The 143,185-nt window shown below is 41.8% G+C and overlaps 1 protein-coding gene across 3 annotated transcripts; it reads left to right on the top strand.

Annotated features, from left to right (window-relative positions):
• The first annotated feature begins 39,846 nt into the window (after positions 1–39,846).
• Positions 39,847–140,276, top strand: LOC117965871 (butyrophilin subfamily 2 member A1-like). 3 transcript variants are annotated; one of them, XM_059014695.1, is made up of 12 exons: positions 39,847–40,109; positions 47,933–48,009; positions 48,273–48,620; positions 55,846–56,193; positions 56,658–57,005; positions 63,311–63,592; positions 65,024–65,131; positions 65,235–65,261; positions 66,204–66,230; positions 114,946–114,975; positions 115,118–115,144; positions 138,672–140,276. In XM_059014695.1, exons 2-12 carry the CDS (start codon positions 47,937–47,939, stop codon positions 139,217–139,219), a joined length of 2,166 nt encoding a protein of 721 aa, XP_058870678.1. In that variant the 5' UTR covers positions 39,847–40,109; positions 47,933–47,936; the 3' UTR covers positions 139,220–140,276. The 3 variants fall into 3 exon arrangements, with proteins under 3 accessions (XP_058870678.1, XP_058870679.1, XP_058870677.1); XM_059014694.1 differs by lacking the exon at positions 39,847–40,109 and adding an exon at positions 45,557–45,647; XM_059014696.1 differs by lacking the exons at positions 39,847–40,109; positions 56,658–57,005 and adding an exon at positions 45,555–45,647.
• Positions 140,277–143,185: the final 2,909 nt, after the last annotated feature.

Raw genomic sequence — 143,185 nt, 5'->3', positions numbered from 1 at the left:
CACCTGCACCGGCAGGAGCAGAGCAGCCGGAGCTGCCTCTGCCTCCGCCACCTCCACCGCTTCCTCCACTAGGAGCAGAGGAGCAGGAGCTGCCTCTGCCTCCACCACCGCCAGGAGCAGAGCAGCAGGAGCTGCCTCTGCCTCCGCCACCACCACCGCAGGGAGCAGAGGAGCAGGAGCTGCCTCTGCCTCCGCCACCTCCACCGCTTCCTCCACTAGGAGCAGAGGAGCAGGAGCTGCCTCTGCCTCCGCCACCGCCAGAAGCAGAACAGCAGGAGCTGCCTCTGCCTCCGCCACCACCACCGCAGGGAGCAGAGGAGCAGGAGCTGCCTCTGCCTCCGCCACCTCCACCGCTTCCTCCACTAGGAGCAGAGCAGCAGGAGCTGCCTCTGCCTCCACCACCGCCAGAAGCAGAACAGCAGGAGCTGTCTCTGCGTTCCGTACCTCCACCACAGGGAGTACGGTGGCCGGAGCCCCAGAAAGGGGAGCTGTCGGCCACGAAGAAGGGGGAGGAGGTCTGGAGACCACCAACCCCAGCAGCAGTTTCGCTGCCGGAGATCGTGGGGAAGGTCCGGAGACCTGCTCCCACTGCAACTTCTTCGCTGCCGGCAGTACTGTGGTCGGAGCCCCACCAAGGGGAGCTACCGGCTACGAAGGAAGGGGGAGAGGTCAGGAGACCAGCATCCCCCGCAGCAATTTCGCTGCAAGCATGGACCACCATGCTGTCAGCCGTGCCACTACCGGCAGGGGTGCTGACAGCATTGCCAGCCATGGGCCCACTGAAGCCTCCCTTCCCAGCCCGAGACTTTGTCCTGGACTGCTGGATTTTTAAGGGGGGAGGTGGCCGTTGAGGCCATGTGTGCTTTGCACAGGGGGGGTATATGTGGCAATGTGCCCCGCCCCTGTGTGCATATTATGTGTTGTATGTTGCGTGCATGTGTTAATGTTGGTGTATATTCATTGGTACACGGGATATAAACGGGTCTGTGTTTCACGTGTATTTAAAAATGTAGATTTATATTTAGGCAAGAGGAGGGCACAAATCACTTCACGTGCTGGTTAAATGTAATATGTGAGCACGGGGTTGCACGTAATGAATTCACGTGCTGGGATTCAAGTGAATAATTAATTAGTAATTGAATCCCAGCACAACAGTATATATAGAGACACGTAGCACTCAGTCGGGGTTTTTAGGTGTTCAGTGAGTGGAGAACGGGATTGGAGACGGAGGTAAAAATAATAATAATAATAATAGTAGTAGTAGTAATAGTAGTTAAATCTGCTCACCGTGTTTTGTCTGTGTAGTTCGTTTTGTTTGTCCATTTATTTTGGCTTAAAGTGCCGTGTCCTGTTTTGTTTCAAACCTTTTATTTTCTGTTATTAAATGCTGAGCGCAATCACGCGCCCAGCTTTACCAAACCACATCTCTCTGTTTGTTTATTTCCTGCTTCTGGTCTGACGCCACCCACTCCGGCCGTCTTTGTGACACAAGCGTAAAAGGCAAGAATGTTGCGATCAATCAATTTCAATTTCTGCTTCAAACCACAGAACCAATCAGCTTCTTAATAGCTACAGTTAATCATTGACTATCCCTCAACATCTATAACAAATTTCAGAACACTGCAGTAAGCAGTTTTTGATACATAGGCATTTTAACAATTCCTTCAAAATCCATATGGCTGCCGAACAGTGTGAATTACAACAATTCAAGATTCATCACTGACAACAGTGCATAGGCATCTATCAACCAAGCACATTTTGTAAGTCTACGAGCAACTTTTGGCAGAAAGAAGAAGAAGGAGAAGAAGGACTAGAACAGTCAAGCAGTTTTTACGGCTTCCTCACTGCAGTACCAGTACCAGTAACAAACACTTCAGCAATTACCAGAAAAAGTGGGTTTAGTTCTTGATATTTGTCAACTTTGAAATCAGTAACTTCAGAAGTTTGAAGAGTTTACATGCAGCAGTGTTCATGTTACATACAGAGCAAAAATTTGGCAACACATCATGTGCACGCAGTGATCAATGAGCACCATCTAATGGACAATTTTGTTACCTATAAGTGTTACAATTCAACCATGACTATCTGCATTCTCAATGGATTATTAAGCCAGTTTTACATGTGACCTTTAGTAGAGGTCAAAGGTCAAGATTGGTGACATTTTTTAATACAGCATGTATGTGTTCCTATATGTGTTACATAACAACCATGACCCTATCTGCAGTCAATAAGAAGTCATAGACAGTTCATAGCCAATTTTGTACACCGATGATGTCATCGAGTGTGGCCGCCATGTTTTTTGCTGTACCAACTTCCCTTGAACAAGTGTAAAAGGCAACCATACTGTGATCATTAATTTCAATTTTTGTTTTAATCGGGTAAGCGGTTTCTGATAAGAAGATGTTTGTTTTTTGATGATTTTACATTTTTACTGTAATTTTATGTCATTAATCAATGTGGTTGCCAAACCACAGAACCAATCATCTTTTTAGCAACAGTTAATCATGGACTATCCCTCAACATGTATAGCAATTTTCAGAACTCCGCAGTAAGCAGTTTGATACGTAGGCGTTTCAACAATTTCCACAAAATCCAATATGGCTGCCAAACCATGTGACTTATGCAAATTTGCCATACATCACTGACAACACATAGTCATATACCAAATTTAGCAAATTTTGCGAGCCTACAAGCAACATTGACCATTGAGCAACATTGTCACATGTGACCTGGAAGTGGAAATCGCATACATATGAACTTTTGAAGCTATTTGTGGTTGAAGTAAACAAAACAAAGATGGCGCGCCAAAAAGTAAAAAACGCTTTTCAGCTGAAATGGCAGCAATGCAGATGGTTTAAGAAATTGATCCTGAATCAATCTTGTCTGCCTCAAACATCAATTTGGATGAGGTACATGTATTATGTGCTGGAATTGAATCATATGCTAAAAAAAACCCAACTATTTATGCTTTGCACAAACTGTCAAGGCTGAGTCTCCACTATTAGCCAAAATTCTCAGGAATCTACAGGAAGGGTCTGTATTTATTCTGGGATCTAAACGTTTAACATCATTTAGGCAGAAATAAATGGCTGTGAAAAAGACAGAACACAATTCAAGCAGCCACTATTGTGATTGCTAAAATGCAGCTGCGCCATCAGAGTGGAAACTTTCTCAATCAAAGTCATTTATTTTGTGCTTTGCATACCTCTTTGTAGAGAAACTGTCAAACTTAGCCGTTATGCCATTTTACAAGTGACATTTTCCCAAATTAATTAACATGTTTGTATGCTTATTTAAATAAATACACTAATAAACAAAATAATGGAATGCAGAAATATATTTCTAGATGACTCTTATACATAAACCCCAACATTTTCAACTCTCCCCCTAGAATTCCAATTCCTTGACGATCAAACAAAATGGCCACATCAGTGATAAAGACAGTAGGGTTCATCTACAAGTTAAAGCACTGCAGTAGAATTACCCACACAGTTAAAGCACGGCAAATTGCAACATGTATTTTGTTTTTTATATTATATTCAATCTGGCAGCGCTGAATGGGGCACACAGTGTTAATTTGCAGGTTTGCAAACTTTTTTGAAACACATAAAAGTTCAAATAAAATACATACAATAAAATGATTTTGCAGTGCAGCAGCTGTGGCACCTAATCTCAAGACAACCTTATTAAAATAAATTCATCCGCAGCATCAGCATTCTGTGTGCTTCGGATTATTTGACAATCCTGAAATGCTGCATTTTACCATCTTGCCTGAATTTGCACAAAATGGGAGGTGAAAAAATAGTGTTGGATTCATATTTGTAAAAAAAACATTTTTGTCAGCAAGTAGCAAGACAGTCTAAAATTAGGATGCACATGCAACCCAAGCTGTGATCTCTTGTGCCACGTCAATTTAGGCCTACCTATGAAATGTTCCTAATTTGCGTACTGCGCATGCCCGCACTATTTTCAACCACTGCAGCATGCCCAGAATTTTTTTCCTTAACACCGAGGACGCTCATCAAAAATTGCTGCCTATTTTTTTGGATAAGAAAATATGTGTTCTGTAAACTTACATTTTACTCCAATGTAATAAAGTTTCATATAAAAGACAGACAGCTGGTGAAGTGTACTATAGAGCCAGGTACTTTTTTTAATACAAAAAAGCAACAGATAAAAAGGCAACTATACACTGACACACAGCGTTTTCTTGACACATTTAGGGTCTGATTTTTCCAAAGTTGGTAAAACATGTCCTCATGAGTAAGACCACCAGTTTAATTTAATTTATTAAGTATAGTAATTGTTTCAAATGTTGATAATTTATGGGGGCTTTTACAACCATGTTGTTTGAGTAGATAAGTCATAAGTATGATACAGTAACTCTTGGAAAACCGGGGCCTAAGTAACCCTTAAGTACACGTTATAAAATTGTTTTGCAAAGGTAGTATTATTAGTAGAGATATATCATTGTGACAGGGTGACTGGGCGGTGACGTCAGGCAGAAGCAGGAATGAAAACAAACTGACACCAGTACTGCAGATTAAGGTGGCGTTTTCCGTTTTATTTGCAAAACAACAAAAATAAATAAAATATTTAAACAAAAAGACTTTGCTCACGGAGCGAAAATAAAAGGTTTAAATAAACAAGTCTCGAACACAAAATAACACGGTCAGGCTGGGCAATAGCCTTCACTGATCCTTTGTCGTTTCTAAATAAAGTCAGAGTCTCTCTCTCTCTCTCTCTCTCTCTCTCTCTCTCTCTCTCTCTCTCTCTCTCTCTCTCTCTCTCTCTCTCTCTCTCTCTCTCTCTCTCTCTCTCTCTCTCTCTCTCTCTCTCTCTCTCTCTCTCTCTCTCTCTCTCTCTCTCTCTCTCTCTCTCTGAGCTGGAGAGCTGCAGGCTTGTTATATATTCAGGTGACCATCTCCCGATTGCCAACAAAATTCTTTACTTAATTAATTCGGGAGATGGCCACCTTCTGCACGAGTTAAATTATTACAAAACAAATCGGTTACGCCGTCAAAATACAAAACAATAACAAAATACGCGGTGCTTCGCCGTCATATAAATTACAATACAAAATTATAATAAACAACTACAAAATAAAACAGGGGCGGAGGGGTACCCCGTTCTAAAAATAAACAAACAAAACAATGTACAGGGCACCTCGCCCTGTTACAATCATGTTTTTGATACTGGTTTAAAAATAAGTAATGTTAATTATATTACATTAATTTAATTCTGCTATATATATTTTTAAAAAGAAAACAACAAACAGGCTTTAATCAGCTCAACAAATAACAACCCCAGTCTTTTTTTCTAATGTCTGGAACACACGTATTTTGCAATACCAGATGCCAGAATAAGTATGTAGATATTAAATTACTGAATACATTCTTATTTCACGAGAGGTAGGCATTTACAGAAGACTTGAAAGGCTCTTAAGACGGACAGGAAAAAGAATAAATGATCATACAATATGTAGGGCTTTTTAGAAAATAAAATGTTTGAAAGTATACAACCGAGACATTGTAGCACAGCTATTCAAAGTAAAATAATTAGACAACCAACTTTCACTAACGAAAAGTCCTTACGGAAAATAGTTTAACTTTACTGGTAGCAGAGTTAAGAAGCTTAACTAAAGGAAACATTTTAAGACTTCTTAAATTCAGTTTTACATATTGTTAATATTACTTTATGCCAACAGAATTCCAGAAGCACAGAGTACAGAATCTTAGACTCTGGTTTTCCAAATAAAGCAGTAGCAAAGTGTTTAGCTGTTAATTTGGTGTTAATTAATTTCTGGGTCGTTTTTGAGTTGCACTCAGAATGTGACAAACAAACATACAGTTTATGAGCTGCAGAACTAAGATGAATTAGGCGGTGAAAGGCAGATAGGAAACGGCTTTACCTTCATCTGGCAGGACAAGCGGCCACACTTCTTATTCTGTTTCTTTTCTTGTCTCAACTCAAGTTTTCATTCTCGTTCATTTTATATAATCCACTTATCTCTGATCTAAGCACATAATCATTTTTTTATCTTCTAACTGGTTCTATCAAGTTACACAATTATCCTTTTAGAACAAAAACAATGACGTAATACATTCCTTCAGGTAAGTGTAAAGTGTAAAGTACTGCACGCAGGCAATAAAAATGTGCATTATAAATATCATATGGGAGATACTGAAATTGAAGAAGGAATCTATGAAAAAGACCTAGGAGTTTATGTTGACTCAGAAATGTCTTCATCTAGACAATGTGGGGAAGCTATAAAAAAGGCCAACAAGATGCTTGGATATATTGTGAGAAGTGTTGAATTTAAATCAAGGGAAGTAATGTTAAAACTCTACAATGCATTAGTAAGACCTCACCTAGAATATTGTGTTCAGTTCTGGTCACCTCGTTACAAAAAGGATATTGCTGCTGTAGAAAGAGTGCAAAGAAGAGCAACCAGAATTATCCCGGGTTTAAAAGGTATGTCGTATGCAGACAGGCTAAAAGAATTGAATCTATCCAGTCTTGAACAAAGAAGACTACACGGCGATCTGATTCAAACATTCAAAATCCTAAAAGGTACAGACAATGTCGACCCAGGGGACTTTTTTGACCTGAAAAAAGAAACAAGGACCAGGGGTCACAAATGGAGATTAGATAAAGGGGCATTCAGAACAGAAAATAGGAGGCACTTTTTTACACAGAGAATTGTGAGGGTCTGGAACCAACTCCCCAGTAATGTTGTTGAAGCTGACACCCTGGGATCCTTCAAGAAGCTGCTTGATGAGATTCTGGGATCAATAAGCTACTAACAACCAAACGAGCAAGATGGGCTGAATGGCCTCCTCTCGTTTGTAAACTTTCTTATGTTCTTATGTTCTTATGTTCTTATACACCTTTTTCTCAAAAAAGGTGATCGCACCTTATACAAGGGAAGACAGGTTTTAGGGTCACTCTGTGACAGCGTTCCCCAGTATATTTCCATGTTGACAAAATATATTAATTGTCATTATACTCGGATGTCCTGTAATAATCATATGCGTGGATAAAAGTGCCTGGGGTCTGCAAAAAAATACGTCTGGAGAAAAAGAAGGAGATTGACATTTTTACCTTCTTTTGGTGATTTATTTATCTTACTGTATGACAGGTTGTGACAGGGTTGGCAGAGTGGTGACATCAGGCCAGAAGTAATGGCACTTGCGCCGTTTTATTTTCAAAAATAACAAAAATAAAGGAGATATATTACATTATACGGCCACACAGAAAACAATTGTATTTTGATTATACAGAACGGTATTCTACTTTATTATTTTTATTTAGCTGTAATTAGATTAGTCTCTACTCTCTGCCTGAGTGAATGACTGACAGTCTATTGTTTTTCAATCAGCCTTTTGAAAGGCTGGCGCCTGCTTGCCAGCTGCGCTGCTTTGGTCAGTCAATTAGCATCGGGACTAGTGAAAATAAATACCAGAGACTGTGGAGTTTTACTACGCAACAAAATATGGAATTGATGTTTGGATCAGATGGTACGGAAGTATTCTGTGAAAGCTGGCTCCCGACGGTGGTCTGTTCAGGTGTTTTACAATGCATTGAACCTATCAGCCATCAACTCCTGGGTACTTTACAAAGAATGCACAGAGAAGAATTTACCAAGGAGAGAATATACTTTACATTTAGCACAGGAACTTCGCAAGAAGCATTTGGAACAGAGGGAAACTGCCAAGCGTGTACCCACAGCTGAAGCTGGCAACCCCGCTGAGAGCTGTAAGAGACGCCAATGCCAGGTTGGCAAGTGCAATAAAAATAAAACTTCGGACAGCTGTGCACTGTGCAGAAAGGCGGCCTGGAGAAGCGCATTATCTGTGTTGATTGTGAACAGCCTTACACTCAAGGTAAAGGAATACCATATTGTCAAAAAAAAGAAAAAGAAATTAGACTTTTTTATAACTTCTTGTGCTGTACGCTTCTGTAATATGTTTTCTACTAAGTTTATTTCTCTAAGTTGTTCATTTGCTTTTGCACATCTGATAATAAATTGCTGTTGAAAAGTTTAAAATGTATTGCTATCATTTCAGTTTTATAAATATGTATGTTGTAAACCGGTGTCTGTTCAGATGTATGTGTATATATATATATATATATATATATATATATATAAAATATGCTTCGGTTTTTCAGATGTTTATGTATGTATATTGTAGGCTTGCTGAATGCAGGCACCACTTTTTAATGTGGAATTAATCACAGGCGAACACAGGTTTGGTGGATCCGTGTACTTTTATTTTGGGTCTTGAAGGGCATCAAAACGGAAAACAAACAAAAAACAAACCTATATCTTGCACAGGAGTAGTTTAAAAAAAACTATTTTCAAGACAAACAAAAGGTTCCAACACGGCTCAGTCCTTCTCTCCTCAGTAACGATCCCCTGTCTAGTGACTGCTCAGCCTTTTTATTTCACTGGGCTGGAGGAGATGCTTGTTAACTGCATCGGCTACAGGTGCTGGCCAATTGAGGCAATCACTAATCTATTCATTTTAATTAACGTCCCTAAATATGAGCACCTGTAGCCCATAGCCCACTTATCTCCTCCTGATCATTGCAGACTGGTTCCAGAGCTGCCAGTGATCCCTCCTGTGCTGTTTGCTGGGTCCGGTCAGCCTCGCTCCGGCCCACCATGTGCACCCCCTGCGGGTTGGCCTGTGAGATGGCTCACAATATATATATATATATATATATATATATATATATATATATATATATATATTACATCCGACTGTTTCTCCGTTCATTATACTATTTACAGTGTTTTGAATACAGCCGTCAGAAAGACTGCTGTGGGGCTTCTAGGTATGAGTATATCTCTGGTCCTTCTAGTGTTAACAAACAGTCCTTAAAAGTTTGCTAGAAAGGAATTCTGAAAAAACCTTGGGGTATGTATAATATGTACATTATTCTAATACAATAATATCATATTAGAAAATGATTTATTACCATCAGCCAATCAGTTTTCATCTCTATTAGGCTGAATTTTAAATTTGATTCATAGGTGGTGCTGTGACGTTCCAGTGGGCATCTAGATTTAGATTTTTATTAATCAAAACTGTCTGTGAAAAAACTGTCCTTAATAAAACATTCCTTAAAGCATGACCTTGAATAAGGCTTGTGGCAGGGCAGGAGCCTGCAAAGGGTTGATTTTAGTTGAGTTAAATATTTCCCTGACAACTCCACGTGGGGAATGTGGCCATTCCTTAATTAGATCTTTTTTTGCGTTTCCCCCACAGTTCTCTGTGTTTGAATCTCCCTCCACCCACATAACATCTTGGGCCAGGACGCTATTCTTTCACATGTGGTGTCAGGGTGGGATAGCGCACCCTGGAGACTCAGACCCGAATTGCAGGGAGTTTAAAAAAACAATAATAAGAAATGGAGAACAGTCCAGAATTGGTTGCAGGGAGAAGGTGGTGGAAGCCCTGCAGCGATGCACCCTGGGATTGGTAGACAGAGCAGGACCAGTGGGCAGCAGAGGGAGTTCCCATCTGTGGTGTTCCAGAGAGGGATGCATACACCTCCCTTGATCTGTGGGTTGACGATTTGGATATGGTTCTCACCGAACTTGAGGGTGGGTGGGTGGTGAACTGTGGGGAACTGCTGTCCCAATTGCCAGAGAAGGAGGGGCTGTCATCTCCAGCTGCTGCCAACTTTGGCATGTTTAATAGGTTTGGATAGGTTTGTAGCCCAAGAATTTGCCAACAGCAACAAAAACAAGTTGATCCATGCAAATCTCCACTTGTTTCTGGTCTTCATCAATTATGTGATTCAAATGAAGCAACTGCAGCTATAAGGCAACAGACAAGTGTCAACAAAGATAAAGTTATAACTTGCTCATGCATAGTTTATTTTCTTATGCTCTGCCAGTTTTTTTCAGGATAATAATTGTGTTTCTTTCAAATTTCTTGTCATTTTAACTGTGTTGTAATACCCTTTGTTTTAATATTTATTTCACAGGTTGTAGCCATAAATCCTCTGCGTTTACTGTAGTTTTTTCTTATCAAGACCAACCCCATGATTGTTGCATTGGTAACGTGACCGATCCACATGAATAGGGGTAGAGTTTATGTTAGGAAACTCAAGGTTATGGGTAGCCCAAGAGGAGAGTAAGAGATTCGCTATGAAGAGAATGATGTAATGTGTTTGTAGATGAAAGTAATACACTGATCCGAGCCATAATATCCCCCATTCCCATATCACATTCTATTCATCCGGAAATCAAAACTAGGCATTTCCAACACTGGAAAGGGGCGGAGATGGATTCCACTTGATTTGGAAGAAAAAGTAGGAAGGCACAAGACAGCAGCTGTCCACCAATCACAGCTTAAGTTTCTGACCTTTCAAAAAAAGTCGAAACAGGCTAACTGTCTCCCTGAAACAGCATGGCAGAAGATGAGAGGACTGATTGTCAACAATAACTAATACACGCGCAAAACCCTGATGCGCATATATAATTAAATATTAGTAGTAGTATTTTTCTTGCAGACATTTAAGGTTGTGTGAGTTTTATTTGTGTGCATTTCCTACACAGCTGCTTTCTGGAGGTACATTTTGTTTTGTTTGTTAATGAGTTTGTCTGTGTTCGAAAGGTGTTTACTAGATTGTGTTTAGTGCAATTGAATGGGTTGTTTTGTAGATGTTTATTATTGTATAGGTTATATCTACATGTACAAGATGCTAAGGAGAACAAAACCAACACATGAATAAACATTATTAGCCAAGCTGAATCAAGTGATGATATTGTAAAGCAATCATAACCTACACAATGTTGTAACAAACTCAACCCTAACTGAAATCAATTAGTTTTAATTATTTAACTAAGGAAAATTACCACCCACAGAAAAAACATATTTTTGTAGGTAGGTGAGCTGAGTGCCAGATCCAAGAAAATAAATGCTGGGTAAGTCAGGATTCTTTACAATAATTATGTACTGTGGTAGTACAAAAAAACACAGAGCAAGACAATAAATACTGCTAGTTTGGTTGGGTTGTACATGTTTAAAAAACAGTTTAATATCGGTAACATGTCGAATTCAGAGGAAAGCACACAGTCTGATGCTGTGGATTTCACTAATATTTAATATAGGTAACATGTCGAATTCAGAGGAAAGCACACAGTCTGATGCTGTGGATTTCACTAATATTTAATATAGGTAACATGTCGAATTCAGAGGAAAGCACACAGTCTGATGCTGTGGATTTCACTAATATTTAATATAGGTAACATGTCGAATTCAGAGGAAAGCACACAGTCTGATGCTGTGGATTTCCCTAATATTTTTATAGGACGTCATGAGAACCTGTTGCAGAGATAGCGTTCTTTCTTGATGACTTATATATTACCAGTCCCCATGACACTGATTTAGAGGAAGAGGCTGAGGAGGCTCCTGCGGTCTTACCAGAGATTGAAACACTAAAAGACTTCATGTTGGAATGAATTACTCATTTAGATACCATGGAGAATGAGAGTTAACTCACTCACTCAAGAAAGTGCAGTAAATAGGGAGGAGTCTCCCAGGCATTGTATAGACCAAAGATTTGAACATATGCAAATAGCCATTGATACAGCAGAGCAGAACAGAAACAGAAAGTGGTTCATTGTTTGTTGAGAAGGGATGAACAGTGGCAGTGCAAGCTCATGAAACACATTTGATCTGCTAGCACACCTAGAATATCTACGATTCCCACTCCTATGACTTCTCATAGAACCATTCCGGATAACGACACCATGGTAGATTTTTCACTTCGCTCAGGTGTTTCCACTAAACCGCCTGTTTCTCTGCTGTTTCCTGAGTTTGGTAACACAGAAGATGATAGTGACATGTTGGGGTTTTTAGAACAGTGTGCACATTTTCTAGCTCTTCATCCTATGGGGGATCCTGAGAGAATGGCTATCCTGTCATCTGTTTTAAAAGGTTCAGCTAGAAGCTGGTGGATAGCTGTGGGGGGGAATATACATAGCTGGGATGATTTTCATGAAGCCTTTCTTGCTGCATTTCTACCCACTGATTATTTGACAGAAATAGCAGACAGGCTCAGGAATATGGTGCAGACCCCATGGCAGTGCAGAAGGGATTGTGTTTATGGTTATAGGGCTTTATGTATTAAATGGAAACCTGACATTGCTGAAGAGGAAGTCGATTGATTGATATTGAATAAATGTAATCCAAAGCTTGCTAGTTGTGTCAGAGATTCTGTCAAGACTGTGGACAAGCTAGTGAGAACTGGCACCATGGTGGAAAAGGATTGGGCAGCACAGAAAGAGTACTGGTCAAAAGTTAACCAGGCTGGTTCTGAAAAAGGAACCAAGAAGGGGCCTGTGGCAAAGTGGTAACAGTGTGCAGGTGCAGGAATGCAGCAGTGATCAATGAACAGACAGACAACGGTAATCCAGGTGTTGTTTATTTTTATAATCCAAAGTCTGATGACAAAACGGCAGTAAACAATAACAATGAGAAACAGGCAATACATTGGCATGTATTGCCCTGTTTTAATACACGGGTTGGTCCTGAAATAATAGTCCTGATCTTATACACCCACACGAAACACAAAACACAAACACAAGTTCACAGTGAGTGCTAAAATGCTCGTGGTGTAAATACAGTTATTCGTGAAACAAAGTGCAGTGTAGTCCAGGTTTTGTGCTGGTCTCTGACGACAGCTTCGGATCGTGTTAGCCATCTAAATAACAACAGTATATTTAATAACTACAAAACAAACAAAACACGCACAATAATAACACACGTCCTTCCTTCTGGTTCAGCTTAACCATAACAAGGAACAGATCATTTCACTACGCCCCCTTTTGTACTGTCAATCATGACCCCTTGGTTAACGAGTGCAACCGCTCCTCCAATGTTGTTTCCCTTCCGGGTAGATGATTTAGTGTATCGTAGCTCAGCCCCCTTTCTAGATGACCGACTTCCTTCTAACCCTAGAAATGAAGGTTGGGAGAGAGATTTATCACCAAGAATCATTCTGTCTCTGTCACAGGGACCTTAAAAGTAAATCAGTCTAAGACCTTGTTAAGTCTGCTCATAAATGTTGCTTGTTTTTGCATTTTCTTTTGTCGTTGTTGCCCCCGGAATGATGCTGGCCAGTAAAATGTTTGTGTGGCTGGTGGATCTTTACATCCACAGGTAATCTCAATGCTGGGGAGAAAAATTACAAGTTTTTTTTCTTTCTCTTTTTAATAATACTGTTTAGGAGTCCTGTGTACTGCAGCCCATTGCTGCTTGCAGTAGATTGTTCAACATCCACAAAGTTTCAGTTTCCCTAGGCATGAGTCTTTTCGCTTCTCTAAAAGTGAAGTTGTCAGGTAAGATGTTTGGAGAGTTAGGGTGTAGTGAGCACAGATAATATTGTTTATCTATTAATAAAAACAAATATTAAACATCCTTAAGTCAGAGTCATAGAAACTGCCTACTGTGTTAAAATGAAAAGAAAAACAAACGGATAGTATTTCATAGACGTAAGTATAGTTAACATTTTTAGATTAAGGATGTTAAAATAAAGCACCCTTTGAGCCTTTGAACAGTTGCTTTGTGAATAGGACATTCTATTGAAGGCATTGTAGGCAGAAAATAAACAACCATAGGTAACATGAATGAATGAAACCACGTGAGCAAAACCAGTGAGCGTCTCCTCTGTTATTTGATGCTGTTTGTATTTCTGGTAGTTCTTGTAAAAACAGAGGGGGAGGAGGTTCTTAATTCTAACTTGACTGGTTTTGTACATGTGAAATGTTTTTGGTTAGATTTAAATTTACCCCACTTAGAATAATCCATATTACTAAATTACCCAAACAAACAAACCAAAACCTCCCTCAAATACACTCACTGTCAAAAAAAAAAATACAGCACTTAGTAGGCGTTGGTGGATTCTAAAGGTGTTGCAAGTTTTTAGACAGTGAGTATATAAAAAGATACGAATTAACAGTTAGGATATAAAACAATTCATGCGTACAATGACAACAGCAGTACCAAAGTGAAGGCCAGTGCCTCAGTCTAGATAGATACATACATACATAGATAGATAGATAGATATCACAACTAACTTGTGACTGCTTGTTTCTGAAGATTGTGTTAAGTGCTGGCAGGATTGTTAGCAAGCAGGTAGTAACAGGAAAAGTTAGTTTAATGTTGCTTCTGGTAATGGCTTTGGAACGGGTACAGGGACACTCCCTAAGCTGTCTGCCAACAGTCCCGCCGGTGCCAAACACAAGTCACTGCTGGAAGGAAAGAGGGGGTGCTTAGTTTTTACATTTATGAATAGCTAGAATAGTTTTTTAGCTTTGAGGGAGGTTTTTAGGGCTACTAGAGAGACAGACACCAAGTCTCACACCTGCTAAAGAGCAGCTGTCAGATTTAAATAAATAAATAAAAAAAATAAACCTTTGGTTCCCACATGCTGCTACAGCTGTTTAAGTACCACACCTGCAATTGTAACCTTCATTGTTAACATTCTGACACGTTTTTACACTCTAAACATTCTCAAAATGGCTGCTCATGGAGAGCAGATTTTGTGCAGCATGTGTCATGTGATTGTCACAGGTAGGGTGACCTGAGATAACCCAGCTAGTGTACCCATGTAGCTGATGACTACGCCACGTTGTTTTTGGTAAGGCAAGGACCTTCGTGACCGAATAGTTATTTCGTTCCCCCGTGTAGGTTCTTTGTTCCCCGGGTTCTCACACACACAATGGAGTGGCGTCTGGTAAAACTAATTTTATTTTTCTCAACAGGGTAATAATTGTTAACCAAACCACAATACAAAAAATAAGTTAATTTCAAAAGGGAGTGCCCCAAAAAAAACAAAAAAACGCACACTAGGCAGTCCCCTCCTGTTGGTCACGGTCTCCGAAAAAAGAAAAAAAGATCAGGCACATAAACAATTACTGTTCGACAAAACAAACAAGGAAAAATAAATAGTCCAGGGGGGGTAGACCCCCCCCGACTCGCTCGGTCCGCTGCTGTTTCCTCCCACCGATGCGGGAACCACCACCTCCTGCTGGATCTCTTCACTGACAATCAGCTGCCGCCTCTGAAGGACCTGAGACAGGAGAGCGGGGCAAAGAAAAGGGGCCGTCAGGAACTGACACACAGGTAAGTAAACTACACCTTCCACCACAAAGTTCTGGTCACTTCTCTTCGACAGGTCTCTAGCCTCGCGTTTCTCTCCTCTCTCTCTCTCTCGTCACGCTCCCTGGATCTCATCCCAATTCCATCTGCCGCCACCGGTCCCAACCTGGAAGCTGGACTCCAGACCTAAAAGGCAAGGTAGGTAAACCACTGAAGGCCTCAAGCACACTCTGACGGGGGTGCAGGGGGCCAGCCAGTACAGCTAAACAGTACAGACAAAACAGTTAACACAGAACTTGACGATTGATTGTCCTTTCCCCTCTTCCAGAGATCAAGGAAAACAATTCGCCCCTTAAAGATCCGTGGGGGGCCCCAAATGTCCTGGACTACACACTGGGACCCCAAGCAATTGCACCTGTCCCTCGCTCCACCAAGGAAAACAAAAAAAGAAACAAGTGTCCAAAAATAAATTGCTATTTGTTGTGAATCCAAAAAAAATGTGTTAGTGAAATGCTTAACTGATAAAAATGATTGTCACTCACCAATGATGGTATGCAATAACCAGAAAGAGAAAAAAACCACAAAACAAGAAAAAATACAGCCAACCTCTTATGCTGCACAAAATCGACTCTCCATGATCGGCCATCTTTGCTGTGGACTTTAAATCTTAAAGTGTAACAACTTGTCACAATGTTAGCAATGAACGTTAATATTGCAGGTATGTTACTTAAACAGCTGAAGCAACATGTGGGGACTGATAACTCCATTTAAAAACCCTGATAGCTGCTCTTTAAACACTGCCTCACAAAATCATGCTTCCATCATGAAATCTCGTGCATGCATGTATTAGTTACCCAAGTAAAGATAGCACTCAAAATGATCATTAACAAAGGGCTACATTGTGGGGCTCCCGAGTGGCCTATCTGGTAAGGTGCTCCGCATGGAGTGCAGGATGCGCCCTATAGCCTGGAGGTCGCTGGTTCGGGTCCAGGCTATTCCATTGCCGGCCATGGATGGGAGTTCCCAGGGGGCGGCGCACAATTGGCCGAGCACCGTCTGGGGTGGGGAGGGCTTAGGTCGGCCAGGGTGTCCTCGGCTCACCACGCACCAGCGACCCCTGTAGACTGGCTGGGCGACTAGGGGCCTGCCTCCAAGCAGCCCAGAGCTGCGTGGTCCTCCGACGCTGTAGCTCTGAGGTGGCTGCATGGCGGGCCTGCAGAGTGAAAAGAAGGGGACGGCTGACGGCACACGTTTCGGAGAACATGTGTGTTCATCTTCGTCTCTCCCGAGTCAGCGCAGGGGTTGCAGCGGTGAGCCAGGCTTACGAATTGGGCATTAAAATTGGGAAGAAAATGTGGTGAAAAACAATTGTCAATTCCAATTTTTTTAAAAAAAAGGGCTACATTTTTTGGATTTGACTAAAGAATCTGTCAATCACTGTAGTACGGACATTCCAGTAAGCTACGGTGTCATGCAACATTTTGAAGCCAGTAAAGTATGTGTGATGAAATGTACTGCGCGCCTATTGAGGTTTCAATAACTGATCAATAAGCAAACTCCTTACTGTACCATAGCTTTTGCAAAATCCTGAATATGTTCATGTTCTTGCTCATTTTACACTTTGTTTCCATGCATAATTAGTAGGTGGTAGTTTCTTTGCAGTCTTTGTTTTGAGATTAATTAGTTTGGGATAACATTCAACTATGACATCATATCAATACTCAGAAAAGCTCATGTATAATAATTTGAGATATCTCTGGAGAGAGCCAGATAGCACCCCCTATCCAGACCAATATTAACTCCTTTTTTGTTCTAAAAATACACTAGCTAGTTTAACCAGGTATAAGAACATAAGAAAGTTTACAAACGAGAGGATGCCATTCAGCTCATCTTGCTTGTTTGGTTGTTAGTAGCTTATTGATCCCAGAATCTCATCAAGCAGCTTCTTGAAGGATCCCAGGGTGTCAGCTTCAACAACATTACTGAGGAGTTGGTTCCAGACCCTCACAATTCTCTGTGTAAAAAAGTGCCTCCTATTTTCTGTTCTGAATGCCCCTTTATCTAATCTCCATTTGTGACCCCTGGTCCTTGTTTCTTTTTTCAGGTCAAAAAAGTCCCTGGGTCAACATTGTCAATACCTTTTGAATGCCTGAAACAGATCACCGCGTAGGTCTTCTTTGTTCAAGACTGAATAGATTCAATTCTTTTAGTCTGTCTGCATACGACATGCCTTTTAAACCCGGGATAATTCTGGTTGATCTTCTTTGCACTCTTTCTAGAGCAGCAATATCCTTTTTGTAACGAGGTGACCAGAACTGAACACAATATTCTAGGTGAGGTCTTACTAATGCATTGTAAAGTTTTAACATTACTTCCCTTAATTTTAATTCAACACTTCTCACAATATATCCGAGCATCTTGTTGGCCTTTTATGTAGCTTCCCCACATTGTCTAGATGAAGACATTTCTGAGTCAACATAAACTCCTAGGTCTTTTTCATAGATTCCTTCTTCAATTTCACTATCTCCCATATGATATTTATAATGCACATTTTTATTGCCTGCGTGCAGTACTTTACACTTTCCTCTATTAAATGTCATTTGCCATGTGTCTGTCCATTTCTGAATGCTGTCTAGATCATTTTGAATGACCTTTTCTGCTGCAGCAGTGTTTGCCACTCCTCCTATTTTTGTGTCGTCTGCAAATTTAACGAGTTTGCTTACTATACCAGAATCTAAATTATTAATGTAGATTAGGAATAGCAGAGGACCTAATACTGATCCCTGTGGTACACCACTGGTTACCTCGCTCCATTTTGAGGTTTCTCCTCTAATCAGTACTTTCTGTTTTCTACATGTTAACCACTCCCTAATCCATGTGCATGCATTTCCTTGAATCCCTACTGCGTTCAGTTTGAGAATTAATCTTTTATGCAGGACTTTGTCAAAAGCTTTCTGGAAATCTAAATAAACCATGTCATATGCTTTGCAATTATCCATTGTCAATGTTGCATTTTCAAAAAAGTCAAGCAGGTTAGTTAGACACGATCTCCCTTTCCTAAAACCATGCTGACTGTCTCCCAGGATATTGTTAACATGTAGGTCATTTTCCATTTTGGATCTTATTATAGTTTCCATAAGTTTACATATAATAGAAGTCAGGCTTCTTGGTCTGTAGTTACCTGGTTCGGTTTTGTCTCCCTTTTTGTGGATCGGTATTACGTTTGCAATTTTCCAGTCTGTCAATACAACCCTTGTGTCAAGAGACTGTTGCATGATTTTGGTTAGCGGTTTGTAAATAACTTCTCTCATTTCTTTGAGTACTATTGGGAGGATCTCATCCGGCCCAGGGGATTTGTTTATTTTAAGAGCTCCTAGTCCCTTTAACACTTCTGCCTCTGTTATGTTAAAGTTATTTAAAATTGGATAGGAACAGGTCGACATGTGGGGTATGTTGTCCATGTCCTCCTTTGTAAAAACCTGTGAAAAGTAATCATTTAATATACTCACTATTTTTTTTTCTTCGTCTGTGATTTTGCCGTTTGTGTCTCTTAGACATTTAACCTCCTCTCTTGCTGTTATAATATTGGAAAAACGTTTTGGAATTGGTTTTAGCCCCCTTAACAATGTTCATTTCTGTCTCTCTCTTGGCCTTTCTAACTTCCTTTTTGACTTGTGTTTGCAGTTCCAAACAGGAGGAGTGGCAAACACTGTTGCAGCAGCAAAGGTCATTCAAAATGATCTCGACAGCATTCAGAACTGGGCAGACACATGGCAAATGACATTTAATAGAGGAAAGTGGAAGGTGCTGCACGCAGGCAATATATTTCTCCCTCCTTCCTTTCTATATTGTTTAATTGTGGGCTCTAGTTTTTTATTTAACATCACTGAGTCCCTTGACCCTGTGGATTTCAGTAAATGTTAAATCTAGCTAAGAGATTTCAGATTTATTTAAATATTTAGCTAACTGTTAAATCTTGTAACTAGATTTATAAATGATATCTGAATGTACACATTTATAAAAAGCTGTATTTATTTTCTCCTCATTTCTGGCAGCCCATACTAACGGCGCTCGGAACTTTGGCATTTTTAAATCCTAACGGTCTCTGCTCAGCGGAGTGGAATGTTCAGGAGCCGGTTGCCTAGCAGCATCTCCCCCTCCTTCTCTGCCCCGCCCCCTCTCTCCCTCTCTCGTTGCTCCAGCTAGGAGTTCACATTCAGCTTCCTTAGATTATATAGCGCCATTCTTTACTAACTTTTACAAATGAGCTTATTGGAGGCTTCGTGTTTTTAAGATGGTTCAGGTGCAGTCCGGGCACACTGACTGGAGCATCATTACAGTATACCGCACTGCGCTCGGCTTTGTGTGGAGGCTGATACACAAAATAATGAACGACTGGTAAAGAAATCACATGGATTGCTTTTTAATGGCAAATATGTATCTGGTATTATAAGTATTATGTACAATTAATAACTCAGCTATATTCATATTCAGAATGTGATACAGTATTAAGACAGGGTCCAGTATTAGAAATAAATAAACATGCTTTAAGAGAAACAGCAGTGATGTTTATTGCCCATTCCCATCCATTCTCTGTATGTTTCTACATTGTGGTTGCAATCCACAGGGACAAGGGACTCAGTGATGCTAGATAAAAAACTAGAGCTCACAATTAACCAAAATATTGAATGTAAAGAACACGTTCATGTTTTGCTTTCTCATAGCTGCTTCTGTGTGTATGCACCCGTGGTGTTTATTTTGTGTGATTATCTTGTCTAAGACTCTGCATATTATACAGGGTTAGACTCCTACAGAAAACAGTGAGTGGACTGTGAAGTGTAAATCCTTTACCAGCTTTGGAGAAACGGAACTGTGCGATCATATTTGTCCATGCATAATGTTTATGCTGGTCTGTAAACTGTTGTTAAATTAAATGCTGCTTGTTTTAAAACACATTTTTGATTGTACCGTTGAAAGAGTATACAAACAACACGAAACAAGTATCATGTGACTCGCTTGCAGAAATTGAATGTTAAGCAAATATATTCTATTTAACAAGATAGTCGATGAATCTGTAGACAGGAGAGTTTCGCGTGGCCGTTGCAGATCTACATTATAAACACACAAGCACAACAATAGCGTGTAACGTCTTCGGGTTGCGCATTGCCGTGAATAAAGAAAGACTGCATTTCCCAGAGTCGCTCTCTCTTTTTAAAGCTGCGCTTGCGCATTGAAGTGAATAAAGAAAGACTGCATTTCCCAGAGTCGCTCTCTCTTTTTAAAGCTGCGCTTGCGCATTGAAGTGAATAAAGAAAGACTGCATTTCCCAGCGTTGCTCTCTCTTTTCACAGTTGAAATTGCGCATTAACGTGATAAAGAAAGACTGACAGTACGTTCATTTAGATCATTCTGTGCAGAATCTAACCAGTTTATCCAATGATCTTAGAATTGGTCAGATTCTGCACAGAATCTGCAGAGAATGGTCTCCGTGAACACGCCCTTAATCAGCCTCTCAGTGCGTCTGTACTGGCTTTTCTCTGACCTTCTGTACTGTGCGGAGCAGGTGGGACACAGGCAGGGCTGCATTGATTTCATTCAGGTTGCTAAAATCTAGTTTTCAGCATTAGACGTAAAATACCAAAAATGGACGACAAAGCAAAACAAGTACAGTGTATTTCATCTGAGGATCGTGTCGAGACATTTCCCAAAGAAACTGTACATGTAGATGGAGTGAATTGTTTTACACATCTTGTAAAGTGACTTAAAGGAAATACGATCGATCGCTAAGCTTCAGAATCCCACATTAAACAAAAGACTACTACATATGGAGGATCATTTGTGCCAAAATTAAAAAATAAATAAATAAATAAATAAAATTCGAAATAAATACATACACATATAAATAAATAAATAAATAAATAAATAAATATAAAACGAAATAAATACATAAATAAGTAGAAACTGAAATATATTTAATAATTTATCTATTTTTGATTTATTTATATATTTATTTATTTATTTCGTTTTATATTTAGCTTTTTATTTATTTATTTATTTCGTCTTTTCGTTTTGGCACAATCTTTTCACCCTTGTATTTCGAGCTACCGTCAATCATGCTCGATTCACGTCAAGCCGTTTGGGTCTCGGCTGCTCGACAGAATTCAGCGTTCGCTACGGGAATAGCCTTTAACACATTAAGTGCCACTGTCCTAATTTGAGGCTACTTTGTTGTGATAACTGATTTTGTTAAGTTTAAATATACTAACTTTGCCTGGTAGTAGTGCGGAGAGGTGTGCAGTCAGGGCTACAGTTTCAATGCTGTGAATATTCTATACGTTACAAATGTGTGCAACATGACTTATAGGAGTCTTATCCTAGAAAAGATTAGGGAGCTTTTATCAAGTTGAATGTGGGTCGATAAATGATGACTTTATTTTGTATCGAGAAGACTGGCTGTTGGAAAGAATAGGGCAGATATTGGCATGTACTGATGAAAATATTGATGAAGGTGCCAGAACTAACTTGCAGATAATTCGCCATCAAATTCTACGCAGTACCAGTGAAGACAGTACAGCAGAAGAGTCCGCAGCGTTAGGCCAAACTCGGACGGGAAAATCTGGACGTCCCAAGATATTTTTACAAAGGGAGTCCTCTCCGCACTAGTGATGTGCAGTTCACGAATGAACCGTTCTTTTTGAACGTCTCACTAGGTGAACGATGGGAATCGGATCAGAGTACCCATTGAATCTGTTCTTTCGAGGCGCACAGGAGTCGAGTTACCAGTCTATCAAAACTCATGAAGTGATTCCTTACCTCTCGAGTCTGGCTGATTTGTTCGTTGTAACAATGAAACCGGGTTGTCTCTCAGCTCGTTGAGTGTTATGAAACTGAAGACTGCATGTGCCATGTTGGATCCAAATTCCCACTTACTTAGTGCATGATAAGAACTCTGTGTGAGCCAAAATGGCGTCAGTTACATCCTCTAGACCAGAGCTATTTATCTCTGATCCAGACGGTGTGTACTTTCCAGAGTGCTGCTTCACACTGTCAGAAACTCAGATTACAAGTTTGTGCACCAGAATTATTATTTTTTATTTTTCTTACAGTTCTTCTTAGTTTACTATGTACGTAACCTTGTGTAAGTCTGCCAAACAAATAAATAATAAAATGAATCACTACTAGTTGTAGCCTGTGTGTGTTTGTTATTTTTTATACACATACAAAATTAATCATATCTATAGTTAACTATTTTGCACAAATTATGATTAATACTTCTAAGTCATCTTGAGTAAAGTCAGCCACATTACTAAATAATAATAATAATAATAATAATAATAATAATAATAATAATAATAATAATAATAGAGATATACAGATAATTTCCAAAATAAATAAATACAAACATCTACTGGTATTGTAACGGTATTGTACCCAAGGCTTAATTATATAACTTGTGATTACATATTTGACCTTGAGGAATGAATGTATTTTACACATGACAATTTACAACTACGGTTAAATATTTTATAATTTAATAATGACGGCGACTCACCTTAGTCCACAAGGTGAAACGTAGTATCAGCTACGATACAACAACCTTTTAGGAGGATATTGCACATTCTAACGGATGACGTTCTTAAACGTCTATTATATTTTATATTATTAAATATACATTTTCTAAATGTTATTTTACTGTGGTAAATACTTAATATATACACATTTAAACTTTGTTTATGTAAAATGTACTTGTTGCTGTTATGGGTGTGCTTCAACGTGTGATTGATCACATGACTAATCCCTAAAGGTTTACTGGATAGAAGAGGAATTGTGAGACAGCGTTTTGCGATGTGCTTTTTTGTTGTTGTAAAAAACAATGAGTGACTCCAAATAGAAAAAAAAAAACACGTAAGAAATGCAATTGACTTTTTTTTTTTTAAAAAAAGGTGAAATTAAATTAGATTGATACTAATGGCTAAACAATGCTAATGGTTCAAACTGTTATGTTATCTCTAGGATTCCAAATATATATTATTATTTTTTGTCAAACTATATTTAATGTTTATGAACCCAGTCAACCAAATATAGATTCTCTCTAGCTTTTGTGATGTGCAGTTCGTGAACGACTCTTTCTTTCCGGTTCAAATAAACATACGTAAACAATCTTAATGCGATCTATATTGATTGGTTTTGTGTCATTGAATCAGTGAATCAAATGAAAGAAATGAATCGATTCACCAAACTGAAATAAATAAATAAATATATAAGTAAATAAATAAATTAAAAAAACGAAATAAATACGTAAATAAATAACGAAATAAATAGATACATTATTAAATATATTTCAGTTTCTACTTATTTATTTCGAATTTTATTTATTTATTTATATTTTAATTTTGGCACAAATTATCCTCCATACGAATAAGCTCATTTGTAAAAGTTAGTAAAGAATGGCGCTATATAATCTAAGGAAGCTGAATGTGAACTCCTAGCTGGAGCAACGAGAGAGGGAGAGAGGGGGCGGGGCAGAGAAGGAGGCGGAGACGCTGCTAGGCAACCGGCTCCTGAACATTCCACTCCGCTGAGCAGAGACCGTTAGGATTTAAAAATGCGAACGTTCCGAGCGGCGTCAGGCGCTTCGTTTAATTAACACACCGTTGCTGATATTTTAATTTTGAAGATAACCATATTTTAAATACTCAGATAGCACTGTATTAAAAAATACTTCAGGTCGAGACCGTTTTCCAACAAATAAAAGGTAGGTATTTATAAGAAGTATATTTGTTATGATATTAAGATTAAGCCTACGAATGTAATTCAAGTTGCTGGTGCAGTTTGCTGTATAATTTATTATGTTTTTCTGTAGAAAATGTTGTAGTATTTTTTTTTAATATTAATATTTCATTGTTTTCACAAAATAACACCCATACATTATCAGTTCATCTGCTAGTGTAATCAAATCATAAATATTAGTCAGTAATTCATACATAATTAAAATTAAAGACTAAACGAATGTGGTACAATTTTGTGTATAATTTATTTATAAAATGTTGCAGTATTTCTTTTTTTTTTAATATATATTGTTTTCACAAAATAACATCCATTTATTATCAGTTCATCTGCTAGTGTAATCAAATCTCAATATTAGTCAGTAAAGCTCCTTTCACGTTGGCATGCTCTACCCGGGTCAGGACCCGGTGCCTCGCGGGTCAGCTACGTGATTTCACACGGTGCTTGATTAAGCAGGGTTGCCCTAACTTTAGTTTTTACAGTTTTAGTCAATGTTCTTCGTTTAGCAAACGTTGCTGGCATTTATTTTCTTTTTTCATTGCTATTTCCTGGAGGAAAACAAGACATTCCATTGGATTTTGGATTACAGCTGTGTTTTTTGGTCTTTGTGTCATCTTTCTGGAGTCCTATTCCCCCAGGACTACACTATCTCACACTTGGTATACATTGCTTGATATTATTGCAAATGAAATACGTCGACATACAAGGTTGATTCAGACACCGGAAATAAAAAAAAGAGTTTGCTGCGTGGTTTAATGGTATTTTATAGCAATTTCTGGGGGTAAAAATAGGAATTACAATGATTTTGAAATGTGATGCCTGGCGTGCACCTTCATTTTTACACCTGGAGCTGAAGGGGTTAAAGAACATGAAGTGGTTTGAGCGTCAGTGCTGAAGCATTCAGGCAGGTCTGCCCAACCCACTGCCTGTACGTTTTGTACAATTATTATTCAGTAGATTTGGAGTTTTCAAAGAGATAAAGGTACAGCAACATGTTCTGTTACCTGAAGGACGCTACAACACTCCCTCAACGTTTTGTTGAACTAGTTTGAAATATAGGCAAAATACAAGACGTTTTTTCACCTGTGTCATTGTATGAATTTAGAGACTTTTAATAAAAAATAAAAATAAAACACAACACATGGTTTAGAACTGAACATTTATTTTAAAAATAAATAATACTTGGAACATAAAACATTACTACTATATACAGCAGTTTTTACAATTAAAAATGTGTTTTACTATGTGGAGCCTGCACTGTTGGTGTCAGGTGGAGATTGTGACTGAGCATAATTCAGTTCAGTGAGGTAAATGTTGTGGTAAGGTGTCACACACAGGGGAACTTTACACTGTGTCTGTGGCTCCTCCTCTTTACACTGTGTCTCTGGCTCCTCCTCTTTACACTGTGTCACTGGCTCCTCCTCTTTACACTGTGTCTCTGGCTCCTCCTCTTTACACTGTGTCTCTGGCCCCTCCTCTTTACACTGTGTCTCTGGCTCCTCTTTACACTGAGTCTCTGGCTCCTCCTCTTTACACTGTGTCTCTGGCCCCTCCTCTTTACACTGTGTCTCTGGCTCCTCTTTACACTGTGTCTCTGGCTCCTCTTTACACTGTGTCTCTGGCCCCTCCTCTTTACACTGTGTCTCTGGCTCCTCCTCTTTACACTGTGTCTCTGGCTCCTCCTCTTTACACTGTGTCTCTGGCTCCTCTTTACACTGAGTCTCTGGCTCCTCCTCTTTACACTGTGTCTCTGGCCCCTCCTCTTTACACTGTGTCTCTGGCTCCTCCTCTTTACACTGTGTCTCTGGCTCCCGCTCTTTACACTGTGTCTCTGGCTCCCCCTCTTTACACTGTGTCTCTGGCCCCTCCTCTTTACACTGTGTCTCTGGCTCCTCTTTACACTGTGTCTCTGGCTCCTCCTCTTTCCTTTTCTGTCCTTTTTTCTGTAAAGCAGCTTTTGCCCTGGTGCTGCACACCCAACACCATCTGCACGGGCTTGTCTTGTTTTCTGTGGGAGGAATGGAAATAAGATAATGACCATTTTGAGCTTCCAGTCTAGTTGGTGGATCTTTGGTTGACAACGTTTTCCCTTTAGATGAAATTACTTCTTTCCATTTTTAAAGAATTGCATTGCACAAATTCAGTCTGAACTGGTAATGTGTGGTCTGCTCTTCCATCTTGTCCATGAGATCGAATAAGAACTTGACCACTCTGCTTTTGCGCATTGCCTGGTATGTTTTCGTCATCTGCTCAGATGTATCAACCACCCATGTTTTTGTTGTACTCCCCAATACATGCCAGTGACTTTTACCAGTTTCCTTTAGTGAAGAATGATGCATTGTGGTTAGCATAAAAATAATCAATCTTAATCACCCGCCCACATCTCAACTTCACTCTTTCTTATTTTGTTCTTCAGTAAATCCTGAGGGATATTTTTTTCTGTTGGGCATAACTGTGCCACACATTTCAAACTGAAGGTGCTGTAATTCACTGAAGAGGTGGGGATGGCTGTAAAACCGATCCATCCAAAGGCAGTAACTCTTGCCTTCCAAGCCTTCTAGACCCTTTGCCACTTGGTGAGTCGCTGGAGTTTTATCTTGTGCAGTACCGATGGGGCCCTTGCTTTGGTACACTAGGAAATTCCAGATATAGCCACTTCTCCTCACACCAGATTCACAGTGCATAGAATTGTATGCCAAACCTGTCCCTGTTGATGGGTATGTACTTTTTGAATGCCAGGCTACCTTTTATATAGCCTCAGTGATTCATCAATGCTAATATGATTTGTTCTGGACTTTAAACCTGTTTTAATGTAGTGTGAATGTGATCCAAAACTGACTGAATCTTCCATAACTCTCCATGTGAATATTGGGCACGATCACTGTTGTCCACATAATGCAGGAATCAAAGAATTTCAAAGAATTGATTTAAAAGGCACAAGGTGTCTAAAGGCTGGAGTTAGAAGCACAGCTTCTGTAGTCCAGCAGTCCTTCGATGTCGGTTTCTGCACAAGTCCCATGGCAAAGAAAACCCAGAGCTCATTCAGTGTTGCACTCTGAAATCCTTCTGATTGGCCGGGTGCATGTAATCATGTACAGACAAGTGGTACAAAATACACTTGCCATTTTATTGGCCTTTGTCATAAAGCTCAGAGTCATTTGAAATGAAGTTATTGATAACAGTTAACATTTTAAATGTAATTCAAGTAGACAAACATTTTGACTGGTGTCTTCTACAGCACACAAAGAAAACCATGGTGAACAGAATCAAATAACAGGCCTGTGCTTCTCCCCTATAGCAGCTCTCTTTCAAAACTCCCTGTGACAGGATTGACCGAGGTTTGAGACTCAGAGACAGTTTTAAGTTCAAAATAAAGCTTTTTAATAAACAAAAATAATCAAATAAATAGGCACGAGGGCCAAACAAAAAGGTTTCAAACACAAAATAAACATAAAACAAAACTTACAAATTAATGCTTCCAGGCTGGGCGTTGCCTTCACTGGATTCAGAACTTCTCCTTCCAGAACTCTCTCTTCTAGCCAGGGCCTCTCCCCTGGCTTTTATCCCCAGTGGCTGGAGCCCAATTAATCAATAATTGCTGATTATTCAATTAGGGCTCCAGCCACATTCTCACATGTTTTCCTGGCACAGAGAAATTTTAACCCCCTCCCTGCCAGTCCCAACCACGTTCATAAAGACGGGGCAGTCCCCCGTCACATTTCCCCCCCCTTGTGCCAAGCACAACATGGCCTAAATGGCCACCTCCCCCCTCAGTCTCAGTCCCGGAAGAGGGGGAAGCACAGTGTCCATGGGGGTGGCCATGGTGGGACGTCCGGCACCACCCAATTCTTCGTGGCCGGCAGCTCCCTCTTCCGGGGCTCCGGCCACACACTATCCTGCCGCGAAAGTGCCGCTGGGGGAGCTGGTCTCCTGACCTCCCTCCCCCTCTTCATGGCCAGCAACTCCCCTCCGTGGGGCTCCGGCCACAGTGTAGCGACCCCAGGCGAAGCAGGATCCCTAGCAACCCCTGGCGAAGCAGGATCCCCGAAGACCCCAGGCGACGGCAGCAGCAGCGGACCCTCGGAAGACGACGGCAGCAACAGCGGACCCTCGGGAGGCGACGGCAGCAGCAGCGGACCCTCGGGAGGCGACGGCAGCAGCAGCGGACCCTCGGGAGGCGACGGCAGCAGCAGCGGACCCTCGGGAGGCGACGGCAGCAGCAGCGGACCCTCGGGAGGCGGAGGCGGGAATGGCGGCCCGGCTCCCTCTGGTGGCGGAGGCGGGAACGGCGGCCCGGCTCCCTTTGCTGGCGGAGGCGGGAACGGCAGCTCGTCTCCCTCTGCTGGCGGAGGCCGGAACGGCAACTCGTCTCCCTCTGCTGGCGGAGGCGGGAACGGCAACTCGTCTCCCTCTGCTGGCGGAGGCGGGAACGGCAGCTCGTCTCCCTCTGCTGGCGGAGGCGGGAACGGCAGCTCGTCTCCCTCTGCTGGCGGAGGAGGGAGAGACAGCTCCGGCTGTTCCCCCTCTGCTGGCGGTGGAGGTGGGAACAGCCTGTATTCTTCCCCTGCGGGTCCCTTCAGCCCTGGGCCTGTGGGCTTCCCCTTCTCGGCCCGTGGACGCACCGACTCCTCCCGCTCGGGCCGTGGACGCACCGACTCCTCCCGCTCGGGCCGTGGACGCACCGACTCCTCCCGCTCGGGCTCCTCCCCCTCGGGCTGTGGACGTTCGGGCTCCTCCCTCTCGGGCTGTGGACGTTCGGGCTCCTCCCACTCGGGCTGTGGACGTTCGGGCTCCCCCTCTCTGGGCGACGGCAGCGGCTCCCCCTCACTGGACGACGGCAGCGGCTCCCATTCTGGCTCTCGGGACGACGGCTCCTCCCCTTCTGGCTCTCGGGACGACGGCTCCTCCCCTTCTGGCTCTCGGGACGGCGGCTCCTCCCCTTCTGGCTCTCGGGACGGCGGCTCCTCCCCTTCTGGCTCTCGGGACGGCGGCTCCTCCCCTTCTGGCTCTCGGGACGAAAGCTCACCCCTCTCTGGCTCTCGGGACGGCGGCTCACCCCTCTCTGGCTCTCGGGAAGACAGCTCCACCTTCTTTATTGGAATGACTGGGGGCTCTCCCATATCTACCGCCAGGTAGTTTACGACCATCAGGGCCAGCTCTGCGAAGGACGCCGGGTGATGCTGTTCCTCCCACTTTTCCCACCTCCCCCCATCTCGACGCCACAGCGTGTTGATAACTATGGGGAGGTCGTGGAAGAGGTCCGCTTCAGGGTGCATCAACCAGTCCCATATTTCCTGGGATGGTGGTGAAGGCGGTGATGTTGGAAGTGGTAGGGTGGCTGCCGAGGACGGGGTTTGCAGCTGCTCCTGGTCCAGATTGTGGGGGCATCCTGCCCAGCTGTGGCCATCCGCCTCACAGCGCCCACACCAGTCAGCTGGTGGCCCATCTGGACAGGACCTCCACCGATGATCCACCTTCCCGCACCAAGAGCACCAGGGAAAAAGGCTGGCTGGGTCCTCCAGCTGGGGTGGCTGTTGTTGCAGCAGCTTACATTTCTTCAGCTGCTGCATCTCCTGCCTTTGCCGCTGTCTGCTCTTCTTCCCCATTTTCTCTTTTTTTTTTTCCAAAAAAAACCTCACAAAATTAAAGAAAAAAAAAAATTACTGCTCTGAGCCTCCAGGTGGCGCTATCCCGTTTCTGACACCAACTGTGACAGGATTGACCGAGGTTTGAGACTCAGAGACAGTTTTAAGTTCACACTTGCCATTTTATTGGCCTTTGTCATAAAGCTCAGAGTCATTTGAAATGAAGTTATTGATAACAGTTAACATTTTAAATGTAATTCAAGCAGACAAACATTTTGACTGGTGTCTTCTACAGCACACAAAGAAAACCACGGTGAACAGAATCAAATAACAGGCCTGTGCTTCTCCCCTATAGCAGCTCTCTTTCAAAACTCCCTGTGACAGGATTGACCGAGGTTTGAGACTCAGAGACAGTTTTAAGTTCAAAATAAAGCTTTTTAATAAACAAAAATAATCAAATAAATAGGCACGAGGGCCAAACAAAAAGGTTTCAAACACAAAATAAACATAAAACAAAACTTACAAATTAATGCTTCCAGGCTGGGCGTTGCCTTCACTGGATTCAATAACTAACAAAACACAGCACAAACAAAAACACTCCTCCTTCCAGAACTCTCTCTTCTAGCCAGGGCCTCTCCCCTGGCTTTTATCCCCGGTGGCTGGAGCCCAATTAATCAATAATTGCTGATTATTCAATTAGGGCTCCAGCCACATTCTCACATGTTTTCCTGGCACAGAGAAATTTTAACCCCCTCCCTGCCAGTCCCAACCACGTTCATAAAGACGGGGCAGTCCCCCGTCACACTCCCCTCATTAAACCCCTGCTCTATCAGTGACACTGCAGTGAGGAGACTGCACCCCAGTGGATGATAGCTCTATCAGTGACACTGCAGTCAGGGGACTTCACCCCAGTGGATGTTAGCTCTATCAGTGACACTGCAGTCAGGGGACTTCACCCCAGTGGATGTTAGCTCTATCAGTGACAAAGCCATTTGAATTACAGGAAATGTATCTGTATCGTTAAAGGATTCTGAGGTTCTGTTTGGTGGGATCATGAAGCAGATCTGAAGTATGTATCGTTAAAGGATTCTGAGGTTCTGTATGGTGGGATCATGAAGCAGATCTGAAGTATGTATCGTTAAAGGATTCTGAGGTTCTGTATGGTGCGATCATGAAGCAGATCTGAAGTATGTATCGTTAAAGGATTCTGAGGTTCTGTATGGTGGGATCATGAAGCAGATCTGAAGTATGTATCATTAAAGGATTCTGAGGTTCTGTATGGTGAGATCATGAAGCAGATCTGAAGTATGTATCGTTAAAGGATTCTGAGGTTCTGTATGGTGGGAGGTTACACCAAATGTGTCTGAAAATGAATGATCATGTTTGAAACCACAACATCTACACCATGCATTGACAAAGGCTGCATTCTGTCATTTTAATGTTATTTTATTTTCCTGTAACATGACCTATATGTTTGTTTGTGTCACTTCTGGTGAGGTGTGTGTTTGTTTCTGTGTGTTTAAAGAACATGAACCGGTTTGAGCTTCAGTGCTGAAGCATTCAGGCATGTCTGCCCAACCCACTGCCTGAGCTGGGCAGGACGCCAGCAACATGTTACAGCTTCATTCTAACATTACAAGAATACTGAGATTGGTATCTCCAGGTTTATTTATTTATTACAAAGCCAATAAGGTTTAGTGTTATTAACATGATGGGAAGGTATTACTTTAAAAAGTAAGTTAGATCTTTTCAGTCTTTTCCTCAGAACCCTGTTGGTTTAAAGTTAAAGGAGATGGAGGGTTGGACGGGGCTAGATGCTTTGCTAAATTAATTGCTGGTGTCAAATTAATTTGCAACGTATTACAGCTTCAACAAAAGGGAGAAACGGGTCCGCACACCGAAGTAAACGAGGTGCAAGTTCACAAGGATGAAGCCGTAAGTCAGTATAGAAAACCATTGAACTGCATTTGTTTGCACTCCAAAAATGTGTATCTAAGTCAGTCTCAGTGTGGCTCTGCGCCCTATTGACAGTGCTATGGCAGGGGTTCCTATTCTTTCCTCTGTCCATAGAGACAGACAGACACACACACAGTGTCAGTGCTATAACACAGTGTCTGGGTATTACTAGTTTCAGTACCCCAGGATTTTCAATTAGGTTTAAAGTATGTGGCACCTACAAGGAGGGGGAGAGTGAGAGAGGGGTGTCCCCGTCCCACTTGGACATTTTTGAAAAAGGGATTAAAATGGTATTTAATCCCAACACAGTGTGTTACGGCACTCCAGTATACAGAAAGAAAACACAAGCAGTTTATTTTACGCAGTTACATTGACTTTAAATGCATCAGCAATCAAGTACAGAGAGAACAAAATACAGTTCCATTAGTCTCTGTGAGGGCAGAGACATTTTATTGTGTTACAACATGGAATCAGAATGGATTTAATTAGGAGTTTTTGCCACTGATCAACACAAAAAAGTCCATAATGTCAAAGTGAAAAATAAAATCTACAAATTTGTTCTAAATTAATTCCATTCCAAAAAACAGAAACATTTTATTACTATTAATTTTTATTTTTCCAGAATAGAAATGAGCTCCAGTTCTGTGAAAAGGATCATGTGTTGGTTTGTTTTATGAGGCGTGTCTGAACCAGGTACACATTCTTTCACTGGCAGACAGTGTGTGGTCGTGTTCCTCAAGGGCTGTTTCTTAGGTAACGGTGCACTAAAACCAGGAATTGTACTTTGACTTGTACGTTAGCTTTAGACAGGCTACTTCAGGCTAGAAAGCTGATCAAACAGATGAGAGGTTCTTTACAGAGTGTGTAAATCTTTATAATACACTTCTCATATCTAAACTCAGCTGTACTGATGCGGTTTAAAAAGCTGTTTCTATTTATTCTTAAAGAGCTGAACTGAAGCACGAAGACAGAGTGCAGGTGAAAGTGAAAGCAGGTAAGCAGACTCTAAATCTGTGTGTTTAAAGTTACAATAGCTAATAGAACAGCTCTCTTCAACAGTAAGTAGCGTGGTTCTGAAAAATCTAGCGTTACACGTCCCCGCGTGCTGCTACAGCTGTTTAAATACGTACCTGTAATTATTCTTTTCATTGTTAACATACTGACAACTTTTTACACTTATAACTTTAAAGTGTGTTTCAAAGCTCTTTTCAAAATGGCCTTTCTAGTGCACTGATAGTGGAAGGAGTATTGGAGTACCATGATGTGGTACGGAACAGAAAAGCCAGAGCACTTATGGACTTGGTTTGTTAATGAGCAATGTAATGAGGAAGACACAGTCTGTGATTGAGATGAGAAGTGATACTGGTCAGTGGGACGTGGTTTACAGTGTGAGAGCAATGCAATGAAGACACAGTCTGTGATTGAGATGAGAAGTGATACTGGTCAATGGGATGTGGTTTACAGTGAGAAAGAGCAATGCAATGAAGACACAGTCTGTGATTGAGATGAGAAGTGATCCTGGTCAATGGGATGTGGTTTACAGTGAGAAAGAGCAATGCAATGAAGACACAGTCTGTGATTGAGATGAGAAGTGATACTGGTCAATGGGATGTGGTTTACAGTGAGAAAGAGCAATGCAATGAAGACACAGTCTGTGATTGAGATGAGAAGTGATACTGGTCAATGGGATGTGGTTTACAGTGAGAAAGGTAAATCAGTAGCTATGTTGTCCGAGGAGCTGGAATCAATTCATTAAATGATGTGACTCCACATAGTGTGAAACACTGCAATGGAAAAAAGGTGTGTGAGTGTTTTTTATCTCGTTTTTTACCAGGAGCTCAAACCCCATAGATTATCATTGAGGAGAGGAGCCTGTTTGTGAACACTATCGAGTCAAACCCCATAGATTATCATTGAGGAGAGGAGTCTGTTTGTGAATGCTATCGAGTCAAACCCCATAGATTATCATTGAGGAGAGGAGTCTGTTTGTGAACGCTATCGAGTCAAACCCCATAGATTATCATTGAGGAGAGGAGTCTGTTTGTGAACACTATCGAGTCAAATCCCATAGATTATCATTGAGCTGGAGAGGAGTCTGTTTGTGAACGCTATTGAGCTTCTGAGGTTAAGACTCAAGCCTGTTCACGGGTCCAGCACTAAACACCCTGTGCAGCTCTAATATTTACGACAAACTAGTATCTTTAATAGTTACAATCAGCACTTTAAACTAGTAGAGCTGAATAACTCTGAGCACTCTGTCAAGCTGCTTGCCTCTCTCTACGTAACAAAGACAGAATCACTGCTGTCTCCGCCCCTCCTCTCCACTCCTATTGGCTGGGCAGCTATAGAGCTTGCAGCCTAAATACAATGATGTTAATGTAAACATGTAAATTGAAAACTAAATGAGAAAATGTTACACCTCCTGGCTCCGGTTTGGGAAATACTAAACCCCCATTTTCAGTGATGTTTCAGGTTTCAGCATTTGTTTTGGGCATGCCCCTGATTTCTATTGGCTGCTCTCTATGTCAGTCACACTGGCTACTCTTCAGAGGCGTGGAGTGATACACAGCAAACTTCATAACCTTGATAATGTCTGAATTATTATTATTATTATTATTATTCTGCAGTAGGCTATAGTAATCCTGTGCTGCACAGTTCATATGCGGTGATACTACAATGGAAACTGCAATCTAATTTAAAAAACAAGCATACAGTCAGAAATCCAGTTAAGTGATTGTTTGTACTCAGACAGAGGAATTTTGAAATTCAAAAGCCGTCCAGTTTTCATTTATACAGTGGCTTTCATGCTATGGGGCTAAATCCATGTTGTGGAAGATATGAAATTTACACCTGCTTACAGATGATGGGTTGTTGCAGTGCATGGGTTAGGTTTAGGGTTATAGAGAGAAGCTGGTTGAAATGGCTCTTCTCTCTAACCCTAACCTCTCCTTCTCTCTTCAAACCCTAACCCTAACCTCTCCTTCTCTCTTCTAACCCTAACCTCTCCTTCTTCAAACCCTAACCTCTCCTTCTCTCTCAAACCCTAACCTCTCCTTCTCTCTTCAAACCCTAACCCTAACCTCTCCTTCTCTCTTCAAACCCTAACCTCTCCCTCTCTCATCTAACCCTAACCTCTCCTTCTCTCTTCTCCCCTCCCTGTTTCTTTCAGTGTTCTCCTCTCCCTCAAACCCATCTCCCTTCCACGCTCTTCCACCCTCTGTCTCCTTCCCTCTCTGTCTCCCCTCCACTGTCCTTCTCTTCCACTCTCCTGTAATCTCAATGGGAATGCATATGCCAGGTTATCACTATTTAGTATTAGTGTCTGTGTTACACTTTTACACATATCTACAGAACCGTATCCACTTGTGTTAAAAATTGACTGTTAGCTGAAGAAAAAAAACACAGAAACATTTGATTACTATTTATTTTTAATTTTCCAGAATAGTCTTTAAATCACTCATGAGCTCCAGTTCTGTGAAAAGGATCATGTGTTGGTTTGTTTTGAGGCATGTCTGAACCAGGTACACATTCTTTCACTGGCAGACAGTGTGTGGGCGTGTTCCTCAAGGGCTGTTTCTCAGGTAACGGTGCACTAAAACCAGGAATTGTACGTTAGCTTTAGACAGGCTACTTCAGGCTAGAAAGCTGCTCAAACAGATGGGAGGTTCTTTACAGAGTGTGTAAATCTTTATAATACACTTCTCATATCTAAACTCAGCTGTACTGATGCGGTTTAAAAAGCTGTTTCTATTTATTCTTAAAGAGCTGAACTGAAGCACGAAGACAGAGTGCAGGTGAAAGTGAAAGCAGGTAAGCAGACTCTAAATCTGTGTGTTTAAAGTTACAATAGCTAATAGAACAGCTCTCTTCAACAGTAAGTAGCGTGGTTCTGAAAAATCTAGCGTAACCCATCCCTGCGTGCTGCTACAGCTCTTTAAATACATATCTGTAATTCAGTGATTTCAGAAAATTGGGACTTTTTGGCTTTTTTTCAATGCAGTGTCTAGTGTTTGGTCCCAAAATGTTTTACTACCCCTCGAGTACATGGAACTGAAGCTGCCAAGCTCCCACCAAGTTTGTGTTGCTATGGCAACAAGATAAACATTGTGGTCCCTCAAGAAATGTCAACTTGGTCACGCAAAAACATTTTAAAAAAATGTAAATACAAATTATTATTCAAACCATTTTTATAATGTTTGTGAAGACTTTACCATCTCATCTTGTTAATGATGCAAAAAAATATTATATTTTTTCTATTTTCTGTCTAGAAAAGTACACAATTAATTAAATGGAGACGAGTATAATACATTGGTATTTTTTGTTTGATTTTACAAAAATAATATATTTTTCAAGATATTTTTTTAAAAACTATGCTACTGATGATCTTTAGTATAGTGGATAAACAGAACATTGAACAATTAAAAAATGTTGAGCAGTTTTATTTTTATTTTGCAATTTAATCTTGTGGCAATACCGTGACCAAGATGACAAGAATACGAACTGACTAGTGACTAGTATTCTTTGAAATTGTTTAATGATTTTTAAATAAACAATATAGAATTAAAAAAACATGAAAATATGTATTTATCAAATAGAATATTTAAAATGTAACGGTATGAACAAGTGCAATATTTCAACAAGAACAAAAATAAAACATCAAGTGCAATATGTCAACAAGAAACATATAAAACAATCTAATACATATTGATATTTTATCAAAATCAAAACTGTTAACAATAATTACACAATGCAAAAAAGAATTTAACTTTTCAAGTATTATTTCAAATTAACATTAAAATATTATAGGGTAATAACTTTCATAATGTAATAAAACTGATTAATGTGGGCTTCCGAGTGGCGCATCCAGTAAAGGCGCTCCGTGTGGAGTGCAGGATGTGCCCTATAGTCTTGACGTCGCAAGTTCGAGTCCAGGCTATTCCTCTGCCGACCGAGGACTGGAGCTTCCAGGGGGAGGTGCTCAATTGGCCGAGCGTCGCCCGGGGAGAGGGGAGGGAGGGAGGGTTAGGTCGGACAGGATGTCCTCGGCTCACCGCACACCAGCGACCCCTGTAGTCTGGCCGTGCACCTGCGGGCTTGCCTGTAAGTTCCGACGCTGTAGCTCTTGGGTGGCTGCATGGTGAGTCCGCAGTGTGAAAAAAGCGGTCGGCTGACGGCACGCGCTTCGGAGGACAGCGTGTGTTCGTCTTCGCCCTCCCGAGTCAGCGCAGGGGTGGTAGCGGTGAGCTAAGCCTAAAAATAATTGGCCATTCCAAATTGGGAGAAAATAATCAAAAATAATTGGCAACGACTACATTTTTATAATAAAAAAAGATTACTGTATTATATAATATTAGACCAAAATATACAAATAACCGTTGCCTTTTCTGTACAGTTTGAATATTTTAAACAACTTTTGTCAAAATGAGACCAAGGACCAAGTTGACATGTTATGGTTATCAATTCTACATACGTTACATAGATATGAAAAAAAGAAATACAAGAAAAATTTACCAAGCCTCTCTTATCATCTTTCTATAAGCAGTGAAGTAGGACCCCTCTGAGGACCCCAACATTGTAGCTGTCTTTTTAAATTCCTTACTTAAATTGGCGAAATCCATAAACTGTGACCATGCGTGACATGATATTTTCAGAATTAAAATGCATTCATTTCTAATTTGACATTTATTTTTATGTTTTGATTATTTGTTATTTAAATAGATACAACTGTTTATTATCAGGGAAGCTGAAGTGCTTTACAACTTGCAGAAATATTTGTTGTTGGTGAGATTTTGAAATTTTGGGACTTTAGCTTGGGACACTCTATTTTAACCATGTTACTGACTTAAGTGTAAATTTCTATGAATTACAATTGTTTTTTTTTTCAAAATATTATTGATAATTTGTAGTAAATTGATCCTACTTTAAAATATAAACATTTAATTAAATGTCAATTTAGGATGTAATTGAAAAAAAAAATACTTAAATGCTGAGGACAGCAAAAGCCCCGATTTTCTGAAATCACTGAATTATTCTTTTCATTGTTAACATCCTGACAACTTTTTGTTTCAAAGGTCTTTTCAAAATGGCCTCTCTAGTACACTGATAGTGGAAGGATTATTACCCACATTGTCAAACAGGGAACACAGCGATAACGATCCATGATGTGGTACAGAACAGAAAAGCCAGAGCATTTGCAGGCTTGCTTTGTTAATGAGCAATGTAATGAGGAAGACACAGTCTGTGATTGAGATGAGAAGTGATACTGGTCAATGGTATGTGGTTTACAGTGAGAAAGAGCAATGCAATGAAGACACAGTCTGTGATTGAGATGAGAAGTGATCCTGGTCAATGGTATGTGGTTTACAGTGAGAAAGAGCAATGCAATGAAGACACAGTCTGTGATTGAGATGAGAAGTGATACTGGTCAATGATATGTGGTTTACAGTGAGAAAGGTAAATCAGTAGCTATGTTGTCCGAGGAGCTGGAATCAATTCATTAAATGATGTGACTCCACATAGTGTGAAACACTGCAATGGAAAAAAGGTGTGTGAGTGTTTTTTATCTCGTTTTTTACCAGGAGCTCAAACCCCATAGATTATCATTGAGGAGAGGAGCCTGTTTGTGAACACTATCGAGTCAAACCCCATAGATTATCATTGAGGAGAGGAGTCTGTTTGTGAATGCTATCGAGTCAAACCCCATAGATTATCATTGAGGAGAGGAGTCTGTTTGTGAATGCTATCGAGTCAAACCCCATAGATTATCATTGAGGAGAGGAGCCTGTTTGTGAACACTATCGAGTCAAACCCCATAGATTATCATTGAGGAGAGGAGCCTGTTTGTGAACGCTATCGAGTCAAACCCCATAGATTATCATTGAGGAGAGGAGTCTGTTTGTGAACGCTATCGAGTCAAATCCCATAGATTATCATTGAGCTGGAGAGGAGTCTGTTTGTGAATGCTATTGAGCTTCTGAGGTTAAGACTCAAGCCTGTTCACGGGTCCAGCACTAAACACCCTGTGCAGCTCTAATATTTACGACAAACTAGTATCTTTAATAGTTACAATCAGCACTTTAAACTAGTAGAGCTGAATAACTCTGAGCACTCTGTCAAGCTGCTTGCCTCTCTCTACGTAACAAAGACAGAATCACTGCTGTCTCCGCCCCTCCTCTCCACTCCTATTGGCTGGGCAGCTATAGAGCTTGCAGCCTAAATACAATGATGTTAATGTAAACATGTAAATCCAAAACTAAATGAGAAAATGTTACACCTCCTGGCTCCGGTTTGGGAAATACTAAACCCCCATTTTCAGTGATGTTTCAGGTTTCAGCATTTGTTTTGGGCACGCCCCTGATTTCTATTGGCTGCTCTCTGTCAGTCACACTGGCTACTCTTCAGAGGCGTGGAGTGATACACAGCAAACTTCATAACCTTGATAATGTCTGAATTATTATTATTATTATTATTCTGCAGTAGGCTATAGTAATCCTGTGCTGCACAGTTCATATGTGGTGATACTACAATGGAAACTGCAATCTAATTTAAAAAACAAGCATACAGTCAGAAATCCAGTTAAGTGATTGTTTGTACTCAGACAGAGGAATTTTGAAATTCAAAAGCCGTCCAGTTTTCATTTATACAGTGGCTTTCATGCTATGGGGCTAAATCCATGTTGTGGAAGATATGAAATTTACACCTGCTTACAGATGATGGGTTGTTGCAGTGCATGGGTTAGGGTTAGGGTTATAGAGAGAAGCTGGTTGAAATGGCTCTTCTCTCAAACCCTAACCTCTCCTTCTCTCTTCAAACCCTAACCCTAACCTCTCCTTCTCTCTTCTAACCCTAACCTCTCCTTCTTCAAACCCTAACCTCTCCTTCTCTCTCAAACCCTAACCTCTCCTTCTCTCTTCAAACCCTAACCCTAACCTCTCCTTCTCTCTTCAAACCCTAACCTCTCCTTCTCTCATCTAACCCTAACCTCTCCTTCTCTCTTCTCCCCTCCCTGTTTCTTTCAGTGTTCTCCTCTCCCTCAAACCCATCTCCCTTCCACGCTGTTCCACCCTCTGTCTCCTTCCCTCTCTGTCTCCCCTCCACTGTCCTTCTCTTCCACTCTCCTGTAATTTCAATGGGAATGCATATGCCAGGTTATCACTATTTAGTATTAGTGTCTGTGTTACACTTTTACACATATCTACAGAACCGTATCCACTTGTGTTAAAAATTGACTGTTAGCTGAAGAAAAAAAACACAGAAACATTTGATTACTATTTATTTTTAATTTTCCAGAATAGTCTTTAAATCACTCATGAGCTCCAGTTCTGTGAAAAGGATCATGTGTTGGTTTGTTTTGAGGCATGTCTGAACCAGGTACACATTCTTTCACTGGCAGACAGTGTGTGGGCGTGTTCCTCAAGGGCTGTTTCTCAGGTAACGGTGCACTAAAACCAGGAATTGTACGTTAGCTTTAGACAGGCTACTTCAGGCTAGAAAGCTGCTCAAACAGATGGGAGGTTCTTTACAGAGTGTGTAAATCTTTAGAATACACTTCTCATATCTAAACTCAGCTGTACTGATGCGGTTTAAAAAGCTGTTTCTATTTATTCTTAAAGAGCTGAACTGAAGCACGAAGACAGAGTGCAGGTGAAAGTGAAAGCAGGTAAGCAGACTCTAAATCTGTGTGTTTAAAGTTACAATAGCTAATAGAACAGCTCTCTTCAACAGTAAGTAGCGTGGTTCTGAAAAATCTAGCGTAACCCATCCCTGCGTGCTGCTACAGCTCTTTAAATACGTACCTGTAATTCAGTGATTTCAGAAAATTGGGACTTTTTGGCTTTTTTTCAATGCAGTGTCTAGTGTTTGGTCCCAAAATGTTTTACTACCCCTCGAGTACATGGAACTGAAGCTGCCAAGCTCCCACCAAGTTTGTGTTGCTATGGCAACAAGATAAACATTGTGGTCCCTCAAGAAATGTCAACTTGGTCACGCAAAAACATTTTAAAAAAATGTAAATACAAATTATTATTCAAACCATTTTTACAATGTTTGTGAAGACTTTACCATCTCATCTTGTTAATGATGCAAAAAAATATTATATTTTTTCTATTTTCTGTCTAGAAAAGTACACAATTAATTAAATGGAGACGAGTATAATACATTGGTATTTTTTGTTTGATTTTACAAAAATAATATATTTTTCAAGATATTTTTTTAAAAACTATGCTACTGATGATCTTTAGTATAGTGGATAAACAGAACATTGAACAATTAAAAAATGTTGAGCAGTTTTATTTTTATTTTGCAATTTAATCTTGTGGCAATACCGTGACCAAGATGACAAGAATACGAACTGACTAGTGACTAGTATTCTTTGAAATTGTTTAATGATTTTTAAATAAACAATATAGAATTAAAAAAACATGAAAATATGTATTTATCAAATAGAATATTTAAAATGTAACGGTATGAACAAGTGCAATATTTCAACAAGAACAAAAATAAAACATCAAGTGCAATATGTCAACAAGAAACATATAAAACAATCTAATACATATTGATATTTTATCAAAATCAAAACTGTTAACAATAATTACACAATGCAAAAAAGAATTTAACTTTTCAAGTATTATTTCAAATTAACATTAAAATATTATAGGGTAATAACTTTCATAATGTAATAAAACTGATTAATGTGGGCTTCCGAGTGGCGCATCCAGTAAAGGCGCTCCGTGTGGAGTGCAGGATGTGCCCTATAGTCTTGACGTCGCAAGTTCGAGTCCAGGCTATTCCTCTGCCGACCGAGGACTGGAGCTTCCAGGGGGAGGTGCTCAATTGGCCGAGCGTCGCCCGGGGAGAGGGGAGGGAGGGAGGGTTAGGTCGGACAGGATGTCCTCGGCTCACCGCACACCAGCGACCCCTGTAGTCTGGCCGTGCACCTGCGGGCTTGCCTGTAAGTTCCGACGCTGTAGCTCTTGGGTGGCTGCATGGTGAGTCCGCAGTGTGAAAAAAGCGGTCGGCTGACGGCACGCGCTTCGGAGGACAGCGTGTGTTCGTCTTCGCCCTCCCGAGTCAGCGCAGGGGTGGTAGCGGTGAGCTAAGCCTAAAAATAATTGGCCATTCCAAATTGGGAGAAAATAATCAAAAATAATTGGCAACGACTACATTTTTATAATAAAAAAAGATTACTGTATTATATAATATTAGACCAAAATATACAAATAACCGTTGCCTTTTCTGTACAGTTTGAATATTTTAAACAACTTTTGTCAAAATGAGACCAAGGACCAAGTTGACATGTTATGGTTATCAATTCTACATACGTTACATAGATATGAAAAAAAGAAATACAAGAAAAATTTACCAAGCCTCTCTTATCATCTTTCTATAAGCAGTGAAGTAGGACCCCTCTGAGGACCCCAACATTGTAGCTGTCTTTTTAAATTCCTTACTTAAATTGGCGAAATCCATAAACTGTGACCATGCGTGACATGATATTTTCAGAATTAAAATGCATTCATTTCTAATTTGACATTTATTTTTATGTTTTGATTATTTGTTATTTAAATAGATACAACTGTTTATTATCAGGGAAGCTGAAGTGCTTTACAACTTGCAGAAATATTTGTTGTTGGTGAGATTTTGAAATTTTGGGACTTTAGCTTGGGACACTCTATTTTAACCATGTTACTGACTTAAGTGTAAATTTCTATGAATTACAATTGTTTTTTTTTTCAAAATATTATTGATAATTTGTAGTAAATTGATCCTACTTTAAAATATAAACATTTAATTAAATGTCAATTTAGGATGTAATTGAAAAAAAAAATACTTAAATGCTGAGGACAGCAAAAGCCCCGATTTTCTGAAATCACTGAATTATTCTTTTCATTGTTAACATCCTGACAACTTTTTGTTTCAAAGGTCTTTTCAAAATGGCCTCTCTAGTACACTGATAGTGGAAGGATTATTACCCACATTGTCAAACAGGGAACACAGCGATAACGATCCATGATGTGGTACAGAACAGAAAAGCCAGAGCATTTGCAGGCTTGCTTTGTTAATGAGCAATGTAATGAGGAAGACACAGTCTGTGATTGAGATGAGAAGTGATACTGGTCAATGGTATGTGGTTTACAGTGAGAAAGAGCAATGCAATGAAGACACAGTCTGTGATTGAGATGAGAAGTGAAAGGTTTTTTATCTATTTTTTACCAGGAGCTCAAATTATCATTGAGGTGAGGAGCCTGTTTGTGAACGCTATCGAGTCAAACCCCATAGATTATCATTGAGGAGAGGAGTCTGTTTGTGAACGCTATCGAGTCAAACCCCATAGATTATCATTGAGGAGAGGATCCTGTTTGTGAACGCTATCGAGTCAAATCCCATAGATTATCATTGAGGAGAGGAGCCTGTTTGTGAACGCTATCGAGCTTCTGAGGTTAAGACTCGAGTCTGTTCACAGGTCCAGCACTAAACACCCTGTGCAGCTCAAATATTTATGACAAACTAGAATCTTTAATAATTTCAATCAGCACTTTAAACTAGTAGAGCTGAATAACTCTGAGCACTCTGTCAAGCTGCTTGCCTCTCTCTACGTAACAAAGACAGAATCACTGCTGTCTCCGCCCCTCCTCTCCACTCCTATTGGCTGGGCAGCTATAGAGCTTGCAGCCTAAATACAATGATGTTAATGTAAACATGTAAATTGAAAACTAAATGAGAAAATGTTACACCTCCTGGCTCCGGTTTGGGAAATACTAAACCCCCATTTTCAGTGATGTTTCAGGTTTCAGCATTTGTTTTGGGCACGCCCCTGATTTCTATTGGCTGCTCTCTGTCAGTCACACTGGCTACTCTTCAGAGGCGTGGAGTGATACACAGCAAACTTCATAACCTTGATAATGTCTGAATTATTATTATTATTATTATTATTCTGCAGTAGGCTATAGTAATCCTGTGCTGCACAGTTCATATGTGGTGATACTACAATGGAAACTGCAATCTAATTTAAAAAACAAGCATACAGTCAGAAATCCAGTTAAGTGATTGTTTGTACTCAGACAGAGGAATTTTGAAATTCAAAAGCCGTCCAGTTTTCATTTATACAGTGGCTTTCATGCTATGGGGCTAAATCCATGTTGTGGAAGATATGAAATTTACACCTGCTTACAGATGATGGGTTGTTGCAGTGCATGGGTTAGGGTTATAGAGAGAAGCTGGTTGAAATGGCTCTTCTCTCTAACCCTAACCTCTCCTTCTCTCTTCTAACCCTAACCTCTCCTTCTCTCTTCTAACCCTAACCTCTCCTTCTCTCTTCTAACCCTAACCCTAACCTCTCCTTCTCTCTTCTAACCCTAACCTCTCCTTCTCTCTTCTCCCCTCCCTGTTTCTTTCAGTGTTCTCTTCTCCCTCAAACCCATCTCCCTTCCACGCTCTTCCACCCTCTGTCTCCTTCCCCCTAAACTAATGCCAGCGGGCAGGACAAGCAGCACTCGAGGCCACCTTCCCCCTGGACAAGATACGGTGCAAGGAGGAGGCAGGGGAGGAGGGGACCAAACAAACACTGAACGATGAGGGAGGAGGGGACCAAACAAACACTGAACAATGAGAGAGGAGGGGACCAAACAAACACTGAACGATGAGGGAGGAGGGGACCAAACAAACACTGAACGATGAGGGAGGAGGGGACCAAACAAACACTGAACGATGAGGGAGGAGGAGACCAAACAAACACTGAACGATGAGGGAGGAGGGGACCAAACAAACACTGAACGATGAGGGAGGAGGGGACCAAACAAACACTGAACGATGAGGGAGGAGGGGATCAAACAAACACTGAACGATGAGGGAGTAGGGGACCAAACAAACACTGAACGATGAGGGAGGAGGGGATCAAACAAACACTGAACGATGAGGGAGGAGGAGACCAAACAAACACTGAACGATGAGGGAGGAGGGGACCAAACAAACACTGAACGATGAGGGAGGAGGGGATCAAACAAACACTGAACGATGAGGGAGGAGAGGACCAAACAAACACTGAACGGTGAGGGAGGAGGGGACCAAACAAACACTGAACGATGAGGGAGGAGGAGACCAAACAAACAAACACTGAACGATGAGGGAGGAGGGGACCAAACAAACACTGAACGATGAGGGAGGAGGGGATCAAACAAACACTGAACGATGAGGGAGGAGGAGACCAAACAAACACTGAACGATGAGGGAGGAGGGGACCAAACAAACACTGAACGATGAGGGAGGAGGGGATCAAACAAACACTGAACGATGAGGGAGGAGAGGACCAAACAAACACTGAACGATGAGGGAGGAGGGGACCAAACAAACACTGAACGGTGAGGGAGGAGGGGACCAAACAAACACTGAACGATGAGGGAGGAGGAGACCAAACAAACAAACACTGAACGATGAGGGAGGAGGGGACCAAACAAACACTGAATGATGAGGGAGGAGGGGATCAAACAAACACTGAACGATGAGGGAGGAGGGGACCAAACAAACACTGAACGATGAGGGAGGAGGGGACCAAACAAACACTGAACGATGAGGGAGGAGGAGACCAAACAAACACTGAACCATGAGGGAGGAGGGGACCAAACAAACACTGAACGATGAGGGAGGAGGGGACCAAACAAACACTGAACGATGAGGGAGGAGGGGACCAAACAAACACTGAACGATGAGGGAGGAGGGGACCAAACAAACACTGAACGACGAGGGAGGAGGGGACCAAACAAACACTGAACGACGAGGGAGGAGGGGACCAAACAAACACTGAACGATGAGGGAGGAGGGGACCAAACAAACACTGAACGACGAGGGAGGAGGGGACCAAACAAACACTGAACGATGAGGGAGGAGAGGACCAAACAAACACTGAACGATGAGGGAGGAGGAGACCAAACAAACACTGAACGATGAGGGAGGAGAGGACCAAACAAACACTGAACGATGAGGGAGGAGGGGACCAAACAAACACTGAACGATGAGGGAGGAGGGGACCAAACAAACACTGAACGATGAGAGAGGAGGGGACCAAACAAACACTGAACGATGAGGGAGGAGGGGATCAAACAAACACTGAACGATGAGAGAGGAGGGGATCAAACAAACACTGAACGATGAGGGAGGAGGGGACCAAACAAACACTGAACGATGAGGGCGAAGATGAAAGAGGGTATTTATATGGTTTGATGAATGATAAGGGCGTAGATGATAGAGGGTATTTATATAGTTCCATGATTACATATTTGATGAGGGGGCGGATTCAGAAATACAATTCCAAACAAATTTCCAACACAAAAGTAATGAGTTCTGAGTAAAAATTAAGAAATTCATTTAGAATGTTGTCTTTCAGTGTATTTAAAAAACATTAGGAAGTGTTTTAGTTCTACCTAAATATATGAGAAATCTAATATTTATACCTTTAGAGTTGTGCATATCTAGAGAACATCTTTCCTGTTGTGTTGAAGCTCACTGAAGACCTTCTTTAGCACAGCAAGTTATTGATCGTATCATAATCTCTCGGCAGATGGAGGCTGTTTTTCTGTCTGTCTGTCACACTGGTCCTTAAAAAGATCCTTCTTTATCACAAATCAAGAGGATCAGAATCTGGGGCTTGTGGAGGCTCCCTGTTTATCTGTCTCTATCAAAGTGTTTGCATGCACTGTCTCTGAGGAGCACTGATTCACTGTGATGAAACTGGACATGATGGAGCACATGCTAAAGAGTATCACACTGTCAGTATATGAAGGCATCTGTCCCTCTGTTTGCTTGTGCACACAGTGGATAAGGGTGTGGTGATTCAAGAGTAACAGGCTGTCAGTATATGAAGGCATCTATCCCTTGATTGGCTAGCAGCACATGCGTGTGTAAATATTTCAGTACAAGCCTACATTCTGGTCTGGTCAATGCTTGTATACAGTGTGGATGTTTTATAAGTGTAAGTGACGCTGAGTGTTTCAGCCACACAGGAAGGGTTTTGTGTTGAGAAATACAGTAAGGTAGTGTTGTGTGTTATTACCTTATTTTCTCAACAGTATGAATCACAGTGGACAGGAATCCGCAGATATCTCCGCAGTAAAAAGCCACGTCTGTTGCACACTGTGGAGGTTAACATTGAAGGAAACTAACTGTCGGAGTAATATTTGGGCATGTGGTTAAAAAGTTGTTACAAATGTGTTCATGGTTCTACATGTGGGTAGATATTTGTTGCAGTTAGAGGTATGTCACATGTGGTTAATTGTTACGATTGTGGTTTTGAACAGACATCTCTTAAACTCCTTGACTTTTACTATTGTATATGTTTTGTATATGATTATAAATGATGGCTTTGCTAATCTGAGGGTCTCTCCCTGGTCTATACTGTAATAAGAGAGGGATTCAGGTATATCATTGGTAAAAGGAATGCAGCAGTATGGAGTAGTGGTTAGGGCTCTGGACTCTTGACCGGAGGGTTGTGGGTTCAATCCCAGGTGGGGGGGACACTGCTGTTGTACCCTTGAGCAAGGTACTTTACCTAGATTGCTCCAGTAAAAACCCAACTGTATAAATGGGTAATTGTATGTAAAAATAATGTGATATCTTGTAACAATTGTAAGTCGCCCTGGATAAGGGCGTCTGCTAAGAAATAAATAATAATAATATCTGTCTGTCTGAGCCACCAAGCCCCAAAGAGACAGACAGATAGGGCTCCTGAAAGAGGAAGTAAAAGCATTCAGGTATATTTGCCAGGTGTTCACTTTTGTATGTGATAGAAACATTCCGTTTCTACAACTATGACCAAAAGTTGTGCATCACCCTATAGAATTAACACATTTTGTTCCATAAAGTGTTCAAATTGTCTCAATCCTAGGTGATGCAAAACTTTTGGCCATACCTGCACACCCTGTGTCTCAATACTGCTGTATTACTATAGAGTGTAGTGCACACCCTGTGTCTCAATACTGCTCTATTACTGTAGAGTGTAGTGCACACCCTGTGTCTCAATACTGCTGTATTACTATAGAGTGTAGTGCACACCCTGTGTCTCAATACTGCTCTATTACTGTAGAGTGTAGTGCACACCCTGTGTCTCAATACTGCTGTATTACTATAGAGTGTAGTGCACACCCTGTGTCTCAATACTGCTCTATTACTGTAGAGTGTAGTGCACACCCTGTGTCTCAATACTGCTCTATTACTGTAGAGTGTAGTGCACACCCTGTGTCTCCATACTGCTCTATTCTGGCGTTCTCTGTCTGTCACAACATATACATTATTATCTGGTTCATATACATTGTATTGCACCTCAGAATGTGCCTGTCTGACTCTGTATGTATGTAGCAGTCTGCTCTGGGAGTGCAGTGCTGTACAGAACTTGCCTGTGCTGATCCTACATTGTGTTAGCTCAGTGGGTCACAGTGTGCACATCTAGTTGTGTCACTCAGCTTTAACTAAGAGATCTTTATTGTTATTTTCTAGGAGAATGAAGATGAGATTCCTGGGGAGGACCTGTCTTATTGTCTTGAGTTTGCTACCAGCTGTTTCTACACAGAGAGGTGAGAGGGACTGTAGAAATGAAACTGATGAAGAGACACATCCCTAATGCTACCCTGAATATATTTCAACAGGACAGATCCACTGAGATGCAATATTTCATTTTCAGTGTGTTTAGTGTCTCTGTATAGATATATAGCATTGAGCTCAAATAACTTACAGGTGGAGCACCAACCCTACTTATAAAATCTTTCAAATATTTATTCTATTAAATGCTTTCTTTTAAGAAACTTTTTATTGCCTGACCTTGTCTTTTCTTTCTCAGGTGGATGGCGTGTCGTTGGCTCTGATCAGCCTGTCATTGCTGAGGCTGGTTATGATGTCATCCTGCCCTGTCACATTTCACCCAGAGTCAGTGCTGTGGACATGGAAGTGAGGTGGTTCAGGGACAGATTCGACAGACCTGTTCATTTATATCAGAACCAAAATGATCGGCTCAGCAGACAGGACTGTGACTACCAGGGCCGCACTGCTCTCTCTCCCTCTGCACTGCAGACAGGCGATATCTCTCTAAATCTGAGAAACCTACGACTCTCTGACCGGGGCGTCTATACCTGCTCAGCTGATGATGGAAGATGGGCTGAAGACGGACAGACTGAACTGATAGTTACAGGTAGTGTTTTAAACAGAAGTGTGGGATTCAAATTGAAGGAACTTTAAGATTAGATAATTCTCCAGTTAGACCCACGTAGAATAACATCACCAGTTCTGGTCACTTTATTACAGAAATGAATACCTAATAATGTACATGATTTCCATGAGAGTAGATGTTAAAACTTAATGTTGATTTGAACTCGGCTCTCGCCAAGATAAGCACCAACTAAGACGTAGCTTTACAGTAAACTAATGTGATCCATATGTCTCCATCCATTTGCGCTTCCTTCTATATGATGATGTAGATATCCTTCTGTCTGGTGTTAATGGCTGAAGTGTAATGCTGGCTCCAGGGATCAGCTTATTTTGCCTCCCTGGCGCATCAGCACACACAACGGCTGCGATGCTGGCTCCGGGGATCAACCACAGTGCGGCCTCCCCAGCGCATCAGCATGACAACCGTCTGGATTGAGCTAAGTAGGGTACATCTCTGGGGTCTTCAAGTGGGCACCTTCCATCCTCGGTGTTTCGTTGACTAGCCCACGACACCTCAAGGGGGCTTGACGGTGATTCTGGCGTCCCAGCATCACCCCCCTCCGTCCCCCACTCAACTCAGCCCAGCTTACTTACCTGTACATCAGAATTTCTATCTTTCTATTCTGCTTGAGATCCCCAACCAGAATCTTTCCGTCTCAACCACAGCCAGTTGCTGCTCCTCTCTGCTGCTTCAGATAAGTTCTTCACTGTGCGGCGCAACTCTTGGCCACTGAATCAGACATCTCTGAGAAACCTGGTTGTAGAGTGTGCCACAAATCCTCAACAACCCACCTCCACTGGGTAAACCTGGACTCTCCATCCTCGCTGTTCTGCTTCAGTGGCTAGTTGAGCATACCGCAGTTTCTTCCTCTTATATGCCTCATCTACAGCATCCTCCCATGGCACTGTTAACAAGGCATGCTGATCCAGACCACAAGACAATATCTGGTCGAAGGTTAGTGGTGGAAATCTCAGCCGTTGACCAACATCTGCCAGCATTTTCCAGTATCTAGCAGCTTCCAGTGGTCCTGGGCGAGGATTGGTTTTAACACCTTTTCTTGGTGGTTGCTCTCCTGGGTGGAGGAATGTTGTCTTTTGTGTGTAATGTTTTGATGGAACAGGTGGCAACTTATTGGTCATGTTACGCTTGTCTTCCAATGCTAAGGCCAAACATCGCAGCACCTGGTCATGCGCCAAGTAAACCGTCCTTGGCTAAGAGCCACCTTACATCCTGTCAAAATGTGCCTTAATGTTGCAGGTGATGAACACAAAGGACATGAGGGATCCTCTCCTACCCAGAGGTTTAGGTTCTGTGGTGATGGGAGAACATCATATGTTGATCTGATGAGGAAACTGATCCTGCTGTGTTCCATTGTCCATAGGTCTTGCCAGCCGATCTTGCGTGTTCCACACTCTCCCATCTCATCCATTCTCGCTGCTTGGCCTGGGAAACGGCCTTTACGTACCTCATCCTCTCCTCCTGCTTTTGCACCTCGTTGACTACCAGCTTCCTCCGTTGAGCTGAAACTGCCTTGTGCCATGTAGGAGGAGCTGAACTGAGACCACGACCACCTCTTCCATGTTGAACTTACCCCATAGTATCACTGATTCGAAGGGCAGCCTTTACATCTTCCATGGCTTTCTTTGCCACCCACTTTCTTCTAGTTTTCAACACAGGTGCTGCCTCCCTTACGTAATTTGTCGCGTGACTCTACTAATGTCACTTCCAGTCTGACCTTGGCGCACTTAAACTCCTCGGTTAGAGCGGAGACTGGTAGCTGCAGTATTCCTTTACCATAAAGTCCCACTGTGCTGAGGCAGCGTGGAACTCCCAACCATTTCCTGATGAATGAACTGATTAAAGTTTCCAGCTTCTCTACTGTTGTCAAAGAAACCTCATACACAGTCAGTGGCCACAGCAGCCTTGGCAGTAGACCAAACTGAAAGCACCAGAGTTTTAGTTTGCCTGGTAAAGCGCTGCTGTCTATGCTCTTCAACCCTTCCACTGCTTGTTGTCTAACTTCTCCCACATGAACCGTGTCCTTTAGATCCCCGTCATACCATCTCCCAAGGCTCTTCACTGGCTTCTCAGACACTGTTATTGCCTCACCATTAATGTAGAACCTTTCATCTACTACTACTTTACCTTAATTATAGAGATGCTCCTTGATTTAGTGGGCTTGAATTGCATTCGTGCCCATTCAATTTTATTGGTTAATTTGCCCAATAACCGATTAGTGCAGGCTACTGTTGTAGTCATGGTTGTCATGTCATCCATGTATGCTCGAATTGGTGGTAGTCGCATTCCAGAAGCCAAGCGCTCTCCTCCTACTACCCATTTTGATGCCTTAATGATTACTTCCATTGCCATGGTAAAAGCCAGTGGAGAAATGGTGCATCCTGCCTTTATTCCAACTTCTAGGCATTGCCATGTAGTGCTGAATTCTGAAGTTGGAAAAACTAAATTGCAAATCCAAATATCTCTCCAGCTCAAACTTAGATGCTTTTATTGTGCCATTCTTCTCACTGGTGAATAACTTCTTTACAAATTTGAATGGGTCTTTTATAAAAGTTAGCTCTCGCACGCTCCTTCTTTTTGTAGCGTTTCCGTAGGCGCTCAGCTCTGCGCAGTGTTGCAAGCTTATCTTTTATGACCCTTTGTAAGAGATTGAGTCCCTCCTTCTGACTTTGTTCTGCTCTTCTCCATTGCTTCCTCAGCTGTCTCCTTTCTCTAACTAAGCGTTCAATCTCCTGCTGCCGTCTAGACTTTCCATGGATTAGTTTACTTTTTTCCTTCCTTTTTTCAACTCCAAACCCCTCGCTTCCATATGCGTAGATGATGTCCCCAAATTTATCCAGTTTCTTTTCAACTGTTCCACTTAACCTTTCCATGCAAAGCAGAGATCTGTGTTTACTGTGTCCCATGCAGTTTTCTCACAAGCTCTTGGCCATTTAACTCCAGGCTTGTGCCCGTTGAGGTTCTTTTCTCTCTTATGCTGGTTCGTCTGACCGGGTTCACAAGGATCATTAGGTTCATCACTAACTGTGTCCATGCAAGTCCTCCTCATGTCTATGACAGGGGTGCTGATATCCTGCAAACTGTGGTTTGCTTCCTGTTGCTGGATTTCATTCGGCTGACTTGACTGACTTCGTAAGAAACACTGATCAATGTGAGGCCCTTGGAGTAGTATTAGCTAGTATAAGCTCTGAGGACATAATAGATCCATCTAGAGAGGGACTGTAGAAATGAAATTGATGAAGAGACAACCTGCTATTTGTTTTTTTATTACATTTATATAGCGTTTTTCATACAAAGTATCACAAAGCACTGTACAGTACATAAAAAGCATTTACATTTATACAAGATCCCCAGGCATGTCACACACACAACTGCTACATATTAAATAGTAAATTTTAAAAACCGTATGTAACAGGGGAGATCTGGACTGACTGTGTAGAGGTACGGGGAACCCTGACCAACCCCAATCTATAGGCACAACTGGGTGTAGGACGGAGACCTGTGCTGACCGGCTTAGCGGCAGTGGGGGCACTGTATAAGCAGAACTTTTGTTTGTAGTTTTATTACTGTGTTTTCCCTTTTTCTTTCTCCTTCTGTTTTCATTATTATTTCTGAGCACTTGAAGGTGCACGGTTTGGGATACCTGTGTTGGAAATCCTGTGGTCCTGGTTTACTGTCGGCAGTATCCTGACCATGGACAACAGCGCCCTCTGCGGGCTAAACTAAATAAAAAATAAATAAGTAAAATAAATAAATCTGGGCACCTGTGCGGTGTTGGCAAATAACATCTTCTGTCTCCCGTGTCAGTGAATACCCCCACCCTTCCACACAGTATATAAAAAATAATAATGTTAAAAAGCAGAAATTTTCCAGTAAAGGTTCTCCGCGTGGAGTGCAGTATGCGCCTTATAGCCTGGAGGTTTCAGGTTTGAATCCAGGCTATTCTATTGCCAACCGTAGATGGGAGCTCCCAAGGGGCAGCACACAACAGGCCGAGCGTTGCCCGGGGGGCAGGGCTTAGTTTGGCCAGAGTGTCATCGGCTCAACACGCACCATCAACCCCCTGTAGACTGGCTGAGCGCCTGCAGCTTTGCCTGTAAGCAGCCCAGAGCTCCGTTGTCCTCTAACGCTGTAGCTCTGAGGTGGCTGCACGGTGAGTCTTCAGTGTGTAAATAAGCAGTCGGCTTACGGCACACGCTTTGGAGGACAGCGTGTGCTCGTCTTCGCCCTCTCGAGTCAGCGGGGAGCTGAGCTTAAAAATAATTGGATTTGCCAAATTGGGAGAAAATAATAAAATATTTGGCAACGACTAAATTAAAAAAAAAGTATAAACTGTAGCAGTCCCAACTTCCCTGACAAAAAAAGAAGGGCATTTGATAATTCAGGGGCTCTGCATGAAAAAGCCCTTCCTCCTATGGTGATTTTGTTGACCCTAGGAATAACCAACAGCCCCAAATCCTGTGATCTCAGAGTGTGCTTTAACATGAAGATAATTCAACAGGACAGATCCACTGAGATGCAATATTTAATTGTCAGTGTGTTTAGTGTCGCTGTATGGATGTATAGCATTGAGCTCAAATAACTTACAGGAAGAGCACCAACCAGCTTTCAAACATTTATTGTATTAAAGATGCTGTTTTAAGAAACAGTTCTTTTTTAATGGCATGTAAGGTTAGCCAAGTGGTCTTGTAGATGTTCAATACAGGAAAGCAGGATGTGAACACAAGTTAGGTTTGCAACCCTAAAATCTGTTATTTTTTAAGCAAATAGAATAAAACAAAACTCAAAATCAAAACTTTTAAAGTAAATAAATATAACTATGTACAGCTCAAAAAAAACACTTCTGAGTGCAGGATGAATTATGTCTTCTTTAAACAAAACCAGCATGTAGACTTAGTCAGGGCTAGAACACACTTCCCTAGCCTCTCTCTTCCTTAGCTTAGTCACTTAACCTCCTTGTGCTCCGTCTTTCGAGTGAGACGTAATTGTAAGTGACTCTGCAGCTGATGCATAGTTCACACACCCTAGTCTCTGTAAGTTGCCTTGGATAAAGGTGTCTGCTAAATAAGCAAATAATAAAATAATTAATAAATGAGCTCCTCTTCTCTCCAACCTCCCCCTTTTATACCTGAACTTGGGTAACTCTTCCCCTTGGAACCAACCAAGAGTTGGGTGTTTTTTTTAATATCTACTAAACTTCTCAATTTAAATACAAATAAATAATAGTAAACAAATAAACAATTCAAAATTATAATGCAAAGCAAAAATAAATCCAAAATCTAAAACTTGGTCTTTCAAAAACCCATAAAACCCCTACCTTAATTAGGTAGCCCTGTCTGCCTTCTATAAGAAGACATACAGTAAACTAATTTTACCTGCACCCTCTATACAGGACTTGCGGTAACCCAGAGATCATATTATGCCCCTCTGCCAAAATGGCATCTCTCTACAGCAGCAGCAGCACTGTCACCCCCCATTCAGTGCTGGTGTAATCACCAATAAAAAACTTTTACAAACAAAAGGTGGGTCATTTTCTTTTCTTGGCTTGCTGCTCCCACCTCCACCAGCAGATGGTGAATACCTACTGGTTCCGCCTCCACCGCCATGGGAGGACTGCTTGCTGCTCCCACCTCCACCACCAGAGGGAGAACAGCAGGAGCTGCCTCTCCCACCACCAGCAGAGGGTGAATGCCTGCTAGGTCCACTTCCACCAGCAGAGGGTAAATGCTTGCTGGGTCCACTTCCACCAGCAGAGGGTGAATTCCTGCTGGTATCACTTCCCCCACCGTCACCATCATGAGGAGAGGAGCCGGAGCTGCCTCTGCCTCCACCATCACCAGGGGGAGAGGATCAGGAGCTGCCTCTCCCTTCACCAGGACGTGATGCTGGCATTCCTCAGCAGCCATTTCATAGTCTGCTGAGAGGAGCACAGCAGAAAACAGCCCGGCCGTAGCGACCACGAAGAGGGCCACAGTGGCCAACCACAGCACTAAGACTGGTCCTGAATCCAGCACCGCCCAAGGATGCCTGCCTCACTTTGCCCAAGGTTGCCTGCTGCTCCGCATCGCCTGGGGTTGACTGATGCTCCGCATTTCGTGTGGAGCGACCAGTTACAGGGTACAAAGGAGAAGTGGTTCTCCCGCTGCTGCCTCTGTGGCCAGGGGCTCCCCTCCCGAGTTCGCCTCTCGGGTCCGCTGCTGCCTTCGCCGGGGGTCGCCGCCGGCTCTGCTTTGCTGGGGGTCGCCGCCAGCTCTAACTTGCCTGGGGTCGCAGCAGGAAGTGCTGTGGCCAGAGCCCCATGGGGGGGGGGAGCTGCCGGCTACAAAGAAGGAGGAGGTCGGGGGACCACCTGCCCCCACAGCCTTTCCGCTGCCAGGACTGCCTCGACTGAATGAGTCAGCCTGGGAGCTGTCCGCAAGTCTGCGGACAGCATTGCCTCTGGCAGTTTTTCCGCTGCCATGGGTACAACGAGATAAAGCAGCATTTCCACTGCCAGGACTGGCTCCTCCAGCCAGGGGTGTTGGATTGCGAAGAGGACGTCCCACCATGGCCGCCCCCGTGGACCATTGCTGCCCCTGTTTCTGGGCCGGACATACGACCGGAACTTTGAGACTAAGGGAGAGGAGGCCATTGAGGCCATGTGTGCTGCGCACAAGGGGGGGATATATGACAATGTGCCCCACCCCTGTGTGCATTTGTGTGTTGTGTTAATATTGGTGTATTGTAGTTGATACACAGGATATAATGTGGGTAATGAGCACAAGTGTTTAAAATGTATAATTGTATTTAGACACGAGGGTGGCACAAATCACTTCACAAATTAAGTGTATTGATATGTGAGCATGATAATAATTAATTGGTAATTGAATCCCAGCACAATTATATATATATAGATGCACGAAGCACTCACTCGGGGTTGTCTGTTCGAGAGTGGAGAACGGGGGAGAGAGAAGGAGAAACCGTAAAAGAAAACAGCATCTCAGTTTCACTCACCAGTACTGCCTGTTTGTGTGTTTCTTTCTGGCCTGACGTCACCCCTACAGCCAGCGTGTTCACAGTATACAATCATTGTTTAAAAACAAAAGTGTCCACATTGGCTTAAGCCAGGCTATAGTTTTTATTTTGTTTACATGGCATGGGACTTGCACCATCATATTGCCTAACAGTTTTTTTTTTTTTTTTTTCTCAGGTGGAAGGGCTGTCGTTGGCTCTGATCAGCCTGTCATTGCTGAGGCTGGTTATGATGTCATCCTGCCCTGTCACATTTCACCCAGAGTCAGTGCTGTGGACATGGAAGTGAGGTGGTTCAGGGAGAGATTTGACAGACCTGTTCATTTATATCAGAACCAAAATGATCGGCTCAGCAGACAGGACAGTGACTACCAGGGCCGCACTGCTCTCTCTCCCTCTGCACTGCAGACAGGCGATATCTCTCTAAATCTGAGAAACCTACGACTCTCTGACCAGGGCGTCTATACCTGCTCAGCTGATGATGGAAGATGGGCTGAAGACGGACAGACTGAACTGATAGTTACAGGTAGTGTTTTAAACAGAAGTGTGGGATACAAATTGAAGGAACTTTAATCTAAGATTAGCTAATTCTCTAGTTAGACCCCACATAGAATAATATCATCAATTCTAGTCACTTTATTACAGAAATGAATACCTAATAAGGTACAGAGGAGTTAAACCAACCATAGGACCTGATAGTATAAGCTCTGAGGACAGAATAGATGATTCTAGAGGGACTGTAGAAATGAAACTGATGAAGAGACAACCTCCTATTTGTAACATGACAATAATTCAACAGGACAGATCCACTGAGATGCAATATTTCATTTTCAGTGTGTTTAGTGTCTCTGTATAGATGTATAGCATTGAGTTCAAATAACTTACAAGATGAGCACCAACCCTACTTATAATAGCTTTCAAATATTTAATCTATTAAGATGCTGTTTTTAAGAAACTTTTTATTGCCTGACCTTGTCTTTTCTTTCTCAGGACGATGGCGTGTCGTTGGCTCTGATCAGCCTGTCATTGCTGAGGCTGGTGATGATGTCATCCTGCCCTGTCGCATTTCACCCAGAGTCAGTGCTGTGGACATGGAAGTGAGGTGGTTCAGGGAGAGATTCGACAGACCTGTTCATTTATATCAGAACCAAAAGTATCAGGTCAGCAAACAGGACAGACTTTATTGGCACCGCACTGCTCTCTCTCCCTCTGCACTGCAGACGGGTGATATCTCTCTGCATCTGAGAAACATCCAGCCCTCGGATAGAGGCGTCTATACTTGCTTAACTGATGATGGAAGATGGAATGAAGAAGGACAGACTGAAGTGATAGTTACAGGTAGTGTTTGCTACAGAAGTGTGGAATACAAATTGAAGGAACTTTGTCTAAGTTTATATCATTCTCCAGTTAGACCCAACATAGAATAATATACATCAATTATGGCCACATCATTACAGAAATAAGGTACAGAGGAGCTAGGCCAATCATAGGACCTGATAGTATAAGCTCTGAGGCCAGAATAGATCAGTCTAGAATAAAGGCATACAATTGAAGTTTAAAAACCAAAAAAGTTTAAAATGTCAAGTAGGGATTAGTACAGGATGAGAAAAGGCCATTTGGCCCACCTATGCTTGCTTTGGTGCCAGTGTGGTCCGTTTGCACTTAGGTTAGGAAAAACAAAAAAACCCTAAGCAGGTTAGTAGGGGAAATGAAACCTCTGGGAATCCATGGCTAAACGGACTGCCCTTCCTCCAGGCGGCCAGCTAAAAGTCTTATTGTTGTCACAGATAGGGGTATATACAATATTGTTCATGACTATTCCAGTCTTCCAGTCTAGACATCCAGTCTATTCTTGAAGGACACAGCTCTTTAACAGCTCTGTCTGGCAGCCAATGGTTCAATGGTTCACCACCCTTTCCCCTTTGTTCTCAATATGCCCTTCTTCATTTTCCACCTGTGGCCCCTGGTTCTGTTCTCTGTGACCTGTGAAAAATAATTCTCAGCAGTTACTTTGTTAAAACCTTGACAATTTTAAATATCTTGCCTCTGACTCTCCATTTTTCTAGGCTATACAGATTCATCTCTTTCAGTCTATTTTCATATGACATGCCCTTCAGTCCTGGAATCAATCATGTTGCTCTCCTCTGTACTCTGTCCAATGTCTCAATGTCTTTCTTATGATATGGGAACCAGAACTGTCAGTCTTTTCATTTTAAAGTAGAAGGCAAGGGGAGAATGGGAGTCCTCCCCCCACGCGGGTGCAAGTGGCAACGCCCCCCACCGAAAACGAATTTTAGGGTTTCATTTGTAGAACATTTAGTGTTTTTTAGTCAAGTTTGTATTTATTGTAAGAGATCCCTGTGTATTTACGTAATCGCCGTACAACACACACACTGAAAAAGTAGAGCAGGGGGCGGGTCTTACGTGGCGCGAAGTGAACGTTTCACAGAAAACAAAGTAAATATTTTGCGAGTGTAAATTTAACCTCTACCATCTAGAGTTATATTAGAAAGTGGATAAATGAAAACAAGTCTGCTAAATCTGATAACTGAATCATCTGATAAATGAAAACAAGTCATAAATCTGTATCGGAGACAAGCGGTGAGGAAGTTAACAGCCCTGATGAAAATCCTTCAGCCAGGTCAAACAACTTCCCCTCCCCATTTCCATTTAACTTGAACTTCCTAAAATGTGAATTTAGATAGTATTCTAAAAATAATGAACTTTAGTACCATGCCTATTTAAACATAGATAATGACAGTATGTGTTTATGCATATTTGTGTGTGTGTACTTTTTATCTGCATTTTGTGTGTAAATGTCAATAATATTGCTTGACCACAGTTTTATAGCTACTGATTATGCAGCAAAAGATTTGACCGGTACATCTTGTAGCTCATAGCGTGATATGTTTTTTGTTTAATAAAGACTTAATCAATACAACAAAGCACATAAAAATAAAATAATCAGCCTGTGGCAAAGTGGCTGCTGAGTAGAACAGGTGCAGAGGGGATGCAGTGCAGGAATAATCACAAATGGAAACTGTAATCTGATTTGGAAAAGGGATCTTTTATTTTTATAAAAATCCTCGTCTGGCGACCAAGCAATAATCCTCCGGCAATACACCCCTGGTGTAAAGCTCGGCAGGAAAATGATGATAATGATTTGCAAAACAAATAATAACACGTTATCCGCTCCCACAATAATACTAACATATTTTTGTATTAACTTAGCTCAACATAGCGACCCTCTCATTAAGCATGGCACCGCGACGCAACCAAAAGAAGCGCTTAGCCTATTAATTAATTGACCATTTACACCGTGCAAACGTTTCAGGCAGTGTTTGACTTTTTGTATAGTTTGTCTTCTACACTTTAGCCTGTGGTAAATAAAATCCAACCTGTTGATTTTTATTTGACTTTGTTGTTTTTTCTCAGCGTGTGGATCTAGGGGCTTGTGATTTGTGACCTACTGGAGCACCGCTTACTTCTGTTTTAGCGCAGTAAGAAAATATAGGCTGCCAGTAGATTGATAATAAAAAGGTAAATTGATCATTTACCTTTGATTAGTAAACATCTAAAAAAAACAATTCAAATGTGCACATATGTCGTATTTTTGAATTCGGGACACTCACTTCAAGACTAATGTATTTTTACCTGTGGAACTAAAGCTGTCAATATTCCGCCATCTTGTATGAAAAGTTACATGACAAGCAAGTGAATTCACAGACAAAAGACAATTACTAGCAGTGCTACAAACAAACAAAACACTCACAAATACTTTATCACAGTTCAAATGGGGATTCTCTCCCGGTCCTTCCAGTTCCGTATGTGCTCTGAAACCAAGCGAAGGAAAAGATTTACAATTCTATGGCCCCTTTATGCCATTATGCATGACTCCTAGGTAAATGATTGCAGCTGCCTTTACTGTCTGCAGCTGCTACATAGTTTACCTTCCGGGTCAATATATTCCTGCAACAGTCTCTTGCCTTCTTCCAGACTGACCGAGTTCCCGTCCCAGGAAAATAACTGTCAGGCCAGTCCGTCCAAAGACTTCCCCTTTCGCTGCTTAGCACCCTCACAGGTCGGGAGGGAGATTTACAACCAAAACTCATATTTCTGTCACACAATCATATTAATTAATTGCGCAATGTGAATATAATTTCCTGAATTAATTGTATATGCTAGGTTTCAGATCGATCAATGCATAAGACATGCATGTCAACAGTCCCTATGTGGTCTGGGCAGTCCCGATTTCCTAGCAAATGTCCCGCGTCCCGATGCATAGGAAGAAAATCCCGATATTTACACATAAAAAAAATATATATTCTGCACAGTAGAGTTAGTGAAACCCACATGCTGTGCTCTTTGTGCGGCTGACTCATCTGCTGATCACTAACTTATACAAAGGTAAGAACGCTTCATTATGTCTATTTTTACTGTCATGATGATCATGACAGTAAAAATAGACATGACCAGATTCAAATAACCACTCCCATTGTTTTACCGTAAATACCAAACGTGCAATACATTCATGAAACAATTAGCTATAAAGACTTGGCATTACACAGCGCCATCTAGTGACTTAAATACACAACTTTTAATAACTGGATTAATATGAAAACAACCTTTAAAAGACAATATTAGGAATATTAATGTTAGTAAGTGCTCAACACCACAATCTATCTGAAAACTAAACAGCATGTTACTTAAATTTTCGGAATCACCTCTGTTCTAAGTAAACCAATTAATCTTTTCAATTTCATCTGTGCAAAGTCTCTAATAATGTCAGTAAAATCCAGTTTTGGGAGTATATCACATTCCGAGGACATGATGGCAAGGTTGTTTAGGCGATCCTGGTTCATGGTGGCTCTCAGTTCATTAATGAGTCCCATGCGCAAGAATGATCGCACATTAAGGATAGGTAAATGCGCAGAGCAGGGGTGATATTCAGAAACGTGGAAATCACTTGAGAATTCAGGATAAGTTGAAGGTGGTCAAACGCTGTTCTCTTGTACTTGCCAGAAACAAATTTTAGTAAACTGGAGCATTTCAAACCGCTGGTGATTGTTAAATATACCTGTTTATATATGCATATATATATAGGGATTATACACCCCCAGAATCTGATCCTCTCCGTATCTTCTGCTCAATAATGTTATACCAAGTTTCATGACAATCGGATAAGCAGTTCTCCAAATATGTGAAAACAAACGAGACAAACAGACAAACAGATATACACCCTTGTATCCCCAGAATCTGATATTATCAATATCTTCTGCTCAATAACGTTGATTTCGAGTTCTATACCAATCGGATAAGCGTTTCTCTAGATATCTGTGAAAGTGTTAGTGTTTCCATGCAGATGGACCAATAGACTCACTTATTCTTCATTCAAGAACCATCTGGTGATCTGTAATGAGCTGTGCTGCTTTCTGGTCTTGTATCACGATACAAACGATACAGACCTATTACAATACGATGACTTGTGTAAAGAAAGCATTGCGATTCATCGACACGTGATGAATTGATACACCCTGCCCAGAGCCCCATATACCTCATTCTATCAGCAGCAGACCTCCGGTCAATTATAATTCTACTTACAACTACAATTACAGCACCATTGTTTGCTCAAATTACAATTACAATTGCAATGCTACTGTATTCAATTACAATTACAGTTACAATGATGCTGCAGTAACTGCAGATAGAATTACACTAGAAAGTCACATAAAGAGCTAACCACACACATGAACATGTTCACTGTGTTTACACTACCCAGCAGTGATCACAAATACACAGACATGCTGTATAAACAGTGACCCACACTTTACCATGTTCACTGTGTTTACCCAGCAGTGATCACAAATACACAGACATGCTGTATAAACAGTGACCCACACTTTACCATGTTCACTGTGTTTACTCTACCCAGCAGTGATCACAAATACACAGACATGCTGTATAAACACTGACCCACACTTTACCATGTTCGGGGTTGTGTGACAAGGTCGATTAGACAGGCAACAACAACAGTATAATAATTTAATATATATTTCGCCCAACTGCACACACAGCAGTCAGCAAATCACTCAATGGCGGGGATAGAGCAGAGCCTAGCCCCAGCAGAAGAACTGCGTTCTCTCCAAGAGTGTAGGCTGGAAAGACAACACACACACACTTTTAAATAATACTGCACAGGCAGTCGCTCACATACAACAGACAGTAAACAGTAAAGACAGCAAGCGAGACAGGCTGTGAAAATATGCACAGAAAGCACAAGAAGAGCTCGAATGGAGCCACTGATTCCAGGAAGGTGGCAAGCCAGCTTTTAGCATGAATGCAGGGGAACTGCAGTCAACTCGGAAAAGCTCTTTCATAATGCTCAGTTGTAAACACAGATGTCTTACCTTACCATCTTGAGAGGCAAAACGAGAAATGGCTTCCATGGGCTGACTATTTTGATTCCTCGGTAGGCGGAACCGAGGACGTCACCCAAGGGAGGCGTCTATCGGCAGCTCTGATATAAAGAGCTCAGTAAAAACCTACCAATAAGCAGGCATATCCCCTAAGTATGTTGTTGGTCGTCCTTGAATTGAAAGGGAACCTAACATTATATTTGTCTTTTTCAACCACTACTACCACCAAGACCTTTTCTATTTCGTTACTATTCATGCTGTACTTGCCTCTAATGTTTTTGCGTCCTATTTGCAAGACTTTGCATTTATTCACTAAAATTTCATCTGCCATGTGTCAGCCCAAGCTTGAATCCTGTCTAAATCTCTTTGTATTATTAAAGTTGCTGATTGGGAGTTGGCTACCCCTGCCGGTTTTGTGTTGTCTGCAAATTTGCACATCTTACTGATTATATCTTGGTCCAGGTCATTTATATAGATTAAGAATAGCAATGGTACCAGTGCTGATCCCTGTGGTACCCCCTTGTTATGTTACTCCAGTTTGATGCCTGGCCTCTAATTATAACTCTCTGCTTTCTATCTTGTAACCAGTTATCAATCTATGCTGCTACTTTACCATTTATTTCTACTTTTTTAATCTTTAGGTATAGTCTTTTGTGTGGTACTTTGTCAAATGCAGATTATGTATGCACTATCCTTGTTGACGCTAATAGTCACGTACTGAAACAAATGTAGTAAATTAGTTAAACAAGATATACCCTTTCTAAAGCCATGTCTCCTATAATGTTGTTACTATATAAATATTCCTCCATTTTGTTCTTATTGTAGTTTCCATGATTGATGTTAAACTTATAGGTCTGTAGTTCCCAGGGTCAAATGTATCTCCTTTTCTAAATATAGAAACACATTGCCAATTTCCAGTGCAGTGGGATGGCTCCTTTATTTGTAGATGTGTTCAGTATATAGCATATTGGTTTAACAATCTGCTCTCTAGTTTCCCTGAGGGCTCCTGGACAGATTCCATCAGGCCCTGGGGATTTGTTTATTTTAAGTGCTGCCAGCTCCCTTTTTAAAACAGACTTCAGTAATGATGAATTGCAATATGTTTTCATCTAAACAACACCATATCCCGGAGAGCAGACCCGGCTGGTGTGTCTATCTGTGTGTGTCTCACTGTCTATTTCCTGACAGTCTATCTGTGTGTGTCTCACTGTCTCTATTCCCTGACAGCTCTGGGGACCCAGCCCTCAATCTCTATGGACTCTACACAAGGAGAGCAGACCCGGCTGGTGTGCAGATCAGAGGGGTGGGACCCTGAACCTGAAGTGATCTGGAGAGACAGGGATGGAAACAATGTGACATCACTGTCCAACACAACAGTGCAGAGGGACAGTCAGGGGCTCCTCAGTGTCAGCAGCTACATCAAAATCAAACAGCAGTCCAATGTGTTCTCTTGTCTGGTTAGAAGTAAAATACCCAAACCAGACTGGGAATCCAAACTCCACATATCCCGTGAGTATCACATGTTTGTGGATTGAGCCTGACTGACACTGACCATAGATTACAGTCACCATGATGGGGCATCAACATCTGAATCAAACACATGAACTAGTGGACCAGTCAATATCTGAATCAAACACATGAACTAGTGGACCAGTCAATATCTGAATCAAACACATGACCTAGTGGACCAGTCAATATCTGAATCAAACACATGAACTAGTGGGCCAGTCAATATCTGAATCAAACACATGAACTAGTGGGCCAGTCAATATCTGAATCAAACACATGAACTAGTGGACCAGTCAATATCTGAATCAAACACATGAACTAGTGGACCAGTCAATATCTGAATCAAACACATGAACTAATGGACCAGTCAATATCTGAATCAAACACATGAACTAGTGGACCAGTCAATATCTGAATCGAACACATTTGGGGGTGGTGTTGTGCAGTCCTCTATTTTTAATGTCTGCGGTGTTTGGGGGGGTGTGGCTCAGTGTTGGGAGGGGTGTGTGGAATGCTCACTATGAGGGGGTGTGGCTCAGTGTTGGGAGGGGTGTGTGGAATGCTCACTATGAGGGGTGTGGCTCAGTGTTGGGAGGGGTGTGGTCAGTGTTGGGAGGGGTGTATGGAATGCTCACTATGAGGGGTGTGGTCAGTGTTGGGAGGGGTGTGTGGAATGCTCACTATGAGGGGTGTGGCTCAGTGTTGGGAGGGGTGTGGTCAGTGTTGGGAGGGGTGTGTGGAATGCTCACTATGAGGGGTGTGGTTCAGTGTTCGGAGGGGTGTGTGTAATGCTCACTATGAGGGGTGTGGTCAGTGTTGGGAGGGGTGTGTGGAATGCTCACTATGAGGGGTGTGGCTCAGTGTTCGGAGGGGTGTGTGTAATGCTCACTATGAGGGGTGTGGTCAGTGTTGGGAGGGGTGTGTGGAATGCTCACTATGAGGGGTGTGGTCAGTGTTGGGAGGGGTGTGTGGAATGCTCACTATGAGGGGTGTGGCTCAGTGTTCGGAGGGGTGTGTGTAATGCTCACTATGAGGGGTGTGGTCAGTGTTGGGAGGGGTGTGTGGAATGCTCACTATGAGGGGGTGTGGCGCAGTGTTGGGAGGGGTGTGTGGAATGCTCACTATGAGGGGTGTGGTCAGTGTTGGGAGGGGTGTGTGGAATGCTCACTATGAGGGGTGTGGTTCAGTGTTGGGAGGGGTGTGTGGAATGCTCACTATGAGGGGGTGTGGCTCAGTGTTGGGAGGGGTGTGTGGAATGCTCACTATGAGGGGGTGTGGTTCAGTGTTGGGAGGGGTGTGTGGAATGCTCACTATGAGGGGGTGTGGTCAGTGTTGGGAGGGGTGTGTGTGGAATGCTCACTATGAGGGGTGTGTCTCAGTGTTGGGAGGGGTGTGTGTTCCAGTGTGTTGAGCTACTGTGTTGTTTTCCAGGGGATTTTTTCCCAGGAGTCTCTGGATGGATGGTGGCTTTCTTCTTGACTTTAGCTCTCAGTATTGGAGCCATTCCTCCGCTGGTGATCCAATGGAGAAGAATGGATGGTATGAACTTTATCATTATCATGAGGCATTTCATATAGCTCTGTGCATTTTAAACATGTCAAACACGTTTCCAATAATATGGACTGTTCTGTTTTTCTTCTAGCCATGGAGAGAAAGTTTGAGCCTATGGGTAAGTAAAGCACTTAATGAAGAGATGCTGAAAACCCATTCCAGGTTTCTGCAGCAGTATCTTAAACTACCACACCCATAAATAAAGACATCCCTGTCTGGAAATCCAACTCATTAGAAATGATTATAAATAATAAGTAAATAATAATAAATATAATTGTTTTTATACATTGCAATTGTTATTTTATTGTTTCCAGGACCCTCTTGTAAACGAGACCTGATTTAAATAAATTAATAAATTAAATCTCCTGGTTAAATAAATTAATCTATTCAAATTTAAATTTAATTTTTTTTTTTTTTTGGACACAAAGTCTTAGGAATATAAATATTTCCTTATGGAGGGATGTTGAAAATTGTAATAATTTTAGTTTGTATGTTTCATATACTTTGCAGATAGCAGATTCATTTTCACATGGACATCCTGTTCATTTAACTGGTTATTTGTTTATTTAGCAGACACCTTTATCCAAGGCGACTTACAGAGACTAGGGTGTGTGAACTATGCATCAGCTGCAGTCACTTACAATTACGTCTCACCCGAAAGGAGTTTAAGTGACTTGCTCAGGGGTCACACAATGAGTCGGTGGCTGAGGTGGGATTTGAACTGGGGACTTCCTGGTTACAAGCCCTTTTCTTTACCCACTGGACCATACAGCCTCCATGTGTTTTTCATACTGCAATTGAATCTGTACTGGAGCTGAGATAACCACACACTGTTCTGTCTGATTCATTTTAATCTGTACTGGAGCTGAAATAACCACACACTGTTCTGTCTGATTCATTTTAATCTGTACTGGAGCTGAAATAACCACACACTGTTCTGTCTGATTCATTTTAATCTGTACTGGAGCTGAAATAACCACACACTGTTCTGTCTGATTCATTTTAATCTGTGCTGGAGCTGAAATAACCACACACTGTTCTGTCTGATTCATTTTTTTAGCTGCTAAGTGCCTTCGTAAGGAACTTGGTAAGAATTGTTTTTTATTTTATTATTATTTATTTCTTAGCAGACGCCCTTATCCAGGGCGATTTACAATTGTTACAAGATATCACATTATACATTATTTCACATTATTTTTACACACAATTACCTATTTATACAGTTGGGTTTTTACTGGAGCAATCTAGTTTAAAGTACCTTGCTCAAGGATACAACAGCAGTGTCCCCCACTGGGGATTGAACCCACAACCCTCCGGTCAAGAGTCCAGAGCCCTAACCACTACTCCACACTGCTGCCCACAAAATTACCACAAAAGGTTTCTATCCTTCTATCTGTCTGTGTGCCTGTGTTAGCTTTCTATCCTATCTGTCTGTGTGCCTGTGTTAGCTTTCTATCCTTCTATCTGTCTGTGTGTCTGTGTTAGCTTTCTATCCTTCTATCTGCCTGTGTGTCTGTGTTAGCTTTCTATCCTATCTGTCTGTGTGCCTGTGTTAGCTTTCTATCCTTCTATCTGTCTGTGTGTCTGTGTTAGCTTTCTATCCTTCTATCTGTCTGTGTGTCTGTGTTAGCTTTCTATCCTTCTATCTGTCTGTGTGTCTGTGTTAGCTTTCTATCCTTCTATCTGTCTGTGTGCCTGTGTTAGCTTTCTATCCTTCTATCTGTCTGTGTGCCTGTGTTAGCTTTCTATCCTTCTATCTGTCTGTGTGTCTGTGTTAGCTTTCTATCCTTATATCTGTCTGTGTGTCTGTGTTAGCTTTCTATCCTTCTATCTGTCTGTGTGCCTGTGTTAGCTTTCTATCCTTCTATCTGTCTGTGTGCCTGTGTTAGCTTTCTATCCTTCTATCTGTCTGTGTGCCTGTGTTAGCTTTCTATCCTTCTATCAGTCTGTGTGTCTGTGTTAGCTTTCTATCCTATCTGTCAGTGTGTCTGTGTTAGCTTTCTATCCTTCTATTTGTCTGTGTGCCTGTGTTAGCTTTCTATCCTTCTATCTGTCTGTGTGCCTGTGTTAGCTTTCTATCCTTCTATCTGTCTGTGTGCCTGTGTTAGCTTTCTATCCTTCTATCAGTCTGTGTGTCTGTGTTAGCTTTCTATCATTCTATCTGTCTGTGTGTCTGTGTTAGCTTTCTATCCTTCTATCTGTCTGTGTGCCTGTGTTAGCTTTCTATCCTTCTGTCTGTGTGTCTGTGTAAGCTTTCTATCCTTCTATCTGTCTGTGTGTCTGGGTTAGCTTTCTATCCTTCTATCTGTCTGGGTGCCTGTGTTAGCTTTCTATCCTTCTGTCTGTCTGTGTGCCTGTGTTAGCTTTCTATCCTTCTATCTGCCTGTGTGTCTGTGTTAGCTTTCTATCCTTCTATCTGCCTGTGTGCCTGTGTTAGCTTTCTATCCTTCTATCTGTCTGTGTGTCTGTGTTAGCTTTCTATCCTTATATCTGTCTGTGTGTCTGTGTTAGCTTTCTATCCTTCTATCTGTCTGTGTGCCTGTGTTAGCTTTCGATCCTTCTGTCTGTCTGTGTGTCTGTGTTAGCTTTCTATCCTTCTATCAGTCTGTGTGTCTGTGTTAGCTTTCTATCCTATCTGTCAGTGTGTCTGTGTTAGCTTTCTATCCTTCTATTTGTCTGTGTGTCTGTGTTAGCTTTCTATCCTTCTATCTGTCTGTGTGTCTGTGTTAGCTTTCTATCCTTCTATCTGTCTGTGTGTCTGTGTTAGCTTTTTATCCTTCTATCTGCCTGTGTGTCTGTGTTAGCTTTCTATCCTTATATCTGTCTGTGTGTCTGTGTTAGCTTTCTATCCTTCTATCTGTCTGTGTGCCTGTGTTAGCTCTTGATCCTTCTATCTGTCTGTGTGTCTGTGTTAGCTTTCTATCCTTCTATCTGTCTGTGTGTCTGTGTTAGCTTTCTATCCTTCTGTCTGTGTGTGTTAGCTTTCTATCCTTCTATCTGTCTGTGTGCCTGTGTTAGCTTTCTATCCTTCTATCTGTCTGTGTGTCTGTGTTAGCTTTCTATCCTTCTATCTGTCTGTGTGTCTGTGTTAGCTTTCTATCCTTCTATCAGTCTGTGTGTCTGTGTTAGCTTTCTATCCTTCTATCTGTCTGTGTGTCTGTGTTAGCTTTCTATCCTTCTGTCTGTCTGTGTGCCTGTGTTAGCTTTCTATCCTTCTATCTGTCTGTGTGTCTGTGTTAGCTTTCTATCCTTCTATCTGTCTGTGTGTCTGTGTTAGCTTTCTAGCCTTCTATCTGTCTGTGTGTCTGTGTTAGCTTTCTATCCTTCTGTCTGTCTGTGTGTCTGTGTTAGCTTTCTATCCTTCTATCTGTCTGTGTGTCTGTGTTAGCTTTCTATCCTTCTATCTGTCTGTGTGCCTGTGTTAGCTCTTGATCCTTCTATCTGTCTGTGTGCCTGTGTTAGCTTTCTATCCTTCTATGTGTCTGTGTGTCTGTGTTAGCTTTCTATCCTTCTGTCTGTCTGTGTTAGCTTTCTATCCTTCTATCTGTCTGTGTGTCTGTGTTAGCTTTCTATCCTTCTATGTGTCTGTGTGTCTGTGTTAGCTTTCTATCCTTATATCTGTCTGTGTGTCTGTGTTAGCTTTCTATCCTTCTATCTGTCTGTGTGCCTGTGTTAGCTTTCTATCCTTCTATCTGTCTGTGTGTCTGTGTTAGCTTTCTATCCTTCTATCTGTCTGTGTGTCTGTGTTAGCTTTCTAGCCTTCTATCTGTCTGTGTGTCTGTGTTAGCTTTCTATCCTTCTGTCTGTCTGTGTGTCTGTGTTAGCTTTCTATCCTTCTATCTGTCTGTGTGTCTGTGTTAGCTTTCTATCCTTCTATCTGTCTGTGTGCCTGTGTTAGCTCTTGATCCTTCTATCTGTCTGTGTGCCTGTGTTAGCTTTCTATCCTTCTATGTGTCTGTGTGTCTGTGTTAGCTTTCTATCCTTCTGTCTGTCTGTGTTAGCTTTCTATCCTTCTATCTGTCTGTGTGTCTGTGTTAGCTTTCTATCCTTCTATGTGTCTGTGTGTCTGTGTTAGCTTTCTATCCTTATATCTGTCTGTGTGTCTGTGTTAGCTTTCTATCCTTCTATCTGTCTGTGTGCCTGTGTTAGCTTTCTAACCTTCTATCTGTCTGTGTGTCTGTGTTAGCTTTCTATCCTTCTATCTGCCTGTGTGTCTGTGTTAGCTTTCTATCCTTCTATCTGCCTGTGTGTCTGTGTTAGCTTTCTATCCTTCTATCTGCCTGTGTGCCTGTGTTAGCTTTCTATCCTTCTATGTGTCTGTGTGTCTGTGTTAGCTTTCTATCCTTCTATCTGTCAGTGTGCCTGTGTTAGCTTTCTATCCTTCTATCTGTCTGTGTGTCTGTGTTAGCTTTCTATCCTTATATCTGTCTGTGTGTCTGTGTTAGCTTTCTATCCTTCTATCTGTCTGTGTGCCTGTGTTAGCTTTCGATCCTTCTGTCTGTCTGTGTGTCTGTGTTAGCTTTCTATCCTTCTGTCTGTCTGTGTGTCTGTGTTAGCTTTCTATCCTTCTGTCTGTCTGTGTGTCTGTGTTAGCTTTCTATCCTTCTATCTGTCTGTGTGTCTGTGTTAGCTTTCTATCCTTCTATCTGTCTGTGTGTCTGTGTTAGCTTTTTATCCTTCTATCTGCCTGTGTGTCTGTGTTAGCTTTCTATCCTTATATCTGTCTGTGTGTCTGTGTTAGCTTTCTATCCTTCTATCTGTCTGTGTGCCTGTGTTAGCTCTTGATCCTTCTATCTGTCTGTGTGTCTGTGTTAGCTTTCTATCCTTCTATCTGTCTGTGTGTCTGTGTTAGCTTTCTATCCTTCTGTCTGTGTGTGTTAGCTTTCTATCCTTCTATCTGTCTGTGTGCCTGTGTTAGCTTTCTATCCTTCTATCTGTCTGTGTGTCTGTGTTAGCTTTCTATCCTTCTATCTGTCTGTGTGTCTGTGTTAGCTTTCTATCCTTCTATCAGTCTGTGTGTCTGTGTTAGCTTTCTATCCTTCTATCTGTCTGTGTGTCTGTGTTAGCTTTCTATCCTTCTCTGTCTGTGTGCCTGTGTTAGCTTTCTATCCTTCTATCTGTCTGTGTGTCTGTGTTAGCTTTCTATCCTTATATCTGTCTGTGTGTCTGTGTTAGCTTTCTAGCCTTCTATCTGTCTGTGTGTCGGTGTTAGCTTTCTATCCTTCTGTCTGTCTGTGTGTCTGTGTTAGCTTTCTATCCTTCTATCTGTCTGTGTGTCTGTGTTAGCTTTCTATCCTTCTATCTGTCTGTGTGTCTGTGTTAGCTTTCTATCCTTCTATCTGTCTGTGTGTCTGTGTTAGCTTTCTATCCTTATATCTGTCTGTGTGTCTGTGTTAGCTTTCTATCCTTCTATCAGTCTGTGTGTCTGTGTTAGCTTTCTATCCTTCTATCTGTCTGTGTGTCTGTGTTAGCTTTCTATCCTTCTGTCTGTCTGTGTGCCTGTGTTAGCTTTCTATCCTTCTATCTGTCTGTGTGTCTGTGTTAGCTTTCTATCCTTCTATCTGTCTGTGTGTCTGTGTTAGCTTTCTACCCTTCTATCTGTCTGTGTGCCTGTGTTAGCTTTCTATCCTTCTGTCTGTCTGTGTGTCTGTGTTAGCTTTCTATCCTTCTATCTGTCTGTGTGTCTGTGTTAGCTTTCTATCCTTCTATCTGTCTGTGTGCCTGTGTTAGCTCTTGATCCTTCTATCTGTCTGTGTGCCTGTGTTAACTTTCTATCCTTCTGTCTGTCTGTGTGTCTGTGTTAGCTTTCTATCCTTCTATCTGTCTGTGTGTCTGTTAGCTTTCTATCCTTCTATCTGTCTGTGTGCCTGTGTTAGCTTTCTATCCTTCTATCTGTCTGTGTGTCTGTGTTAGCTTTCTATCCTTCTATCTGCCTGTGTGTCTGTGTTAGCTTTCTATCCTTCTATCTGCCTGTGAAACTGTGTTAGCTTTCTATCCTTCTATCTGTCTGTGTGTCTGTGTTAGCTTTCTATCCTTATATCTGTCTGTGTGTCTGTGTTAGCTTTCTATCCTTCTATCTGTCTGTGTGCCTGTGTTAGCTTTCGATCCTTCTGTCTGTCTGTGTGTCTGTGTTAGCTTTCTATCCTTCTGTCTGTCTGTGTGTCTGTGTTAGCTTTCTATCCTTCTGTCTGTGTGTGTCTGTGTTAGCTTTCTATCCTTCTATCTGTCTGTGTGTCTGTGTTAGCTTTCTATCCTTCTATCTGTCTGTGTGTCTGTGTTAGCTTTTTATCCTTCTATCTGCCTGTGTGTCTGTGTTAGCTTTCTATCCTTATATCTGTCTGTGTGTCTGTGTTAGCTTTCTATCCTTCTATCTGTCTGTGTGCCTGTGTTAGCTCTTGATCCTTCTATCTGTCTGTGTGTCTGTGTTAGCTTTCTATCCTTCTATCTGTCTGTGTGTCTGTGTTAGCTTTCTATCCTTCTGTCTGTGTGTGTTAGCTTTCTATCCTTCTATCTGTCTGTGTGCCTGTGTTAGCTTTCTATCCTTCTATCTGTCTGTGTGTCTGTGTTAGCTTTCTATCCTTCTATCTGTCTGTGTGTCTGTGTTAGCTTTCTATCCTTCTATCAGTCTGTGTGTCTGTGTTAGCTTTCTATCCTTCTGTCTGTCTGTGTGCCTGTGTTAGCTTTCTATCCTTCTATCTGTCTGTGTGTCTGTGTTAGCTTTCTATCCTTCTATCTGTCTGTGTGTCTGTGTTAGCTTTCTAGCCTTCTATCTGTCTGTGTGTCTGTGTTAGCTTTCTATCCTTCTGTCTGTCTGTGTGTCTGTGTTAGCTTTCTATCCTTCTATCTGTCTGTGTGTCTGTGTTAGCTTTCTATCCTTCTATCTGTCTGTGTGCCTGTGTTAGCTCTTGATCCTTCTATCTGTCTGTGTGCCTGTGTTAGCTTTCTATCCTTCTGTCTGTCTGTGTGCCTGTGTTAGCTTTCTATCCTTCTATCTGTCTGTGTGTCTGTGTTAGCTTTCTATCCTTCTATCTGCCTGTGTGTCTGTGTTAGCTTTCTATCCTTCTATCTGCCTGTGTGTCTGTGTTAGCTTTCTATCCTTCTATCTGCCTGTGTGCCTGTGTTAGCTTTCTATCCTTCTATGTGTCTGTGTGTCTGTGTTAGCTTTCTATCCTTATATCTGTCTGTGTGTCTGTGTTAGCTTTCTATCCTTCTATCTGTCTGTGTGCCTGTGTTAGCTTTCTAACCTTCTATCTGTCTGTGTGTCTGTGTTAGCTTTCTATCCTTCTATCTGCCTGTGTGTCTGTGTTAGCTTTCTATCCTTCTATCTGCCTGTGTGTCTGTGTTAGCTTTCTATCCTTCTATCTGCCTGTGTGCCTGTGTTAGCTTTCTATCCTTCTATGTGTCTGTGTGTCTGTGTTAGCTTTCTATCCTTATATCTGTCTGTGTGTCTGTGTTAGCTTTCTATCCTTCTATCTGTCTGTGTGCCTGTGTTAGCTTTCGATCCTTCTGTCTGTCTGTGTGTCTGTGTTAGCTTTCTATCCTTCTGTCTGTCTGTGTGTCTGTGTTAGCTTTCTATCCTTCTGTCTGTCTGTGTGTCTGTGTTAGCTTTCTATCCTTCTATCTGTCTGTGTGTCTGTGTTAGCTTTCTATCCTTCTATCTGTCTGTGTGTCTGTTAGCTTTTTATCCTTCTATCTGCCTGTGTGTCTGTGTTAGCTTTCTATCCTTATATCTGTCTGTGTGTCTGTGTTAGCTTTCTATCCTTCTATCTGTCTGTGTGCCTGTGTTAGCTCTTGATCCTTCTATCTGTCTGTGTGTCTGTGTTAGCTTTCTATCCTTCTATCTGTCTGTGTGTCTGTGTTAGCTTTCTATCCTTCTGTCTGTGTGTGTTAGCTTTCTATCCTTCTATCTGTCTGTGTGCCTGTGTTAGCTTTCTATCCTTCTATCTGTCTGTGTGTCTGTGTTAGCTTTCTATCCTTCTATCTGTCTGTGTGTCTGTGTTAGCTTTCTATCCTTCTATCAGTCTGTGTGTCTGTGTTAGCTTTCTATCCTTCTATCTGTCTGTGTGTCTGTGTTAGCTTTCTATCCTTCTCTGTCTGTGTGCCTGTGTTAGCTTTCTATCCTTCTATCTGTCTGTGTGTCTGTGTTAGCTTTCTATCCTTATATCTGTCTGTGTGTCTGTGTTAGCTTTCTAGCCTTCTATCTGTCTGTGTGTCTGTGTTAGCTTTCTATCCTTCTATCTGTCTGTGTGTCTGTGTTAGCTTTCTATCCTTCTATCTGTCTGTGTGTCTGTGTTAGCTTTCTATCCTTCTGTCTGTCTGTGTGTCTGTGTTAGCTTTCTATCCTTCTATCTGTCTGTGTGTCTGTGTTAGCTTTCTATCCTTCTATCTGTCTGTGTGCCTGTGTTAGCTCTTGATCCTTCTATCTGTCTGTGTGCCTGTGTTAGCTTTCTATCCTTCTGTCTGTCTGTGTGCCTGTGTTAGCTTTCTATCCTTCTATCTTTCTGTGTGCCTGTGTTAGCTTTCTATCCTTCTATCTGTCTGTGTGTCTGTGTTAGCTTTCTATCCTTCTGTCTGTGTGTGTTAGCTTTCTATCCTTATATCTGTCTGTGTGTCTGTGTTAGCTTTATATCCTTCTATCTGCCTGTGTGCCTGTGTTAGCTTTCTATCCTTCTATCTGTCTGTGTGTCTGTGTTAGCTTTCTATCCTTATATCTGTCTGTGTGTCTGTGTTAGCTTTCTATCCTTCTATCTGTCTGTGTGCCTGTGTTAGCTTTCGATCCTTCTGTCTGTCTGTGTGTCTGTGTTAGCTTTCTATCCTTCTGTCTGTCTGTGTGTCTCTGTTAGCTTTCTATCCTTCTGTCTGTCTGTGTGTCTGTGTTAGCTTTCTATCCTTCTATCTGTCTGTGTGTCTGTGTTAGCTTTCTATCCTTCTATCTGTCTGTGTGTCTGTGTTAGCTTTTTATCCTTCTATCTGCCTGTGTGTCTGTGTTAGCTTTCTATCCTTATATCTGTCTGTGTGTCTGTGTTAGCTTTCTATCCTTCTATCTGTCTGTGTGCCTGTGTTAGCTCTTGATCCTTCTATCTGTCTGTGTGTCTGTGTTAGCTTTCTATCCTTCTATCTGTCTGTGTGTCTGTGTTAGCTTTCTATCCTTCTGTCTGTGTGTGTTAGCTTTCTATCCTTCTATCTGTCTGTGTGCCTGTGTTAGCTTTCTATCCTTCTATCTGTCTGTGTGTCTGTGTTAGCTTTCTATCCTTCTATCTGTCTGTGTGTCTGTGTTAGCTTTCTATCCTTCTATCAGTCTGTGTGTCTGTGTTAGCTTTCTATCCTTCTATCTGTCTGTGTGTCTGTGTTAGCTTTCTATCCTTCTGTCTGTCTGTGTGCCTGTGTTAGCTTTCTATCCTTCTATCTGTCTGTGTGTCTGTGTTAGCTTTCTATCCTTCTATCTGTCTGTGTGTCTGTGTTAGCTTTCTAGCCTTCTATCTGTCTGTGTGTCTGTGTTAGCTTTCTATCCTTCTGTCTGTCTGTGTGTCTGTGTTAGCTTTCTATCCTTCTATCTGTCTGTGTGTCTGTGTTAGCTTTCTATCCTTCTATCTGTCTGTGTGCCTGTGTTAGCTCTTGATCCTTCTATCTGTCTGTGTGCCTGTGTTAGCTTTCTATCCTTCTGTCTGTCTGTGTGTCTCTGTTAGCTTTCTATCCTTCTGTCTGTCTGTGTGTCTGTGTTAGCTTTCTATCCTTCTATCTGTCTGTGTGTCTGTGTTAGCTTTCTATCCTTCTATCTGTCTGTGTGTCTGTGTTAGCTTTTTATCCTTCTATCTGCCTGTGTGTCTGTGTTAGCTTTCTATCCTTATATCTGTCTGTGTGTCTGTGTTAGCTTTCTATCCTTCTATCTGTCTGTGTGCCTGTGTTAGCTCTTGATCCTTCTATCTGTCTGTGTGCCTGTGTTAGCTTTCTATCCTTCTGTCTGTCTGTGTGTCTCTGTTAGCTTTCTATCCTTCTGTCTGTCTGTGTGTCTGTGTTAGCTTTCTATCCTTCTATCTGTCTGTGTGTCTGTGTTAGCTTTCTATCCTTCTATCTGTCTGTGTGTCTGTGTTAGCTTTTTATCCTTCTATCTGCCTGTGTGTCTGTGTTAGCTTTCTATCCTTCTATCTGTCTGTGTGTCTGTGTTAGCTTTCTATCCTTCTATCTGTCTGTGTGTCTGTGTTAGCTTTCTATCCTTCTGTCTGTGTGTGTTAGCTTTCTATCCTTCTATCTGTCTGTGTGCCTGTGTTAGCTTTCTATCCTTCTATCTGTCTGTGTGTCTGTGTTAGCTTTCTATCCTTCTATCTGTCTGTGTGTCTGTGTTAGCTTTCTATCCTTCTATCAGTCTGTGTGTCTGTGTTAGCTTTCTATCCTTCTATCTGTCTGTGTGTCTGTGTTAGCTTTCTATCCTTCTGTCTGTCTGTGTGCCTGTGTTAGCTTTCTATCCTTCTATCTGTCTGTGTGTCTGTGTTAGCTTTCTATCCTTCTATCTGTCTGTGTGTCTGTGTTAGCTTTCTAGCCTTCTATCTGTCTGTGTGTCTGTGTTAGCTTTCTATCCTTCTGTCTGTCTGTGTGTCTGTGTTAGCTTTCTATCCTTCTATCTGTCTGTGTGTCTGTGTTAGCTTTCTATCCTTCTATCTGTCTGTGTGCCTGTGTTAGCTCTTGATCCTTCTATCTGTCTGTGTGCCTGTGTTAGCTTTCTATCCTTCTGTCTGTCTGTGTGTCTCTGTTAGCTTTCTATCCTTCTGTCTGTCTGTGTTAGCTTTCTATCCTTCTATCTGTCTGTGTGTCTGTGTTAGCTTTCTATCCTTCTATCTGTCTGTGTGTCTGTGTTAGCTTTTTATCCTTCTATCTGCCTGTGTGTCTGTGTTAGCTTTCTATCCTTATATCTGTCTGTGTGTCTGTGTTAGCTTTCTATCCTTCTATCTGTCTGTGTGCCTGTGTTAGCTCTTGATCCTTCTATCTGTCTGTGTGTCTGTGTTAGCTTTCTATCCTTCTATCTGTCTGTGTGTCTGTGTTAGCTTTCTATCCTTCTGTCTGTGTGTGTTAGCTTTCTATCCTTCTATCTGTCTGTGTGCCTGTGTTAGCTTTCTATCCTTCTATCTGTCTGTGTGTCTGTGTTAGCTTTCTATCCTTCTATCTGTCTGTGTGTCTGTGTTAGCTTTCTATCCTTCTATCAGTCTGTGTGTCTGTGTTAGCTTTCTATCCTTCTATCTGTCTGTGTGTCTGTGTTAGCTTTCTATCCTTCTGTCTGTCTGTGTGTCTGTGTTAGCTCTTGATCCTTCTATCTGTCTGTGTGCCTGTGTTAGCTTTCTATCCTTCTGTCTGTCTGTGTGTCTCTGTTAGCTTTCTATCCTTCTGTCTGTCTGTGTGTCTGTGTTAGCTTTCTATCCTTCTATCTGTCTGTGTGTCTGTGTTAGCTTTCTATCCTTCTATCTGTCTGTGTGTCTGTGTTAGCTTTTTATCCTTCTATCTGCCTGTGTGTCTGTGTTAGCTTTCTATCCTTATATCTGTCTGTGTGTCTGTGTTAGCTTTCTATCCTTCTATCTGTCTGTGTGCCTGTGTTAGCTCTTGATCCTTCTATCTGTCTGTGTGTCTGTGTTAGCTTTCTATCCTTCTATCTGTCTGTGTGTCTGTGTTAGCTTTCTATCCTTCTGTCTGTGTGTGTTAGCTTTCTATCCTTCTATCTGTCTGTGTGCCTGTGTTAGCTTTCTATCCTTCTATCTGTCTGTGTGTCTGTGTTAGCTTTCTATCCTTCTATCTGTCTGTGTGTCTGTGTTAGCTTTCTATCCTTCTATCAGTCTGTGTGTCTGTGTTAGCTTTCTATCCTTCTATCTGTCTGTGTGTCTGTGTTAGCTTTCTATCCTTCTGTCTGTCTGTGTGCCTGTGTTAGCTTTCTATCCTTCTATCTGTCTGTGTGTCTGTGTTAGCTTTCTATCCTTCTATCTGTCTGTGTGTCTGTGTTAGCTTTCTAGCCTTCTATCTGTCTGTGTGTCTGTGTTAGCTTTCTATCCTTCTGTCTGTCTGTGTGTCTGTGTTAGCTTTCTATCCTTCTATCTGTCTGTGTGTCTGTGTTAGCTTTCTATCCTTCTATCTGTCTGTGTGCCTGTGTTAGCTCTTGATCCTTCTATCTGTCTGTGTGCCTGTGTTAGCTTTCTATCCTTCTGTCTGTCTGTGTGCCTGTGTTAGCTTTCTATCCTTCTATCTGTCTGTGTGCCTGTGTTAGCTTTCTAACCTTCTATCTGTCTGTGTGTCTGTGTTAGCTTTCTATCCTTCTATCTGCCTGTGTGTCTGTGTTAGCTTTCTATCCTTCTATCTGCCTGTGTGTCTGTGTTAGCTTTCTATCCTTCTATCTGCCTGTGTGCCTGTGTTAGCTTTCTATCCATCTATCTGTCTGTGTGTCTGTGTTAGCTTTCTATCCTTATATCTGTCTGTGTGCCTGTGTTAGCTCTTGATCCTTCTATCTGTCTGTGTGTCTGTGTTAGCTTTCTATCCTTCTATCTGTCTGTGTGTCTGTGTTAGCTTTCTATCCTTCTGTCTGTGTGTGTTAGCTTTCTATCCTTCTATCTGTCTGTGTGCCTGTGTTAGCTTTCTATCCTTCTATCTGTCTGTGTGTCTGTGTTAGCTTTCTATCCTTCTATCTGTCTGTGTGTCTGTGTTAGCTTTCTATCCTTCTATCAGTCTGTGTGTCTGTGTTAGCTTTCTATCCTTCTATCTGTCTGTGTGTCTGTGTTAGCTTTCTATCCTTCTGTCTGTCTGTGTGCCTGTGTTAGCTTTCTATCCTTCTATCTGTCTGTGTGTCTGTGTTAGCTTTCTATCCTTCTATCTGTCTGTGTGTCTGTGTTAGCTTTCTAGCCTTCTATCTGTCTGTGTGTCTGTGTTAGCTTTCTATCCTTCTGTCTGTCTGTGTGTCTGTGTTAGCTTTCTATCCTTCTATCTGTCTGTGTGTCTGTGTTAGCTTTCTATCCTTCTATCTGTCTGTGTGCCTGTGTTAGCTCTTGATCCTTCTATCTGTCTGTGTGCCTGTGTTAGCTTTCTATCCTTCTGTCTGTCTGTGTGCCTGTGTTAGCTTTCTATCCTTCTATCTGTCTGTGTGCCTGTGTTAGCTTTCTAACCTTCTATCTGTCTGTGTGTCTGTGTTAGCTTTCTATCCTTCTATCTGCCTGTGTGTCTGTGTTAGCTTTCTATCCTTCTATCTGCCTGTGTGTCTGTGTTAGCTTTCTATCCTTCTATCTGCCTATGTGCCTGTGTTAGCTTTCTATCCTTCTATCTGTCTGTGTGTCTGTGTTAGCTTTCTATCCTTATATCTGTCTGTGTGTCTGTGTTAGCTTTCTATCCTTCTATCTGTCTGTGTGCCTGTGTTAGCTTTCGATCCTTCTGTCTGTCTGTGTGTCTGTTTTAGCTTTCTATCCTTCTGTCTGTCTGTGTGTCTGTGTTAGCTTTCTATCCTTCTGTCTGTCTGTGTGTCTGTGTTAGCTTTCTATCCTTCTATCTGTCTGTGTGTCTGTGTTAGCTTTCTATCCTTCTATCTGTCTGTGTGTCTGTGTTAGCTTTTTATCCTTCTATCTGCCTGTGTGTCTGTGTTAGCTTTCTATCCTCATATCTGTCTGTGTGTCTGTATTAGCTTTCTATCCTTCTATCTGTCTGTGTGCCTGTGTTAGCTCTTGATCCTTCTATCTGTCTGTGTGTCTGTGTTAGCTTTCTATCCTTCTATCTGTCTGTGTGTCTGTGTTAGCTTTCTATCCTTCTGTCTGTGTGTGTTAGCTTTCTATCCTTCTATCTGTCTGTGTGCCTGTGTTAGCTTTCTATCCTTCTATCTGTCTGTGTGTCTGTGTTAGCTTTCTATCCTTCTATCTGTCTGTGTGTCTGTGTTAGCTTTCTATCCTTCTATCAGTCTGTGTGTCTGTGTTAGCTTTCTATCCTTCTATCTGTCTGTGTGTCTGTGTTAGCTTTCTATCCTTCTGTCTGTCTGTGTGCCTGTGTTAGCTTTCTATCCTTCTATCTGTCTGTGTGTCTGTGTTAGCTTTCTATCCTTCTATCTGTCTGTGTGTCTGTGTTAGCTTTCTAGCCTTCTATCTGTCTGTGTGTCTGTGTTAGCTTTCTATCCTTCTGTCTGTCTGTGTGTCTGTGTTAGCTTTCTATCCTTCTATCTGTCTGTGTGTCTGTGTTAGCTTTCTATCCTTCTATCTGTCTGTGTGCCTGTGTTAGCTCTTGATCTTTCTATCTGTCTGTGTGCCTGTGTTAGCTTTCTATCCTTCTGTCTGTCTGTGTGCCTGTGTTAGCTTTCTATCCTTCTATCTGTCTGTGTGCCTGTGTTAGCTTTCTAACCTTCTATCTGTCTGTGTGTCTGTGTTAGCTTTCTATCCTTCTGTCTGTGTGTGTTAGCTTTCTATCCTTATATCTGTCTGTGTGTCTGTGTTAGCTTTATATCCTTCTATCTGTCTGTGTGCCTGTGTTAGCTTTCTATCCTTCTGTCTGTCTGTGTGTCTGTGTTAGCTTTCTATCCTTCTGTCTGTCTGTGTGTCTGTGTTAGCTTTCTATCCTTCTGTCTGTCTGTGTGTCTGTGTTAGCTTTCTATCCTTCTATCTGTCTGTGTGTCTGTGTTAGCTTTCTATCCTTCTATCTGTCTGTGTGTCTGTGTTAGCTTTCTATCCTTCTATCTGTCTGTGTGTCTGTGTTAGCTTTTTATCCTTCTATCTGCCTGTGTGTCTGTGTTAGCTTTCTATCCTTATATCTGTCTGTGTGTCTGTGTTAGCTTTCTATCCTTCTATCTGTCTGTGTGCCTGTGTTAGCTTTCTATCCTTCTATCTGTCTGTGTGTCTGTGTTAGCTTTCTATCCTTCTATCTGTCTGTGTGCCTGTGTTAGCTCTTGATCCTTCTATCTGTCTGTGTGTCTGTGTTAGCTTTCTATCCTTCTATCTGTCTGTGTGTCTGTGTTAGCTTTCTATCCTTCTATCTGTCTGTGTGTCTGTGTTAGCTCTTGATCCTTCTATCTGTTTGTGTGTCTGTGTTAGCTTTCTATCCTTCTATCTGTCTGTGTTAGCTTTCTATCCTTCTGTCTGTCTGTGTGCCTGTGTTAGCTTTCTATCCTTCTATCTGTCTGTGTGTCTGTGTTAGCTTTCTATCCTTCTATCTGTCTGTGTGTCTGTGTTAGCTTTCTATCATTCTATCTGTCTGTGTGCCTGTGTTAGCTTTCTATCCTTCTATCTGTCTGTGCGCCTGTGTTAGCTTTCTATCCTTCTATCTGTCTGTGTGCCTGTGTTAGCTCTTGATCCTTCTATCTGTCTGTGTGCCTGTGTTAGCTTTCTATCCTTCTGTCTGTCTGTGTGTCTGTGTTAGCTTTCTATCCTTCTATCTGTCTGTGTGTCTGTGTTAGCTTTCTATCCTTCTATCTGTCTGTGTGCCTGTGTTAGCTCTTGATCCTTCTATCTGTCTGTGTGCCTGTGTTAGCTTTCTATCCTTCTGTCTGTCTGTGTTTCTGTGTTAGCTTTCTATCCTTCTATCTGTCTGTGTGTCTGTGTTAGCTTTCTATCCTTCTATCTGTCTGTGTGTCTGTGTTAGCTTTCTATCCTTCTATCTGCCTGTGTGTCTGTGTTAGCTTTCTATCCTTCTATCTGTCTGTGTGTCTGTGTTAGCTTTCTATCCTTCTATCAGTCTGTGTGTCTGTGTTAGCTTTCTATCCTTCTATCTGTCTGTGTGCCTGTGTTAGCTTTCTATCCTTCTATCTGTCTGTGTGTCTGTGTTAGCTTTCTATCCTTCTATCTGTCTGTGTGTCTGTGTTAGCTTTCTATCCTTCTAATTGCCTGTGTGCCTGTGTTAGTTTTCTATCCTTCTATCTGTCTGTGTGTCTGTGTTAGCTTTCTATCCTTCTATCTGTCTGTGTGTCTGTTAGCTTTCTATCCTTCTATCAGTCTGTGTGTCTGTGTTAGCTTTCTATCCTTCTATCTGTCTGTGTGTCTGTGTTAGCTTTCTATCCTTCTGTCTGTCTGTGTGCCTGTGTTAGCTTTCTATCCTTCTATCTGTCTGTGTGTCTGTGTTAGCTTTCTATCCTTCTATCTGTCTGTGTGTCTGTGTTAGCTTTCTATCCTTCTATCTGTCTGTGTGTCTGTGTTAGCTTTCTATCCTTCTATCTGTCTGTGTGCCTGTGTTAGCTTTCTAACCTTCTATCTGTCTGTGTGTCTGTGTTAGCTTTCTATCCTTCTGTCTGTGTGTGTTAGCTTTCTATCCTTATATCTGTCTGTGTGTCTGTGTTAGCTTTATATCCTTCTATCTGTCTGTGTGCCTGTGTTAGCTTTCTATCCTTCTGTCTGTCTGTGTGTCTGTGTTAGCTTTCTATCCTTCTGTCTGTCTGTGTGTCTGTGTTAGCTTTCTATCCTTCTGTCTGTCTGTGTGTCTGTGTTAGCTTTCTATCCTTCTATCTGTCTGTGTGTCTGTGTTAGCTTTCTATCCTTCTATCTGTCTGTGTGTCTGTGTTAGCTTTCTATCCTTCTATCTGTCTGTGTGTCTGTGTTAGCTTTTTATCCTTCTATCTGCCTGTGTGTCTGTGTTAGCTTTCTATCCTTATATCTGTCTGTGTGTCTGTGTTAGCTTTCTATCCTTCTATCTGTCTGTGTGCCTGTGTTAGCTCTTGATCCTTCTATCTGTCTGTGTGTCTGTGTTAGCTTTCTATCCTTCTATCTGTCTGTGTGTCTGTGTTAGCTTTCTATCCTTCTATCTGTCTGTGTGTCTGTGTTAGCTCTTGATCCTTCTATCTGTTTGTGTGTCTGTGTTAGCTTTCTATCCTTCTATCTGTCTGTGTTAGCTTTCTATCCTTCTATCTGTCTGTGTGTCTGTGTTAGCTTTCTATCCTTCTGTCTGTGTGTGTTAGCTTTCTATCCTTCTATCTGTCTGTGTGCCTGTGTTAGCTTTCTATCCTTCTGTCTGTGTGTGTTAGCTTTCTATCCTTCTATCTGTCTGTGTGCCTGTGTTAGCTTTCTATCCTTCTATCTGTCTGTGTGTCTGTGTTAGCTTTCTATCCTTCTATCTGTCTGTGTGTCTGTGTTAGCTTTCTATCCTTCTATCTGTCTGTGTGCCTGTGTTAGCTCTTGATCCTTCTATCTGTCTGTGTGCCTGTGTTAGCTTTCTATCCTTCTGTCTGTCTGTGTTTCTGTGTTAGCTTTCTATCCTTCTATCTGTCTGTGTGTCTGTGTTAGCTTTCTATCCTTCTATCTGTCTGTGTGTCTGTGTTAGCTTTCTATCCTTCTATCTGCCTGTGTGTCTGTGTTAGCTTTCTATCCTTCTATCTGTCTGTGTGTCTGTGTTAGCTTTCTATCCTTCTATCAGTCTGTGTGTCTGTGTTAGCTTTCTATCCTTCTATCTGTCTGTGTGTCTGTGTTAGCTTTCTATCCTTCTAATTGCCTGTGTGCCTGTGTTAGTTTTCTATCCTTCTATCTGTCTGTGTGTCTGTGTTAGCTTTCTATCCTTCTATCTGTCTGTGTGTCTGTTAGCTTTCTATCCTTCTATCAGTCTGTGTGTCTGTGTTAGTTTTCTATCCTTCTATCTGTCTGTGTGTCTGTGTTAGCTTTCTATCCTTCTGTCTGTCTGTGTGCCTGTGTTAGCTTTCTATCCTTCTATCTGTCTGTGTGTCTGTGTTAGCTTTCTATCCTTCTATCTGTCTGTGTGTCTGTGTTAGCTTTCTATCCTTCTATCTGTCTGTGTGTCTGTGTTAGCTTTCTATCCTTCTATCTGTCTGTGTGCCTGTGTTAGCTTTCTAACCTTCTATCTGTCTGTGTGTCTGTGTTAGCTTTCTATCCTTCTGTCTGTGTGTGTTAGCTTTCTATCCTTATATCTGTCTGTGTGTCTGTGTTAGCTTTATATCCTTCTATCTGTCTGTGTGCCTGTGTTAGCTTTCTATCCTTCTGTCTGTCTGTGTGTCTGTGTTAGCTTTCTATCCTTCTGTCTGTCTGTGTGTCTGTGTTAGCTTTCTATCCTTCTGTCTGTCTGTGTGTCTGTGTTAGCTTTCTATCCTTCTATCTGTCTGTGTGTCTGTGTTAGCTTTCTATCCTTCTATCTGTCTGTGTGTCTGTGTTAGCTTTCTATCCTTCTATCTGTCTGTGTGTCTGTGTTAGCTTTTTATCCTTCTATCTGCCTGTGTGTCTGTGTTAGCTTTCTATCCTTATATCTGTCTGTGTGTCTGTGTTAGCTTTCTATCCTTCTATCTGTCTGTGTGCCTGTGTTAGCTCTTGATCCTTCTATCTGTCTGTGTGTCTGTGTTAGCTTTCTATCCTTCTATCTGTCTGTGTGTCTGTGTTAGCTTTCTATCCTTCTATCTGTCTGTGTGTCTGTGTTAGCTCTTGATCCTTCTATCTGTTTGTGTGTCTGTGTTAGCTTTCTATCCTTCTATCTGTCTGTGTTAGCTTTCTATCCTTCTATCTGTCTGTGTGTCTGTGTTAGCTTTCTATCCTTCTGTCTGTGTGTGTTAGCTTTCTATCCTTCTATCTGTCTGTGTGCCTGTGTTAGCTTTCTATCCTTCTGTCTGTGTGTGTTAGCTTTCTATCCTTCTATCTGTCTGTGTGCCTGTGTTAGCTTTCTATCCTTCTGTCTGTCTGTGTGCCTGTGTTAGCTTTCTATCCTTCTGTCTGTCTGTGTGTCTGTGTTAGCTTTCTATCCTTCTATCTGTCTGTGTGTCTGTGTTAGCTTTCTATCCTTCTATCTGTCTGTGTGTCTGTGTTAGCTTTCTATCCTTCTATCTGTCTGTGTGCCTGTGTTAGCTCTTGATCCTTCTATCTGTCTGTGTGCCTGTGTTACCTTTCTATCCTTCTATCTGTCTGTGTGTCTGTGTTACCTTTCTATCCTTCTATCTGTCTGTGTGCCTGTGTTAGCTTTCTATCCTTCTATCTGTCTGTGTGTCTGTGTTAGCTTTCTATCCTTCTGTCTGTCTGTGTTTCTGTGTTAGCTTTCTATCCTTCTATCTGTCTGTGTGTCTGTGTTAGCTTTCTATCCTTCTATCTGTCTGTGTGTCTGTGTTAGCTTTCTATCCTTCTATCTGCCTGTGTGTCTGTGTTAGCTTTCTATCCTTCTATCTGTCTGTGTGTCTGTGTTAGCTTTCTATCCTTCTATCAGTCTGTGTGTCTGTGTTAGCTTTCTATCCTTCTATCTGTCTGTGTGTCTGTGTTAGCTTTCTATCCTTCTAATTGCCTGTGTGCCTGTGTTAGTTTTCTATCCTTCTATCTGTCTGTGTGTCTGTGTTAGCTTTCTATCCTTCTATCTGTCTGTGTGTCTGTTAGCTTTCTATCCTTCTATCAGTCTGTGTGTCTGTGTTAGTTTTCTATCCTTCTATCTGTCTGTGTGTCTGTGTTAGCTTTCTATCCTTCTATCTGTCTGTGTGTCTGTGTTAGCTTTCTATCCTTCTATCTGTCTGTGTGTCTGTGTTAGCTTTCTATCCTTCTATCTGTCTGTGTGCCTGTTTTAGCTTTCTATCCTTCTATCTGTCTGTGTGTCTGTGTTAGCTTTCTATCCTTCTATCTGTCTGTGTGCCTGTTTTAGCTTTCTATCCTTCTATCTGTCTGTGTGCCTGTGTTAGCTTTCTATCCTTCTATCTGTCTGTGTGTCTGTGTTAGCTTTCTATCCTTCTATCTGTCTGTGTGTCTGTGTTAGCTTTCTATCCTTCTATCTGTCTGTGTGCCTGTGTTAGCTTTCTATCCTTCTATCTGTCTGTGTGCCTGTGTTAGCTTTCTATCCTTCTATCTGTCTGTGTGTCTGTGTTAGCTTTCTATCCTTCTGTCTGTCTGTGTGTCTGTGTTAGCTTTCTATCCTTCTGTCTGTCTGTGTTAGCTTTCTATCCTTCTGTCTGTCTGTGTGTCTGTGTTAGCTTTCTATCCTTCTATCTGTCTGTGTGTCTGTGTTAGCTTTCTATCCTTCTATCTGTCTGTGTGTCTGTGTTAGCTTTCTATCCTTCTATCTGTCTGTGTGTCTGTGTTAGCTTTTTATCCTTCTATCTGCCTGTGTGTCTGTGTTAGCTTTCTATCCTTATATCTGTCTGTGTGTCTGTGTTAGCTTTCTATCCTTCTATCTGTCTGTGTGTCTGTGTTAGCTTTCTATCCTTCTATCTGTCTGTGTGCCTGTGTTAGCTTTCTATCCTTCTATCTGTCTGTGTGCCTGTGTTAGCTCTTGATCCTTCTATCTGTCTGTGTGTCTGTGTTAGCTTTCTATCCTTCTATCTGTCTGTGTTAGCTTTCTATCCTTCTGTCTGTCTGTGTGTCTGTGTTAGCTTTCTATCCTTCTATCTGTCTGTGTGTCTGTGTTAGCTTTCTATCCTTCTGTCTGTCTGTGTGCCTGTGTTAGCTTTCTATCCTTCTATCTGTCTGTGTGCCTGTGTTAGCTTTCTATCCTTCTATCTGTCTGTGTGTCTGTGTTAGCTTTCTATCCTTCTGTCTGTGTGTGTTAGCTTTCTATCCTTCTATCTGTCTGTGTGCCTGTGTTAGCTTTCTATCCTTCTGTCTGTGTGTGTTAGCTTTCTATCCTTCTATCTGTCTGTGTGCCTGTGTTAGCTTTCTATCCTTCTGTCTGTCTGTGTGCCTGTGTTAGCTTTCTATCCTTCTGTCTGTCTGTGTGTCTGTGTTAGCTTTCTATCCTTCTATCTGTCTGTGTGTCTGTGTTAGCTTTCTATCCTTCTATCTGTCTGTGTGCCTGTGTTAGCTCTTGATCCTTCTATCTGTCTGTGTGCCTGTGTTAGCTTTCTATCCTTCTGTCTGTCTGTGTTTCTGTGTTAGCTTTCTATCCTTCTATCTGTCTGTGTGTCTGTGTTAGCTTTCTATCCTTCTATCTGTCTGTGTGTCTGTGTTAGCTTTCTATCCTTCTATCTGCCTGTGTGTCTGTGTTAGCTTTCTATCCTTCTATCTGTCTGTGTGTCTGTGTTAGCTTTCTATCCTTCTATCAGTCTGTGTGTCTGTGTTAGCTTTCTATCCTTCTATCTGTCTGTGTGTCTGTGTTAGCTTTCTATCCTTCTAATTGCCTGTGTGCCTGTGTTAGTTTTCTATCCTTCTATCTGTCTGTGTGTCTGTGTTAGCTTTCTATCCTTCTATCTGTCTGTGTGTCTGTTAGCTTTCTATCCTTCTATCAGTCTGTGTGTCTGTGTTAGCTTTCTATCCTTCTATCTGTCTGTGTGTCTGTGTTAGCTTTCTATCCTTCTGTCTGTCTGTGTGCCTGTGTTAGCTTTCTATCCTTCTATCTGTCTGTGTGTCTGTGTTAGCTTTCTATCCTTCTATCTGTCTGTGTGTCTGTGTTAGCTTTCTATCCTTCTATCTGTCTGTGTGTCTGTGTTAGCTTTCTATCCTTCTATCTGTCTGTGTGTCTGTGTTAGCTTTCTATCCTTCTATCTGTCTGTGTGTCTGTGTTAGCTTTCTATCCTTCTATCTGTCTGTGTGCCTGTTTTAGCTTTCTATCCTTCTATCTGTCTGTGTGCCTGTGTTAGCTTTCTATCCTTCTATCAGTCTGTGTGTCTGTGTTAGCTTTCTATTCTTCTATCTGTCTGTGTGTCTGTGTTAGCTTTCTATCATTCTATCTGTCTATGTGTCTGTGTTAGCTTTCTATCCTTCTATCTGTCTGTGTGCCTGTGTTAGCTTTCTATCCTTCTATCTGTCTGTGTGCCTGTGTTAGCTTTCTATCCTTCTGTCTGTGTGTGTGTCTGTGTTAGCTTTCTATCCTTCTGTCTGTGTGTCTGTAAGCTTTCTATCCTTCTATCTGTCTGTGTGTCTGTGTTAGCTTTCTATCCTTATATCTGTCTGTGTGTCTGTGTTAGCTTTCTATCCTTCTATCTGTCTGTGTGCCTGTGTTAGCTTTCTATCCTTCTGTCTGTGTGTCTGTAAGCTTTCTATCCTTCTATCTGTCTGTGTGTCTGTGTTAGCTTTCTATCCTTCTATCTGTCTGTGTGTCTGTGTTAGCTTTCTATCCTTCTGTCTGTCTGTGTGTCTGTGTTAGCTTTCTATCCTTCTGTCTGTCTGTGTGTCTGTGTTAGCTTTCTATCCTTCTGTCTGTCTGTGTGTCTGTGTTAGCTTTCTATCCTTCTATCTGTCTGTGTGTCTGTGTTAGCTTTCTATCCTTCTATCTGTCTGTGTGTCTGTGTTAGCTTTCTATCCTTCTATCTGTCTGTGTGTCTGTGTTAGCTTTTTATCCTTCTATCTGCCTGTGTGTCTGTGTTAGCTTTCTATCATTCTATCTGTCTATATGTCTGTGTTAGCTTTCTATCCTTCTATCTGTCTGTGTGCCTGTGTTAGCTTTCTATCCTTCTATCTGTCTGTGTGCCTGTGTTAGCTTTCTATCCTTCTATCTGTCTGTGTGTCTGTGTTAGCTTTCTATCCTTCTGTCTGTCTGTGTGTCTGTGTTAGCTTTCTATCCTTCTGTCTGTCTGTGTTTGCTTTCTATCCTTCTGTTGTCTGTGTGTCTGTGTTAGCTTTCTATCCTTCTATCTGTCTGTGTGTCTGTGTTAGCTTTCTATCCTTCTATCTGTCTGTGTGTCTGTGTTAGCTTTCTATCCTTCTATCTGTCTGTGTGTCTGTGTTAGCTTTTTATCCTTCTATCTGCCTGTGTGTCTGTGTTAGCTTTCTATCCTTCTATCTGTCTGTGTGTCTGTGTTAGCTTTCTATCCTTCTATCTGTCTGTGTGTCTGTGTTAGCTTTCTATCCTTCTATCTGTCTGTGTGTCTGTGTTAGCTTTCTATCCTTCTATCTGTCTGTGTGTCTGTGTTAGCTTTCTATCCTTCTATCTGTCTGTGTGTCTGTGTTAGCTTTTTATCCTTCTATCTGCCTGTGTGTCTGTGTTAGCTTTCTATCCTTATATCAGTCTGTGTGTCTGTGTTAGCTTTCTATCCTTCTATCTGTCTGTGTGTCTGTGTTAGCTTTCTATCCTTCTATCTGTCTGTGTGCCTGTGTTAGATTTCTATCCTTCTATCTGTCTGTGTGTCTGTGTTAGCTCTTGATCCTTCTATCTGTCTGTGTGTCTGTGTTAGCTTTCTATCCTTCTATCTGTCTGTGTTAGCTTTCTATCCTTCTGTCTGTCTGTGTGTCTGTGTTAGCTTTCTATCCTTCTATCTGTCTGTGTGTCTGTGTTAGCTTTCTATCCTTCTGTCTGTATGTGTGCCTGTGTTAGCTTTCTATCCTTCTATCTGTCTGTGTGCCTGTGTTAGCTTTCTATCCTTCTATCTGTCTGTGTGTCTGTGTTAGCTTTCTATCCTTCTGTCTGTGTGTGTTAGCTTTCTATCCTTCTATCTGTCTGTGTGCCTGTGTTAGCTTTCTATCCTTCTGTCTGTGTGTGTTAGCTTTCTATCCTTCTATCTGTCTGTGTGCCTGTGTTAGCTTTCTATCCTTCTGTCTGTCTGTGTGCCTGTGTTAGCTTTCTATCCTTCTATCTGTCTGTGTGCCTGTGTTAGCTTTCTATCCTTCTATCTGTCTGTGTGTCTGTGTTAGCTTTCTATCCTTCTGTCTGTGTGTGTTAGCTTTCTATCCTTCTATCTATCTGTGTGTCTGTGTTAGCTTTCTATCCTTCTGTCTGTCTGTGTGTCTGTGTTAGCTTTCTATCCTTCTATCTGTCTGTGTGCCTGTGTTAGCTTTCTATCCTTCTATCTGTCTGTGTGTCTGTGTTAGCTTTCTATCCTTCTATCTGTCTGTGTGTCTGTGTTAGCTTTCTATCCTTCTGTCTGTCTGTGTGTCTGTGTTAGCTTTCTATCCTTCTATCTGTCTGTGTGCCTGTGTTAGCTTTCTATCCTTCTATCTGTCTGTGTGTCTGTGTTAGCTTTCTATCCTTCTATCTGTCTGTGTGTCTGTGTTAGCTTTCTATCCTTCTATCTGTCTGTGTGTCTGTGTTAGCTTTCTATCCTTCTATCTGCCTGTGTGTCTGTGTTAGCTTTCTATCCTTCTGTCTGTGTGTCTGTGTTAGCTTTCTATCCTTCTATCTGTCTGTGTGCCTGTGTTAGCTTTCTATCCTTCTAGCTGTCTGTGTGCCTGTGTTAGCTTTCTATCCTTCTATCTGTCTGTGTGTCTGTGTTAGCTTTTTATCCTTCTATCTGTCTGTGTGTCTGTGTTAGCTTTCTATCCTTCTATCTGTCTGTGTGTCTGTGTTAGCTTTCTATCCTTCTATCTGTCTGTGTGCCTGTGTTAGCTTTCTATCCTTCTATCTGTCTGTGTGCCTGTGTTAGCTTTCTATCCTTCTATCAGTCTGTGTGTCTGTGTTAGCTTTCTATCCTTCTATCTGTCCGTGTGTCTGTGTTAGCTTTCTATCCTTCTATCAGTCTGTGTGTCTGTGTTAGCTTTCTATCCTTCTATCTGTCTGTGTGTCTGTGTTAGCTTTCTATCATTCTATCTGTCTGTGTGTCTGTGTTAGCTTTCTATCCTTCTATCTGTCTGTGTGCCTGTGTTAGCTTTCTATCCTTCTATCTGTCTGTGTGTCTGTGTTAGCTCTTGATCCTTCTATCTGTCTGTGTGCCTGTGTTAGATTTCTAACCTTCTGTCTCTCTGTGTGTCTGTGTTAGCTTTCTATCCTTCTATCTGTCTGTGTGTCTGTGTTAGCTTTCTATCCTTGTATCTGTCTGTGTGTCTGTGTTAGCTTTCTATCATTCTATCTGTCTGTGTGTCTGTGTTAGCTTTCTATCCTTCTATCTGTCTGTGTGCCTGTGTTAGCTTTCTATCCTTCTGTCTGTCTGTGTGTCTGTGTTAGCTTTCTATCCTTCTATCTGTCTGTGTGTCTGTGTTAGCTTTCTATCCTTCTATCTGTCTGTGTGCCTGTGTTAGCTCTTGATCCTTCTATATGTCTGTGTGTCTGTGTTAGCTTTCTATCCTTCTATCTGTCTGTGTGCCTGTGTTAGCTTTCTATCCTTCTATCTGTCTGTGTGCCTGTGTTAGCTTTCTATCCTTCTGTCTGTGTGTCTGTAAGCTTTCTATCCTTCTATCTGTCTGTGTGTCTGTGTTAGCTTTCTATCATTCTATCTGTCTGTGTGTCTGTGTTAGCTTTCTATCCTTCTGTCTATCTGTGTGTCTGTGTTAGCTTTCTATCCTTCTATCTGTCTGTGTGCCTGTGTTAGCTTTCTATCCTTCTGTCTGTGTGTCTGTAAGCTTTCTATCCTTCTATCTGTCTGTGTGTCTGTGTTAGCTTTCTCTCCTTCTATCTGTCTGTGTGTCTGTGTTAGCTTTCTCTCCTTCTATCTGTCTGTGTGCCTGTGTTAGCTCTTGATCCTTCTATCTGTCTGTGTGCCTGTGTTAGCTTTCTATCCTTCTGTCTGTCTGTGTGTCTGTGTTAGCTTTCTATCCTTCTATCTGTCTGTGTGTCTGTTAGCTTTCTATCCTTCTATCTGTCTGTGTGCCTGTGTTAGCTTTCTATCCTTCTATCTGTCTGTGTGTCTGTGTTAGCTTTCTATCCTTCTATCTGTCTGTGTGTCTGTGTTAGCTTTCTATCCTTCTATCTGTCTGTGTGTCTGTGTTAGCTTTCTATCCTTCTATCTGCCTGTGTGTCTGCGTTAGCTTTCTATCCTTCTATCTGTCTGTGTGCCTGTGTTAGCTTTCTATCCTTCTGTCTGTGTGTCTGTAAGCTTTCTATCCTTCTATCTGTCTGTGTGTCTGTGTTAGCTTTCTATCCTTCTGTCTGTCTGTGTGTCTGTGTTAGCTTTCTATCCTTATATCTGTCTGTGTGTCTGGGTTAGCTTTCTATCCTTCTATCTGTCTGTGTGCCTGTGTTAGCTTTCTATCCTTCTATCTGTCTGTGTGCCTGTGTTAGCTTTCTATCCTTCTGTCTGTGTGTCTGTAAGCTTTCTATCCTTCTATCTGTCTGTGTGTCTGTGTTAGCTTTCTATCCTTATATCTGTCTGTGTGTCTGTGTTAGCTTTCTATCCTTCTATCTGTCTGTGTGCCTGTGTTAGCTTTCTATCCTTCTGTCTGTGTGTCTGTAAGCTTTCTATCCTTCTATCTGTCTGTGTGTCTGTGTTAGCTTTCTATCCTTCTATCTGTCTGTGTGTCTGTGTTAGCTTTCTATCCTTCTGTCTGTCTGTGTGTCTGTGTTAGCTTTCTATCCTTCTGTCTGTCTGTGTTAGCTTTCTATCCTTCTGTCTGTCTGTGTGTCTGTGTTAGCTTTCTATCCTTCTATCTGTCTGTGTGTCTGTGTTAGCTTTCTATCCTTCTATCTGTCTGTGTGTCTGTGTTAGCTTTCTATCCTTCTATCTGTCTGTGTGTCTGTGTTAGCTTTTTATCCTTCTATCTTTCTGTGTGTCTGTGTTAGCTTTCTATCCTTATATCTGTCTGTGTGTCTGTGTTAGCTTTCTATCCTTCTATCTGTCTGTGTGTCTGTGTTAGCTTTCTATCCTTCTGTCTGTCTGTGTGTCTGTGTTAGCTTTCTATCCTTCTATCTGTCTGTGTGTCTGTGTTAGCTTTCTATCCTTCTGTCTGTCTGTGTGCCTGTGTTAGCTTTCTATCCTTCTATCTGTCTGTGTGCCTGTGTTAGCTTTCTATCCTTCTATCTGTCTGTGTGTCTGTGTTAGCTTTCTATCCTATCTGCCTGTGTGCCTGTGTTAGCTTTCTATCCTTCTATCTGTCTGTGTGTCTGTGTTAGCTTTCTATCCTTCTATCTGCCTGTGTGTCTGTGTTAGCTTTCTATCCTTCTGTCTGTGTGTCTGTGTTAGCTTTCTATCCTTCTATCTGTCTGTGTGCCTGTGTTAGCTTTCTATCCTTCTAGCTGTCTGTGTGCCTGTGTTAGCTTTCTATCCTTCTATCTGTCTGTGTGCCTGTGTTAGCTTTCTATCCTTCTATCTGTCTGTGTGTCTGTGTTAGCTTTCTATCCTTCTATCTGTCTGTGTGTCTGTGTTAGCTTTCTATCCTTCTATCTGTCTGTGTGCCTGTGTTAGCTTTCTATCCTTCTATCTGTCTGTGTGCCTGTGTTAGCTTTCTATCCTTCTATCAGTCTGTGTGTCTGTGTTAGCTTTCTATCCTTCTATCTGTCTGTGTGTCTGTGTTAGCTTTCTATCCTTCTATCTGTCTGTGTGTCTGTGTTAGCTTTCTATCCTTCTGTCTGTCTGTGTGTCTGTGTTAGCTTTCTATCCTTCTATCTGTCTGTGTGCCTGTGTTAGCTTTCTATCCTTCTGTCTGTCTGTGTGCCTGTGTTAGCTTTCTATCCTTCTATCTGTCTGTGTGTCTGTGTTAGCTTTCTATCATTCTATCTGTCTGTGTGTCTGTGTTAGCTTTCTATCCTTCTATCTGTCTGTGTGTCTGGGTTAGCTTTCTATCCTTCTGTCTGTCTGTGTTAGCTTTCTATCCTTCTGTCTGTCTGTGTGTCTGGGTTAGCTTTCTATCCTTCTATCTGTCTGTGTGCCTGTGTTAGCTTTCTATCCTTCTATCTGTCTGTGTGCCTGTGTTAGCTTTCTATCCTTCTGTCTGTGTGTCTGTAAGCTTTCTATCCTTCTATCTGTCTGTGTGTCTGTGTTAGCTTTCTATCCTTATATCTGTCTGTGTGTCTGTGTTAGCTTTCTATCCTTCTATCTGTCTGTGTGCCTGTGTTAGCTTTCTATCCTTCTGTCTGTGTGTCTGTAAGCTTTCTATCCTTCTATCTGTCTGTGTGTCTGTGTTAGCTTTCTATCCTTCTATCTGTCTGTGTGTCTGTGTTAGCTTTCTATCCTTCTGTCTGTCTGTGTGTCTGTGTTAGCTTTCTATCCTTCTATCTGTCTGTGTGTCTGTGTTAGCTTTCTATCCTTCTGTCTGTCTGTGTGCCTGTGTTAGCTTTCTATCCTTCTATCTGTCTGTGTGCCTGTGTTAGCTTTCTATCCTTCTATCTGTCTGTGTGTCTGTGTTAGCTTTCTATCCTATCTGCCTGTGTGCCTGTGTTAGCTTTCTATCCTTCTATCTGTCTGTGTGTCTGTGTTAGCTTTCTATCCTTCTATCTGCCTGTGTGTCTGTGTTAGCTTTCTATCCTTATATCTGTCTGTGTGTCTGTGTTAGCTTTCTATCCTTCTATCTGTCTGTGTGCCTGTGTTAGCTCTTGATCCTTCTATCTGTCTGTGTGTCTGTGTTAGCTTTCTATCCTTCTATCTGTCTGTGTGTCTGTGTTAGCTTTCTATCCTTCTGTCTGTGTGTGTTAGCTTTCTATCCTTCTATCTGTCTGTGTGCCTGTGTTAGCTTTCTATCCTTCTGTCTGTCTGTGTGTCTGTGTTAGCTTTCTATCCTTCTATCTGTCTGTGTGTCTGTTAGCTTTCTATCCTTCTATCTGTCTGTGTGCCTGTGTTAGCTTTCTATCCTTCTATCTGTCTGTGTGTCTGTGTTAGCTTTCTATCCTTCTATCTGTCTGTGTGTCTGTGTTAGCTTTCTATCCTTCTATCTGTCTGTGTGTCTGTGTTAGCTTTCTATCATTCTATCTGCCTGTGTGTCTGCGTTAGCTTTCTATCCTTCTATCTGTCTGTGTGCCTGTGTTAGCTTTCTATCCTTCTGTCTGTGTGTCTGTAAGCTTTCTATCCTTCTATCTGTCTGTGTGTCTGTGTTAGCTTTCTATCCTTCTGTCTGTCTGTGTGTCTGTGTTAGCTTTCTATCCTTATATCTGTCTGTGTGTCTGGGTTAGCTTTCTATCCTTCTATCTGTCTGTGTGCCTGTGTTAGCTTTCTATCCTTCTATCTGTCTGTGTGCCTGTGTTAGCTTTCTATCCTTCTGTCTGTGTGTCTGTAAGCTTTCTATCCTTCTATCTGTCTGTGTGTCTGTGTTAGCTTTCTATCCTTATATCTGTCTGTGTGTCTGTGTTAGCTTTCTATCCTTCTATCTGTCTGTGTGCCTGTGTTAGCTTTCTATCCTTCTATCTGTCTGTGTGCCTGTGTTAGCTTTCTATCCTTCTATCTGTCTGTGTGCCTGTGTTAGCTTTCTATCCTTCTGTCTGTGTGTCTGTAAGCTTTCTATCCTTCTATCTGTCTGTGTGTCTGTGTTAGCTTTCTATCCTTCTATCTGTCTGTGTGCCTGTGTTAGCTTTCTATCCTTCTATCTGTCTGTGTGTCTGTGTTAGCTTTCTATCCTTCTGTCTGTCTGTGTGTCTGTGTTAGCTTTCTATCCTTCTGTCTGTCTGTGTTAGCTTTCTATCCTTCTATCTGTCTGTGTGTCTGTGTTAGCTTTCTATCCTTCTATCTGTCTGTGTGTCTGTGTTAGCTTTCTATCCTTCTATCTGTCTGTGTGTCTGTGTTAGCTTTCTATCCTTCTATCTGTCTGTGTGTCTGTGTTAGCTTTTTATCCTTCTATCTGCCTGTGTGTCTGTGTTAGCTTTCTATCCTTATATCTGTCTGTGTGTCTGTGTTAGCTTTCTATCCTTCTATCTGTCTGTGTGTCTGTGTTAGCTTTCTATCCTTCTGTCTGTCTGTGTGTCTGTGTTAGCTTTCTATCCTTCTATCTGTCTGTGTGTCTGTGTTAGCTTTCTATCCTTCTGTCTGTCTGTGTGCCTGTGTTAGCTTTCTATCCTTCTATCTGTCTGTGTGCCTGTGTTAGCTTTCTATCCTTCTATCTGTCTGTGTGTCTGTGTTAGCTTTCTATCCTATCTGCCTGTGTGCCTGTGTTAGCTTTCTATCCTTCTATCTGTCTGTGTGTCTGTGTTAGCTTTCTATCCTTCTATCTGCCTGTGTGTCTGTGTTAGCTTTCTATCCTTCTGTCTGTGTGTCTGTGTTAGCTTTCTATCCTTCTATCTGTCTGTGTGCCTGTGTTAGCTTTCTATCCTTCTAGCTGTCTTTGTGCCTGTGTTAGCTTTCTATCCTTCTATCTGTCTGTGTGCCTGTGTTAGCTTTCTATCCTTCTATCTGTCTGTGTGTCTGTGTTAGCTTTCTATCCTTCTATCTGTCTGTGTGTCTGTGTTAGCTTTCTATCCTTCTATCTGTCTGTGTGCCTGTGTTAGCTTTCTATCCTTCTATCTGTCTGTGTGCCTGTGTTAGCTTTCTATCCTTCTATCAGTCTGTGTGTCTGTGTTAGCTTTCTATCCTTCTATCTGTCTGTGTGTCTGTGTTAGCTTTCTATCCTTCTATCAGTCTGTGTGTCTGTGTTAGCTTTCTATCCTTCTATCTGTCTGTGTGTCTGTGTTAGCTTTCTATCCTTCTATCTGTCTGTGTGTCTGTGTTAGCTTTCTATCCTTCTATCTGTCTGTGTGTCTGTGTTAGCTTTCTATCCTTCTATCTGTCTGTGTGTCTGTGTTAGCTTTCTATCCTTCTGTCTGTCTGTGTGTCTGTGTTAGCTTTCTATCCTTCTATCTGTCTGTGTGCCTGTGTTAGCTTTCTATCCTTCTGTCTGTCTGTGTGCCTGTGTTAGCTTTCTATCCTTCTATCTGTCTGTGTGTCTGTGTTAGCTTTCTATCCTTCTATCTGTCTGTGTGTCTGTGTTAGCTTTCTATCCTTCTATCAGTCTGTGTGCCTGTGTTAGCTTTCTATCCTTCTATCTGTCTGTGTGTCTGTGTTAGCTTTCTATCCTTCTATCTGTCTGTGTGTCTGTGTTAGCTTTCTATCCTTCTATCAGTCTGTGTGTCTGTGTTAGCTTTCTATCCTTCTATCTGTCTGTGTGTCTGTGTTAGCTTTCTATCCTTATATCTGTCTGTGTGCCTGTGTTAGCTCTTGATCCTTCTATCTGTCTGTGTGTCTGTGTTAGCTTTCTATCCTTCTATCTGTCTGTGTGTCTGTGTTAGCTTTCTATCCTTCTGTCTGTGTGTGTTAGCTTTCTATCCTTCTATCTGTCTGTGTGTCTGTGTTAGCTTTCTATCCTTCTATCTGTCTGTGTGTCTGTGTTAGCTTTCTATCCTTCTATCTGTCTGTGTGTCTGTGTTAGCTTTTTATCCTTCTATCTGCCTGTGTGTCTGTGTTAGCTTTCTATCCTTATATCTGTCTGTGTGTCTGTGTTAGCTTTCTATCCTTCTATCTGTCTGTGTGTCTGTGTTAGCTTTCTATCCTTCTGTCTGTCTGTGTGTCTGTGTTAGCTTTCTATCCTTCTATCTGTCTGTGTGTCTGTGTTAGCTTTCTATCCTTCTGTCTGTCTGTGTGCCTGTGTTAGCTTTCTATCCTTCTGTCTGTCTGTGTGTCTGTGTTAGCTTTCTATCCTTCTATCTGTCTGTGTGTCTGTTAGCTTTCTATCCTTCTATCAGTCTGTGTGTCTGTGTTAGCTTTCTATCCTTCTATCTGTCTGTGTGTCTGTGTTAGCTTTCTATCCTTCTATCAGTCTGTGTGTCTGTGTTAGCTTTCTATCCTTCTATCTGTCTGTGTGTCTGTGTTAGCTTTCTATCCTTCTATCTGTCTGTGTGTCTGTGTTAGCTTTCTATCCTTCTATCTGTCTGTGTGTCTGTGTTAGCTTTCTATCCTTCTATCTGTCTGTGTGTCTGTGTTAGCTTTCTATCCTTCTGTCTGTCTGTGTGTCTGTGTTAGCTTTCTATCCTTCTATCTGTCTGTGTGCCTGTGTTAGCTTTCTATCCTTCTGTCTGTCTGTGTGCCTGTGTTAGCTTTCTATCCTTCTATCTGTCTGTGTGTCTGTGTTAGCTTTCTATCCTTCTATCTGTCTGTGTGTCTGTGTTAGCTTTCTATCCTTCTATCAGTCTGTGTGCCTGTGTTAGCTTTCTATCCTTCTATCTGTCTGTGTGTCTGTGTTAGCTTTCTATCCTTCTATCTGTCTGTGTGTCTGTGTTAGCTTTCTATCCTTCTATCAGTCTGTGTGTCTGTGTTAGCTTTCTATCCTTCTATCTGTCTGTGTGTCTGTGTTAGCTTTCTATCCTTATATCTGTCTGTGTGCCTGTGTTAGCTCTTGATCCTTCTATCTGTCTGTGTGTCTGTGTTAGCTTTCTATCCTTCTATCTGTCTGTGTGTCTGTGTTAGCTTTCTATCCTTCTGTCTGTGTGTGTTAGCTTTCTATCCTTCTATCTGTCTGTGTGTCTGTGTTAGCTTTCTATCCTTCTATCTGTCTGTGTGTCTGTGTTAGCTTTCTATCCTTCTATCTGTCTGTGTGTCTGTGTTAGCTTTTTATCCTTCTATCTGCCTGTGTGTCTGTGTTAGCTTTCTATCCTTATATCTGTCTGTGTGTCTGTGTTAGCTTTCTATCCTTCTATCTGTCTGTGTGTCTGTGTTAGCTTTCTATCCTTCTGTCTGTCTGTGTGTCTGTGTTAGCTTTCTATCCTTCTATCTGTCTGTGTGTCTGTGTTAGCTTTCTATCCTTCTGTCTGTCTGTGTGCCTGTGTTAGCTTTCTATCCTTCTATCTGTCTGTGTGCCTGTGTTAGCTTTCTATCCTTCTATCTGTCTGTGTGCCTGTGTTAGCTTTCTATCCTTCTATCTGTCTGTGTGTCTGTGTTAGCTTTCTATCCTATCTGCCTGTGTGTCTGTGTTAGCTTTCTATCCTTCTATCTGTCTGTGTGTCTGTGTTAGCTTTCTATCCTTCTATCTGTCTGTGTGTCTGTGTTAGCTTTCTATCCTATCTGCCTGTGTGCCTGTGTTAGCTTTCTATCCTTCTATCTGTCTGTGTGTCTGTGTTAGCTTTCTATCCTTCTATCTGCCTGTGTGTCTGTGTTAGCTTTCTATCCTTCTATCTGTCTGTGTGTCTGTGTTAGCTTTCTATCCTTCTATCTGTCTGTGTGCCTGTGTTAGCTTTCTATCCTTCTAGCTGTCTGTGTGCCTGTGTTAGCTTTCTATCCTTCTATCTGTCTGTGTGCCTGTGTTAGCTTTCTATCCTTCTATCTGTCTGTGTGTCTGTGTTAGCTTTCTATCCTTCTATCTGTCTGTGTGTCTGTGTTAGCTTTCTATCCTTCTATCTGTCTGTGTGCCTGTGTTAGCTTTCTATCCTTCTATCTGTCTGTGTGCCTGTGTTAGCTTTCTATCCTTCTATCAGTCTGTGTGTCTGTGTTAGCTTTCTATCCTTCTATCTGTCTGTGTGTCTGTGTTAGCTTTCTATCCTTCTATCAGTCTGTGTGTCTGTGTTAGCTTTCTATCCTTCTATCTGTCTGTGTGTCTGTGTTAGCTTTCTATCCTTCTGTCTGTCTGTGTGTCTGTGTTAGCTTTCTATCCTTCTATCTGTCTGTGTGTCTGTGTTAGCTTTCTATCCTTCTGTCTGTCTGTGTGCCTGTGTTAGCTTTCTATCCTTCTATCTGTCTGTGTGCCTGTGTTAGCTTTCTATCCTTCTATCTGTCTGTGTGTCTGTGTTAGCTTTCTATCCTATCTGCCTGTGTGCCTGTGTTAGCTTTCTATCCTTCTATCTGTCTGTGTGCCTGTGTTAGCTTTCTATCCTTCTATCAGTCTGTGTGTCTGTGTTAGCTTTCTATCCTTCTATCTGTCTGTGTGTCTGTGTTAGCTTTCTATCCTTCTATCAGTCTGTGTGTCTGTGTTAGCTTTCTATCCTTCTATCTGTCTGTGTGTCTGTGTTAGCTTTCTATCCTTCTATCTGTCTGTGTGTCTGTGTTAGCTTTCTATCATTCTATCTGTCTGTGTGTCTGTGTTAGCTTTCTATCCTTCTATCTGTCTGTGTGTCTGGGTTAGCTTTCTATCCTTCTGTCTGTCTGTGTTAGCTTTCTATCCTTCTGTCTGTCTGTGTGTCTGGGTTAGCTTTCTATCCTTCTATCTGTCTGTGTGCCTGTGTTAGCTTTCTATCCTTCTATCTGTCTGTGTGCCTGTGTTAGCTTTCTATCCTTCTGTCTGTGTGTCTGTAAGCTTTCTATCCTTCTATCTGTCTGTGTGTCTGTGTTAGCTTTCTATCCTTATATCTGTCTGTGTGTCTGTGTTAGCTTTCTATCCTTCTATTTGTCTGTGTGCCTGTGTTAGCTTTCTATCCTTCTGTCTGTGTGTCTGTAAGCTTTCTATCCTTCTATCTGTCTGTGTGTCTGTGTTAGCTTTCTATCCTTCTATCTGTCTGTGTGTCTGTGTTAGCTTTCTATCCTTCTGTCTGTCTGTGTGTCTGTGTTAGCTTTCTATCCTTCTGTCTGTCTGTGTTAGCTTTCTATCCTTCTGTCTGTCTGTGTGTCTGTGTTAGCTTTCTATCCTTCTATCTGTCTGTGTGTCTGTGTTAGCTTTCTATCCTTCTATCTGTCTGTGTGTCTGTGTTAGCTTTCTATCCTTCTATCTGTCTGTGTGTCTGTGTTAGCTTTCTATCCTTCTATCTGTCTGTGTGTCTGTGTTAGCTCTTGATCCTTCTATCTGTCTGTGTGTCTGTGTTAGCTTTCTATCCTTCTATCTGTCTGTGTTAGCTTTCTATCCTTCTGTCTGTCTGTGTGTCTGTGTTAGCTTTCTATCCTTCTATCTGTCTGTGTGTCTGTGTTAGCTTTCTATCCTTCTGTCTGTCTGTGTGCCTGTGTTAGCTTTCTATCCTTCTATCTGTCTGTGTGCCTGTGTTAGCTTTCTATCCTTCTATCTGTCTGTGTGTCTGTGTTAGCTTTCTATCCTTCTGTCTGTCTGTGTGTCTGTGTTAGCTTTCTATCCTTCTATCTGTCTGTGTGCCTGTGTTAGCTTTCTATCCTTCTATCTGTCTATCTGTCTGTGTGTCTGTGTTAGCTTTCTATCCTTCTATCTGTCTGTGTGTCTGTGTTAGCTTTCTATCCTTCTATCTGTCTGTGTGTCTGTGTTAGCTTTCTATCCTTCTGTCTGTCTGTGTGTCTGTGTTAGCTTTCTATCCTTCTATCTGTCTGTGTGCCTGTGTTAGCTTTCTATCCTTCTATCTGTCTGTGTGTCTGTGTTAGCTTTCTATCCTTCTATCTGTCTGTGTGCCTGTGTTAGCTTTCTATCCTTCTATCTGTCTGTGTGTCTGTGTTAGCTTTCTATCCTTCTATCTGCCTGTGTGTCTGTGTTAGCTTTCTATCCTTCTGTCTGTGTGTCTGTGTTAGCTTTCTATCCTTCTATCTGTCTGTGTGTCTGTGTTAGCTTTCTATCCTTCTGTCTGTCTGTGTGCCTGTGTTAGCTTTCTATCCTTCTATCTGTCTGTGTGCCTGTGTTAGCTTTCTATCCTTCTATCTGTCTGTGTGTCTGTGTTAGCTTTCTATCCTATCTGCCTGTGTGCCTGTGTTAGCTTTCTATCCTTCTATCTGTCTGTGTGCCTGTGTTAGCTTTCTATCCTTCTATCAGTCTGTGTGTCTGTGTTAGCTTTCTATCCTTCTGTCTGTGTGTCTGTGTTAGCTTTCTATCCTTCTATCTGTCTGTGTGTCTGTGTTAGCTTTCTATCCTTCTATCTGTCTGTGTGCCTGTGTTAGCTTTCTATCCTTCTATCTGTCTGTGTGCCTGTGTTAGCTTTCTATCCTTCTATCAGTCTGTGTGTCTGTGTTAGCTTTCTATCCTTCTATCTGTCTGTGTGTCTGTGTTAGCTTTCTATCCTTCTATCAGTCTGTGTGTCTGTGTTAGCTTTCTATCCTTCTATCTGTCTGTGTGTCTGTGTTAGCTTTCTATCCTTCTGTCTGTCTGTGTGTCTGTGTTAGCTTTCTATCCTTCTATCTGTCTGTGTGTCTGTGTTAGCTTTCTATCCTTCTGTCTGTCTGTGTGCCTGTGTTAGCTTTCTATCCTTCTATCTGTCTGTGTGCCTGTGTTAGCTTTCTATCCTTCTATCTGTCTGTGTGTCTGTGTTAGCTTTCTATCCTATCTGCCTGTGTGCCTGTGTTAGCTTTCTATCCTTCTATCTGTCTGTGTGCCTGTGTTAGCTTTCTATCCTTCTATCAGTCTGTGTGTCTGTGTTAGCTTTCTATCCTTCTATCTGTCTGTGTGTCTGTGTTAGCTTTCTATCCTTCTATCAGTCTGTGTGTCTGTGTTAGCTTTCTATCCTTCTATCTGTCTGTGTGTCTGTGTTAGCTTTCTATCCTTCTATCTGTCTGTGTGTCTGTGTTAGCTTTCTATCATTCTATCTGTCTGTGTGTCTGTGTTAGCTTTCTATCCTTCTATCTGTCTGTGTGTCTGGGTTAGCTTTCTATCCTTCTGTCTGTCTGTGTTAGCTTTCTATCCTTCTATCTGTCTGTGTGTCTGTGTTAGCTTTCTATCCTTCTATCTGTCTGTGTGTCTGTGTTAGCTTTCTATCCTTCTATCAGTCTGTGTGTCTGTGTTAGCTTTCTATCCTTCTATCTGTCTGTGTGCCTGTGTTAGCTTTCTATCCTTCTATCTGTCTGTGTGTCTGTGTTAGCTTTCTATCCTTCTGTCTGTCTGTGTGTCTGGGTTAGCTTTCTATCCTTCTATCTGTCTGTGTGCCTGTGTTAGCTTTCTATCCTTCTATCTGTCTGTGTGTCTGGGTTAGCTTTCTATCCTTCTGTCTGTCTGTGTTAGCTTTCTATCCTTCTATCTGTCTGTGTGTCTGTGTTAGCTTTCTATCCTTCTATCTGTCTGTGTGTCTGTGTTAGCTTTCTATCCTTCTATCAGTCTGTGTGTCTGTGTTAGCTTTCTATCCTTCTATCTGTCTGTGTGCCTGTGTTAGCTTTCTATCCTTCTATCTGTCTGTCTGTCTGTGTTAGCTTTCTATCCTTCTGTCTGTCTGTGTGTCTGGGTTAGCTTTCTATCCTTCTATCTGTCTGTGTGCCTGTGTTAGCTTTCTATCCTTCTATCTGTCTGTGTGCCTGTGTTAGCTTTCTATCCTTCTGTCTGTGTGTCTGTAAGCTTTCTATCCTTCTATCTGTCTGTGTGTCTGTGTTAGCTTTCTATCCTTATATCTGTCTGTGTGTCTGTGTTAGCTTTCTATCCTTCTATCTGTCTGTGTGCCTGTGTTAGCTTTCTATCCTTCTGTCTGTGTGTCTGTAAGCTTTCTATCCTTCTATCTGTCTGTGTGTCTGTGTTAGCTTTCTATCCTTCTATCTGTCTGTGTGTCTGTGTTAGCTTTCTATCCTTCTGTCTGTCTGTGTGTCTGTGTTAGCTTTCTATCCTTCTGTCTGTCTGTGTTAGCTTTCTATCCTTCTGTCTGTCTGTGTGTCTGTGTTAGCTTTCTATCCTTCTATCTGTCTGTGTGTCTGTGTTAGCTTTCTATCCTTCTATCTGTCTGTGTGTCTGTGTTAGCTTTCTATCCTTCTATCTGCCTGTGTGTCTGTGTTAGCTTTCTATCCTTATATCTGTCTGTGTGTCTGTGTTAGCTTTCTATCCTTCTATCTGTCTGTGTGTCTGTGTTAGCTTTCTATCCTTCTATCTGTCTGTGTGCCTGTGTTAGCTTTCTATCCTTCTATCTGTCTGTGTGCCTGTGTTAGCTCTTGATCCTTCTATCTGTCTGTGTGTCTGTGTTAGCTTTCTATCCTTCTATCTGTCTGTGTTAGCTTTCTATCCTTCTGTCTGTCTGTGTGTCTGTGTTAGCTTTCTATCCTTCTATCTGTCTGTGTGTCTGTGTTAGCTTTCTATCCTTCTGTCTGTCTGTGTGCCTGTGTTAGCTTTCTATCCTTCTATCTGTCTGTGTGCCTGTGTTAGCTTTCTATCCTTCTATCTGTCTGTGTGTCTGTGTTAGCTTTCTATCCTTCTGTCTGTGTGTGTTAGCTTTCTATCCTTCTATCTGTCTGTGTGCCTGTGTTAGCTTTCTATCCTTCTATCTGTCTGTGTGTCTGTGTTAGCTTTCTATCCTTCTATCTGTCTGTGTGTCTGTGTTAGCTTTCTATCCTTCTGTCTGTCTGTGTGTCTGTTTTAGCTTTCTATCCTTCTATCTGTCTGTGTGCCTGTGTTAGCTTTCTATCCTTCTATCTGTCTGTGTGCCTGTGTTAGCTCTTGATCCTTCTATCTGTCTGTGTGTCTGTGTTAGCTTTCTATCCTTCTATCTGTCTGTGTTAGCTTTCTATCCTTCTGTCTGTCTGTGTGTCTGTGTTAGCTTTCTATCCTTCTATCTGTCTGTGTGTCTGTGTTAGCTTTCTATCCTTCTGTCTGTCTGTGTGCCTGTGTTAGCTTTCTATCCTTCTATCTGTCTGTGTGCCTGTGTTAGCTTTCTATCCTTCTATCTGTCTGTGTGTCTGTGTTAGCTTTCTATCCTTCTGTCTGTGTGTGTTAGCTTTCTATCCTTCTATCTGTCTGTGTGCCTGTGTTAGCTTTCTATCCTTCTATCTGTCTGTGTGTCTGTGTTAGCTTTCTATCCTTCTATCTGTCTGTGTGTCTGTGTTAGCTTTCTATCCTTCTGTCTGTCTGTGTGTCTGTGTTAGCTTTCTATCCTTCTATCTGTCTGTGTGCCTGTGTTAGCTTTCTATCCTTCTATCTGTCTGTGTGTCTGTGTTAGCTTTCTATCCTTCTATCTGCCTGTGTGCCTGTGTTAGCTTTCTATCCTTCTATCTGTCTGTGTGTCTGTGTTAGCTTTCTATCCTTCTATCTGCCTGTGTGTCTGTGTTAGCTTTCTATCCTTCTGTCTGTGTGTCTGTGTTAGCTTTCTATCCTTCTATCTGTCTGTGTGCCTGTGTTAGCTTTCTATCCTTCTAGCTGTCTGTGTGCCTGTGTTAGCTTTCTATCCTTCTATCTGTCTGTGTGCCTGTGTTAGCTTTCTATCCTTCTATCTGTCTGTGTGTCTGTGTTAGCTTTCTATCCTTCTATCTGTCTGTGTGTCTGTGTTAGCTTTCTATCCTTCTATCTGTCTGTGTGTCTGTGTTAGCTTTCTATCCTTCTATCTGTCTGTGTGCCTGTGTTAGCTTTCTATCCTTCTATCTGTCTGTGTGCCTGTGTTAGCTTTCTATCCTTCTATCAGTCTGTGTGTCTGTGTTAGCTTTCTATCCTTCTATCTGTCTGTGTGTCTATGTTAGCTTTCTATCCTTCTATCAGTCTGTGTGTCTGTGTTAGCTTTCTATCCTTCTATCTGTCTGTGTGTCTGTGTTAGCTTTCTATCATTCTATCTGTCTGTGTGTCTGTGTTAGCTTTCTATCCTTCTATCTGTCTGTGTGCCTGTGTTAGCTTTCTATCCTTCTATCTGTCTGTGTGTCTGTGTTAGCTCTTGATCCTTCTATCTGTCTGTGTGCCTGTGTTAGCTTTCTATCCTTCTGTCTGTCTGTGTGTCTGTGTTAGCTTTCTATCCTTCTATCTGTCTGTGTGTCTGTTAGCTTTCTATCCTTCTATCTGTCTGTGTGCCTGTGTTAGCTCTTGATCCTTCTATCTGTCTGTGTGTCTGTGTTAGCTTTCTATCATTCTATCTGTCTGTGTGTCTGTGTTAGCTTTCTATCCTTCTATCTGTCTGTGTGCCTGTGTTAGCTTTCTATCCTTCTGTCTGTCTGTGTGCCTGTGTTAGCTTTCTATCCTTCTGTCTGTGTGTCTGTAAGCTTTCTATCCTTCTATCTGTCTGTGTGTCTGTGTTAGCTTTCTATCATTCTATCTGTCTGTGTGTCTGTGTTAGCTTTCTATCCTTCTGTCTGTCTGTGTGTCTGTGTTAGCTTTCTATCCTTCTATCTGTCTGTGTGCCTGTGTTAGCTTTCTATCCTTCTATCTGTCTGTGTGTCTGTGTTAGCTTTCTATCCTTCTATCTGTCTGTGTGCCTGTGTTAGCTTTCTATCCTTCTGTCTGTGTGTCTGTAAGCTTTCTATCCTTCTATCTGTCTGTGTGTCTGTGTTAGCTTTCTCTCCTTCTATCTGTCTGTGTGTCTGTGTTAGCTTTCTCTCCTTCTATCTGTCTGTGTGCCTGTGTTAGCTCTTGATCCTTCTATCTGTCTGTGTGCCTGTGTTAGCTTTCTATCCTTCTGTCTGTCTGTGTGTCTGTGTTAGCTTTCTATCCTTCTATCTGTCTGTGTGTCTGTTAGCTTTCTATCCTTCTATCTATCTGTGTGCCTGTGTTAGCTTTCTATCCTTCTATCTGTCTGTGTGTCTGTGTTAGCTTTCTATCCTTCTATCTGTCTGTGTGTCTGTTAGCTTTCTATCCTTCTATCTGTCTGTGTGCCTGTGTTAGCTCTTGATCCTTCTATCTGTCTGTGTGCCTGTGTTAGCTTTCTATCCTTCTGTCTGTCTGTGTGTCTGTGTTAGCTTTCTATCCTTCTATCTGTCTGTGTGTCTGTGTTAGCTCTTGATCCTTCTATCTGTCTGTGTGCCTGTGTTAGCTTTCTATCCTTCTGTCTGTCTGTGTGTCTGTGTTAGCTTTCTATCCTTCTATCTGTCTGTGTGTCTGTTAGCTTTCTATCCTTCTATCTGTCTGTGTGCCTGTGTTAGCTTTCTATCCTTCTATCTGTCTGTGTGTCTGTTAGCTTTCTATCCTTCTATCTGTCTGTGTGCCTGTGTTAGCTTTCTATCCTTCTATCTGTCTGTGTGCCTGTGTTAGCTTTCTATCATTCTATCTGTCTGTGTGTCTGTGTTAGCTTTCTATCCTTCTATCTGCTTGTGTGCCTGTGTTAGCTTTCTATCCTTCTATCTGTCTGTGTGCCTGTGTTAGCTTTCTATCCTTCTATCTGTCTGTGTGTCTGTGTTAGCTTTCTCTCCTTCTATCTGTCTGTGTGTCTGTGTTAGCTTTCTCTCCTTCTATCTGTCTGTGTGCCTGTGTTAGCTCTTGATCCTTCTATCTGTCTGTGTGCCTGTGTTAGCTTTCTATCCTTCTGTCTGTCTGTGTGTCTGTGTTAGCTTTCTATCCTTCTATCTGTCTGTGTGTCTGTTAGCTTTCTATCCTTCTATCTGTCTGTGTGCCTGTGTTAGCTTTCTATCCTTCTATCTGTCTGTGTGTCTGTGTTAGCTTTCTATCCTTCTATCTGTCTGTGTGTCTGTGTTAGCTTTCTATCCTTCTATCTGTCTGTGTGTCTGTGTTAGCTTTCTATCCTTCTATCTGCCTGTGTGTCTGTGTTAGCTTTCTATCCTTCTATCTGTCTGTGTGCCTGTGTTAGCTTTCTATCCTTCTGTCTGTGTGTCTCTAAGCTTTCTATCCTTCTATCTGTCTGTGTGTCTGTGTTAGCTTTCTATCCTTCTGTCTGTCTGTGTGTCTGTGTTAGCTTTCTATCCTTCTATCTGCTTGTGTGCCTGTGTTAGCTTTCTATCCTTCTATCTGTCTGTGTGTCTGTGTTAGCTTTCTATCCTTCTATCTGTCTGTGTGTCTGTGTTAGCTTTCTATCCTTCTATCTGTCTGTGTGTCTGTGTTAGCTTTCTCTCCTTCTATCTGTCTGTGTGTCTGTGTTAGCTTTCTCTCCTTCTATCTGTCTGTGTGCCTGTGTTAGCTCTTGATCCTTCTATCTGTCTGTGTGCCTGTGTTAGCTTTCTATCCTTCTGTCTGTCTGTGTGTCTGTGTTAGCTTTCTATCCTTCTATCTGTCTGTGTGTCTGTTAGCTTTCTATCCTTCTATCTGTCTGTGTGCCTGTGTTAGCTTTCTATCCTTCTATCTGTCTGTGTGTCTGTGTTAGCTTTCTATCCTTCTATCTGTCTGTGTGTCTGTGTTAGCTTTCTATCCTTCTATCTGTCTGTGTGTCTGTGTTAGCTTTCTATCCTTCTATCTGCCTGTGTGTCTGTGTTAGCTTTCTATCCTTCTATCTGTCTGTGTGCCTGTGTTAGCTTTCTATCCTTCTGTCTGTGTGTCTCTAAGCTTTCTATCCTTCTATCTGTCTGTGTGTCTGTGTTAGCTTTCTATCCTTCTGTCTGTCTGTGTGTCTGTGTTAGCTTTCTATCCTTATATCTGTCTGTGTGTCTGGGTTAGCTTTCTATCCTTCTATCTGTCTGGGTGCCTGTGTTAGCTTTCTATCCTTCTGTCTGTCTGTGTGTCTGTGTTAGCTTTCTATCCTTCTGTCTGTCTGTGTGTCTGTGTTAGCTTTCTATCCTTCTATCTGTCTGTGTGTGTTAGCTTTCTATCCTTCTGTCTGTCTGTGTGTCTGTGTTAGCTTTCTATCCTTCTATCTGTCTGTGTGTGTTAGCTTTCTATCCTTCTATCTGTCTGTGTGTCTGTGTTAGCTCTTGATCCTTCTATCTGTCTGTGTGCCTGTGTTAGCTTTCTATCCTTCTGTCTGTCTGTGTGTCTGTGTTAGCTTTCTATCCTTCTATCTGTCTGTGTGTCTGTTAGCTTTCTATCCTTCTATCTGTCTGTGTGTCTGTTAGCTTTCTATCCTTCTATCTGTCTGTGTGCCTGTGTTAGCTTTCTATCCTTCTATCTGTCTGTGTGTCTGTGTTAGCTTTCTATCCTTCTATCTGTCTGTGTGTCTGTTAGCTTTCTATCCTTCTATCTGTCTGTGTGCCTGTGTTAGCTCTTGATCCTTCTATCTGTCTGTGTGCCTGTGTTAGCTTTCTATCCTTCTGTCTGTCTGTGTGTCTGTGTTAGCTTTCTATCCTTCTATCTGTCTGTGTGTCTGTGTTAGCTCTTGATCCTTCTATCTGTCTGTGTGCCTGTGTTAGCTTTCTATCCTTCTGTCTGTCTGTGTGTCTGTGTTAGCTTTCTATCCTTCTATCTGTCTGTGTGTCTGTTAGCTTTCTATCCTTCTATCTGTCTGTGTGCCTGTGTTAGCTTTCTATCCTTCTATCTGTCTGTGTGTCTGTTAGCTTTCTATCCTTCTATCTGTCTGTGTGCCTGTGTTAGCTTTCTATCCTTCTATCTGTCTGTGTGCCTGTGTTAGCTTTCTATCATTCTATCTGTCTGTGTGTCTGTGTTAGCTTTCTATCCTTCTATCTGCTTGTGTGCCTGTGTTAGCTTTCTATCCTTCTATCTGTCTGTGTGCCTGTGTTAGCTTTCTATCCTTCTATCTGTCTGTGTGTCTGTGTTAGCTTTCTCTCCTTCTATCTGTCTGTGTGTCTGTGTTAGCTTTCTCTCCTTCTATCTGTCTGTGTGCCTGTGTTAGCTCTTGATCCTTCTATCTGTCTGTGTGCCTGTGTTAGCTTTCTATCCTTCTGTCTGTCTGTGTGTCTGTGTTAGCTTTGTATCCTTCTATCTGTCTGTGTGTCTGTTAGCTTTCTATCCTTCTATCTGTCTGTGTGCCTGTGTTAGCTTTCTATCCTTCTATCTGTCTGTGTGTCTGTGTTAGCTTTCTATCCTTCTATCTGTCTGTGTGTCTGTGTTAGCTTTCTATCCTTCTATCTGTCTGTGTGTCTGTGTTAGCTTTCTATCCTTCTATCTGCCTGTGTGTCTGTGTTAGCTTTCTATCCTTCTATCTGTCTGTGTGCCTGTGTTAGCTTTCTATCCTTCTGTCTGTGTGTCTCTAAGCTTTCTATCCTTCTATCTGTCTGTGTGTCTGTGTTAGCTTTCTATCCTTCTGTCTGTCTGTGTGTCTGTGTTAGCTTTCTATCCTTCTATCTGCTTGTGTGCCTGTGTTAGCTTTCTATCCTTCTATCTGTCTGTGTGTCTGTGTTAGCTTTCTATCCTTCTATCTGTCTGTGTGTCTGTGTTAGCTTTCTCTCCTTCTATCTGTCTGTGTGTCTGTGTTAGCTTTCTCTCCTTCTATCTGTCTGTGTGCCTGTGTTAGCTCTTGATCCTTCTATCTGTCTGTGTGCCTGTGTTAGCTTTCTATCCTTCTGTCTGTCTGTGTGTCTGTGTTAGCTTTCTATCCTTCTATCTGTCTGTGTGTCTGTTAGCTTTCTATCCTTCTATCTGTCTGTGTGCCTGTGTTAGCTTTCTATCCTTCTATCTGTCTGTGTGTCTGTGTTAGCTTTCTATCCTTCTATCTGTCTGTGTGTCTGTGTTAGCTTTCTATCCTTCTATCTGTCTGTGTGTCTGTGTTAGCTTTCTATCCTTCTATCTGCCTGTGTGTCTGTGTTAGCTTTCTATCCTTCTATCTGTCTGTGTGCCTGTGTTAGCTTTCTATCCTTCTGTCTGTGTGTCTCTAAGCTTTCTATCCTTCTATCTGTCTGTGTGTCTGTGTTAGCTTTCTATCCTTCTGTCTGTCTGTGTGTCTGTGTTAGCTTTCTATCCTTATATCTGTCTGTGTGTCTGGGTTAGCTTTCTATCCTTCTATCTGTCTGTGTGCCTGTGTTAGCTTTCTATCCTTCTGTCTGTCTGTGTGTCTGTGTTAGCTTTCTATCCTTCTGTCTGTCTGTGTGTCTGTGTTAGCTTTCTATCCTTCTATCTGTCTGTGTGTGTTAGCTTTCTATCCTTCTATCTGTCTGTGTGCCTGTGTTAGCTTTCTATCCTTCTATCTGTCTGTGTGTCTGTGTTAGCTTTCTATCCTTCTATCTGTCTGTGTGTCTGTGTTAGCTTTCTCTCCTTCTATCTGTCTGTGTGTCTGTGTTAGCTTTCTCTCCTTCTATCTGTCTGTGTGCCTGTGTTAGCTCTTGATCCTTCTATCTGTCTGTGTGCCTGTGTTAGCTTTCTATCCTTCTGTCTGTCTGTGTGTCTGTGTTAGCTTTCTATCCTTCTATCTGTCTGTGTGTCTGTTAGCTTTCTATCCTTCTATCTGTCTGTGTGCCTGTGTTAGCTTTCTATCCTTCTATCTGTCTGTGTGTCTGTGTTAGCTTTCTATCCTTCTATCTGTCTGTGTGCCTGTGTTAGCTTTCTATCCTTCTATCTGTCTGTGTGCCTGTGTTAGCTTTCTATCCTTCTATCTGTCTGTGTGTCTGTGTTAGCTTTCTATCCTTCTATCTGTCTGTGTGTCTGTGTTAGCTTTCTATCCTTCTATCTGTCTGTGTGTCTGTGTTAGCTTTCTATCCTTCTATCTGCCTGTGTGTCTGTGTTAGCTTTCTATCCTTCTATCTGTCTGTGTGCCTGTGTTAGCTTTCTATCCTTCTGTCTGTGTGTCTCTAAGCTTTCTACCCTTCTATCTGTCTGTGTGTCTGTGTTAGCTTTCTATCCTTCTATCTGTCTGTGTGCCTGTGTTAGCTTTCTATCCTTCTGTCTGTCTGTGTGTCTGTGTTAGCTTTCTATCCTTCTATCTGCTTGTGTGCCTGTGTTAGCTTTCTATCCTTCTATCTGTCTGTGTGTCTGTGTTAGCTTTCTATCCTTCTATCTGTCTGTGTGTCTGTGTTAGCTTTCTCTCCTTCTATCTGTCTGTGTGTCTGTGTTAGCTTTCTCTCCTTCTATCTGTCTGTGTGCCTGTGTTAGCTTTCTATCCTTCTGTCTGTGTGTCTCTAAGCTTTCTATCCTTCTATCTGTCTGTGTGTCTGTGTTAGCTTTCTATCCTTCTGTCTGTCTGTGTGTCTGTGTTAGCTTTCTATCCTTATATCTGTCTGTGTGTCTGGGTTAGCTTTCTATCCTTCTATCTGTCTGGGTGCCTGTGTTAGCTTTCTATCCTTCTGTCTGTCTGTGTGTCTGTGTTAGCTTTCTATCCTTCTGTCTGTCTGTGTGTCTGTGTTAGCTTTCTATCCTTCTATCTGTCTGTGTGTGTTAGCTTTCTATCCTTCTGTCTGTCTGTGTGTCTGTGTTAGCTTTCTATCCTTCTATCTGTCTGTGTGTGTTAGCTTTCTATCCTTCTATCTGTCTGTGTGTCTGTGTTAGCTCTTGATCCTTCTATCTGTCTGTGTGCCTGTGTTAGCTTTCTATCCTTCTGTCTGTCTGTGTGTCTGTGTTAGCTTTCTATCCTTCTATCTGTCTGTGTGTCTGTTAGCTTTCTATCCTTCTATCTGTCTGTGTGCCTGTGTTAGCTCTTGATCCTTCTATCTGTCTGTGTGTCTGTGTTAGCTTTCTATCATTCTATCTGTCTGTGTGTCTGTGTTAGCTTTCTATCCTTCTAACTGTCTGTGTGCCTGTGTTAGCTTTCTATCCTTCTATCTGTCTGTGTGCCTGTGTTAGCTTTCTATCCTTCTGTCTGTGTGTCTGTAAGCTTTCTATCCTTCTATCTGTCTGTGTGTCTGTGTTAGCTTTCTATCATTCTATCTGTCTGTGTGTCTGTGTTAGCTTTCTATCCTTCTGTCTGTCTGTGTGTCTGTGTTAGCTTTCTATCCTTCTATCTGTCTGTGTGCCTGTGTTAGCTTTCTATCCTTCTGTCTGTGTGTCTGTAAGCTTTCTATCCTTCTATCTGTCTGTGTGTTTGTGTTAGCTTTCTCTCCTTCTATCTGTCTGTGTGTCTGTGTTAGCTTTCTCTCCTTCTATCTGTCTGTGTGCCTGTGTTAGCTCTTGATCCTTCTATCTGTCTGTGTGCCTGTGTTAGCTTTCTATCCTTCTGTCTGTCTGTGTGTCTGTGTTAGCTTTCTATCCTTCTATCTGTCTGTGTGTCTGTTAGCTTTCTATCCTTCTATCTGTCTGTGTGCCTGTGTTAGCTTTCTATCCTTCTATCTGTCTGTGTGTCTGTGTTAGCTTTCTATCCTTCTATCTGTCTGTGTGTCTGTTAGCTTTCTATCCTTCTATCTGTCTGTGTGCCTGTGTTAGCTCTTGATCCTTCTATCTGTCTGTGTGCCTGTGTTAGCTTTCTATCCTTCTGTCTGTCTGTGTGTCTGTGTTAGCTTTCTATCCTTCTATCTGTCTGTGTGTCTGTGTTAGCTCTTGATCCTTCTATCTGTCTGTGTGCCTGTGTTAGCTTTCTATCCTTCTGTCTGTCTGTGTGTCTGTGTTAGCTTTCTATCCTTCTATCTGTCTGTGTGTCTGTTAGCTTTCTATCCTTCTATCTGTCTGTGTGCCTGTGTTAGCTTTCTATCCTTCTATCTGTCTGTGTGTCTGTTAGCTTTCTATCCTTCTATCTGTCTGTGTGCCTGTGTTAGCTTTCTATCCTTCTATCTGTCTGTGTGCCTGTGTTAGCTTTCTATCATTCTATCTGTCTGTGTGTCTGTGTTAGCTTTCTATCCTTCTATCTGCTTGTGTGCCTGTGTTAGCTTTCTATCCTTCTATCTGTCTGTGTGCCTGTGTTAGCTTTCTATCCTTCTATCTGTCTGTGTGTCTGTGTTAGCTTTCTCTCCTTCTATCTGTCTGTGTGTCTGTGTTAGCTTTCTCTCCTTCTATCTGTCTGTGTGCCTGTGTTAGCTCTTGATCCTTCTATCTGTCTGTGTGCCTGTGTTAGCTTTCTATCCTTCTGTCTGTCTGTGTGTCTGTGTTAGCTTTCTATCCTTCTATCTGTCTGTGTGTCTGTTAGCTTTCTATCCTTCTATCTGTCTGTGTGCCTGTGTTAGCTTTCTATCCTTCTATCTGTCTGTGTGTCTGTGTTAGCTTTCTATCCTTCTATCTGTCTGTGTGTCTGTGTTAGCTTTCTATCCTTCTATCTGTCTGTGTGTCTGTGTTAGCTTTCTATCCTTCTATCTGCCTGTGTGTCTGTGTTAGCTTTCTATCCTTCTATCTGTCTGTGTGCCTGTGTTAGCTTTCTATCCTTCTGTCTGTGTGTCTCTAAGCTTTCTATCCTTCTATCTGTCTGTGTGTCTGTGTTAGCTTTCTATCCTTCTGTCTGTCTGTGTGTCTGTGTTAGCTTTCTATCCTTCTATCTGCTTGTGTGCCTGTGTTAGCTTTCTATCCTTCTATCTGTCTGTGTGTCTGTGTTAGCTTTCTATCCTTCTATCTGTCTGTGTGTCTGTGTTAGCTTTCTCTCCTTCTATCTGTCTGTGTGTCTGTGTTAGCTTTCTCTCCTTCTATCTGTCTGTGTGCCTGTGTTAGCTCTTGATCCTTCTATCTGTCTGTGTGCCTGTGTTAGCTTTCTATCCTTCTGTCTGTCTGTGTGTCTGTGTTAGCTTTCTATCCTTCTATCTGTCTGTGTGTCTGTTAGCTTTCTATCCTTCTATCTGTCTGTGTGCCTGTGTTAGCTTTCTATCCTTCTATCTGTCTGTGTGTCTGTGTTAGCTTTCTATCCTTCTGTCTGTCTGTGTGTCTGTGTTAGCTTTCTATCCTTCTATCTGTCTGTGTGTCTGTGTTAGCTTTCTATCCTTCTATCTGCCTGTGTGTCTGTGTTAGCTTTCTATCCTTCTATCTGTCTGTGTGCCTGTGTTAGCTTTCTATCCTTCTGTCTGTGTGTCTCTAAGCTTTCTATCCTTCTATCTGTCTGTGTGTCTGTGTTAGCTTTCTATCCTTCTGTCTGTCTGTGTGTCTGTGTTAGCTTTCTATCCTTATATCTGTCTGTGTGTCTGGGTTAGCTTTCTATCCTTCTATCTGTCTGTGTGCCTGTGTTAGCTTTCTATCCTTCTGTCTGTCTGTGTGTCTGTGTTAGCTTTCTATCCTTCTGTCTGTCTGTGTGTCTGTGTTAGCTTTCTATCCTTCTATCTGTCTGTGTGTGTTAGCTTTCTATCCTTCTATCTGTCTGTGTGCCTGTGTTAGCTTTCTATCCTTCTATCTGTCTGTGTGTCTGTGTTAGCTTTCTATCCTTCTATCTGTCTGTGTGTCTGTGTTAGCTTTCTCTCCTTCTATCTGTCTGTGTGTCTGTGTTAGCTTTCTCTCCTTCTATCTGTCTGTGTGCCTGTGTTAGCTCTTGATCCTTCTATCTGTCTGTGTGCCTGTGTTAGCTTTCTATCCTTCTGTCTGTCTGTGTGTCTGTGTTAGCTTTCTATCCTTCTATCTGTCTGTGTGTCTGTTAGCTTTCTATCCTTCTATCTGTCTGTGTGCCTGTGTTAGCTTTCTATCCTTCTATCTGTCTGTGTGTCTGTGTTAGCTTTCTATCCTTCTATCTGTCTGTGTGCCTGTGTTAGCTTTCTATCCTTCTATCTGTCTGTGTGCCTGTGTTAGCTTTCTATCCTTCTATCTGTCTGTGTGTCTGTGTTAGCTTTCTATCCTTCTATCTGTCTGTGTGTCTGTGTTAGCTTTCTATCCTTCTATCTGTCTGTGTGTCTGTGTTAGCTTTCTATCCTTCTATCTGCCTGTGTGTCTGTGTTAGCTTTCTATCCTTCTATCTGTCTGTGTGCCTGTGTTAGCTTTCTATCCTTCTGTCTGTGTGTCTCTAAGCTTTCTACCCTTCTATCTGTCTGTGTGTCTGTGTTAGCTTTCTATCCTTCTATCTGTCTGTGTGCCTGTGTTAGCTTTCTATCCTTCTGTCTGTCTGTGTGTCTGTGTTAGCTTTCTATCCTTCTATCTGCTTGTGTGCCTGTGTTAGCTTTCTATCCTTCTATCTGTCTGTGTGTCTGTGTTAGCTTTCTATCCTTCTATCTGTCTGTGTGTCTGTGTTAGCTTTCTCTCCTTCTATCTGTCTGTGTGTCTGTGTTAGCTTTCTCTCCTTCTATCTGTCTGTGTGCCTGTGTTAGCTCTTGATCCTTCTATCTGTCTGTGTGCCTGTGTTAGCTTTCTATCCTTCTGTCTGTCTGTGTGTCTGTGTTAGCTTTCTATCCTTCTATCTGTCTGTGTGTCTGTTAGCTTTCTATCCTTCTATCTGTCTGTGTGCCTGTGTTAGCTTTCTATCCTTCTATCTGTCTGTGTGTCTGTGTTAGCTTTCTATCCTTCTATCTGTCTGTGTGTCTGTGTTAGCTTTCTATCCTTCTATCTGTCTGTGTGTCTGTGTTAGCTTTCTATCCTTCTATCTGCCTGTGTGTCTGTGTTAGCTTTCTATCCTTCTATCTGTCTGTGTGCCTGTGTTAGCTTTCTATCCTTCTGTCTGTGTGTCTCTAAGCTTTCTATCCTTCTATCTGTCTGTGTGTCTGTGATAGCTTTCTATCCTTCTGTCTGTCTGTGTGTCTGTGTTAGCTTTCTATCCTTATATCTGTCTGTGTGTCTGGGTTAGCTTTCTATCCTTCTATCTGTCTGTGTGCCTGTGTTAGCTTTCTATCCTTCTGTCTGTCTGTGTGTCTGTGTTAGCTTTCTATCCTTCTGTCTGTCTGTGTGTCTGTGTTAGCTTTCTATCCTTCTATCTGTCTGTGTGCCTGTGTTAGCTTTCTATCCTTCTATCTGTCTGTGTGTCTGTGTTAGCTTTCTATCCTTCTATCTGTCTGTGTGTCTGTGTTAGCTTTCTATCCTATGTGTCTGTGTGCCTGTGTTAGCTTTCTATTATTCTGTCGAGTCCAGTGCACTACTCCATGTGTGCATGCAGATCATTTCTCTACTGGACCTGCTCAAGGATATCTCATGTCAGTCACAGAGACTAGCTGTTTAATACACAGTGTGATCTGTTATTCAAAGTTATTCAATAGATGATTTTACACCTCACTGTTCAGAATGTAATCCAGCTCTCTTCTTTGACAGAGTCTATGAGCCGTGAGGTCCCTAAATCAGGTATGTAGAGTGTGTGGAAATCCACAGCCTGACTCACCCCAGCACAGCCTTGCCGGTTAGTGTGTGCTACACATCTTCTGAACTGTAGAAAGTACAGGAGGAGTGATTGTAAAATAATGCTCTCTTTATTTCTGTGTTCTAGAATGGAAGTGGATCCTCAGTTCAGCAGGTATGTGTCTCTTCAATGGATTCCTTTCACAGTGGAGGGTAAAAGAATAGCGAGGAGCCCCGTCTCACTCACTGTGTTTACATCTATATTTACATTCTGCCCCATTTAAACCTCTGTGCAGTCCCAGCTCAGCTAATGCCAGCCTTGTGTGCCTCCCAAAGGTAACACATATATTTACATACAATTACCCATTTATACAGTTGGGTTTTTACTGGAGCAATCTAGGTAAAGTACCTTGCTCAAGGGTACAGCAGCAGTGTCCCCCCCCTGGGATTGAACCCACGACCCTCCTGTCAAGAGTCCAGAGCCCTAACCACTACTCCACACTGCTGCCCCGCACTGTGTGTGTGTGTGTCTGTGTGTCTCTGTGTCAGTGTGTCAGTGTGTGTGTCTCTGTCAGTGTGTGTGTGTGTCAGTGAGTGTGTTTGTCTCTGTGTGTCAGTGTGTGTGTCTGTGTCAGTGTGTGTGTCAGTGCGTGTCAGTGTTTGTGTCAGTGTGTGTGTCTGTGTCAGTGTGTGTGTGTTTGTGTCAGTGTGTGTGTGTGTTTGTGTCAGTGTGTGTGTTTGATTGCGTGCAGCTGCAGGGCAGGAGATGACGATTGAGACAAGATACTGAACAGACATCTGAGATCCCTCTTTTTCTACTGTTATTCTATACTTTTTTATTTGGTGTCCTGACCTGCCCGCATCGGATACATATATATATATATATATATATATATATATATATTTATATATATGTACAGTACTGTGCAAAACTTTTAGGCAGGTGTGAAAAAATGCTGTAAAGTAAGAATGCTTTCAAAAATAGACATGTTAATAGATTATATTTATCAATTAACAAAATGCAAAGTGAGTGAACAGAAGAAAAATCTAAATCAAATCCATATTTGGTGTGACCACCTGTAACAGGGCGAGCAGCCCTGTACATTGTTTATTTATTTTTAGATCGGGGTCTCCCCCTCCGCCCCTGTGCAGATTGTTTTGTATTGTTTATTTATTTTTATTGTATTATATTTATGACAGCGTAGCGCCGTGTTATTGTTTTGTTTATTTTTAAAACGTGTCCTGGCAGAGGCGAGATCGGTGCTCGTCCTCTGCCAGGAGTAATAATTAAAACTCGTGCAGAAGGTGGCCATCTCCCGAATTAATTAGGTGATTTAATTTGTTGCTAATCGGGAGATGGTCACCTGTTATAAAAAGCCTGCAGCTCTCCAACTCGAGGGGGGGTGTTGGAAGGAGAGAGCGAGAACGAGAGGAGAGAAACAAAACGTAAAGATTCCAGGAACAGTGACAGCCTGCCCTGGGATCGTATTATTTAGTGTTTATTTTATGTTCGTGATTTGTTTTTGTTTAACCTTTTATTTTGCTCTGTGAGTGAGTGTTTTCTGTTTAAATATTTTATTTTATTTTTGGATTATTTAAATAAAACGGCGCCCGCGCCACTGCACCGTACCTTTTGTTTTTGTTGTGCCTTCTTCTGGTCTGACGTCACCCTCAGCCATTCCTGCCACACCACCCTTTGCCTTCAAAACAACATCAATTCTTCTAGGTACACTTGCACAGTCAGGGATTTTGTAGGCATATAGTCAGGTGTATGATTAAACAATTATACCAAACAGGTGCTAATGATCATCAATTCAATATGTAGGTTGAAACACAATCATTAACTGAAACAGAAACAGCTGTGTAGGAGGAATAAAACTGGGTGAGGAACAGCCAAACTCAGCTAACAAGGTGAGGTTGCTGAAGACAGTTTACTGTCAAAAGTCATACACCATGGCAAGACTGAGCACAGCAACAAGACACAAGGTATTTATACTGTATCAGCAAGGTCTCTCCCAGGCAGAAATGTCAAGGCAGACAGGGGTTTCCGGATGTGCTGTCCAAGCTCTTTTGAAGAAGCACAAAGAAACGGGCAACATTGAGGACCGTAGATGCAGTGGTCGGCCAATGAAACTTACTGCAGCAGATGAAAGACACATCATGCTTACTTCCCTTCGCAATCGGAAGATGTCCAGCAGTGCCATCAGCTCAGAATTGGCAGAAAACAGTGGGACCCTGGTACACCCATCTACTGTCCGGAGAAGTCTGGTCAGAAGTGGCCTTCATGGAAGACTTGCGGCCAAAAAGCCATACCTCCGACGTGGAAACAAGGCCAAGCGACTCAACTATGCACGAAAACACAAGAACTGGGGTGCAGAAAAATGGCAGCAGGTGCTCTGAACTGAGGAGTCAAAATTTGAAATATTTGGCTGTAGCAGAAGGCAGTTTGTTCGCCGAAGGGCTGGAGAGCGGTACACGAATGAGTGTCTGCAGGAAACAGTGAAGCATGGTGGAGGTTCCTTGCAAGTTTGGGGCTGCATTTCTGCAAATGGAGTTGGGGATTTGGTCAGAATTAATACCATCAGGGAGGCATCTGATTGGCCCCAAATTTATTCTGCAGCATGACAACGACCCCAAACATTCAGCGAAAGTCATTAAGAACTATCTTCAGCGTAAAGAAGAACAAGGAGTCCTGGACGTGATGGTATGGCCCCCACAGAGCCCTGATCTCAACATCATCGAGTCTGTCTGGGATTACATGAAGAGAGAGAAGCAACTGAGGCTGCCTGAATCCACAGAAGAACTGTGGTTAGTTCTCCAAGATGTTTGGGCCAACCTACCTGCCGAGTTCCTTCAAAAACTGTGTGCAAGTGTACCTAGAAGAATTGATGCTGTTTTGAAGGCAAAGGGTGGTCACACCAAATATTGATTCAATGTAGATTTTTCTTTTGTTCACTCACTTTGCATTTTGTTAATTGATAAATATAAACTATTAACATGTCTATTTTTGAAAGCATTCTTACTTTACAGCATTTTTTCACACCTGCTTAAAACTTTTGCACAGTACTGTATATATATACAGTATATATATATATCTCCAGTCAGCGCGCTGGTATATGTTACGTGACTCGGTCTGCTCCAGTGAAACGATCGGTAAAATGGACACTACAACAGCCAAAATATAAGCATTTATATTGAAGGCTATGGTTTTTTTTTAAGCTACACACTTTAATTACAAGCTACTGTACTCTGCTCACCAACATTCAGATTTCGTTATCTTGTTGTTAACTTTATTAAAACTCGAATACAATAGTTATTATCGCTGACTCCGATTTATAAAAACAAACAAAAACCCCGCTTTCTGTAGCCGTTATGGTGTGTATAAACGTAGCATGTTAATGTCGCTTTTTTCATTTCTTTTAATGTGATTAATAACATGTACCGGTAATTTTATTTTAAATGTGTGGTGCAGCAGCAGTCTCGGGTCCACACCGTCAGCCGAGTGTAGATACACTGTTTACATCCTCACTATGGCCTTCATTATATGATTAAATAGTGATTTTAAAAACTCAAACTGATGCTCATGTTGGCTCGTACAGCTCTATGCAACCGGCACGGCAAAAAAAAAAAAAAAACATTGACGTGTTTCTTTAATAAGGAACCAAGATTTAAATGAACATTTGCAAATGAAACAAAACTGAAACCTTGATGTGCTTTTTTATGGTAGTAGTGACAAATACTGTAATAAAGAAAATCAAAGAATAAAAACAGTACTAATATTATTAATAATTTAGCTAATGCCTTTACCCAGGGTGACTTCCTTAACTTACTCCAGCAGCTTGTTCGTTTTGGGTTGTCCTTTTACTATAGAGAACAAAAGGCTCTGGATCCAGACAGGGTTGTTCTAGTGAGGGTGTGCTGTATTCAGTGTTTGACTTGTATGTTTAATATACCACACTCGCACATTTGTCATTTCATTTCTGTTGTTTTTCATCTCCCAGAGTGTTCAACATTTAACAGAGTATAGAAAGAAGTTTGGATCAGAATCCAATATCATCCCTTACAGAAAAGTACTATACTGCAAGTATACTTGTGTCTGGTTTTAGTATACTATTGGTACCATTATACTATCCTATTTTGGCACAAGTTTACTTGCAGTATGCAACTTTTTATATTCTCTTTGTAAATAATGCAACATAGTTCTCAAATATTGGGCATTTCTTAGATTGTATCTTACTTCTCTTTTGCATACCTGCATTGTCTCTTGCTAGATATGCACCTCCAGATTCTAACAAATACTTTTAGAAAACCAGGAGCAACTTCTGCTCTGGATCAAAAAGCTATAATGCTCTGCGGCTGCTCGTCTATGTGGATAACTAACTAAAAACTAGTAGAAACTAAAACACAAGTCTGGGAAAGCAAATGGAAGTCTGGAAAAAGAATGGAATTTTGATGTTGAAAAAGTGTATGAACCCTGTGTTTAGTTATAATGCCCCAGATTGTGAACTCACTGTGAAGTGAAGATCACATGTAGACACTGCAGAGGTCCATATGTTACACTTTGACATGCATCTAGAGAACTGCTGATCTGATTGTGATGAAACTTGGTACAGACATTATTTATACACATTATTAAGAGTGTCCCAATCTGGAGCCTGTCTGCACCCCTCCCTCTATCCTTCTCTCCTCTCCTCTCCTCTTCTCCTCAGTGGGGATGCATATCCCAGTGTATACTCGAGGCTGGGCTTCTGATTGTCAGTGTTTTACCCGACTTTTCTACTCTGCTTTAAGAATTCATCTGATCCCTGTGAAGCAGTTTGTGTCTCTCAATCACAACTGAGAAACGTGTTCATAGTAAACTTGATTCATTCTGTGAAACAACTAAATGGGCTTTTCAATCAGCCAAGCCTTCATTTTCATTACAAGCAGGACGTGCAAACGAGATCGCGACATGTTAATAAGAGACTCCTCTTTATTTAAGCTAGAATGAACAATACAGTATTTTATGCTGGACTCACTTTATTACAATCGCTGTGCGTGACTGTATTGACATTAATAAAGAGGAGTCGCTTCTGCTTTGCAATGAAAAAATAAGACTTATGATTTAAAAGCCCATTTAGTAGAAAACTAAACGTAAATTCAATCAGTTGTACAGTTGTGATTGAGAAGCACGAATTGCTTAAATTCTTAATGGAGATGAGAAGTTGGGGTGAAGAAACAGCCCTAATGTGCATCTACTCCTCTCTCCCTCCCTCATACCCTCCCTCTCTCCTCTCCCCTCCCTCTCTCCTCTCCCCTCCCCTGCCTCCCTCCCTCCCTCTCCTCCTGTCCGTCATACACTCCTCTCTCCCTCTTCTCTCTCCTTTTCTCCCCTCCCTCTCCCCGTCTCCTCTCCTCTCCTCCCTCCCTCCCTCTCCTCTTTCCCTCTCCTCTCTCCCCTCCCTCGCTCTCTCTCCTCTCTCTCCTCCTCCCTCTATTCAAATTCAAAGGTGCTTTATTGGCATGACTAACATCTGCAGTATTGCCAAAGCAATTACACAGTACAATAACAGTTAATAATAATAACAGTAAAAATAATAATTATAATAAACATGAAAGTACAGCATTTATAAACACTATGAACATATATTTAAATGCAAATAGTAAATAGAACAAGACACAGACACTGAATTAAATATTGTAACACTGAATACTGAATAACCCCCTGTGACAGTCTGGCTGAGTGCTGACGTCAGAACCAGGAGATGAATAACACAGACTGGACGGATGAAATTGTAAATGCACTTGCTTGCGCTGGTTTATTGTAAATAAAAAGGTTGAACAAAACAGAAAAACGTAAATAGATGAACAAGACAGACAGACAGACAGACAGACAGACAGACAGACAGACAGACAGACAGACGAACACTAAACAAGTGCGGTGCTGGTGCTTCCAGCACTCGGAGCAATTATTTATTTTCATACTTTTTTTATTCTCCTCTCCACTCACGAACACACAACCTCGAGTGAGTAAAACATGCATCTATATATACTGTTGTGCCGGGATTCAACTAATAATTAATTATTCACTTGAATCCCAGCACGTGAATTAATTATGTGCAACCTCGTGCTCACATATTAAATACTTTAAATGTACGTGAAGTGAAGTGGATCCCCGTGTCTAAATACAATTATACATTTTAAATAACTCGTGCTCATTACCCGCATTATATCCTGTGTACCAACTACAATACACCAACATTAACACACGCAACATACAACATAATACACAAGAATACACACGGGGCGGGGCACATTGCCACACACCCCTCCCTCCCCAGCAGTGCCTCCCCCTGTGCAGAGTGTTCACTGTGTGTCCCTCAGGCTGTGACAGGTGCACACATACTGGGCAGCCAGTGGGGCTGTGTGTCCCGCTCCCAGGAGGACTGACAGTTTATCTGGGTCAGTCAATTGTGGGAAGTGTGGGAGGGAAATAGTCATTTTTTTAAGGAAATTGTCCCTTGTTTGGTTGTATTTCTCACAGTGTAGGAGAAAGTGCATCTCTGTGTCGACCTCTCCTGTCTCACAGTGACCACAGAGCCTGTTCTCTCTGGGTAGCCAGGTCTGCCTGCGTCGGCCTTTTTCAATGGCCAGGCTGTGGTCACTGAGCCTGTACTTGGTCAGGATCTGCCTCTGCTTTGTATCTCTGACAGTGAAGAGATCCCCTCCAGAGTAAAGTCTCTTTTTAGGGCTCGATAGCAATCCAGTTTATTTGGGGTTTTTGTTTCTTTGTCCCAATGTTCCAGATAGGAGTTTTTGATTTGTGTTACAGTTTGGTTGACTCTGATTGGCAGTGCTGTAGCAGAGCTGTCCTGAAGCTGGTTAGTGTTAGTGTGGGTTAGTGTAGTGAGCTTCAGGACCAGTTGGCTGAGGAGACTCTTTTCTGGACTGAGCTCTTGGGTTAGAAGGGCCTTGTACTGGAGGGAGTCTGGCTCACCTCTGTTTAGATGCATCCAGAATTGTAGTGCTCTTTTCTGCATGTTGGTGAGCAGTGGGTAGCAGCCTAATTCAGCCCTGCATGCATGGTTTGGTGTTTTCTGCTCTACCTGTAATATGTTTTTGCAGAATTCAGCATGCAGGGTTTCTACTGGATGTTTATCCCATTTTATATAATCTTGTTGACTGACTGGACTCCATACCTCGCTTCCATATAGCACAATGGGATGGATAACTCTTGCCAGATTCTGACAGGTAGATTTATTTTATAAAGCCTCCTTTTGATGGCATAAAAAGCTCTGCAGGCTTTTTCTTTTAGTGCATTCACTGCCAGGTTAAAGCTCCCTGACGCACTGATGGTCAGGCCTAGGTATGTATATTGTGTGGTGTGTTCTAGGGTGGTGTTGTGTAGAGTGAAGTGGGACCTGCTTCTTTGAGATCTGCCCTTTTTAAGATCATAATTCTGGTCTTTTTCATGATTCCTGTCAGGGTCCAGGTCTGACAGTACTAGCTCTAGCAGTGACAGGCTCTGCTGTAGCCCCGGCTCTGTGGGCGACAGCAGGACCAGGTCATCTGTGTAGAGCAAGAATTGAATTTGTTTGTCGTATAGAGTGAGGCCAGGGGCTGCAGACTGCTCCAACATCGTTGCTAATTCACTGATGTAAATATTGAACAGTGTTGGACTCAAACTGCAGCCCTGTCTCACTCCACGACCGTTTGAAGAATTCTGTTCTTTTGTTGCCAAATTTTATTGACTTTATTATGTCGTACATTTTACCCCCTATACCATGTTGTAGAATTTTGTAATTTAAACCTTCATGCCAAATGGAATCAAATGCTTTTTTAAAGTCTATAAAACAAGAGAAAATGTTTCCTTTATTTTTTTGTTGTACATGTTTGTTGATTAGGGTGTGGAGGGTGTAAATATGGTCATAGAAATCCAATCTGACTCTTACTCAGGACACTGTGTTCGGTAAGGAAGGCCAGTATTCGGGTATTGATGATACTGCAGAATACCTTCCCCAGGTTGCTGCTCACACAGATGCCTCGGTAGCTGTTGGGGTCGAGTTTGTCTCCACTTTTGTAAACTGGGGATATAAACCCTTGGTTCCAGATGTCAGGGAAGCAGCCTTCCTGTAGTACCAGGTTGAATAATTTAAGCAGGGCCTTCTGCAGCTTAGGGCTGCTGTGTTTGAGCATCTCGGTACTGATGCTGTCGGGTCACAGGCTTTCCTGGGTTTGAGTCCCTGGAGCTTCTCTGCTAGCTCCTGCGGGGAGATTGGGAAGTCCAGTGGATTTTGGTTGTCTTTAATAGATAGTTCTAATGATTTAAGTTTTTCCTGAATTAAATTTTCCTCTGTTGTAAAATCCTCTTGTAGGGTTTCTTTGTAAAGATTTTCATTTTGTATTGTCAGTTCTTGTTTCTGTGTGGAGTTCATATTGTTCCACATTCCCAGAACTGATTTTGGTTAATAGATTCCTCCGTGTCTGTGAGGGTTGTGTTCATGTGTTTCTCTTTGTTCTGTTTCAGGGTGTGTTTGTGTTGCTTTAGGGTCTCGCAGTACCTGAGGTGTAAATCTGGGTTGTGTGGCTGATGATGTTTTTGATTTGATTCTTGTCTTAGTTTTTTCCTTATTGTTTCACATTCATCATCAAACCATTTTTCTTTGGGTTTGTGCTTCTGATTGTTTTTTACTTGTTCATTTTTTTGAGATTTGCCTTGCTTGCTGTTTTTTCTAATATTTCATTCATGTGTTTAACTGCCAGATTTACTCCTCTCACATTAGGCTGGCACGGTGTGATTTGGAAGGTGTCAGTAAGGTTAGTGATTTCAGGAGAGCCAGGGTTGTTTCTGTGGATTGAGGTAGGTGTGAGGTACAGAGGGGTTTGTCCAAATACATGGCTGTTACCTTGTGTGCTTCTACAGTCAGGCTCTGTTCCTGTTCTGGTGTTGAAATCCCCACAGAGCAGCACATTTCCCTGGGTCTGGAAATGGCTGATCTCTGTGTGGAGGGTATGAAAATATTCCTCATTGTAGTTTGTAGGGCTGTAAATCTGTGTTTAATTGACGACACGTTTAAACCCATTGTTAATCGTTTAAACAGCCATAAATTTAATGTTTCTCTCATTTCATATTTTTATATTTTTCTTCCACTATTTTAAGTCGTATTTTAACCTCGTTTTGTTATTCAAAAGTGCGTACCAATTGTAAACATAAAAGCATAAAGGAGGCCTGTACGTTTGCACTAAAATGTAATCTATTTTAATAGCATGAAATAAACATTCCTAGTCGATTTGACAACGTACCATTTCTGCAGAAGCTCCATAAAAAGTGTGTGTATCCAACATCGAAAAAACATTAAAACAACAAATCTATTTAAATTAAACTTAAAACACGGTGACAATGTCACATAATACATTATGCATCATGTTGAGCCGCGTCACTACGCAGGACGCAACGTGCTGTTGGCGCGGGGCTAGGTTTAGACGGAGAGCATGTTCGGATTTGTATGCAGCGTTACATGACTCGCTAATAAAACTTGAGGTATTGTTCCAAAGTTACACCTGTCCGAGTCGTGTATCTCCAGAGCAACGTTTCTACTTTATAGAGACTACAAGGACTGTGAAGACCCAACGAGACCAGACGAGCTGAAACGGCAGCCTAATTAAGCCAGTGAGTCTCATGTAAAGTGTAGGGCCTCGAACATGACATGGTGTCAGAAGTAAAGCAGGCCACTCTACCTCCTCATTAAAAAAAAAAAAAGAAACGCGATCATAAAACTTTGACTCGACAAGTTTTTTTTTTTTTTACTTTCTTTCTCTCTCGAGATGTGAGCGCACATAAATAAAAAACTAAACCTTCAGTGCAACAAGGAACTAGTACAGCACACCACCACAGGAATCTCACTGAAAACTGGAAACGATGGCAACAGCGATTCGAAATATATTCAGTTGCGTCAGGGCTAAACAAAAAATCTGACGAAATTCAAGTTGCCACCATTTTACACATGTTAGGACAAGATGGTCTTGACATATACAACGGGCTGAACATTGTGTTTGCAGACCCGACTAAACAGACAGCGGGCGAGGTGCTAGGCGCTCTGAAAGCATACTGTGAGCCGAAAAGCAATGAAATATTCGAACAACACCAATTCTGGGCCCATCAGTGGTCAGAATCACATACCATAGACAAATTTGTGACCGAACTCAGGGTAAAAGTTAAAAATTGTGGTTTCGGCACCACTGCAGATACAATGATGAGGGACAAAATAGTGTTCAGCATAACGGATTCCCGTCTCAAAGAGAAACTACTCACTCTTCCGGATTTAACATTATTGAAAGCAATAGACATATGCAGGGCCAAAGAGATCTCGCAGACACAATCAAAAATAATGCTGGAGGGTCAGATCTCTCAGGCTGTAATGACACTCGCAGCACAAACGTCGGATGGTGTAGATCTCCCAGCCGTAGATCACATTTCTAGACAGAAACCGACACGGCAATCGCCTCAAAAAACACACAAACCCCGAGCGTGCCCCGCATATGGATTAACATGTAGAGCGTGCAACAAAAGGAATCATTTTGTGACTGTGTGTAGGGCGACCTCTACTGGTAGAAACACGACACGACACGTCAATGAGGTTTTCATGGGAACTTTGGCCAGATTCAGAAACGGATACAAACACACACACGCACAAGATCAATGGAAAATCAAACTTGCAGTCCAAAATAAAAATATTGAGTTTAAAATTGACACGGGAGCTGACGCCAATGTTCTTCCCTTAGCACTAAACAAACCGTTGGAACATACAACTATAACGTTAACAGCCTATGGAGGTCTTAAAATAAAGCCCCATGGTACTATACAGCTAGATGTTAAAAAACGGGACAACACTGTACACTTATTACCATTCTTTGTCACCAGTGTGTCAGATACACCCATTCTTGGCAGAGACGCATGCACAGCTCTAGACCTAGTGCGCAGAGTACTTAGCATTGATAATCAGGCTGACATCACGAGAGAACAGATGCTGAAAGAGTACAATGATATTTTTGATGACCTTGGGCAGTTCCCAGGTACTCACCATATCTATGTAGACCCCAGTGTACCTCCTGTTATAAACGGCTGCAGAAAGGTACCGATAGCTGTACTGGACAGGCTCAGGGATGTTTTGACAAAACTAGAAGCACGCGGGGTCATCCGCAAGGTCACCAAGCCCACCCCATGGGTCAATAACCTGGTGGTAACAGAAAAGAAATCCAGTGGTAAACTGTGCATTTGTTTAGACCCCAGAGCCCTGAACAAAGCCAGACAGCGGCAGCATTTCTCCATACCTACAGTAGATGAGGTTCTGTGCAAATTGTCAGGCAAGCGCGTCTTCACCATCCTAGACGAAAGAGATGGCTACTGGCAGGTGCAGTTAGACAGACAGTCAGCAGATCTGTGCACTTTTATCTCACCATGGGGGCGATACCAATTCTGCAGAATGCCTTTTGGCATTAAATCTGCTAGTGAGGTATTTCAACTGAAAAACTACTTTTGGCTTTTGGTGACATCAGTGGCGTACAGAATCGCAGATGACATGATAATCTCCGCAGAATCACACACTGAACATGACAAAATCCTACTACAGGTGCTCAACAGAGCCCGGAGTAGGATTTTCAATAGTGAGAAAATACAATTCAAAGTGCAGCAGGTAGCTTATATGGGACACATTGTGTCAGCACAAGGAGTGCAACCAGATCCTGCCAAAATTGAAGCAATCAGGGCTTTTCCCTCTCCTACAGACAAAAAAGGGGTGCAGAGAATCCTCGGCATGACAAGGTATCTAGCACAGTATATCCCAAACGAGGCTGATATTACAGCCCCACTTAGACTGCTGCTACATAAGGACATCATCTGGCAATGGGGTCCGGAACAAGAACAAGCGCTACTTAAGCTCAAGTCAGTCATCTGGCAAGCACCTGGACTCAGATTTTACAACCCATTCCTGCCACTAGTGGTCCAGACTGATGCGTCAAAAGACGGGCTGGGTGCGTGTCTACTGCAGGAAGGCCAACCTATAGCTTTCACTTCCAGGGCTATGAGCACATGCGAGCAACACTACGCGCAAATTGAGAAGGAATTACTGGCCATAGTATTCGCCTATCGCAAATTTCACCAGTATGTCTATGGTAGAACTACAGTAGTACACTCCGATCACAGGCCCTTAGAGGCAATATTCCTCAAATCAATGGCACAAACCCCGGCACGTTTACAGCGCATGTTGCTACAATTGCAAAAATACGATCTGTCAATAGCTTATGGCAATAGCTCCCGGGGTCAAAGGTAGTCATTGCTGATCTTCTGTCCAGGGCTTCTCTCCCTGGAGACAGTACAGAATGGAACATAGAGCAGTTTGAAGACAGAGTTATCAATAGCATACAAAAAAGTGTTTCATTGCCAGATAATTTGTTTGACAAAATACGTGAGGAAACAGACAAAGACCCTCAGCTCAGTGAAGTAAAGAAACTGCTGACCAGTGCCTGGCCAGACAGGCTGTCCAAAACCCATCCATTTGCCAAACCATTTTGGTCAATCAAGCATCTACTGTGAGTTCAAGACGGAGTGGTACTGTTCGGTGATAGAGTGGTAATTCCTATTAAACTTAGAACATTGATGTTAGAGAGATTGCATGTAGCACATCAAGGTGCCAATAGAACCAAGGCATATGCCCGAGAGTATATGTTCTGGCCCAACATGGGTGCTGACATAGAATTATGCATTCCACAATGTGACCCATGCCAGGCACTGCCTCCAGCCAACCACAAAGAGCCGCTCATTAACCACAACATTCCTGACATTCCATGGTTGAAAGTTGGGGTTGACATATTTGATTTTAACTCACACAGCTACCTAGTAGTTGTGGATTACCATTCCAAATTCCCTGAAATTCAGCAGCTGCCAGACAAAACAGGTGCAACAGTAATAGGCAAATTGAAAGCTATTTTTGCAAGACATGGCATTCCTAAGGTAGTAGTGGCAGAAAACATGCCCTTTGCAAGCAAGGGAGTACACCTGATGGCTGCTGAATGGGGGTTTACATTTAGTCACTCCAGTCCCAACTACGCCCAAAGTAACGGTTTAGCTGAGCGTACCATACAAACTGTCAAGCATGTGGCAGCAGTGTGGAGTAGTGGTTAGGGCTCTGGACTCCTGACCAGAGGGTCGTGAGTTCAATCCCTGGTGAGGGACACTGCTGTTGTACCCTTGAGCAAGGTACTTTACCTAGATTGCTCCAGTAAAAACCTACTGTTTAAATGGGTAATTGTATGTAAAAATAATGTGATATCTGTATAATGTGAAATAATGTATAATGTGATATCTTGTAACAATTGTAAGTCGCCCTGGATAAGGGCGTCTGCTAAGAAATAGATAATAATAATAATAATAATGTGTTAGAAAAGGCTATGCGATCCAGCACTGATCCCCATTTGGCTGTTCTTACCCTTCGCAACACTCCAATCTCAGGTATGAAGTACTCTCCTGCACAGCTGCTCACGGGCAGGGTCTTGCGAGGGGACATTCCTGTGATGTCATGCAAACTGAAACCGTGTGTAGCACGCCATGTCACAAAACAGCTGGCCAAACAGCAACTTAAGCAGAAAGCTTATTATGATAGGGATGCTGCACCTCTGAAACCATTCAAAGCAGGGGATCCAGTACGCCTAGAGACTACACAAGGGTGGTTCCCTGCCACAGTTCAAAGTGTTCGCAGGGAGCCCAGGTCCTATGATGTTGTAACTGCCTGCAGCAGGGTATATAGACGTAACAGGAGGCACCTGAGAGCTGACCACAGTGAACGGCTAGTGACTCTCTCTAAGGCCTCATCTGTGGTTTCTATTCCTGACATTGTTCCTGTGTCTAATGCTGAAAATGATGATGTTTTTGTTGATGTTTCACAAAATGTTTCTCATACTTCTGTACAAGCTGGAGCTGAAGTTACAGCTACCAGGTCTGGCAGACAAGTGGTCCTGCCAAGTCGTTACAACGACTACACTGTGTAAAAAGTAATTGTAAAAAAAAAAAAGCTGAAAAAAGGGGATGTCACATAATGCATTATGCATCATGTTGAGCCGCGTCACTACGCAGGACGCGACGTGCTGTTGGCGCGGGGCTAGGTTTAGACGGAGAGCATGTTCGGATTTGTATGCAGCGTTACATGACTCGCTAATAAAACTTGAGGTATTGTTCCAAAGTTACACCTGTCCGAGTCGTGTATCTCCAGAGCAACGTTTCTACTTTATAGAGACTACAAGGACTGTGTAGACCCTACGAGACCAGACGAGCTGAAACGGCAGCCTAATTAATCCAGTGAGTCTCAGGTAAACTGTAGGGCCTCGAACATGACAGACAAGACCACATTTTTTTGTTTAATTCACTTGTATATTGTTGCCAGGAAACAAAACATGTCCAGAACCAAAAAACTGATGTATTTTTTTCATTAAAAATCGAAGCTGTTGTCTGATACAATACTCATTCCCAGCGTCCCTCCCCTTCACAGCGGCGCTTGAGCATTCACATGAAAAAATAAAGACTTCATTTCCCAGCATCCCTCCCCTTCACAGCGGTGCATGAGCATTCACATGAAAAAATAAAGACTTCATTTCCCAGCGTCCCTCCCCTTCACAGCGGTGCATGAGCATTCACGTGAAAAAATAAAGACTTCATTTCCCAGCGTCCCTCCCCTTCACAGCGGTGCATGAGCATGGACGTGAAAAAATAAAGACTTCATTTCCCAGCATCCCTCCCCTTCACAGCGGTGCATGAGCATTCACATGAAAAAATAAAGACTTCATTTCCCAGCGTCCCTCCCCTTCACAGCGGTGCATGAGCATGGACGTGAAAAAATAAAGACTTCATTTCCCAGCATCCCTCCCCTTCACAGCGGTGCATGAGCATTCACATGAAAAAATAAAGACTTCATTTCCCAGCGTCCCTCCCCTTCACAGCGGTGCATGAGCATGGACGTGAAAAAATAAATACTTCATTTCCCAGCGTCCCTCCCCTTCACAACGGCGCATGAGCATTCACGTGAAAAAATAAAGACTTCATTTCCCAGCGTCCCTCCCCTTCACAGCACCGCCTGCGCATTCACATGAAAAAATAAAGACTTCATTTCCCAGCGTCCCTCCCCTTCACAACGGTGCATGAGCATTCACATGAAAAAATAAAGACTTCATTTCCCAGCGTCCCTCCCCTTCACAGCGGCGCATGAGCATTCACGTGAAAAAATAAAGACTTCATTTCCCAGCGTCCCTCCCCTTCACAGCACCGCCTGCGCATTCACATGAAAAAATAAAGACTTCATTTCCCAGCGTCCCTCCCCTTCACAACGGTGCATGAGCATTCACATGAAAAAATAAAGACTTCATTTCCCAGCGTCCCTCCCCTTCACAGCACCGCCTGCGCATTCACATGAAAAAATAAAGACTTCATTTCCCAGCGTCCCTCCCCTTCACAGCACCGCCTGCGCATTCACATGAAAAAATAAAGACTTCATTTCCCAGCGTCCCTCCCCTTCACAGCGGTGCATGAGCATGGACGTGAAAAAATAAAGACTTCATTTCCCAGCGTCCCTCCCCTTCACAACGGTGCATGAGCATTCACATGAAAAAATAAAGACTTCATTTCCCAGCATCCCTCTCTTTCACAGCGGCGCCTGCGCATTCACATGAAAAAATAAAGACTTCATTTCCCAGCATCCCTCTCTTTCACAACGGTGCATGAGCATTCACGTGAAAAAATAAAGACTTCATTTCCCAGCATCCCTCCCCTTCACAACGGTGCATGAGCATTCACGTGAAAAAATAAAGACTTCATTTCCCAGCGTCCCTCCCCTTCACAACGGTGCATGAGCATTCACATGAAAAAATAAAGACTTCATTTCCCAGCGTCCCTCTCTTTCACAGCTTCTCGGTTCAGCTCGCTTGAATAATTAAAAGCTGTTCTGTAATTGCAGATGTCCTGTTGAACACACAATAAAATATGGACAGATAAAAAGGTGTGCGCACTTTGTAACAGACATCTTATTCGCCGTTCTTTTTATAAATAAATAAACAGTAGCTACATGTTTTTCTTTTCCAATGTGTTGCAGTGTTTTACTGTGGCGTGAATGGAGCCGTGAGGTGCCTTAATCACACAGGCTATTCACTTTACTGAAATAATGTACAGCACTAACACTAGGGCCCTATGGAATCACACAGGCTATTCACTTTACTGAAATAATGTACAGCACTAACACTAGGGCCCTATGGAATCACACAGGCTATTCACTTTACTGAAATAATGTACAGTACTAACACTAGGGCCCTATGGAATCACACAGGCTATTCACTTTACTGAAATAATGTACAGCACTAACACTAGGGCCCTATGGAATCACACAGGCTATTCACTTTACTGAAATAATGTACAGCACTAACACTAGGGCCCTATGGAATCACACAGGCTATTCACTTTACTGAAATAATGTACAGTACTAACACTAGGGCCCTATGGAATCACACAGGCTATTCACTTTACTGAAATAATGTACAGTACTAACACTAGGGCCCTATGGAATCACACAGGCTATTCATTTTACTGAAATAATGTACAGTACTAACACTAGGGCCCTATGGAATCACACAGGCTATTCACTTTACTGAAATAATGTACAGTACTAACACTAGGGCCCTATGGAATCACACAGGCTATTCATTTTACTGAAATAATGTACAGTACTAACACTAGGGCCCTATGGAATCACACAGGCTATTCATTTTACTGAAATAATGTACAGTACTAACACTAGGGCCCTATGGAATCACACAGGCTATTCATTTTACTGAAATAATGTACAGTACTAACACTAGGGCCCTATGGAATCACACAGGCTATTCACTTTACTGAAATAATGTACAGTACTAACACTAGGGCCCTATGGAATCACACAGGCTATTCACTTTACTGAAATAATGTACAGCACTAACACTAGGGCCCTATGGAATCACACAGGCTATTCACTTTACTGAAATAATGTACAGTACTAACACTAGGGCCCTATGGAATCACACAGGCTATTCACTTTACTGAAATAATGTACAGCACTAACACTAGGGCCCTATGGAATCACACAGGCTATTCACTTTACTGAAATAATGTACAGTACTAACACTAGGGCCCTATGGAATCACACAGGCTATTCACTTTACTGAAATAATGTACAGCACTAACACTAGGGCCCTATGGAATCACACAGGCTATTCACTTTACTGAAATAATGTACAGTACTAACACTAGGGCCCTATGGAATCACACAGGCTATTCACTTTACTGAAATAATGTACAGTACTAACACTAGGGCCCTATGGAATCACACAGGCTATTCACTTTACTGATATAATGTACAGTACTAACACTAGGGCCCTATGGAATCACACAGGCTATTCACTTTACTGAAATAATGTACAGTACTAACACTAGGGCCCTATGGAATCACACAGGCTATTCACTTTACTGAAATAATGTACAGCGCTAACACTAGGGCCCGATGGAATCACACAGGCTATTCACTTTACTGAAATAATGTACAGCACTAACACTAGGGCCCTATGGAATCACACAGGCTATTCACTTTACTGAAATAATGTACAGTACTAACACTAGGGCCCTATGGAATCACACAGGCTATTCATTTTACTGAAATAATGTACAGTACTAACACTAGGGCCCTATGGAATCACACAGGCTATTCACTTTACTGAAATAATGTACAGCACTAACACTAGGGCCCTATGGAATCACACAGGCTATTCACTTTACTGAAATAATGTACAGCGCTAACACTAGGGCCCTATGGAATCACACAGGCTATTCATTTTACTGAAATAATGTACAGTACTAACACTAGGGCCCTATGGAATCACACAGGCTATTCACTTTACTGAAATAATGTACAGTACTAACACTAGGGCCCTATGGAATCACACAGGCTATTCATTTTACTGAAATAATGTACAGTACTAACACTAGGGCCCTATGGAATCACACAGGCTATTCACTTTACTGAAATAATGTACAGCACTAACACTAGGGCCCTATGGAATCACACAGGCTATTCACTTTACTGAAATAATGTACAGGACTAACACTAGGGCCCTATGGAATCACACAGGCTATTCACTTTACTGAAATAATGTACAGGACTAACACTAGGGCCCTATGGAATTCGTGTTATTTTATTCCAATTCCCTTTTTTTCTGATTTCCATTTTTACCATTTTAAAAAAATGTAATTCAGTTCATTTAAATGAATTTATTCACACCGCAGGCAAGGTGAACAACACAAAACCGTAAACCTACAGGCTTCTACTCTTTCCATTTGGTTTGCGTTTGTCAGTTGGATTAAGTATTGTTTTATCTAATGGTATTGAAAAATAGTATTGTTCACTTTAAAAACGGTTTTGTTTTTTTAGTGCAGCGTGGGACGCTCCAAAGCAAACAGATGGGCGTGTTTCATAACTTTCAGTTTTGAACTTGATCAATCCTATATAACTGCTATGCCCGTGGTTTCACTACCATAAATCTTCTCTGTGTGAACACTGGGATCGTATTGTTCAAAGTGACGGCTGTAATAGCAGTCTGTGTGAGGAGTGCTTTTTGTCTTGTAATACAGACGTTAAAAATAGTCTGCAACGTTGCCTAATTAAGTCCTTAAAAAGGGTTCTATTTATTTTCCATGATTGCATTTATTTAACACACTCGAACAGTGAATTAATTATTTTCACTGATTCCATCCTCGTTGTTTATCCCTTACAGAATACCCCGTCTCATTTATAACACAGCTACAGAAACCGCCCCCTCGCCACCCATTCACCCACTTTGAAACCAAAGTTACACCACTGCCTGTACTGACCATTAGTGTCACATTTTCCCTTCAAATATGTAAATCTCAAGCTTAATGCTCTACTGCAAATGCATTTTTTTCGTACAGCGCTTAATTCCGCGTTAATATTCTTTTGATTCCGTCCGTGTTCTCGTTAACACGGACTCCATAAAGCCCTATAAGACCTGAAAAAAGGCAATGCGATGGAGATACACAACAACGCAGGAAGCGGGTCTGTCCTTAATTTATACAAGAAGTGTTTAGAGTGATCACGTGGAAGAACAGGTCAGGTTTCCTGAAAGAGGAAAGCCAGAGAAAGAGAAACATATCTGCGGAAAATATGCAAAAATAATTTGATAATATATTTTACTGTTAAGTTGCGTTTAAACATATAATACAAATTTTAAACGAAAATATTTTTAATTCACGTTTACCGTTTAAACATTTAAACCCTTCCAGTCCTAGTAGTTTGTGGATTCAGAGGGAGGGGTGTAGGCTGCACTCAGGTAAACGTCAGTTTCACCTGGACTGCGTTTTTGTTTATTTTGAGTCGTGTGTGTGTCTGTCCTTGTTTAATTGAGCCGATGGATTGGGCGAGCTCCCCTCTGTGCCACACTAGCATCCCCCCCCCCCCCCCCCCCCCGGAGTCCATGCCGTGTGTGACTGTGCTGTGTTTCAGGGAGGACACTAGGATGGTGTCAGTGTCACATCTGCACAGCACCACGTCTCTAATAGGATCATAATATCAATATTATTTACATTGAGAACAAACTCAGGGTCTGTTCTCTTCAGCCTGAAGTCCGAGGAGTACAGACCCTGGATGTTCAGCAGCTGATTGAAGGAGATCTCAGCTTTTCTTTTTTTTTTTTAAATTTCTATTATTTATAATAAAACAAAATGCAAATTACAACATTAAGTAAATATGTAGATGTGTCTCTGCAGTGATACTGTGTCTGATACGTATACAAACACACACACACTGTTTTTCTTCATATTCATATCCCATTCGTTTCTGGTATTTTCCCAGGTAAACTTGGGTTTCCTGTGTCCTACCCGAGTGCTGCGGGTCCCTCAGTCCAGCAGTCTTAAGCAGAGGGTGTTGAGGAGATGTTTTATCTCACCCAGCTCAGTGGTGGCAGGGGGGTCTGGCTGAGCAAGGGCTCCAGCGTAGCTGAGCTGGTGCTGCGGCTGGTTGGTGCTCGGAGGGGCTCTGGGTCTGGCTGGTCCTGGCTGGGCTGTGCTGCTCTGGGTTGCAATGGCTCAGGCAGTGTTGGGTTGTGCGGGTAAGGGGTGGGTTGGCCCCTCGCAGGTGTGTGTCCTGTGGCTCCAGGGGGTCTCCTCGCTGGTGTGTCCTGTGGCTCCAGGGGGTCTCCTCACTGGTGTGTGTCCTGTGGCTCCAGGGGGTCTCCTCACTGGTGTGTGTCCTGTGGCTCCAGGGGGTCTCCTCATTGGTTGTGTGCTGCGCTGGGCTGGCTGGGCTGCGGCACATGGCTGTATCCTTGAGGGATTCATCAAAAGACCCGGACGCCTTCCTGGTTGAAGTGCACTCTGTCATACAGCTGCTAGGGGCTCAGTGTGGGGGGGTGTGCCAGGTGGACGCTGGGCATCAGAGCACAGCCCCGGACGATCTCAGCGTTGATATTACTGGTGATGTGTGGGGGGGGGTGTGCTCTGTGGAAATGACAACTCTGGAGTCTGAACTCCTGCGTGGAAAAAAATAAAAATAATAAAACAGGATTAAAAAAAAATAAAAGATCATAACAATAAAAGCGTCAGACCTCAAAAAAAGTAAATCTGATGTCTTAATGGACGCAGTTCTTGGTCACAGACCTGCAGCGACCGGCGCCGATGTGTTGAATTCAGAGACTTGTCTTCTGGAAAGGATTTCTCCTTTAAATTGTTTAACGCTGACAGGGATCATTTCAAACAGAGACAAATCAAACCTTACAGTGTGTGAACTGCAAGGTCTGCTGCTGCTTCATTAATTGGGTTCCATGTATTTATCAGCAACGCTTTATATTGCGTGACATAAATTAATATTAAATAGATATGTGATAGATATTAAATTTAATGTTAAATTAATATTAACTAGATATGTGATAGATACTAATGTTAAATTAATAAATATGCAATAGCGTGTAACAATCTCAACTCTGGCGGAAGATCAATTATTTTAACTAGTTGATAGAAATTGTATTCCTACCTATAATTACAAACAATTAAAAGGTAGGTGAGCTGAGTGCCAGAAACCAAGAACAAAAATGCAGGGTAAGACAGTAATGAGTGTAATAAATGTGTATCGAGGTGTGGAGAATAGAAATACTGATTGTGAGTCTGTCAAAGAAAACAAATGAAGAAAAATATATCCACAATTAGAACAAAACACAATCAAATATGAACAACAAATCATCCAATTAGAGACCTTCTCCACAGGGCAGAACTCACCCAAACCAATACAAATGTCCAAAAAGAAAAAATAATGTCCTTATTGAAATGGTCCTTACCCAGGGCAGAAAAAAATAAACCAGCAGCAGAAAATATGAAATTGGTAATCTCTCACCCAGAGTTCAGGAAATGATGCAGCATCGGAGTTAGGGTTCCTCTGGTGTAAGAAAAGTCCTCCCAACAAACGATTTCCCTTTGGACATACAGATTGGATGAATAATCCTTGAATAATCCTTCCAGAGCAAACCAGGAACAGCTTGGTGAGACGAGACCCAGAGATCCGGATGGGGGATAAAAACATTAATACATTATTCTTAATTTACAAATGCCCAACAAAACTCAGCTCAAGAAGATAATTATAATCAGGATTAAAGTCTTAGATACTCTTTCTTTCCTGAGTGTTCTCGTTCTTCTTCAAAACACAGTCGATTAGAATAGACTTCAAACAAACCAACGAACAAACAAACAAACAAACACCACACCCTTCACTCTCCACAAAAACTGCCTCCCCCCTAAACCAGTCAGGTGCCTGTTATCAAGAAATTGACCAAATGGCTTAATGAGACAAAGCTCATTAATTAAATGAGAACCAGGGCATTGCAATAAAAGCACTTAAGCAATAGTTACTTTGAATTTTCAGCATTTACCACGAAACCCTTGAAACCATTCCATTTGATTCCTTTATATTTAATGTCTTAAGAATGTTTATTAGACATGATAATAACCGAGCCAGGTTTCCTGACACACAGTGAAGTGCAGCAGGCAGCACGCTCCTTATGCTGCACAGCTGATGCTACAAGCTGGTTTCTTACTAAATGTTACCCAAATATCGATTGAAAATGTAATGGCACGTCACGTCCATTTATATTACGTTTTGTTACCGTTGAAAATATGTAATAATTTCCCCTTATTGAAAATACAGTTAATCTGACTTGAATGTCAATGGAAAGTAACAAGGAATAATTGAACGTAAATTCAATATGCAATTTAACATTCATTTAATATCAGTTTAATATTAATTTATGCCACGCAATATAAACAGTTATCATTTTTTCTAATGAATAAAGTGATCAGTAATCGCGCATATTATTTTGTGGTTACTTTATAAACCAGTCCTTAACAGAAAATAAATAAATAAAGAAATAAGCTCCGTATATTGGAAATGTGCAAAGTATCTGAAAATCACATTCAATTCGGTCATTTTAAAAAATCCCATCTATTAACATTGCATGTATAAAAACAAGCTGTACAGAAGAATCTCTTTAATGTTTCGTTTAGATTTTGTTTTTAATAGGCCTTCTTTAAATCTATTTTTCTGACGTGTTTACTGACATGTTTTAAATACGATCTCTAACTTTTTAAAGTTATTATTAGTAGTAGTTAATCTGACTTTAATAATATGAAATGAAATTATTCGGTTTGTATTTGCAGTCAGCAGCATGTGAAACACAAACCCATATTTGTGTATTCGTGTGAAATCTTTTGGTACTTTATCGTTTGGGACAGTCCGACCTCGGGATCCATTCTCAAAACAAATCCACAGCACTCCACTGTGCGCGCGTGTCCGTGGAATCTGACGTCACGTTCCACAGGCAGCTTCTTCTTTGAGCAGCAGTGTGAACACACCCGCGCTGGGGGGGCTCGGCTCGGGTCCGGCTCGGCTCGGCTCGGCTCGGGTGTGCTGGTGTGAAAAGGCTAAGATGTTTGGGCTCCAGATCTTGTTCACTCGCCGGTCACGGAAGAGCCTCCGTCAGGGTTTTCTCTCACACTTTCAGTTTGTGTTGTTCTTCTCCCCTCTTCAGGATCGCGTATCTCGCGGCTCATTGCGTTCACTGCGGTGTCCATGACAACAGAACACTGCTACAGTTCGAAATTCGAAGAACTGCTACAATTCCAACTGCGATTCCAAACTGCAGCTTGAGTTCATCCTGTCGATTTAAGAGACTTTACTGTACGAGGCGATCTCGGGGTTTAGTTAATATTTATATCTAGTAAATATTATTATTTCAGGATTCATTTTAATTGAGGTAAGAGGCTCACCTTCTGCCTTTGTCACCTTTCTTTCTTTCTTTCTTTCTTTCTTTCTTTCTTTCTTTCTTTCTTTTGTTCGTTCGTTCTTCTTTTCTCTTTTATATTATTTTATAACAATAATACTGCTCATAATAATAATAATAATAATAATAATAATAATAATAATAATAATAATCTGTCTTAGACGTCATTTTAAGGTTATTTTAGGTTGTGGTTTGGCTGTTAGGCCAGTTTTTTTTTTAAACCCTTTTTGTGGAAATAATAATAATAATAATAATAATAATAATAATAATAATAATAATAATAATAATAATAATAATAATGTCTCCTCTCTGCTCCACAGTTGATGTGACTCTGGACCCTGATACAGCACACCCCCGGCTCACCCTGTCTGCGGAGGGGAAACGAGTGAGAAAGGGAGCGAAACGGCAGAGTCTCCCTGACAATCCAGAGAGATTTGATTACAGGCGCTGTGTGCTGGGCAGGGAGAGCTTCACCTCGGGGAGAGGCTACTGGCAGGTGCAGGTGGGGAGGAATACAGACTGGAGATTAGGAGTCAGCAGAGAGTCTGCCGAGAGGAAGGGGGAGTTCAGCATGACTCCCCAGCAGGGTTACTGGACTGTGGAGTGGTGTGGAGGTGAGTTCACTGCTCTCACTGACCCCGAGACCCCCCTCCCCCTGAGCCTGAAGCCCCAGAAGCTGGGGGTGTATCTGGATTATGAGGAAGGGCAGCTCTCCTTTTACAATGTGGAGACCAGATCTCACATCTACACTTTCACTGACATGGAGTTCAATCCCAATGAGAAACTCTATCCATTCTTCTGGACTTACAGTGATACATACCTTGTGCTGGAGTCCCCTGACCCTGACCCTGTCAGCACTGCAGATTAAACACACATTGCTGTCTGAACCAGGAAACTATTCAAACAGCTCAGACAATCTCCTCTTCACTTTCACTGACACTCTCTCTGCACTCTTCTGGGCTGATGAGAAGAAATCCTCTCTCTTCCAGCCTCTTACCCTGAGCCCCTCCTCTTTATTTCTCTACACCCCCTTTCCTACTCTCCCTTCCTGTCTCCCTCTCTCTCTCCCCTCCACCTCTCCATCTCCAGATCCCTCTTTCTCTCCTCTTCTGCTCTCCTCTCTGCCTGCCCTCTGATATGTTAATCCCCTCCCTCTCTCCACCTGCCCTCTACTCTTCCTCTCTCCTCTATCCTCTCCCTCTCTCCTCCCTCTACCTCTCTCTTCCCTCCACTTCTCTCTCCTCCTCTGCCATCTCTACTCCCCCTCTCTCCTCTCTACTCTCTCCTCTCCTTCTCTACTCTCTACTCTCCCTCTCTACTCTCCCTCTCTCCCCTCTCTCCTCTCCCTCTCCCACTCTCCTCCCTGCCCTCTACTGTCTCTCTCTACTCTCCTCTCTCTCTCCTCTCCCTCTCCTTCTCTCCTCCCTGCCCTCTCTACTCTCTCTCTCTACTCCCCCTCTCTCCTCCCTCTCCTTCTCTCTCTGTCTGTCTCTCTCTCTACTCTCTGCTTTTTGTAATGTGATATTGTGCCCCCTCTACTTTTTATAATGTGATATTTTGTAACAACTGTAAGTCTCCCTGGATAAGGACGTCTGCTAATAAATAAATAATGATAAAAGACTTTCTAGACAATAGATGAATGCATTATTTTCCATGTAATCAATATTTACACTGAAGCTGAGATGCTCCCTGAATATTATTCATTGCTAAACTTCGTGAACTGATTTCTGCTATTTTGATATGAATCTTCTGTTCTGTTTTTGTAGCGCATCTATTTTCTCTCTTTCTTGATAAAATGTATAAAAGATATAACGGTGTTGTGTGATTTACTGCTCAATTGTTTACCTCGGCAATCTTGAACTCGTAAAAAGAAAGACATTCATGACAGCAGAGTGCTGATTAAATGAGACCATTACACATATGAATGAATTGTATCCTTAAACTGGACATTTTAATTGTGATTCTTCCTACGTAACTCTCAACAATAACAAGCCTGTTGGGTCCATGAGCAGATTCTTCACAGAGACACTGTGCTCTAGTCTAGCTGCTATAGTCAATCAAACCCTGTGCTCTAATCTAGCTGCTATAGTCAATCAAACACTGCTCTAGTCTAGCTGCTATAGTCAATCAAACACTGTGCTCTAGTCTAGCTGCTATAGTCAATCAAACACTGTGCTCTAGTCTAGCTGCTATAGTCAATCAAACACTGTGCTCTAGTCTAGCTGCTATAGTCAATCAAACACTGTGCTCTAATCTAGCTGCTATAGTCAGCAATCAAACACTGTGCTCTAGTCTAGCTGCTATAGTCAATCAAACACTGCTCTAGTCTAGCTGCTATAGTCAATCAAACACTGTGCTCTAGTCTAGCTGCTATAGTCAATCAAACACTGTGCTCTAGTCTAGCTGCTATAGTCAATCAAACACTGTGCTCTAGTCTAGCTGCTATAGTCAATCAAACACTGCTCTAATCTAGCTGCTATAGTCAGCAATCAAACACTGTGCTCTAGTCTAGCTGCTATAGTCAATCAAACACTGCTCTAGTCTAGCTGCTATAGTCAGCAATCAAACACTGTGCTCTAGTCTAGCTGCTATAGTCAGCAATCAAACACTGTGCTCTAGTCTAACTGCTATAGTCAATCAAACACTGCTCTAGTCTAGCTGCTATAGTCAATCAAACACTGTGCTCTAGTCTAGCTGCTATAGTCAATCAAACACTGTGCTCTAGTCTAGCTGCTATAGTCAATCAAACACTGTGCTCTAGTCTAGCTGCTATAGTCAATCAAACACTGTGCTCTAGCCTTGCTGCTATAGTCAATCAAACACTGCTCTAGTCTAGCTGCTATAGTCAGTCAAACACTGTGCTCTAGTCTAGCTGCTATAGTCAATCAAACACTGCTCTAGTCTAGCTGCTATAGTCAGCAATCAAACACTGCTCTAGTCTAGCTGCTATAGTCAGCAAACACTGTGCTCTAGTCTAGCTGCTATAGTCAATCAAACACTGTGCTCTAGTCTAGCTGCTATAGTCAGCAATCAAACACAGTGCTCTAGTCTAGCTGCTATAGTCAATCAAACACTGTGCTCTAGTCTAGCTGCTATAGTCAATCAAACACTGCTCTAGTCTAGCTGCTATAGTCAGCAATCAAACATATGTGCTACAGTGCTACACCCGGTTAAAGAAATCTCTGTTTGCAAGCCATGGTTTCAGTTAGGGTTGCACTTCCTTGTTCACCTGGAGGGTGAAATTGTCCCCGCCCCTTCGCTGGCTTCTTTCCTGTCATTAACCAATCAGCTGCTGCTCCCCCTGCTGACAGGCATGCCGTCAGCCAGTAACATGATCCAGAAGACACTGCAGAGGTGAAGTGAGGCTAGGAGTCCAGCAACCTTCCCAAGTGTGAGGCACAGAAACAGAACTTCCTTTAATCCAGTGATCATGTCAAATCCAGGTCTGCGAGAACATCTTTCAAAAACTGGACATCTGAGAGCTAATGCAACTCCCAAGCAGGTCATCTGTATGAAATGATTTTGTTAAGCTATAAATCACTTAAAGAAAAAGAATGAATTTCCACACAGTTTAATTTACCAACAGTGTAGATTTTTATTTAAAGCTATTTAAAGACGTCTTCACATTATTATTTTTTTTTTAATTTGTAAAAATCATCTTTTGGAATGTAAAATTCAGATTGCAAAATCAGTGGCTCATGTGTGAGGTTTACTGGTCCCAGTTTAATGAGCACACTGGTCTAGTAGACGTAACTGGCAGTGAAGAGAGACTGGGAGGCAGCCTTAAGAACATAAGAACATAAGAAAGTTTACAAACGAGAGGAGACCATTCAGCCCATCTTGCTCGTTTGGTTGTTAGTAGCTTATTGATCCCAGAATCTCATCAAGCAGCTTCTTGAAGGATCCCAGGGTGTCAGCTTCAACAACATTACTGGGGAGTTGGTTCCAGACCCTCACAATTCTCTGTGTAAAAAAGTGCCTCCTATTTTCTGTTCTGAATGCTCCTTTATCTAATCTCCATTTGTGACCCCTGGTCCTTTTGTCTTTTTTCAAGTCAAAGAAGTCCCCCGGGTTGACATTGTCTATACCTTTTAGGATTTTGAATGTTTGAATCAGATCGCCGCGTAGTCTTCTTTGTTCAAGATTGAATAGATTCAATTCTTTTAGCCTGTCTGCATACGACATGCCTTTTAAACCCGGGATAATTCTGGTTGCTCTTCTTTGCACTCTTTCTAGAGCAGCAATATCCTTTTTGTAACGAGGTGACCAGAACTGAACACAATATTCTAGGTGAGGTCTTACTAATGCATTGTAGAGTTTTAACATTACTTCCCTTGATGTAAATTCAACACTTTTCACAATATATCCGAGCATCTTGTTAGCCTTTTTTATAGCTTCCCCACATTGTCTAGATGAAGACATTTCTGAGTCAACATAAACTCCTAGGTCTTTTTCACAGTTCCCTTCTTCAATTTCAGTATCTCCCATTTGATATTTATAATGCACATTCTTATTGCCTGCGTGCAGTACTTTACACTTTTCTCTATTAAATGTCATTTGCCATGTGTCTGCCCAGTTCTGAATGCTGTCTAGATCATTTTGAATGACCTTTGCTGCTTCAACAGTGTTTGCCACTCCTCCTATTTTTGTGTCGTCTGCAAATTTAACGAGTTTGCTTACTATACCAGAATCTAAATCATTAATGTAGATTAGGAATAGCAGAGGACCTAATACTGATCCCTGTGGTACACCACTGGTTACCTCGCTCCATTTTGAGGTTTCTCCTCTAATCAGTACTTTCTGTTTTCTACATGTTAACCACTCCCTAATCCAT

Source organism: Acipenser ruthenus, chromosome 48, assembly GCF_902713425.1.
Source record: "Acipenser ruthenus chromosome 48, fAciRut3.2 maternal haplotype, whole genome shotgun sequence".
Lineage (NCBI taxonomy): Eukaryota > Metazoa > Chordata > Actinopteri > Acipenseriformes > Acipenseridae > Acipenser > Acipenser ruthenus.
The sequence above is the reverse complement of the archived record's forward strand: the minus strand, read 5'-3'. Positions and strand labels throughout refer to the sequence as shown.

Bases quoted from the DNA above. Each gene is read 5' to 3' on its own strand.
- LOC117965871 (XM_059014694.1), top strand. From the start codon at position 45,592: ATGAGGGAGGAGGGGACCAAACAAACACTGAACGATGAGGGCGAAGAT. The intron at 57,006-63,310 runs GTAGTGTTTGCT...ATTCCCTGACAG, and splicing joins GACTGAAGTGATAGTTACAG to CTCTGGGGACCCAGCCCTCA. The intron at 66,231-114,945 runs GTAAGAATTGTT...CTTCTTTGACAG, and splicing joins GTGCCTTCGTAAGGAACTTG to AGTCTATGAGCCGTGAGGTC.